The sequence below is a fragment of the Parasteatoda tepidariorum genome, chromosome 1 (genome assembly GCF_982258835.1).
Source record: "Parasteatoda tepidariorum strain Cologne lab strain chromosome 1, Ptep-v5.0, whole genome shotgun sequence".
NCBI lineage: Eukaryota > Metazoa > Arthropoda > Arachnida > Araneae > Theridiidae > Parasteatoda > Parasteatoda tepidariorum.
In genome coordinates, this window is record NC_141755.1 from 66472094 (window position 1) to 66616272 (window position 144179).

At 27.9% G+C, this 144179-nt stretch overlaps 1 protein-coding gene across 1 annotated transcript; it reads right to left on the bottom strand.

Moving 5' to 3' along the window:
• Positions 1-35423: 35423 nt before the first annotated feature.
• On the bottom strand, positions 35424-109523 carry LOC107441085 (alpha-1,3-mannosyl-glycoprotein 4-beta-N-acetylglucosaminyltransferase B). The gene is made up of 14 exons (XM_087165615.1): positions 108879-109523; positions 75207-75602; positions 72167-72300; positions 68690-68736; positions 64823-64936; positions 62735-62810; positions 59959-60079; positions 58567-58697; positions 54916-55023; positions 53570-53763; positions 41226-41484; positions 39865-40062; positions 36603-36675; positions 35424-35577 (listed from the first exon to the last, which is right to left on the bottom strand). Exons 1-12 carry the CDS (start codon positions 109006-109008, stop codon positions 39958-39960), a joined length of 1815 nt encoding a protein of 604 aa, XP_087021741.1. The 5' UTR covers positions 109009-109523; the 3' UTR covers positions 35424-35577; positions 36603-36675; positions 39865-39957.
• Positions 109524-144179: the final 34656 nt, after the last annotated feature.

Genomic DNA, 144179 nt, shown 5'->3' on the forward strand with positions numbered 1-144179 from the left:
AAAACATAACAAATTCAACAAAAATTTGAATTTTCAATACTAATGTTAGATCTGCCCTACTATATGGATCTAAGGTAGTGCAATAAAAAACATGAAAAAACTTCAAGTATTTATTAATAACTGTTTAAGAAGCATCTTGCATATCAAGTAGTTCCATAAAATCTGTAATTCAGAAATTCCTAGAAAAGAAGAACAGAAATCGATTGATTTGGAAATTAAAAAGGGAAATGGATTGGTCATGTTCTATGTAAACCTGAAAAATTTAAAGTAAAACAAGTTTTTGATTGGAACCCTCAAAGACATTGAAAAAGAGGTAGACCAAAAAAATATTTGATACAGGATGATTGTAAACGAATTGAAAACAACAGGAAAGACAGGGAAAGAGGCAAAATATCTGGCCACAAATAGAGTGAGACAGAAAGCTTTGATGGAAGCCTTATGCTCCAATTTGGAGTTAATAGAAATATATAGTTATGTACGTAAAAACAACAATTATTAAATTACGGTATATGAATTTAATTCAAATCAAAATTAAAATAGTGTAGCAAACTGATTACGAATGAAGCTGTATCAAACTTCAGATATTAACTACATTTTATCAATATCACTTTTGGATCAATTCTGATAACGAACTGTCTCGGTAGGATCAATTCAAAAACGAGTTCGAGTTCACAGATTACTCCGGTTACTTTCACCCAAATCAAAAATAACATTTACTCAAAACTTAGTACTCCCTGTTTGATCCGCGAAGAACTATTGCAGTCTCATTGAAATCATTTCGCAATTGATAAACAATATAAGAGTTTTTGATGTTGCCACCTAGCAATTAATTAATATAAGAACATTTTCATTCTTTCAAGGCTTAGAATTTTTTTATTTCTAATTTTGAAAAGCAATTCATCCTAAAAATAGACTATATTAATTTTATGATATATTGTTACAAATCCATCTCTAGCAAGGTCGGGTCAATTTCAAAATGAAAAGGCATTTTTGAAGAATTTTTCTTAAAAAAATATATATTTGAATTACTACTAATAAAATAATTAGCTGTTGTTGCAATGTTTCCTGTCCATAAAAATAGCAGTGTTAGTTCCTTATTTCAAATTCTTCTCGAGTCGTTTGTTCGATGCTTTTTGCTATCATTTTGAAAGCTCAATTAAAAATTTTGTTACAATGCTTTAAACCCGAGATTTAACTTCAAGATATTCTCTACAATTCTTAATTCAATTAGATGTGCTTAGAATTTCATTAATATATTTTCAAGATATTCACGTTAAAAAAAGACAATACCCGGGTCTTTTTTGCACTCTATACCTTTTTTTAGGAAAACTCATGATTTTTTTAGGATACTTTCTAATAGGCAGTAAGATATAGCAAATAACGCTGATTTACACATCTTTTATATAAGCAAAATCTAATTATTTTTTTATTTAATTGTTACAGGCAAGAGAAAATCAAAGAAACAAATAACTCATAAGAAATTTCAGAAAGAAATGAAGTTAAAAATAACGTAATTAAGTTATCAAAAAAATTCTCAAACAGATGAATAATGCATAAGTTGTACTTCTTTTTGAAGGCAATATTTATTTTGTGATTATTCAAGTATATTAATATCATTACATTGTTGCCGAATCTAATTCACTTAGACAAAAATTCATATTGAAGCATTTTCTGATATTCTTCTAGAGTGGCTTGAATAAAACATGGAACATCGTCTTCTTCCTTAAATCTACTTGTCAAAAGCTGCCAGAACTTATCCACAAGGGCCACAAAACTTTCCGTCGGCCTACATTTTCTTTACTGTCCTTACAATATTGATCATGTGTCCTTGAAGAAAAGAAATTCTTTGATATATCAGCACTCTAGACTCCACGTAAGACATAACGTATAGTTATAAATTATTCTGATATGGTATCGCAAAAATATCATTCAAGAAAACAACTGAAAGGAAGTAACATTTAACTTTATTTTGTATTTAAAGAAAATATAAGCAATGTTAGTTATAGTAATAAAAATAATCTAATAAAGAAGATTTAATATTTTTTTCAGATTTACTAGCATTTGAATTGCACGTGCATGTCTTTCCTTTGGAACACAAACTAAAACGTTCAGAATTGTACCTATTTTTGACAGTTTCTTGGATTTACATGACTTCTCTAATTAAGAAGTTATTAGAATTTGACGAAAAGGAGATGAAAGTATGAATACTTTTAAATACAAAATCTATTGTGTTTAAAAGTATTGTTACTGTTAAAAGTACTATACACGGTGAAAACATTACCTTATTGCATAGCAATGAAATTTCTGGTAGAAGAAAATCCCAATTCTGCCTAATAAAACCAAATTATACGGCATTTGAATAATCCAATTAGAAATTTTTCCTTTCATACAGAAAAGTTTTACCGGAATTTCTGATTTTCGAAATTATAGTTCTTTTTACCACACATTTAGAAGCAAATGTTATAACTGAAAAAGAAATTTAACTGAATAATTGGTTTTTAGGCTATGCTCTAAAGTATCATAAAAAATCTAAAAATGCTACATCAATAACCAAATTTTATCATTTTTCAAAGCAAGATTTTGTGGTTAATCAAACAGCTTCAACAAAAGAGCTCCTGTAAAAATTACTGAATCTTTTGGATTCTCATAGACCCTGGAACATGGAAAATATGACCACATTTTGATAATTTTGGTGTGGTACAAAAAGTGAAATTGTGGTTTTCTCTTAAAGTGTGATATGCGGAAAGTACCATAATTTCTTCATGGTTTAATAAATATCTAAATTTCCATTTCATTAGTTCTTTCATTGTTTCATTTCATTAGTTTCATTAGTTAGTTCTTCTTAGTTTTCCAGAACTTAGTTTATAGAAACACGTTATAAAAGAGTATTAATATAAGTAACATGTGGTTTCATATACCTTTTGAAATATGAATTCGGTACTTCATTCTCCTAACTCACGAAATTATAAACATTGCTTTTTCTTGTGATAACCAAACATGAGAAACCCAATATTAAGAATTCATAAGAACGTGCAATAAAACTGGTTTTTGATTGATTAGACCAGCAAGTTAGCCAATCATCCTTATTATAAAGTGCATATCAATTCCTTGGGAGGAAAATTCTTTCTTTTTGAATTGTTTGGAGTGTTGGAGTGTTTTAAAGTAGACAATTATGTCCACAGTGTCTTTGAATGTTTGAACAACGGCAAATTTAGTGAAGAGTGGTTCAGAATCGCGGATGTGTATATTGTATATACACATTTATATATAGGCATACTTTTTTGTATTGTACTGTGATGTATTACAATCTATTGTATTGTGATGTGTTACAATATATTGCATGTTGTTGTTCAATTTTAGGCTAACTAATTTAATAAACTAAATAAAATGTAACCCATTAACGCCTGAATTATTTACATGCTGAGACGCAAAAAAAATCAGATAAAAAAATTCGTCATGTTTTTAACTAAATAAGTATTTTCCTCTGTTAGCTACTACTTTTTTTAGAAGGAAAAGAAATAGAAACATTTGCTTAGATTGAAAACAGTCCTGATTCAGTTAAAAATGATTATCGTAATCTGCTTGATGTTGCTTGATAAGCTAGATCAACATGGGTAGTATTCAATATTTTTAATATCTGCTAATAAATACATCTTAAAAGTTAATTTAGAATGCAGCATGATAAAAATGAAACAATTTATGCTGAGGGGTAAGATGAAATCTTTAAAGTTCTGACTAAATCTATTGTTGAAAGTTACTCTTTGTTAGAAAAATTTGAATGGAAGATAACTTTTATCAACCATAGATTTATTGTCATTCTGCCTTACATACACTAAGACATTCTCCTATACAATCCCCGACCTCTCTGACAGCTGTCTTACTGGATATTGAAAATGTCATGTTCAGTTTTTGTCAACCAAGTCCTGTCTGAACTTGACATTCCACTCTTGACATCGCACGCCAAATGACATAAATTGAAGCGTAAATATTCTGAGTGTACTTTACTGGAAGAAAATTTTGTATCGAATTACTATCTGATATATAAGCTATCAATTTATGTCAAACTACTTTAGTAGTTCTTTTGTATTAATGTGCAGAATTGTTTAGATAAAAATAATATTTCTTGATAACAATTTAATCTATTTGCAAGGCTTACAACATAATTTCTTAGAATTATTTTTGAGGCTTTCCAAACATATGAAAATACAAGTTTCTTCAGTGGAAAGTTTTTAATATTTTGTCCTAAATTATCATGAAAAATTTGCTCATCAGTAGCATGAAAGAAAGCTCAGTGAAAAGTTTTTATATTGTTTCCCCTAAAATATCATTTTATGTCTGCTAGGTAATGTTTCTTATCTTTATCTTGATCTAAATTTAAACTTCTATACAATCTATAGTTCAGTTTTCAATTTGTTAAATCTAACTGTTCAGAAAAATATACAAAGCTTATTTACGTAAGTAGTTTAGAACCTAAAAATTTAAAAATTATTTTTAATCAAATTATATATATTCTAGTTCATACGATGTTTCATTTATTTTCTTTTCATCGTTTAATTTTTAACTGGTGAACTAAAGTTATATTTTAATGTTAATTAATAATGTTTAAATCTGTAATAATAAAATTAAGAGTTTGTTTATGTGTGTGAATCTGAAATTTGGTCAGTGGAAGAAATGTGAAATTTTATCCCGCTATTTAAAGATAGCTAAAAATTCCTGATCGATCGTTCAGGGGAGATATTTAGGATATGGAATTTTTACATTGACTTTGATCTAGAAACATTGATATCAATAAAACTGCAGATGATTTTAAAAAAAGTAGAGTTAGTCATGCTTGCTTTCTTATAGCTCTCATTAATCAAAAGAGGAATCTATTGCATGTTCTTGGGTATTCAATTGTTTTTTATCCGACCAAAAACATTAATTAGGTAATGCAAAGCAAAATTAATGGAGAACTATATTAAAAATCCCGGAGAGAGATAAAAAAATCGCCATACTAACTAATAGTATAGCCTATGGTGCCTAATTAATTTGGTAATAGGTACTAACTGAAATTTTGAAAAAAAGTACCAAAATGCATTAGAATTGTTACTAATTCGTCTGGGAGAAAAGAAAAACTCGTAATATGTTTTTTGGTGACAATGATGCTGAATTAATAAAAAATAATAAAAATAATAAAATAATAAAATAATAAAAATAAAAAAATAAACTATGCATCAACTAGCAAAATTAATGGAGAAATGGAAATTTCTTTTTAGAAAAAAAATTAAAAAATGCTGCACAATTATTGATGACAATGATGCTTAATTAATTTTGGTAACGGGCACTTTTGGTATTATGGTAATTAATTCAATTTTAATCAATATCGAATATGCTAATGTAAGTTAAGGTAGTACATTTGGTACCTATTGAAATTGCATCAATACTGTACACTCTTAACGTAAATACTTTAAGGAAGTGGTGTTTCACGATAAGCTTTCGAAAAGTATATATACAAGAAAAAAATCGCGTAATTATGGAAATGTTTAACCACCAGGAGTCGGTTTGGAGCAATAGCATAGGTTCAAAAGATACTGAATATAGTTGTTAAACACTTTGATGGGAAGAACTTATGAAAAAGTGTTTTGCCTAGTCTGATAATGTAAAGCCAACGAGAAGGACGAAAAATACTGATAAATAAAAATATATATAATTATTTTATCTTTATTAATTGTTTTGATTTATGTCTTTCAGTTTTCAGCCTGATTTCGTAGAGTTGTTCAGTACTTATTTATTGATAACTTAATTTTTTCACCTCGGTCGGAGAACGAGTATTCAGCTAGTTTGTCTATAATTTTGAATCATGTGAGTATATTTAAATTTTCAGAACCGGTTATGAAAATTTTTAGTTATACGCAAGTTAATATTAAACATAAATTTTTTTCTCATACTCCTATAGTTTTAAAATCGTTGTATGTTTAATAATCTTTTATTGATAAATAACGTTTCCTTAAAAAACACAGGGAATATGTGTAGATTAAATTCTATTTAGGTTCCTTTTATTAAACTTTTTAGACCCACCGTAGAGTAAAATTTTAAAAGTTAAAATGATAATCTGCGAATAAGTGTTAAACTACTTTTGTTATTTATCCGCAGTGCGCTCAACAAAATATAGTTTATCAATTTAATTTGATATTTTTTGATATTTAATTTGATATTTTTCAATTAGTTTCTTTTTAAAAAGAAAACAAAAGTCATTTCTTTTGTTAACTGTTTAGTCTCATTTGCTATTCCAACATAATTTTGTTTCCAAAACGTGATTGAATAGTAACTTTTATCGACTAAATACTTAAAATGTCTGTTACGGTAGTAGGCTTAACCGTTTAAATGCCAAATTAAGCTATAACTGCATTTTAGTTCATATATTCGGCAGGAATAAAATGGTCTCCACTTAGAAGAGAATGAAAAATAAAAATATCATTCTGAAAACATATTTACATAAAAATTTTTAAATCATAAAATGATTATATATTGACGAAGTATTCTCCAGGAATTAAACTTTGAAATATATCAAGAGAAGCACAATTCATGTGGTCGTGACATTTTTACAAAATTGCTTCCGGCCTTTTCAATTCTATTGGCTTATCAAACTTCACTTTCTTATTGGATTTTGTAATTCGGCTTTCACTTTTTCGATTTTCATTCGCAGTTAACTCCAGAATTTGATTTCCACTTCATCTTCTCAATTATTACTTTTAAAAGCAATATTGAGCTATAGGGCATAGCAAGTTCTAAGTTGTCTTCTTCCACGTTTTCCGTAAATCAGGTTTTAGCTGACAAATATCTAAATCTACCGAATCAGAATCAGAGAATCTTTCTAATAAGGTCATTGTTTATTGCTTTGTTATGCATCTCTTAGACATGGGTTTACTGAGAAAGCGCAATTTGTAAAAGAGACAAATTTAAAAAAAGGACACGCTTTTCTTACACTTACTCTTCAGCAACAATTTTCTTCACAGAAGCAAAATAAATCACAAGAACCAGAAAGGTAAAACTGTAAATAACAAAATTCTATACAATACCAATGCCAGGAGCACAATAAAAATCTTCTTTCGGTGTTAAATTTTATCTCTATCATTTCCAGATAATTCAGAAAAGTATTTCAGCCATCTGAAAGCCATCAACGTATCAGAAAAGATTTGTTTTTCAATATTTAGAATTTCAACAAAGGAGAAAAACACCGAGTATGAAAGAGTACATAACTTCCTTTTTTCTATGTATTCTGTCTCTATCATTCTGTCGTCAGTTAAATGCAAATTCATACCAAAAGAATTTAAACCTGAAGATTTGAACAAGAAGAACCTTTTTTATTCAAACACAATTATTTATCTTAGTGTCATAATATCAATTAAATGAAACTCACACAACATAACCCAATGAATCACTTGAAATCTAAGAATAGAACCCTTGAGAAGCCAATGCTCCAAAAATGTAACATTAGGTTTTGAACTCATATTTCGACTTTAAAATTTTAATATAAAAGTTTGAATTTGACGCTTAACAGAGGATTTTACTATTTCTTTAAGAGCTTGTAAGTATTAAAAACCTATTATAAAAATTGGATTTTTGCTAAATTATATTACAAGAAGGATAAAACTTTACAAATTACATCAAATTTCGAAAATTCATTAAAAAAGTAAAATAATTAGGGAAACGGTTCCAAACTAAATGCAAAGAATAGTTCATATTGTATGAATGTATGAAAAATAATTTTATTTGGACTTCTTATTAAATTCAAATTCAAAGCACAGATTCCATTTTTAGAACATTAATAAGGAATTTCGGGGGTTCTGCCTCACTTGCGAATCGGCTACTGCCTCACTTAAGGTCTATGACCTCTCTACCTTGAGATACGCTCGGGGGTTCTGCCTCACTTGGAGATTTTTCTGAAATTGGGGGAGATTGCGACATCCCTTCTTTAGATAAAGGATTCCCAATAAAGCATAATAATTTCATTAATTTTAAAAATGAACTCTTCTTCGGGCATTCCATTTTTTATTTATTTTAAACTACGTGTCTAAAAATTCAATAATTGATTAAATAGTTTCATAATTAGAATGTTTATATTTAATTAGGTTTCTTAGTGAGCTGATCTCTAACGTGATAAGAAACGTTTTATTATTTATTCTTACTAGTCTTAAAATTTATCTATAGAAAAAGTGTGTTCTTTAATGAATATTTTTAAAACTTGTTGTTAGAGCTGAGAGGACTTTAAATTAAATATATGAAAGTGGGGACAATAATAAAACTTTATTTAAATTCTGAAAATTTATAACATTTTTATTATTTATAATTCATAGATACTGCCGCACTAGGGGATACTACCTCACTTAGAGATTTTTATCGGAAAGTTGGTTTTTATCTACCCTTTTGGAGTACTATCTCTATAAAGCATTGAATTATTATTATTTAAAAACTTAGAATTTTTTTCTTAGTGTAATGTTACTCATTAAATGAATTAATCTTATAACTCGTCATTGCCATTAATTTCATTAGAAACTTTGTTTGTATCAGAGGACGTTACATTATAAGTATTAATTTTATTTATTTATTTTATTATAATTTTCACTTTCTTCAGAAAATCATAGCTATGACTTAAGGTATTTTTCTATATGAAATTTACTTTACTATTTTCTATAATTTTAATGCATAGTAACAGTTTTTGTTTAGCTTTATAATTTTAACAGCTGAATAAATGGTTATTAAAATGAAATGAAAAATTACGGAAAAATTATCATTCTAAGGGAGGTTTATTTATTGTACGTATTAGTTGCGTTCAAATGATGTGTTCGTAAACAATGAGAGTAATTAATTCATATTCGGCTACTGCCATGGTAGAAGAAATATAACTAAACATACTTTGATAACATATATTTTCTGAGATTGAGGGAAATTGTGAGATCCCCTCTTCAGATAAGGTTTTATCAGAAAAAAAGATTTTTTTTCATTGGAAAGTCGAAGAATTATTTTTATTTTCGGGGCTTAAAATTTTTTCGCAAGCTAGTATATTTTTGTCATGTGATTATCGTATTTTTATTAATGTGTGAATTTTTATTTCCCCAATAAAACATTATGATTACATTGATTTAATTTCTAAATGAACCCTTCTTTAGAGATGGCATTTTTATTATTTTTAAATGATATGTCTAATAATGCCAAACTGGTGAAATAGTTTCACAGTCAGGATGTTTATATTTAATTATTTGATACAGTAAATGTGTAATAATCTTTCTAAGTGAAAACTATACATATTCAGTGGAATGAAATGGTTTATGAATTAATTTCCTAAATTTGCCTACTCATTGTCAGTGATATAGTGTAATTATGATCCATTAACATTTTCCGTTAAAATTAATTCGATTAAAAAAGTTTTTGGAAATATCGATAAAAATACTCGCGTCCTTGATATTAAGCTAAGAAAGTTAAATAAACTCATAACATCACTTTATGAATGGAATTTCCAAAAAGTATGTCTCGTTTTTAATCACGTGTATACAAAAACTCTTCTGATTGGTAGTTAAAGTTAGAATAAAACTGTTTTTACTCAGAAAATTTCTGAAGTTGGAAAACGATATTTAAAGAGTTGCAGAAAATTGGTGTTAGAAAAGTTTTCTATTTGTTTCGACCTTCAAAAATTTTTAAATTTTGCGTACTTAAAAAAATTCTGAAGTTGTTTTAACATAGAAAATTATTTTTGTTGGAGAAAACGGGTATACCAGAATTTACACAAGTTTTTATTTATTTTTTCTAATTGACTAAGAAAATTTTTTAGAGAATTAAGAAAATATATAGAATAAATAAATAAATACAAGAAAACACTAAGAAAGTTAAGAAAAACAATAAGTTTCATTTATTGCGCTTAAGCTGCAAGTAAACAGCACTCATTAGATAAGTTCAAAATGAAGAATAAAACAAAGAAAAATTATAGACATATGAAAAAAAGGGGGATGGGAAATAATAAGTAAAAAATAACAAACAACAGTTTATTAAAAAAAAAAAGAAAGAAAATGATATGTTCATTAAAAAACCGGAAAAAAAGCCGGAAAAAAAAAGATATAATCTTTTCTTCAGCCGGCTGAAGAAAAGATTATATCTTTTTTTTCCGGTTTTTTAATTAACATTTCATTTTTTTTCCGGTTTTTTAATTAACATTTCATTTTTTTTTAATAAACTGTTGTTTGTTATTTTTTACTTATTATTTCCCACCCCCCTTTTTTCATATGTCTATAATTTTTCTTTGTTTTATTCTTCATTTTGAACTATATATATATATATAAACACAAATTAACATGAAAAACATGAATAAAATAAATAGCGCAATAAGAATGGTAAAAGCAAATAGTCGTTATCAAGACACATCTATTGCTATAAATGCGATATTTCTGAATAAAGAATAATTATCCTAAGATAAAAATTATTCTTTATATTTGTCGATATCGCAAAAAACCTTATGTTGTAAAAAAATCATGAAATAAAGGAAAAATGTAAAAAGAAATCAAACTTACCGGCGTGAATTAAAACGCGGTTTAGGTTTAAAAGTACAATAATAAAACAGTTAACAAAAATCGCGAGGATGTAAAATATTGGAAGTTGTGCTTATAGCTTGAATCGAATAAAATAAAATTTAAAAAAATATATTTGATCGAAGAAGAAGAAATTTTTTTAGGAAAATATTAGTGCTGCAATCTATGAGAAGCAATTAGTAAAAATGTAAAAATGTAAAAAAATTGAAATAATAATAAAAATGTTTAACGGATTGATTAAATTAGCAGACTAAAAAAAAAATCATTTATAGGGAAATTAATTTAAAGGTCAGTCTGTCAGGATAGAAAGCCGTTTATAGACTTATCCTTCATTCATAAATCCTTACATAATTTTACAGAATACACATATCCAACTTTCATAGGGTGACTTATTTAAAAATCAGAGCCTGCATACAGGGATAGAAAACCGTTTATAGGTTTTATCCGTCATTCATACAACCTTACATAATTTTAAAGTATACACGTATCACCTGCATTCATTTGGGGTGGTTTTTGACGAACCAGAGCCCATTCCACTTATACAAAATTAATAAATAAATAAATAAATAAAAATATAAATAAATAAACTGTTTATTATACTGGACAATTAAAATTAAATTAATTTTAAGAGGCTACAAATATTAAAAAGTAACTAAAAAGTATTTAACTAATCCAGTATAAAAGGTCATACATCCAAACTATTCCGTCCAGTGGCTTTAGGAATAGTTTACGTCACTTGCAGGTATCTCCACTGCGTTGATTTATTGCCAAAGTGTATCGTCCATAAGTATTGTTCGTACATCATGCAGAAATTTTAACCAAGAATTGGTCAGGCTTTTTGAGTGAGTAAAAAAATATCGATAATTTACGATTAAAATATTTTTTTTTTGATTTCCTATGAGCTGCACAATCAGTTTTCCCGATGAGCAGACCTAGTGCGTTCTCCAGAAGTGGTATCCACTCTTTCAGGACCACCACAATGGACGATTAAAATATCAATAATTATGTTTTAAGTTTAAAATGAAGCTTTGTAATTCAGTTTTGTATAATACATGATTATAAAACACAATTAATAAATTTACTGATCTTAAAACATATTGAATTTGTTGATAGATTTCAATATATTACTTTCATAAATTTACTTATAGCATTTTTCAAGTTAAAATTAACAGTTAATTTTCCATTTCTAAACAGTTTTTAAAGTAGCCGAAAACGTTTTAGCATGTTGAGCCTAAAACTAATGAGATGAATTTACTTTTAGATTCCTTTCCACGTTCACTAAAAGGGGGGAAATAAAAGAATTGCAATTCTTTCGTAGGAATTCAATTCTGAAAAAAACCACTTTTAAGGGATCACTAATAATCTCAAAACTCTCGAGAACGATTTAAAAAGATAAAGTTCCAAATTGCGTTTGTAATGTTATATCTAGCAAAGAATATCACGTTCAACGAAAAGTCCAATTTCTGGAGCAAAATATATTTTTCACGACTCAATCTTTTTGTAACATTTTTTAGTTTAAATTTCTTCCAATTTGTGATCTACTAAAATACGAGAAAAGGGAAATTGATAGATATTGCTTTGGTTTTAAGTTTCTTGTTTTAGGTTTAAAGTTATTTGAACCTTTTTGCTATCATTCTTTATCACAAAAGTTTTTATTTTCTTTCATTTGTTAAAAAAAAACTGGTTGCTAAGTCGGTTACTTTTCCTAATGATTTGGAAGATATAGTAAACTCTATCCCTGTTTCGAATATCATTTTAAAAATTTTCAATCGAATTTTAGATCAGAATGGAAAATAAACCAGGAAATCAAAATTTTTGAAGAAGGTCGAATTTTGTATTCTTTGGAGTTTCTCGAAGATTTCAAACTTTAATGTATGCCATACATCCTTCAATGCACGCTAGATGTGAAAAATCATATAAAAACTGTATTTTATCTGCTCTATACCCTTCAATGCACGACAGATAAAAAAAATCATAAGAAATTTAAACTATCAAAAAATCAAACTATTCCCAGGCAGTATAAAAAGTTGCTTGTTTCGTTTTTTTTTTCAATAAAAAGCATCCTTTTATTTTTCAATTATAAAATTACGGCAATTTTGAAACTTTAAATGGAATAGGTACGCTTGTATTACACTGATAACTTGGTATCCAATAGTATCCAATGTGTTTTCCATGACAATTGAAGTATATATTGGTTTAAAGTATACAAAAATCTATCAACCACTATTTTTAAGATAAACTTCAACAAAATTATTGAGATTTAGTCACACATAAGAAAAGAATCGTATGAAAATTTAAAATTCGTTTTCAAACGACTGCCAAACAGGATAAAGGAGTATTTGATTAGTTTTTTTTTCAAAATAAATAAGTAAACAAATTATTTAATCCTTATGCTCTTCTAGTGAAAATTAAGGCAATTTTGAATTAATTGAATAGGGACGCTTTATACTACACTGATCACTAGGTATCCAATGGTTTCAATGCATTTTCCAAGACAATTCAAACGCTCTGATACCAAACATGCAAACCACTCTTCCATCAAATCTCTCTCTCTCTCTATATATATATATATTATATATATATATATATATATATATATATATATATATATATATATATATATATATATATATATATATATATATATATATATATATATATATATATATATATATATATATATATATATATATATATATATATATATATATATATATATATATGAAGTTACATAACTTTTTCCCATGAACTTTTGATTAGAACAATATGAAATACACAATAATACTATTTAGAGAATTCTTTGAAATTTAAATTAAATATGCACTATGAGATACTATGCCCTGTGATACTGCGGTGGATTTACAATTGGTCATTATAAATTTATATAGGGTGTTTATGACTGCGAATAAAAATATTTTTATGTATTCACACTTGGCAAGAAGATATTTTAGATATAAATTCATAATTACTAAACCTTCTTTGATTAAAATTTATTCATGCATCTAGTGCGGTTGAAACCTGAGGAATAACCCTATTACATGGATTATTTGTCAATCACATTTATTGTTATACGAACAAATTTTAATAAGGAACCATGTCAGTACATGCAGACATTTATTTCAATAATAAGGTTTAATTAAATAACTAAACATGAACATTGAAATCACACTGTTAGAACTAAATATAATTTTGAAATTTATTCATATTTGTCAAAGTATGTATAGTTCCGATGGAAACACGCTACAAAATTTGCTGATAAATTTAAACTCAGCAATTAATGCTTACACACTGAGATTAAAAAAAGTATGGACAAAACTTCCGGAATGTAATAAAATTTGCCGTTTCTCTGGCTATCTGGGAAAACAAAAAGCTCTCTAATTTTTATCTATGTGCTTTTGCATAATTATTAATAAGAGATGGCATTAAAATGTGTGATAAAATTTGGTAATTTTATCATGATACCTAAAAACATGGCTTAAAAACAATTTATTCATTTAAATTTACTTTTCTGTTTTGTATTTTTTACTTAATGTGTGGTACTCGGAATACATTATGATCTAAAAAACTGAAATTTCTTTTAAATCGTTACCATTTGAGCGAGAAAGTTATTAAACGATTGATATAATGCTGTACATTTTGGAATTCATATTTAGATTTATGTCTTCTTTTTTACCAAAACTGTCATTATCATGTAGTATGGTAATTTTAGCTGAATTATTCTCCCCGTGCATAAGGCCCAAAACTTTTGATCATTGAAAAAAAATCTTGAAGAAGCTGGTATGGTGAAAATTTTGTGTGTTAGATATTTTACTTTGTAAGCAAATGAATACATTTTTAATAACTTAATTTCTTATGAAATTTACTAATTAGACATAGTTTTATTTCTCTAGAACACGAATAGTTTTAAAAAATTAATTTCAAAGCAAATGTAAGAAAAATCTGTCTGTTATAAAATAATTCCTTTATTGCGTAAAACCTCAGTTATGTCCAATTAAATAAAATAAATAAAAATCATAACTTATTTTTGGACCTCACGCAATATCGAATGTGCTTTCAAATATTAAATAAATGAAATCATCATTCAAGTAAGTAAGACGGTTAAAAAAAACTAAATATTTTTTATTAACATCATTTGACCAATCATCAGTCAACACAGCATTGCCGTGAAGGGAATTTCAACTAAAGAGAACTATGGAATAAAAACTCTTCATACAACCAATTCGATAAGTATAAGCTGTCGCCTAGAGTATTTCATGTTCTATGGACACTAATGACTTCATGATAAAAATTATCTGCGAAGGGAAAATCCAGTGCCTGTAAGAAACAAGTACAGTGACGATAAGAACTTAGTGGGAATGTACTTACATGATTGGCATGGACCAAATCCAGTGATACATGGCTAGAATATAAAAAAAGAAATAGAGACGTACTAAGGAAGGGTAACGACAAATGATATGGCGAAGAAAACAGGTCATTGAGTGATAGAACGTGTCCAGAGAGTATTATGCTTCAAAGGATTGGAGATAAAATTTTGTTGTATCTATCTCTTTTTTTAAAAAGAAAAATATTGACAAAAATTGTGAATAGTTGAAGAAAGATTCTGTGTGATATTGTTAGATATTAATAGTGCAGTAGAATATTTCGCATTAGTTTAACTATTTCTATCTTGTGTTAGAGTTAAATATAGGAACAGGCCATTAGGATAACAAATTTTATTATATATATAAAACACTTCTCCATAAGTAGCTGAAATAATAAATCGTAATAGTCTATTTTATAACTAAAGTAATTTTTTATTATTTTAATGCAAAGACTTCCTACTATTTTTTATTTGACAACAATAAATATTTTATTATACAGAGGGGACAAATAGTTTGAGTTTATTAATAGAATAAGTTTTTAAGTGGAAATGTAAGAAAGTATGACTCTTTTTAGTTTAATAGATTTGGAAAATGCTGTAAAAATCGAAACAAAACCATTTAAATGAAACAAGAAAATTTTGTACAGACAATGAAGACATTTTGTTTTAAAAAAAAGCAATATATTCTGTGTTTTAAAATCATAATGTGTTGTTTTTAATTTTTTGGAATGTTAAAAACTCCACTAAAAGGTTTTCAAAAACACGTTAAAATTTACAATTAGACTCGATAAAAAGGGAAATAGGGGATTGTAATTCTTTAGAAATACTTCAACACATTAATTCCACACGTCTTAAAAAAGCATATTTGTCATAAGGGAATTAACGCTTTTAGTTTTGTTTCAATTAAGTTGATGCTGGGAAATATTTTAATTTAATTGTTTGAATATCATTATTACTTTTTGCTTTTTATAAAATATGTTACAGAAATATTCCATTTTGAAAAGAATGGGAAAGAATGGTTAATATTTTGGTAAAAAATATGAGCATTTAATAGGATACTAATGACGCTTTTAATCTATAGAATATAACCTTAAACAATTCATTATATTTTTTTGTCATTATTTCGGAAAATACAACATAGAAATGCTCAGATATACCAATAAGAACAAACAAATTAGAAACATATCTTAGCTTTTTTATTACGAAAAATCATTCTTTTATTCAGTTTCAGTATTTTTCTTTCAAAAGAAAAGATTAAAAAAAAGTTTTTACTCGGTTGAACAATACATTGTTACTATCAATGCCGTATACTTGACTATCAAAGGTTTTGGGGACAGTTTGGACACTCCGCATTCAGTTGGCATTCAGACGTGGTTTTCTTTCACTTCAGTTCTTCTATTCATAAGAAAAGACAGAAAGCTAGCAGTCCTTTCAGAAGAAAAGAGAAATATTATTTTTGCTCTTAAGAATTGTTCGATTGGAAATATAATCTTTTTGTTCTTTTCTCTTTTTTTTAATTTTTAATTGTTAAATTAAAGTAAAAAGTAAGCGATTTTAAATACTCCTAATGATTTTTATATTTACGCATAAACAAACTAAAACTTACGCAACGAAATTAATTTAATTAAGATTTGGGATATGAGTAAAAAGTAATGACGCATTTGACAGTTTAACAACGCCTTCTAAATGACTTCTTTGAGATAATCACTAAATAAAATTAAAAATTTAATACCGGACAGAAAACCCATGATATCATTATTATTGCATAAAATATGGTTTAAAAATATGAAAAAAATACCATAAACTAAACTTTCAAGTTTGAAATGCAATTTAGTTTTTCTTAACAACTCACATTTATATTCATTTTTAAAAAAATTTCCTTCAAAAGGTAAAATAAAAAATGGATATAATTTAAAAAAATGTTTCAAAAAATACTTTTACGCGGTTGAACTATACATTGTTAATATCAATACCTTCGTTCAGTATACGTATACTTAATCATGTCGCATATTTACTGCCATGTACTTACCGTAAAACCGTATACTTAATCATGTCGCATATTTACTGCCATGTACTTACCGTAAAACCGTTTACTTAATCATATCGCATATTTACTGCCATGTACTTATCGTAATACCGTATACTTGCCGTATGTTTCAAAGGTTTTGTGTGAATTTTGGTCGCCCCATTCGATTGACATTCAGACTTGGTTTTCTTTCATTTCAGCTCTAATATTCATATGAAAAGACTAATAGCTAGCAGTTTTCTTTGTTCAAAAGAAAAGGAAAATATTATTTTTAAGACATATTCTTACTTTCGGAATAAATTTTTTTAAAAAAATATGCAGAATATTTAAAAAATAAACGGGTATAAACGATCATTTAATGGGATCTGACTTTCGTAAGAAGAATTAGTCGATATGGCTGGTCATTGTCACAGTTAGCAAAATAAAAAAACGGCCCACTTGAATAACTTTTGATCTAATGATTGGATTTTCACGTTCTAGGATACAATCATAATGGTTCAAGGGGATGATCTCAAATATGCTAATTAATTATTGTAGTCGATATTTGATGTTATGAAGTAAGACACAATAATGTAATTTTTCCTGAATAAACAATCCCCTTAATGAACAGATTTCAGACCCCTGATGTATGATTGGTACCTGCAATCTAAGAAATATTGTCCCAGCAGTTTAGTCTGGAGTGCAATCAAAAATTTAGACCCCTTAATGTTAAATTTACTTTCAACGTTTTTTTTTTTTTGCAATATCTCGAGAACAGAGTGAATTGAAAGATTTTTGGGCACAATTATAAAATTCGTTTATCTAAAGATAATTACATGCAAAATACAACTTTCAGTATATGTTTATTATACCCTATTATTTTATTTAATATTTGACGAAAGGTATAAGGTTTGCAATTTCTTTACATCTTTTCAAGAAATGCAATTTCAAATAGTGAAAGACAAAATTTGAGCATAATCTGTCGAATAGTTCCTGAGAATAGGACACTTTCAAAATTCGATTTCTGTGAAATTACTGGACCAATTTCGCCGAAATTTTGTATTTTACTATTTAAAATTGCATTCCTTTAAATGATGTGAAAATTGTATACCTTGCAATTTAAAATTTTGTTGACTCATATTAAATAAAATAATAAAAAATTTAAATATTTACTAAATATTATATTACGAATGAAATTATCTTTACCTAAATGAATTGTATAATTAGAGGCAAAATCTTTTCAACTAGTTTGAAAAGTTCCAGAGATATGGTAAACTACGCAATAAAGTAAAATTAACATTAAAGGGTCCAAGCCTTGGACCACTCTCAATTTTGGATTGCACTCCAGACGAAACTATTGAGGCCATATTTACCAGATTGTTGCTATCCCCTATATTTTGGTCAGATATCCGAATCCATCCAAAAAAATGCATGTTTCATCAGACAAAGTCCGTTTTTGCGTCTGATTCCGTAACTTGAAATATCGTCTACATTAACTAGTTAACATATTTGATATTACCCCTTTGAAACAACCTTGAATCTGCAGATCCAATCGTTAGATCAAAAGTTATTTAGGGTGGTCATTTTACATATTTTTGCGATCTGTACATTTAAAGCGAGGAAGAAAATTGATAAGTCAGAAGATGATAATGTTATTTATTTTAATAAGTTAAAATTTTTCAAAAATAACTCAAATTCGTATTATATCCACAGAATGTAATAAGCCCTTACGGACAGTACATATCTTTTAGAATTTTGAATTCAGGTTCTGTGGAATATAAATTGAAATACGGTCATAGTGGCATGCTTTAATACTCTAAGTTAATATCCAAGAGAGTGTTTTTCGAATTTTTTTTCTTGACTAAAAAGTTTTATTTCTAGAAAAAAAATTGCGAGGAAAGAAAAACAATAAAATTATCAAGCTTTAAAGAAGAAAAAAACATGCTTTATTGTTAAGTTGACTTTCATCGGTGTATGAGAGAGTTCAAAAAGTATAATTTACGAAAACAGGTTTTGGTCAATTCATGAATGGTGCTACAAAAACAGAGATTTTCAAATTAGTATATTTTTTTTATATTCTAATTTAACTCGCAATCGAGCTTCAAAGTTACCATATAATTTTTTTATTGATTTAATAGCTGTTTCAATGTTCTATTATTATTTAAAATAGCCTTGCTATAACTCATGTTTAGTCTTACTATCTTATACATCTTTTAGTTAAAGTCCAAAATCGATTCAAGGTGTTCTATTAAGACAAATCTTAATATATATGCTTTTGTAATTCTTATGAAATATTAAGCTAAAAAATCTTGCATATCAGGGACGGCAAATTATAAATGTTAGAAGGAAAAAATAAAATCACTGTCGAAAAATTTATACTGCCGATTATTAGAAAAACCTTAAGCTTTTATCGGGCAATCACATTGGCTTATATGTTTTTGAATTTTTTTTCCCATTATTGACAGCTTCATCCTTGTTTATACATGGGAGTCTACTGATATATCCTCTTAACTTAATTTTTAACAAGGATTCCAGAAATTTATAGTAATGGCTGTATTTGCAGGAAACGTTCAAAACTAAGTAATAATATAAAATTATTTTCATTAATTTTTGTTAAAATTATCATCTACCATTATGAACATTTTACAAATTTTGTTTTCATCCAAAAAATTTAAAAATCCACGTATTTAAAATTTCAAAATTCACGGCTCTTGTCTGCATGGCTATAAAGCTTTAAGAAATGAATAAAAACACTGCTAGTGTTATTGTTTTTTTCTCATATGAATACAAAATTTTTAAATCCATTGAGACAAAATTGGACAACAATTAATTTGCAATACTTTTTTATTTTGACTTAAGGACATAAAATTCTCAAAACTAGGATTATAAAAATTTCAAAATGGAGCTTTAAATGTAAAAATAAAGATTATTCCTTATCATTAAAATAATTATATTTAAAGCTTTAATTTCAGAAAATATTCAATTAAGGTAACACCTGTCATCTTCAATAAGGAATAATAACCGAAATACGACAAGCTATAGTCTCCACGAAAAAATATCTTTTTACCTTCAATAACTTTCTGACAAAAGACTGGAAGTTTAATTTCTCTGTCAGAGTCATTTGAAATAAAAAAGAATTTCATAATTATATTTGACGCTATACACGATGACAATTTTTAAAACTTCATTAACATAACTTTCCTTTCAGCTGACATTTTCCTTCGACGTATTTTTTTTATCTTTCAAATTTAAAAACTTTTCGATATATGAAATTATAAAAATAAGTTTAAAACGCCAAATTGGATGAATCTTCATTTATGTCACTTGCATCTGCTTTCAAGCAAGAAATTTATAATTAAATTATCATTCATAAAAAAATAATTCCATATAAAAGGAGTTATATTGCAAACAAAAAAATATTTTTGAGAAAAATTATCACGGAATTTCTTATCTCAAGTTCACCTTTCCTTATTAAATATGAAATCCATTATAAATCATAATTTTTTTACCTTAAATTGAATTTTGCTAAAGTCAAAAAAATTTTTTTTGACGAAAGTGATTTCTTTTAACTTTAAGACTGTATTCATATTAGTTAAAAGCAAGGGAGAATAGGGTTTCATGTTTTAAGGAAGTGTTGCTTTTTAATCACTAATTTCCTCTGCATTTGACATTAAGAGTGTTAAATGCTTCTATCTGAAAGTACTTTAATACCTTCTGCAGCTGTAGTCTGTAGTGAGGTAATATGTTCAAAGTAATAGACTCAGAGAGAAATAACAGCAAAAAAGTTTAGATTACATAAAGGATTTTTTATTCTAGTAAGAGCTAGAATATGGAAGTTAGAATCAAATATTAAATTGCTCTTCCCAGTTAAAGTAGGTGTAATCAGAGATACGAAATGTGAAGAGGAAATCATAATTATGAGGTAAAATGCTTCAAAAGTTTTTAGTCGCAGTCATTTTGGTGTAAGTTGCCATTTCAGCAAAGAGGCACATTACCTAACATTTCAAGCATAAATATTTACAGAAAAAAATACAAAAAAGAAAACATTTCAAACAATGTTATATAAATCATCTGTCTATTTTTTTTTTTGCTTTGCACTATCTTAAAATACTCACAGCATCAATTGTTTCAATACTCTCATGTTTTGACAATAAAAATACTGAAAGGAGATTTGTAAACCAGTTAAAAAAGAATGAATTAATATGATTCAATATTCCAATTCATAAATGATATTTAAAAAAATTCTGCCATTGTATTAAAATATTTAATAAATTAAATTTTATTTAAAAATAATACAAGAAGTTCTGTTTTTTAGTAGAATTGGCTATACGCGAAATGGAGATGATCGGTACACCCCAAAATTTCTGTTTAGTAAACTTGGTGGTTAAAAAAGCGAAGACAAGACTTGCCACACGTTCCCATATCAATGAAGAAAAACTTTAGAAGAAGTCATGTAGCTACACTGTTAAAATTTTCATTCTGAAATTATGGTAAAATAACTGTCAGCTGTATGCCCATCCGATTAACAGTAAAGTTTACGGCAGAGAACATTTTTTTCCTTTATGGTTTTGAAACCATTTACAAAAAGTATGGTTATAAAATCATCAATACAAAACTATACGGTTTTTTAACCATTTACAACTTGCATTTTTGAAAAAACGTAATTTTTTTTTTTAACTAGACATAGGAACTCTGCCCTTCGTTAGGTAATGGGCATTGGAGAGTGCCGGGCACTGGAAATTCTTCATGTGTTGAAGGGAATGGAGGAAATATTGTAGTGTCAACACTAGGACTCGAACTCCAGTTCTGCCTGTCATGAGATTGACAGATAAGCCCGCTCGGCTATGATATGTACACATTTGTTAAGAACTAAGTAGCTTCATTAGGTCGTTCTAGTGAGAGCGAAAAATTTCTGGTTGTTTAACAGTATTAGGGAAAAGCAGTTAATAAACAGTTTTTCTCAAACTTAACAGTTTGATTACCATTTTATTTATGGTTATTTGACTGTTTTGATTAAATAGGGTAAAATAACCATTCAATATATTGTTATTTAACCATCTTTTTCAGAGAAATTTCTTACAGTATACAGAGGATTACAATTTTGGATGAAAATGCAAACTCTATCCCGTTTTCTTAAAAAAAAAGTATAAACCTTTCCTTAGGGTGCCATGCTTATGACTTACGAAAGGATCATTAAGGAAGATGAAAACGGTTTCTTAAGGACACGGGGATCTAAAGGTAGTTATAACTGCGATAACCCGTGTTTCTGCTGCAATTCTAAATTAGAATTGTAAAAAAAAGTACATGAGGTCTAGCAATAGGCTGGAGTTTTTAGTTTGGTGCTCACGTACATTAATCTTTTTACACATATGGAATAATAAAATTTTGATTTGCTAGGCTTCCCAACAGAGCTGGATAAAAGGAAGTAGGGCGCTACTAAGTAATCGTTCTAATAAGGCCATAAAACGAAACATCGATTGAGAGATAAACCAGTAATACACACTTCTATGAATTGTGTGCTGAGGGAGGCCTTACGTCACACGCACTTTACCTGTGATTTATGTGAGTAATTTAGTAGATGCCTATCTTCTCTACACAGCATGATCTTCTCCTATATAATGTGCTCATCTTACCTTCATTGGAAACCGTCAAAAATACTTTTGTATCTCTATTTGTTTGGAACATCAATTATATTTTTTTAGTTTACTATTCGAAATTAATGTACAATTTTGGAAGACTGAATGTTTTGATCTTAAGTTAATACTTTTTTTTACCATTTTAAAAACCATGCCAACCATTTCCTTCTTCAAACCACTCTAATTTTAAAATTCGGAGATTTTCTTAAAAAAAGCAATAAATGTCTTAAAATACCAAAGATCTTTTTTAATAATAATAATAAACCGAATTTCACTATCCGTTTTATAAAATACGTAAGAAAAGTTGAAGTTCATTCAATTGCTGCTCAGATGTTTGTGATACTATTTTCAACATGAAAGTTAAATATATAAACGCAATCTAACGACTTTCTTTTCAACGAAAGTTTACAAGTACTGTATGATGCTTAGATAGAGCTATTGTCGAAAACTAATTGATTCAACAATGCGCCATACTATCCTCAATCGTGATTTAGATCATTATGAGAATAAAAATTATGATTACAATTCCTCATTCATGTAAGTCAGTAGCGAACCCACCTTTTCATTTCATATTGTTACATAACTTTTAAAAAGTCCCATTTTTAAATTAAGAAAGCAAATGATCGAGGAAACATTTTCTATTACTAATTGCACTACACATTGTAGCACGTTTCAATCAAACGTCTCATTGTATTCCATATGGAAGAAAATAAATAAATATTTCACTTAAAAAAATGCATCGATTACTGCTAATTAAAGTTGTTCTTAGGAAAAAGGTAGGACATTTGATGAGCTTGTTTTCTGTTTTTCAGTTTTTGAAAGTTGTGCTTTTTATTAAAAAACGGAGACTTACAAGGCCCTTTGAGCACACCACTAGTTTTAATGTTGATTGTGACGTCACCCAGAAATAGCAATTGATACCAGAATCTCAACGGAGTGTGGTGACTACCTTTATATGTTTAAAATTCATAAATGCGTAGCTGTGGTACAACAACTTCTCGTCTTCGAGAATAATCATCAATTCCAAAACAGAGTATGAAAGTCTCGTCTTCGAGAATAATCATCAATTCCAAAACAGAGAATGAAAGTCTCGTCTTCGAGAATAATCATCAATTCCAAAACAGAGAATGAAAGTCTCGTCTTCGAGAATAATCATCAATTCCAAAACAGAGAATGAAAGTCTCGTCTTCGAGAATAATCATCATTTCCAAAACAGAGACTATGTCTATACACGATGGTGCACGTAGAACAAAATAATACGGCTCGGGGCGCTCAAAATAGGTAGAGATTATTTCAACGAAAATCACTTCAGAGCTTCACATCACGTTGAAACCTTTTCATTCGATCTTCTAGTGTGTAATTTACAAATGTTTTCAGCTAATTTTTTTAAGATACAATGAATAATTGTTAAATTGTGAAGCATGTTGATTAATAATTGAATTTTTAAAGCACATTATTATAGATTAGCATCACATAGGCAATCGTAATAACTACTGTGAATTATTTTTGATATGCTTAGGGAATGAACGGGGAGAAAAAGCAGTGAATTAATGAATTGGTGAAACATTGAAACCATTTCGTTGATAGACCATTTCATCGATTAGATCATTTCGTTGACAGGCCATTAAGCCGATAAGATATTCTGGAAATCTATTGATATCCTACGATATTTAATACCCCTGCCATAGTAAATAGTTCACTTTAATGAAGTTTTACATATTGCTTAAAAAATACAATAAGCGTTCAAAACTTTAAAAATAATATTAATTGTTAAAAAAATTTAATTAAAAAATACACAAATCTTTTATATTTATATTTCTACATTTAAAAATTGCCGTCACTGTTATGATTATTCAATTTAACGTTATCTCTTCTTTTGCGGAGTAAATTCAGTACTTAAAAACTTGAAATTATATATAAAATACTTGAAGTATGTATAAAAATGCACAGGAAGTACAGTAGAATAAAGTAATTGAACATTCGATAAAGAGTTAGCAAATTTTAAGTTTGTAAGAAAAATACCCTGCAAGTCTTTTACTGGCCTCAGAAATGCAACTACAGATTCGAAATTTAACATAATGAAATTTTCATTTTTGCTTAACGTGATCTTTTTTGAAATTCTATTTTGTTTGAAAGTAATTGTAATCCTTGCGATTTTTTTAAACTTTTTTTTTGCATTTTGTTTTGCTCCATGAAATCTATAAAATTTAAAAACTTGAAATTATACAAATGTGTTGAAAAATGCACAAGAAATTCATCGGAATAAAAACGTAGGATTCGATTAATACTGCGAAAATTGTTAAATGTTAAACTTGTAGTAAAAAAAAATCTTTTGGTCGACCTACTGACCTCTAAAATGCAACTATAGAGTTAAGAAATGACCTAATCGATTAAATGTTCTGTCGACGAAATGGTGTCAATGAAACAGCTTGTTGATGATGTGATTGTCGATGAAATGAATCAGAGCCATTAAAAACGTTTTTGGATACTTTCCACTGCTCTCTGAGGAGGTGTGAATTCCCTGCATAACTCTCTCATAACAACAATGCAGAGTTGTTTTAACACACCTAACCAATTTCTGTTAAAGATGTAATCATCATACATAAATTTATCAATAAAACTAACAGATAAAAATATGTTTTTTTCTTCATGATAGTTATGCAATGCTTTTGAACTCATTTCATTTTTTTCTTCTTTTTTTTAATGAAATAGTTTTAAAACCGTCGTTGAACAGCCGACCCAATTTTTCGGGTTTACGACTACTAATGTTTAACTCCGTAGCCTTGTAATTTTGAACCCAATCCAGAAGACAAGGAAACACCTGGATCAAGAACTGGGAGACGCTTGCCTTCGTGGAGGACTTTTTGAAGGAACTAACCCCCATTTGCGTTACATTTAGAGGGAAACCACGAAAACCTCCCACTGTTAGCCAGGCAGCAAGGGGACTCTAACCCAGGAGCCGTCTTCCACTGAGGATATTTTACGTCAGCACAGTGGTCGGTGCAAGCTGGATTTGGAATTCGTATCGACCAGCCATAACTGGGATTCGAACCCGGTTCACCTCATTGGAAGGCGAACGCCATCGAGGCCCTTTAAAAAATTGCGAAAAAAATTAATCTTACAGCCTGTTATAGTTTTAGTTATAATTAGAGAGATTTTGCATGCTTTTTGTCTTTCGTTAGCCGTGACGCTAACTCCTTAACGACTTAAGGATTTATAAAGAAGTTTTCTAGAATGCAAAGTAAAGCTCAAATAGCGTTAACATTCGTATGAGAGAAAACAGTAACTCTTTTGAAAAATCTTTTTTTTAAATATTTGTCACAACTTAATTTAGCACTCATTACGATTAATTATATAATAATATATATAATAATATATATAATAATATATATAACAAGTAAATTTTAATGGGATTGTATTTCTAAAAATGATCGAATCAAATATGTTTCATTGGTTTGCATATTTATCTAAGAAAAAGTTATTTAAAATGCTGCTTTTATTTAATTTTTACACTCGTATTGGCATTGAGATTAAGAGAAAGTCTTTTCTTTGCCAAGATTGGCAGCTTATGTTAATAAAAAATGAAACAAATGACATTTATATCGATTTGAGAAACAATAGAATCACAATCAAATAAAGTAATTTATCAGCTTCTTGATACATCATTGATTTTATCTTTAGATCTTCGGAAACTAAATCTTATAAGCTTAGTTTATCAGTTCCCATTTCAAGGTGCAATTCTTATTTTTATTTCGGCAACTATTTTATTTATCTTTTCCCAATTCATAAATATAAAAGGAAATTAATTATGTTATTTGTCGTCAAAAAGAAAAGTCTCATATCACGAAAAATAGTACATTATTCATAAAAAAAGAATAAGAAAAGAAACTTATAATACACGGAAGTCATCTGAAAACTAATAAAGAACATTATTGTTTGGCGGAAATTAAAGATTTCCTTAGTGATAACATGCCTGTAATTTGGAAAGTTTTATTTTAATTAATAAATCACTTCGCTTAATAATGTTTCACAGAGGAATCATAATAATGATGTTTTTAAATATTGTTACACAATGTTCATCAATCATTTATGCTTCCTCGTATATAGAATACGCAAAAATGTCTCTAATCCACCTGAGAGAAATCTTATAAGATTATTTTATCAAATTCAATTTTATGGTATATATCTTATTTTGATTTGACTAGTTTCTCATTTATTTTCGGTTGATTCAGCAATATAAGAAAAGATTAATGTTATGAGTGGCCACGAAAACAATTATTTTATTTTGAACAAATGGTACATTATTCGTTCCAAAAGGTATAAGAAGAGAAACTTATACACTGAAATTGACTGAAAACTGATAAAAGAAATCGCGTAGCGTAAATTAAAAATTTTTTAAATAAAGAATATTTTCACATGATTGTAGTTTGCATGTAGAAAAAAACTCTGGTAAAATTACCGTACTGTATCACAATGGCATTTCTAGCTCTTATGTATCACGGTAAAATTACCAAATTTTACCACATTTTATTACACGCACAAAAACATTTTATTATCAACCTTACAAAATCATTAGAGTTTCGGCAAAAATTCCCGAGTTCTTTGTTTCCGCTGTGTAAATACTGTGGTAAATTTTACCATATTCAGCTCGTTTTGAAAACACTTTTTTTCTTAATGTGCTACAATGTTTTTTTTTTCTTTTATCTTTGTCCAGGTGGCAAACAAATTTGTTAAGAAAATTCCGCTGCTGGAAAAAAGTTGTCCTTAGTCTCGATTTTATTCCCGTAAACCTCTCCCAGGAATCTTTCGTTGCAAATATCAAAATTTTTAACGGACATGACTATCTTCAAAATCACCTTTCCTGTTCCATAGATGTAGTTATGAATTTTAATCACTTAACAGTTTAGCTATCCCTGACATTACTAATTCTTCGTTGCCAGAAGAAAACTGGCCAATGCCGAACGCTCGTCAAGCTAGATTAGAAAAAAAAAGTTTTAGTCTAAACTATATACATATATATTTAAAAATATTTTCGCGAATATAATTTTCTTTACATATACGTATATGAGTATTATCTGAAACATTGGCGTTAATTTTTCAATAGAATGCAAATTCCAATTTTTTTCAACATGTCAAAAAAATTATAGGCGCGATTCGCAATTTATTCTCCTCAATGTTAGTGATGTATTCTCTTAAATTAGCCTTTTCCGGACTAAACAGGCTTGATTTGAAAAAATTGATGTAAATAATTCTTGATATATATAAGTATATATTTCTTAACCAGTCAGTTTTTAATATAAAGCAAGTATCATATAATTTCAGCATTGGATAAAGTTACATTGAATTCGCAAAAGGCTACCCCTTCCCGCGAAATAAATGCTTTGAACTTAAATTAGATTCAGTTTACAATTTTCTATAAATGTTTCCTAACATATACAACAAATGAAGTACTTTATGTCAAACTAACTGACGATCATTATTCTAGCTGAAATAAAGTTTTTTAATAAATTACGCATTGATAAAAGAAAATTGAAAATTTTCAAAGTATACTTCGTTATGCAAGCGATTTTTTTTTCTGACCTAAGCATGTTTCGAACTAAACAGTCTTTTTTTTATGTAGTATTCGACAAATATTTCTTGACATTTCTGAGTATTTTTGACAAGCACAATTATTAATATGAAAAAGTTTCCTTTGTTTTACTTATTACGAAAAATAATTTTAAAGTATCCTTCTTTCTGTCAAAGCTCTTAACTTAAGCACGTTCCGAACTATACAAGCATTTAAAAATAGTTCTTTAAGAACTTTTTTGGATGCATGAGTACTTAGTATATTTTATACTGCTCGCATTCTTTTTTTAAGTACCATGAAAATATTTTTTGTATTTAAAACAAATTGATGCTCAACCTTTTTTCAAAGTAAATTTCATTTTATTTCCTCATTGAAAAAAAAAACAATTCGCAAAGCACTCCCATGCCAAGGATACTTTCTCTAATTGAATTAGTAAGCAAATTATTATTCACATGCAACTAATTAAGTCTTAAACGTGAATAAATTATGGATAAAATATTTTAATTTCGCAGGAAAAAAATATAGACACTTTTACTTAAACTCGAACAATTTTATAGAACGTAAATTTACCTAAAATGTTTTTTAAAAAATTTCTTCAAATTTTATTACTTTTAGCATTTTATGAAAAAATACATACATTTTATACTTAAAAAATCTTAATCAATGCTACTAAAATGGATAAATATGGCTCCTGAAGTTTCCCAAACTGTGTTTATCTAGTTTAAAGTTTGAAGAGCATGAAAAAATTGCTAAAACTTTCCTAGTACTAAATTAATGTTTAAAAGTAATCAGGCAGATTTTATCTTACTTTGCAAAAAAGTTCTTAGAAGTGAAGGTAAATAAATCATGTATTATGCAAATAATTTTACCGAAAAAAGCAAGTTTCAGTAAGAATTCTGGAAATTAATATAATGTTCCTGACCAAAAGTAGTTTTCCAGGCAAGAGGTAACATAAATAACTAAAATTTATATTTTAAATGGTTAATCTCTCGTCCAAAGTATTTTGACATATTTTTTCTTGTAATTTATTTATTGCCTACTTTATTTTAGGAACGATAGTTCTAAAATAAAATAGGTCTAATAATAAATTATCGAAAAACACGCATTAAATAAAGACAACAACAAAAATATTACGTTAAACACCTTCATTAATTTATCACATATTTTTTAATTTCCAGACTAAATATTAGTTTCCTATAAAAATATGCAAAACTCTTTAAAAATTTAATTACTGATAAAATAGTTATATATTTTAACTTTTAGAATTAATTCTCATAGAATTAGGAATATATTTTTTGATAAATTGATATCGACATTAACTATTTTATAATTTTTTACAGAAAAAATTGTTAAACTTATCAATTAACGTAAATATCAAATCATTTAAAATACTTTACTGTTTAAAAAATCTCTTTTTTTTACTTATGTTTGAACTAATACTATAGTTCTTTAATAAAACCTAAGTAGAACGCGAAGTTATAAATTAAAAATATTTTAAGGTTAAGTTAAATGAAAAAAAAGGCATTTCTGTGCAATATTTTGCAACAAAACTCGTTTAGGTGTTAAAAAGAATATTTACACATTTATTTATTTAATATATTTATTTAATCATTAGCTGATACATTTTATTTGCTAGATACAGTTTATTAAACCATCAGCTGAATATTGTTTCTTTCTCTCCGGGTGAATAAAGAAAATAATCAATAGTTCGTTATTTGTTTGCACAAACGAACCAACACTAATCATAAAGCTAAAGTAATTTGTAACTTTTTATTTACTTATTACTATTTTCTGCCCTTCCCAGCAATCTCACTTCATTATACTAATCAAAGTACGTTTTTACAGTACGTAATCAAAAGTATTTAATCAAAGTACGTCCATTGCATCAAAATACAGATTAATTATATCCAGTGTCATTTAAATTCAGTATATTTATTCATTTATTCTATTCAGTATATTTATTCATTTCAGTTTGCTTTTTACAAGGCCGATTCAAGAAAATTAAATATTTAAAAAAAAACTAACAATTTTCTTCATAACGTATTAGATTTGAGTCTAAATGAAATGTAGAATAAAATACGTAGTCTAAAATAACAAATACTTCACTTTTTCATGTTTTTGAAGAATTGAAGTTAGCTATATTACAGACTAGATAAATATTCATACTTGCCTACGAGATGAAAAAACAAAAATAATCAATAGATCGGTATTAATCATTACTACAAAATCATGCACTAAACTGAAAGACATATGCCGATACAATTATTTTAGATAAATCAATTACAAATTGCTTTTATTTTATTATTTGAAAAAGAAAACACGTATATAAGTTTATAAGTTTATTTCATCAAAATACATGCTAATTTTATTCAGTATCGTTTGGTATACTGCTATTGCTTAAGGTCAACTCTTAATAGTTATAAATTTCTTGAGTCAAATAATTTTTTCTGAAGCATATCATTTTTGGTGAGCAGTAAAAACCTTTTTCCATTATACCAATAGTAGATATCTTGGTTTCAATTTTAGTTTAGTTACTATTTATTAAAAAACCACAATTACCATAATAGCAGTTTTATAAAAAATAAGTAAGCGTTAATATCTTCAATATTAAAAAAGCAAGTACCTTTTCTCTATTAATTTAGCTTTTTAGTACATAGCAGTATATTTTTTTCGAATTTATATCTATTACAAAATTAAGCCTCATTGGTATCAATGACTATATGGAATTTTTTTTCCGTTCTCGTATATGAATAAGCACCTTAATCCCATTTATTTAGATATTTAATACAAAACTTTTTTTTGTATTTCAATTTATGCGTATCACCAAATTTTTGTAATAGTAATGACACCATTATTTTCATGCTAATTATTGACGAACGAACTAATATAGGTTTATATTTAGAAGGCAGTAAAAAATCACCAAACCAATTTAACCCAATACGGCTTAATCAAATGAATAAATACTAGTAGTACAGCTGTTATAAACTTTGAATTTACAACATTTTGTGTGTCTAATATATGTACTGGAGTAATACACTTTTTACCACAATGTGAAACGGATCAGCTCCCTGCAATCACCATACTACAAATCCATGGCTCTTAATATATACAAACTTTATTATTTTATTAATTGTTGCATGTTCCGGTGGGGCTCCATACTATTATATTTTTCATAATATCAGTTAGTTCAATTTACTTAAATAGAAATTTAGCTATGTAATATCATTTAAAATTTTATATTCAGAATTTAAGTTAATTAAATTTTTTATGGCCTAATCGATAAGTTAAATATTTTTATTAGCCATTGTAGAGTATCCATTATTCAAATTAAGGGAAATATACAAGCATAGAAATACAAATATAGAAACAAATATCGAAACATAGTTTATAGAAGCGTAAATATCAAAATAAGAAACACGTGGTTTAATAAACCTTTTAAAAACCGGATTCTGAGATACCATCATAATATGTTGCGAAATTATTACCACTGATTTTACTTGCAATAACCTAACATAGGGAGCGAAACATGAAAAATTCCTACAGATTTGCGATAAACCTAATTTTTGATTGATTCGAAATATAAACTTGAAAATCTCTCATATTATAAGATATTTATCAAATTCTGCGGCCAACTTCTTCTTAGGGATGTAGCCGGTTAATTGATAGTTGGAGAGCGTGTTTAACTAGACAGTTAGATCCAACCTGCCTTCCAACGTATTTACGTAAAATTTGGTGCGGATCAGTGGACGATCGAGAATTTGTATAAGGTGAACACATATTTTTTTATTTTTTTGTTTGAAGTATTCATTCAAAAAATAATACAAATGATCGTGTCGTTTTTTGAATGAAATCTTTTTTTTCCAATGCTATTTTTCCAATATATATATATATATATATATATATATATATATATATATATATATATATATATATATATATATATATATATATATATATATATATATATATATATAATGGAAAAATTACAGAACAATGAAAAAAAGGGAAAAAGAAAAATGATAATAAAAATAATAAAAATCAGGGAAAAAAATTATAAATTAATAAAAATCAATCTTTTAATTAGTGCAAACTGATAAAAATATTATATCTCTAATTTTCCTGATTTTTATTATTTAATAATTATTATTATTATTTTTCTTCTTCTCCTTTTTGTATTTATTTATTGTATATATATATATATATATATATATACACTGGTTATCATAAATTAAGGAAAAATCACAAAAATAGCGATAACTCTTTCAAAAGTAAGCCAAACCGTGCAAAATTTGCATATGTTGTCCACTAAGAGTAGCTGAGTAAAATTGCAATATGCAAATTAGTGGCGCTGCACTCGGCTTACGTCATCTGCCTGGAGCATAAAAGTCCAAGTTTGAGAGAAAGCACACAAATTTTACTGTGATTGCGACATTGAAAATCTGAGATAGCCAATTCGTAATAATGACCTCTAGGCATCATTTGCCTGAAGAACTACGATGGAGAGCCATCGGGAGATTAGAGGCAGGGCAGAGTCAATCAGAAGTGGCCAGATGGCTAAATGTGAGTCCATCTGTGGTTCATAGACTTTGGAGGCAATTTCAAACCACAGATTCGGCATCTAGGAGGTTCAGTCAAGGACGGCCAACTGTTACGACCAGTGCCGATGACCGATATTTGACATTAAGTGCACGCAGGAATAGAACCGCTACTCCGACACATCTTAGATCCTCTCTTGCTGCAGCCACCGGAAGGTTGGTGTCAACGTCAACTGTGCGCAGAAGGCTCCACGAAGGTGGTCTGTATGCGAGACGACCAGCCATTTGCGTGCCGCTCACATCACGCCATAGGAGAGACCGTTTGCAGTGGGCCCGACAACATGTCCACTGGACGTCAGATCAATGGAGGCCTGTTCTCTTTACGGATGAGTCCAGGTTTAGTCTAGAAAGTGACAGTAGACGTTATTTGATATGGAGAGAACCTGGGACCCGTTATCATCCATCAAACATCCGTGAAAGAGATGCATACGGAAGAGGCAGTGTCTGTGTTTGGGGAGGCATATCCTTAGGAGGGCGCACATACCTCCATGTCTTTCCAAGGGGAACCGTGAATGCTCAGGTTTATCGAGACAACATCCTTGATGCTTATGTGCGCCCATATGCCGGGGCAATTGGTGATTGCTTCCTGTTACAGGACGATAATGCAAGACCACACAGAGCTCGCATTGTTGATGATTATCTTCAACAGGAAACAATTACTCGCATGGAGTGGCCAGCTCGATCCCCGGACTTGAATCCTATCGAGCACGTTTGGGATGCTCTAGGGAGGCTTGTATCTGCCATCAATCCGCCCCCTCAGACCCTTGCCCCGCTTGCAACTGCTTTACAAGAGCAATGGCTCTCACTTCCTATTGAACTGATAGACCGCATAATTGAAAGCATCACACATCGCTGTTTGTGCTGTATTGCTTCTAGAGGCAATCATATTCCATATTAAAGGTACTTTTTCTATTGCAAACCGATACTTCCAATTTGTTTATTTTATACATGTGCTAATTTCTATACTACTATTAATGTCTGATAATTTCTTTTTATGTTGTTTAATACCTTACTATGTGTTGTATATTGTGGGTAAGTTTCATAAAATTCCATGTGTAATTTCTTGAGTTATCGCGATTTTTGTGAATTTTCCTTAATTTATGATAACCAGTGTATATATATATATATATATATATATATATATATATATATATATACATGTCTTACAAGCTTATAACACTTCTGTTACCTGCTTACTGAAAATTGGTCATCAATCAGTTACGATGGTGGCAACCATATGAAAGTAAATTAACCAATTTGAAAGTAAAATAATGGAAACAACTGGTTGCCATTAGCAACCACAATATTACAGAAATTGTTTATCAAATAACAATAGTTAGTCAGATAATATAGTTTAGCCTTTGATCTGGACACCACTATTTTTCTCCGAATTCAGATTTTTCTATATAAATCGTAAATTTTAATTTATAATGTCAGTGTTCTTTTTAATTAAATGTCCTCGCCCTATATACTAGAAGAACTAAAATGATATGCACAGATTCCATATGAATTATATGATAATCTAGATTACTTTAAGATAAATAAGTAAACTAAATTCATTTTTACAATTTATGTGCAAACATTACATTATGTCTTAATATAAGAATTAAATTATTCTTATTCAAATAAAATTAATTATTCTTAGATTTAGATTCAATCTTGAAATGCTGAATAATCATTCTTTTGCAACTTGCAGTTATATAATACCAAAAAAAGCAAATAATCGAAATTCACTTCGGGTTGCAAAACTTAGTTTTCGTAAATGAGTTATAACTTCCATTAGACATATTTGTTTATCTCCATATTTTCAAGAACGTCGAAACGGAATCCGTTAGAAATGGCTTACCAAAGACTATGTACATTAAAGCCTTTAAAATATTTATTATTTTTAATTGTAAATATTGCTAATTAATCATAATTTATTCTTATTAGTACTATATTATCTTAAAATTATTCATAACGATCTTATAAATTAAGAATATTTTATATCATATTTAATTTAAAAGATCATAAGAAAATTTCTGAAATTTGAACTATCTCTTTTATTAGTTAAAACATTTTCCTCTGAATGAGAATATGAATTGAGATTTTTTTTTGTAAAATTCCCTCTGAAAATAGAATTTAATTATAAACTACTGAAACATTCATTTATCCATATAATTTACTTATGAATAATAAAATCGAAAGAGTGAATATTTTTGGAGAATAGAGCTGAACAGATCATATTAAATTAATTGAAATTTTGTGACCGGCTTCTTTCTTAGACATTAAAACTGCAGTTACCAAAAATATAATTTGATAAACAATAAGCTGATTTATATGATTTTCTTATCAATACGTGTTTGTGAATTAAAATTCCAATAGTAATAGTAATATCTATAAGAATTAAATCATCATTCCTAGTGAATTACATTGTGTACTTAAAGCTAGTGTTTAGCATTGTTAAGGATTAAAAATGTTTAAAAAAAATAGTATTTTTGTTTAATATATTTAAAAAGCAAACATTTTGTCCCAAAAATTTAATATTTTTCTGGTCTTTTTGATTTTAAATTTCTAAACAATTTACGAAATTCCAGTTCCTTTAAATTGCTTTCGAAAGCTAGAAATTGATTAAAATTTTATCAATGAATTTAAAAACGTAACTAATAATTTTGCTTCAGTTTGTTTTAATACTTTTGTGACATAGTAAAAATTTTACACACAATATAAAAATGTTTTTATTAGTATAGTATTTATTAAATATTTATCACAATTTTACATAATATTAGGAATCTTTCTTCAAAAAAAATGTCCAGTTTCTCTTTGTTTGGGCTTTTTGAAAAGCTTTCAGTGGTTTCTTCTTTTTATGAATCCCTGAAAATATAATAAATAATACTGCAAAAAAAAGTAATATTTTGGATTAAAAATAATAGGTAACAATATTTTTAAAAACCTTACAGAAATCTCCCATGCTATAAAGAAGTAAAGAGGAAATTATAAAGAAAATATTTAAGCTTTAATTTTCTAAAAGGTTTTAAACTTAGCATACATGAGCACATTCATTGTTCTCTGTTTAATTTGTTGTGTTGTTTTAGTCTCATAGTTTTATTTTTAAATTTAATTACCTCTTAATTTTAATCAAATAGTAATAAAAGAGATTAATTTAAATTAATTTCAATAATTCATTTAATTCGTTTTAATTACTGCTTTTAAAGGCTACAAAAATACAAATAAGAATATAAAAACATGCTAAACAGCAATAATAATCGTTTTTTTTGCATTTATATTACTTTCCATGGTACGCCAAAGTAGGAAGAAAAAATCTCTCATTTATAGAGGTAATAACGTGAAATATCCTGTTTCCTTTAAATATAAAACTGTATAGAGAATGGAACAAGTAATTTATGCAGGAATATAAAAAAATATAAGGCAATAAGGTTGATGTCACTACCACTTTGAGATTCTATGCGTTTTGTTAACTTTCTGCAGTTAGATAAATAAAAGTAGTTAAACAGTAATGGTATTTTGGAAAACATAGTTTAGTAAATATTTTAGTATTTTGTTCTTGGAAGATATTTAGAAAATCTCTACTAAAATGTTTTAATTCAACTAAAAAACCAGCATGATATTTTGCTAGATTTTTAAATATGATAATTGACAAAACGAGAGAGTAAAGAAATAACTCTTTAAATGTTTTATAATAGCTGCGATTATATGTTTTTTCTTCATTAAAATATCATTATTTTCACTTGAAAATTTCTAAACCGATTAAATTTTCTTAAATTAAATTTGTTAGTTGATTTTGAAGTCAAATTTTATAAAGCATAATAAATATTAGCTAATTTTTCTCATTATTTCAGTATTATCAGTCATAATAAAGCATAATAAGTTATACTTACCCTCATTTTTTCTTTCGAATATTACACCACTGAAAAAATTCAAAAATATATTCTGGCTGTATAATCTTCCGATCTAAAATGTATTAAGACATATTATAGTATGTTGGATGATTGATTACGTAGGTTAGATTAAAACCATTCATTAATGGAATGAATAACAAAAATGTAATCTCATTTTTCTCTTAATTATTGCTCATTTGACTGAAAATAAAATGTATAAATGTTGTATAAGTATTTGTTTCTTAAAATTAACTCATAAGGAACCAATAAATAAAAATTCTTGTTTGATTTTTCGGTATATATAGTTCATGAAATCTAACCTCAGCTCTCGCTAAAAAAGTTAAGAGAGACATCTGATTAAAAATTGCACGCAAACAAATTAGCTTCGAGCCTACGAAACACGCATTTATAGTTAAAAAAAGCTACAGTTAAGTCTACAATACTAGGAGTCTTCTCTCCAAGTAGTATAATTACAGATGCTTGTCTTTCGTTAATTTTTGCAGTTTTCATTGATTTTTTATTATCTACACTTAATTAAAAAGTATCTATATGTGTTGCTGGTGGCAATTATACATCTGTCACATTCAGTTTATACGTACCATTTTATCTTTTACATAAAGCGTGAGCCACGATGGTCTATTGGTTAAGGCTCTAAAAAAATATCAAAACGGCTTGGTAAAAGAATGAAATGGGGTTTATTGTGATTCAATTTTAGACTTTTACCATGACTTTGCGGTAAAACCATGACTTTGCGGTGACTTTACTAACAACTTTCGGTAAAGGCTCGAAACGAGGAATTTTATTTAAACAAATGACAAAATTATTTTTGAAATTTATTCAAATGACTTCAGTTGTTATACAGAGAATTGTACATTAGTTCTGCTTTCTCACATGGGATCTTATTTGTGAAATATTATAAATATTACTTTGCTTATTATCATTATTATTATTTATTATTATTACTATAATTATTTATTATTATTATCATTTACTATTATTACCACTTATAATTATTATCATTTATTATTATTAACATTTATAATTATTATCATTTATTATTATTACCATTTATAATTATTATCATTTATTACTATTTTTTATACTTCTTTCATAAATAATTATAAGAAAGTTCTGTTGATATAATCTTAAATCATACTTCATTTTGCTCTTTTTGACTGTTTATATTTTCAATTAAAGTGCCTTTTAATTATTTTAAAGCACACTGTATACAATCAGTACCATAAAGGGGGCCATAATAAACATAATAATCAATCAATAATAATCGAACTGCTGATTATTATTTTTAATAATCTGATTAATTACGGGATCCGCGTGCCATTGCTTGGTATACATTTGTCCTGTATACTCTACATTAATGTTTTTTTAAGTGGATACCGGGAAGTGGTTAAGATCCACTTCCCGGTATACTCTGGACTAATTTTTTTTAAATATTTTTCTTTCTTTCTTTTTTTTTTTAAGGTTAAGTGCTATTGTGCGGTATACGTTTGCCTGCTACAGCCAATACTGATTTTTTTTAAAGTTAAGCGCGAATTTTCTCACCGTTCTTTTCGCACCTTTTTTGCGACCTACTTTAACGGAACAATGCTAAATGCATCTGGAGAACAGAAAAATACCATTCCATCTAATCCCCCGTTTCGAGGTTTTACCAAAAGGTGTCAGCAACTCCAAGGTTTACCACAAAGGCTAGGTAAAAACCAGAAATGGAATCATATTAATGCATACTCCAGATTTTATTAAAGCATACTTGTAAATCTTAAATATTGTCGGTAAAACTTAGAATTTACTAGAGTTCGGGCTTTTACTGTAACAGATACCGAGCTTGTTAAAAAAAGTAAAGGTGTTCAGTATACAACTTCGATCAAATTCTGACAATCGTGACATAGGTCACATAAATGTTGAACCTTAACCCTTTGAGCGTCAGTTCCTGCTTTTTCCAAACTTTTAACTGCAAGCTTTCCCGCATCAAAAAACCAATTCCTCTCATATTATTCAATGAGAGAGTAGCGTGTAGTAGGAACATTGTAGTACAATTTTACCGATTGGTCTCAACGCCCGTGCATTAAACTGCCTCAATACCCTGGATCAAACAGGTTATTCTAGTATAATGAATAGTGAAACGTGCAGTTTTGAAAATGCAAGATCAAACTTTATAGATGGTAAGAAATACTACAGTTTTTTTCCTTCAATGAAACGATCTCTTACATTCAGTCATTATTATCAATTAAATTTTTCCATTAGATCAAAAAAGATGTGTTTCTTTATTTAATTAGTAAATTAATATTCGCATCATGATATTTTTTCAGAGGGTTTGATACGCCTACCAAAAAATTAATTCTTGATTTGTCCGTGTTATATTCAAGAACCCGTTCTACTGTGTGCAACATACACAGAGATGCACCATGTCGAAAAACAAACATTATATGAAATGAAAGCCTTTTCAATAATAAAAATAAATGATATATAATTATCTTCGGCCTATTTTCGTCTACTCATAAATCATGTAAATATATTTGTAAGTTACATATTTTGTGCCGTAGTGGTTCATGAGATAGATTTTACGCACTGGTTTGCACCGACACAATTTACGCTCTGGTTTCCACTGACAACAGTGCTGATGTAAAAATATCCTCAGTGGTAGATGCATCATTGGTTCCACTCACCATCAGGCTAATTGTGAGAGGTTTTTCTCTACATGTAACGCAAATGCCAGATTAGTTCCATCTAAAAGTTCACAATAATTTCAAATTTCTTCTAATACTTGTTTCAGAACTTCCCTTGTCTTTTGGATTGGGTTCAAAGTTACAAGGCTATGAAGTTGAACACTGGTAGTCGTAAATTTAGAATTGGGTTGGCTGTTCAAAGCCGGTTGTAAAATAAATAAATAAAAACAAAGTTAAACATTTTGGTCTGAATTCATAACAGATAAATTATTATCATTTTCCCTTAATCTAAGGAGCTATCCCTATACATTTATGGGCAATACAATACAAAAAAGTACAGATGAGCAAGCGCAATTTAAGAAAGAAATCGGTGGAACATATGAAAAATTATGCTTGCGAAATCTCTTGGCAGTATTTATTAAAGCACATCATTATAAGATATCAAAATGCAAAATCATTCTGAGATAAGTAATGTAAATGTTTTCTTTAAGAGCAGCACGCATGTATTTTATGAAACGATTACTTTATACTTTGTAAAACAAATTAATAATTTAAAAACGGGTATTAAACCACAAATTTACCTTTTGACATTTTGTGTATTCCTTTCACAAAACTCCCCTGATACATTACTGTTGTAGATACCTCGAAACGATAATGCTTTATGTCTCCCGACTTTATGATGTCCCGGACGCATTTGTTGCAGAGAATGGAGCAAAGATGGAACTGATATTGTAGACAGAAGCCATAAGAGCCTGCATCGGAGCAGCTTCCAAAATGATCTAAATAGAAAGATAAGCGGGCTTAAATTTTAATATAAGGCAGTAAATAAATATTTTATGAGCTTTTAAAACTTGTCCGGTGAATAAATTTTGGAGGAAAAAATAGACACACGCATAACATGTGAGTTTCTGGAAAATTGATTTCTTTTGAGGAGAGAATGTCTTTTATGTTCTTTATGGCATAAATATGAATATTTGATGAAGTAAGAAAGAGAAAATGTCGCCTCTGAGAATAATGAATCTAAATAAATTTTATGGGCGAATTTATTATAAAACATGGAATTCCAATAGTTAGATTATTTTAAACTAGTTGTAATATTGCGTGGAGCTGAGTATATTTTATAGGGACCCAAAAACCGATATTGCTTTTATACGTAAGAGCTTTTAATAAAAAAATATGTGTATTAGATACTTCAAAAAGTGAGAGTTTTAAGAAAACCCACATGAAATATTGATGGAGTTTTAAGTAATGCATTCATATTTTATCATCTAATCTAAATTTTTTTAATACTAATTTTATATCAGATAATTGAATGTAAGCCGATAATGTACCCATAAAAATTCCTCAATAAGTTTCTGTTAGTCGTTTAAATACTATTTTTGTTTTTCCACAGAACATATGTGAACTGAATAATATCGATTTGATATTTAAAACAAGACCCATTTTGTCAATGGGTAAAAAAGTTTGCCAGAACATTGATCAGGCTTGACACTTCTATCGAAGCAGGCACGTGACTGATGCCCCCAAGTTACTTATTTTTTTATATACATCTAGTTCATCTTTCCGGTTCATCTGAATGGACAATAGTTGAATATCTGCTCTTCGTACGGAAATAAAAGTTTAAAAAATCCATAAATCAGTGGTAATCAACATTACGAAATCATATATATGAGCTCTGAAAAGTTTAAAATATTTCAACTGTCAAAAAACATAATGAGTTTAGTGTAAAATAAATAAACTTGGATCAAGTAAAAGCAAAACATGACGTTCTACTAAAACCAAAACTATAAACTAAATTTAAAAATTAATTTGCGAATGCAAAGTAAAAATTACATTGTTGAAGTTAGGATAAATTCATCTGATTTTGTCAACAGTGCTAACCTGAATTAATAACCAAGATGGCTTTAATTTACGTTTAAAATAAAAAAAAAGAAATATTTACTTCACTCAAAGCAATCCAATGATTGACATCTTCATCAATATGAACTCGAAGTGTTTTAACTGGGCCTACAGTGGGTATTATAGAGCCATCTGCAACACCCGAACTGTCTGAAAATCCACCAACCACCAAAAATCGATCAGAAGTGTTTGGATAAGGTATCAACTCTGGAATTTTCGGATTAACTGCTGGAAGAACTTGGACTGATGCATTGACTAAAATATCATCTGGATGCTCTGAGCAACCGCTTCGAAAGAAATATCTGCAATGAAATATTTATAAAATTTATTTTACTGTCAAAAACAATAATACAAAATATTACCAATTATTTACCAAATATTTATATGATTTATTTTACTGTCAAAAACAATGGCACAAAATATTACCAGTTAATTTTTTAAAATGAAAAGGAAAAAAATAGTAAAAAAAATACCTTTTTCCCTGATAAACAGAAAAACAATTGTTTTTTAATCTTAGTTTTTTAATATTTTTTAAATGGCATTTATTTAGGCATATATGAAGTGCCGAATAAGTTATTTATATATTGTTCCAATTTTGACATAGTTATTTTTCTGTTCTTTATTCAATTTCTAATTAAAAAAAATCAGACACAGAAATTTATACGGAAAGTAACGAGAGCAAAAGAAAATAAGAAAAATGCGGTTTGAAGGAAAATTCGTCAATTGTCCGAATAGATTTCGATGTCTTTATCCTCAATATATTCTTTTTTTCCCCTCTTTTTTTTCACAATTCTAAAACTGCTTGTTAAAACTCAGGCACAGAAAGTTTTATATGCTTGATCAGAGCTTGCGTTCTCACAAAAAATTTTTCTGACAGTCTGAATATTACTAGAGAACAAATTAATAGGCAGAACGTTATGTAAGTATTGGCTTTTGTACTTTCAATTATGTTTTCAAAGCTAACCTTTATAAATTCAGATTTGGTAATTTATGAGATCAAGTTCTTTATCTGAACTATCCAGAAAGTTCTTCAAACTATCTTGAAACAATGCAGACCCGATTAATTGAATGCTTGTTATTCAGTTAGCTTAATCTTCTGAGTATGGTAACCATATTAATTAAATGACCATTAAGAAAGAACCAAGTTAATGACTTAATAACAGCTCATCAAGTTATAGATCAATCACCAACTTTTAGAATGTCTTGTGAATAGCTAGACTCCTAGACTCGATGGATTCGTGAAGTTGCCGTGGTCTGTTCATACTCAAAGTACAAATCTCTCTGACAGTAAGCAAGCAAGAGATGATACTGTGTTCCACATGATGCGAAATTATGATTATTTTTTCTTGACACATTTTTGAAACGGTCGGTCAATAATTGCATAATTATTTCCAGAGTGCTAGGCTACCGGCTAGGTTCTCCGTCAAATAAAAATTTTCGTTTGAATTTCGAAATGCTGTTAAGTTTGAATATAATCACCCCCCTTAACTATTGCTTTACATGAATAACTGATCGACAAAAGAAAGCTCTGACATTGTACTGGCTACATATACTTCATGCAATGCTACTTCTATATGCTACACAGTGGCTTTCATCATTCATGTGTAACCGAGTTACGATGAACAAAATAAATTAACAAATATGCTATAGAACAAGCATTTTTCTAAAACGTACAAGATGCAACGTTATGCATGTCTTTGCCTCTTTTCAATCATCAGAAAAGATACTTCATAAAAGAATATTGCTTTCGTTTCATTAAAGAAAATAATAGTGCGCAGAAATGGTAATTTTCAAATTATAATTTGAAAAATATGCATATTTAGAACTTTGAATCTTAGATTTAAAAGAAAAAAGTGGAATAAAACTAATAATTCTGTAGTGTTGAATGATATAAAACTGTCCACACAAAATTTATTCCTTATTAAAGTATTAGAAAGATTAATAATTTGCAATGATATAAAAGTACAACAGAAAATAAGAAAAACACTCCCTCACTTTCTACGTCTAATAACTAATCCGAAGAAGATACAAGTTTCTTGACAATTTGCAAGTTGGGATGCATATTTTCCTAATTAATTTATCTCTCCGAGATGACGATTACCGGTATTTCTTAATCCCATTTACAAAATTTATTGTGATTGATCATTTGGTAACCACAAATTCCAGAAAATGCTGCTGTCTACGACTTAAAAGATTAAGCCTCCACAAGACCACTATTACTGCTACAAAATGTGTTTTCATAATTGGATGATTTGGGATAACAAGTACTCTTGCTGAGTGGGAAATTCTCCGTAAAAGATTTTAAAAATCTCTTTTTACTCTCAGAGGATGGAACTCGCTTTTGCATAAATTTGTCGCATTTGATCCACTTAACTTGTCTCTTAAGTTTATGTTATATAGAAACGAAAGTAAGTAGAGATCAAAATATGGCGTGGAAGTCATTGTTGTGTAGATATTGTTCTTTAAAACTATATTTTCAGCTGAAACAATATGGAGTACAAATTTTTAGTAAAATTAATAAGATTAGTTATTTGTTATTTTTGGGAAAATAATAAAGAATATTTCAATTGCTAATTAGTATGTGTTTTTCATTTTTTTTAAATACACTGAGAAAAAATATGGTCAAATCTTCCAGAATATCATACATTTTACTGTGCCTTTTGCTCTATAGGAACCAAAAAAAATTTTCAATTTTTAACGAAATTCTTCGGTACTGAGTTTGGTAAAGTAAACAATAAATTATAGTTTTATAATTTATGATAAATTTTGTTAAATGTGGTAAAATTTTGTAATTTTATCATAATACCACAGAAGATGACATGAGAATTACTTATTTGGTTAAATTTACTATTCAGTTTTTCATTTTCTACTAAATGTGTAATAGTTTGGAAACAAAAATTTCCTGTAAACTATTACCACTGGAACAGAGAAATTATCAAATGAATGGTTTAAAAGCTGTAAATTTTGATTCTGTTAATCAAAATTATGTTGTTGTTTTTTTGCAAGAAATGGTTATATACTACACAATAATAATTTAAACAGATTTTTTTTCTGCGTACAATTGCGCGTTTATAGAATAGGGTAAGTACTATATGAAGTGAAATTGAAAGCATGAACTATATGAATGACTATATGAAGGGTAAGAACTATTTGAAGTGAAGTAATATATCATAGAGTACGAGAAACATATGCAAATTTATATGCAAATGGTAATAAAATATCGCGTATGCGAACATTAACGTCAAAATAATATCTAAAAAATAATAAATATTGTATTTTTATACAAATCAGGGAAACTGGCCAAGAAGATTATTAAAATAAAAAATTTACTTGTGAATTAATAATTGGAGCGTAACTTCGTTTAAACTTAAAGTTGCTTCATGCAGCATTACTCTCTTTTTTGGATTTTTGTGCATCATAGCATATTTCATTTATTTAACTGCACATACACTTTATTTTATACTGCACATACTTTGGTTAAAAATATCCCTACTTTTTTCTTGTTTCGCAATTTATCGATCGTTACTTCATGTTTTGAATTTGTCAAAACAAAATTAACATTGAACTATTCTAAATTATCCAATTTCAACATTTTATACTAGTTTATCTAAAACAGTTTTGCGAAATATTGAATCGTTTAAAAGCAATGTAAGTTAAGAATGTAATCCTTTCAATAGGCAGGGAAAAGCCAATGAAAAGAATTTAAGTAAAAAAAAAGTGTCAGAATACTGAGTTCTTTAAACTGCCACATGCAGTCGAATGGTGTGTGGGTGATGGGTGATTATTCGGATCAAGATAAAACTGGACAACGGATAAGCTTCCTTACTTTCTGAGCTTTTGCTATAGATCATATAAAATAACCTAATAAATGCGTACATTGTTAATCCAGCTGCTCGGAATTGATGCCAAGAGAAAAAAAATACGCCTACAAGAAGATACTTGTAGAAACTCGTAGATATTATAGAAGAAACTTGTATATGACGAACAATGTTCGGTTAGATACTTATCAAATGTGGCCACCCACAACATCAATTTTCTGAATCCACCTAAACAACCACTGTTGCAAGTTCTTCGATAAATATCAAAGGAATTCAGAATTGCATGGAATTGTTATTGACAAAAAAGTAAATAAATTCAAGATTTGTACTACACAAGCAAATTCTGTAATTCAGCAACTGTCTAGTTTCACGCTGCACTTATTTAAGACGTATGGTATCTGTGATTCGATCGGTCTTTAATTAGGTCTTTACTGTCTTATTATAAGGGTTGCAAAAATGAGAAAAGAAAAAAGTTCAATTAAACGAATACTTTTATTGCAAATCAAAAGAAATAGCTATGGGCGTTGTAAATTATTTATATAACAGGTCTATGCCTTTTCTATCGAAAGATTGTGTTTGAAGAAATTCAGGACATCTTCATTCGCTTCGTCGTCCAAATAAAACGTGTCCTCCATAATGCTCTCCTAAGTGGCCCAAAGATGTGGAAGTCTCAGATAAACAAATATGGACAATACGGGGAGTGTACCAACAGTTCCCAATGTAATATTTTTGAGATCGTCTGAGTTTCGAGGGACATATTGTGATGGAGAAGCATCTATTGTTGAGTGAGAAAATCTAGAAGCTTGCTTTCAATTCTTATCCGTAATTTCGTCAGAGTACTGCAGAAATGTGTTGAATTGGTTGTGCTTCCCTGTTGCAAAAAATGAATTGTTTTTTTCTATCTGGTCTCATCTATGTGTAGCATGACTTTATTTTCGATCAATTTCCTCTGCCACGAGCAAATTTCATTATCGAACGCCGTATGCGTTGACGCCTCCTAACGTATTTTATATCTCTGTTCACAGGAGCTGCTACAGCTGCAGTCATTCTAACGCAATTGCACGCGTCAACTTCTCACTACAGCAACCCTTATTCGTCAGCTTTATGACAGATACCAAAAGCGTTTTTTTTTTCAACAGATTTAATGGAATAAATGCTTATTACATTTTTTTGTTTATTTTACTGTTCCTATTTTTTTGTGTTTATTTTAGGGTGCTCTATTTACCAAGCTCTTCAGACTCCCCTTATGTATAAAAACAACTATAAGTACGTAAAAGAAGACGTTGTCAATTAGTTTGAAAACTGCTAATGCGTTTTGATAACAAAGGATAGTATTCATGTGTTTCACGTAATATAAAATTTTAGCTTATTTATTTGTGGGAAAAATAATAATTCCATTGATTTGTTTCTTAAAAAAAATGCTTTGATACTATGTTTTAAAAATCAAAATTCAAACTTGTAATCTGTCGGAAAATATTTAAGCTTTTTGAAATTGAAGACACTTTTCGATAAAAAAAACTTTAAAGTTCATATCAAAATTGCATCAGTTTTCAGCCTCATAAAAACCTATTATGAGACTACATTTAACTATCGTCAAGGACTAATAAACAAATACTGAAGATTTAACTGAATCTGTATAATAGCTTCATATACTAACTTTAAAAATGTCGAGTTAACATATTATTAAATAAATAATGCATGAGCAACTACTTGTATAAAGAATTATTGCTAAAAATATCCAAAAAGATGTTTGGTATAATAATACAGAAGAGACATAATATCTACTGAAATTATACAATACGTAAAAAACATCAAAACCATCAATAACAAATGATATAACCAACCTCCAAAGAGTTACTCATTGATTTTAGATTTCAATACAAATCAATAAAACGATATTGATTGAGCGAACTTTGCAATCACCTAAACTTTTAAAATAAACTCCATCGATTGCTTTAAAAGTTAAATTAAGCTTACTTCTATAAAAGGCACTTCTATGAAAGGGTAGTAGAATTTACTTAAAAATCGATGAGTCAATAAACATACGAATCTTTGAATAAGTTAGTTATTTCTAATTTGTATTATGACAAATAGACTTATCCAGAAGTTTTTCGTTTGATGACTTTCAATGAGAATATTTACAAATTAGTTAAATAAATCGAAGTTTGCTTTCAACAGTACTGACGAAAATTTGAAAAATGTGAAAACATCAATCTCATTAAGATGATGCAGTTTTCATAAAGATAAATTTGAAAAGAATTAGTGAATGCGAAAATGAGATGCGCTTTGATAAATGGGAACCATTTTTCTTGACTGAATATTTCATGTACCAAGAAAATTATTTTCTTTTTCAAATTTGATAAATAGGACTGTGTTCCGTATGTATTCATGATGATTGTTAATGCTCAAAGATTTGACTTTTATCTATTTTAGTGCAGAAGAATTCGACTTTGCAATTCTTTTTCTAATTCGTTATCAAGACCTAGTTTTCTGAAAGAAAAAATTATTTACACGAAAAAAGAAATTATTGTTTACTATTTATGTGATCAATAGATACTATTATGTGATCAATAGAATACTTAGAAATAATTACACTATACTTTCAATTGTTCGTGGTATTGCTTAAATTATTGAAGCATATTAGACAAACACAATATTATTGACTGAGCTGCATTGATTGTATGTGAATTAAAACTTTAAATATCTTCGTGTTATTTTTATAACTGGAATAAAAAAACATCATGATTGTTTGTTACAAAATTTCAATGGAATATTAATTTGAAAGAATATTTGCATAAATATGATCTACTGATGAAGTAGAATAAAATGAAATAGTTCTGTACCTGAATTATAAATAATTAAAATAGATTAAAATAGCTTTAGTTTCTTTTATGCATTTTTTAAAGAATCAATTGTTAGAATTTTAAAAGTAAATAATCCCAGTTAAATTCAAATTAACTACATTAAATTTGATACTTTTATTTTATTAGCTTATTTTTTATTATTTTATTTATTTTACTACGCTATTAAGATTTGAACTCGGGATGATTGTTTACGATTTTTTCTCAGAAAATAATTTAAATTTATTATTCTTTCGGTGGCAAATTAATATTCTGCAAAAATAATATTGGGTTAAATAATGAAATTGTTATTTTCCATTTCGTCTGTCAATGTATTTTATAACAAGTGTTCTTAACATTCTTTGTTTATTTGTCAAAAAATTTATTGGAAATGTCAGATTAATTATCAGCGGCTAAACTTCTTCATTTGTAGATAAATTTAAAAAAAAACTAAGTGTTGTTTCTATAACTGAAATTAATTTAGTATGGCTTCTTACATTTTAAATGAAAATAAATTAAATCAATTTGAGCAAAAAAACTATCATAATGCAATTGAATGTATGTTTCAGAATTTATTCTTATTACATATTTTCATTAAAAAAGGCAACAATGCATGTTTTAAAAGAAAAAGCTTGCTTTTACTAGTTTATTATCAGGTAGTATATTTATAGATCAAAATTATGTATGAAAATAGTCGTACAAGTTGTCCTTATTCTAAATATTTCCGATTATATTGAAAACAGTTAAAAAATAAATTCTAAAGAACTAAACTAATGCGTAGTAGAGGACGTAAAATACTTTTCTTGTTTTGTTAGTTTCTGTTTTTAATTTTAATTATTTTACTCAGCTAATTAAGTATTTTTTTACATATATACATTTTTAATGGAAGCATATATTTCAGTTCATAAAGACAAAGACTAAATTCTGAATATGTAATGAAAATAACATTAAATAATTATTATACTATGTTAATTTTTTGTATATTATGCTAATTAATTATATAAAAATTGTCAATATTACAGTAACATGAAAAATTATGTTCGGAGTAAACACTAATTTGGAATTTGAAAAAGTGTAAATACAATCAACGCAAAATGCTTAGTATTTATATTAATTTCCATACATACTTCTTCGGAAAAATGCACATGATAATGAAATTTTCCCTATTTCACATGATGATTTTAAATATCCATGATAATCAAAAAACTTTTGCATTGTAAAAATTTCGTCCATAACTTTCCTTTAAAATTATTTTAAAGATAAAAGATAAACCATTTGAAAAAAAAATGATTTTATTAATTACAGATATTTTCAACTTATATTTTAGACTTTAAGAAATCTATTGGATTCCCTTATAACTTTTCAATTTAAAAATTAGAATCCATCGCAGATTTAATTCAGCAACTTTTTATTTGGAAAAACAAAAGTAGGACCAAGTGAAATAACAACGACGCTTTGCATTATAAATAGCAAAGTTCTGTCAGAATGTATACAATTGCGTTCCGAAAATAAAATCATAGTTATGCGGCAAACCGTTACTGTTCCGTATCAAGAATCCCTAGAACATTTTTTTTGCAGAATCTTTTAGGAAAATTGCTGCGAAAATGCTTCTTCAGTTGCTTTTATAACAAAATGCAGATGGCAACGAAAAAAAAGTTTTTTCTCCTTCAGAAACTTATGATGAGGGGTTGAATCACGTACTAAGACGTAATTTTTAGGTTCAACGGGAGCAATTTAAATATGCTAATTAATTTTAACAGACAATTAAGAAAAACGAATAAAAAAATCCTTAGAGTAAAAAAAAAAAAAACATTTATTTTTCATTTATGGATTTGGATTCTTACGTTCTCAAAAAATAAGTAGATTAAAAAAAATGTCGCTCATATAGAAGATTTTATTTGACGTGTTTCTTGTCCGAGTAACAGTGAGAAGTAAAAATGATCGAAGCTATAAAACGTTTTCCTTAAAAAAAATTTTCAACAAAAGTTACTTGTCAGTGCTTGTTTTTAATGATTTAGTTTGAAAACGCGCAAAACAATTCAAATTTAATGGTTTTTAAATCATGATATTACTTGCAATAATCTACGTAATTTTAAATGCGAAATTCGAAATTTGGAGTAAATTGATTTGCAATTCCATAAAAAAAACAATAAAATAAAAAACATTTTTTTGAATTTTTAGTGTTTGGAACTATTCAAGCAATATATTACAAAAGTTTATTTATTCCAAACTTGAAATTTCACAATTTAGTATGACGTGCAAATATTTATACATTTATACCCAAAGTATGTATTTATTTCTAAATTAAAAGTTTATAGTTCAAAATGCGTTTAGTTAATATAGTTTGTTATTTGGTTTCCGGATATTGAAATTACGCTAAAGTAAAAGTGCATCACTAATTTTCGCAATTCTTAGAACAGAACTAGTCCAATTAAAGTTTCATAAGTTAGACTTCAAATTAATCTTATGGAATTCTGCAGCTAATAATTGAATTGAATTAAATACAAGATGTTTGAAATAGAATACCTTCTAATTTGTCGCTAACTATAAATGATTAGGAAAGTAATGAAGTTGTATTGAAGGAAATTGTAGCGCCATCTATTGCAATTTGTATCAATAACAATTTAATTAAAGCCTTTAGAGAAGGAAGAAATGTAATGTTTCTTTAGAAATGTTATGTTAACGATATTTATTTTAAATCTTAATTAGATAATATTTTGTTGAAAGTTTGATAAATATTATCATCTATTGAAATTAAAATTTTATGTATAAACATTCATTTTGAATACGTTAATTATTTTTCTCTTTTATTATAAATGATAGAAAAGGAATCCACCTAAGTTCAAATTTAATGAATATTTTAGAATCAGTGGACTAATAAAGTGTAAAAAAAAGTTTAAATGGATTTTTGGGAAAAGAAACTACTATTTACTTATTTTTGTAAAACTTACTTTGATAATTTATAAAGGACAAATTTAGGAGTTTATTTCAAATTTAGATACAGAAAAAGGTTTTCCAGTTATATGATTAAGTAATACGAATGACGTACCTTATTGTTAACTATAAAATGCTTATTGCGCAAAAATTATTTAAGATTAATGTTTTTTTTAAAAAAAATAAGTGTGTTCTATTTATTCCTTCAACTACTTTTTTTACCTTCAACTGTGCTGTACAAGACTTTGGACTTTTCAATTTTGGTGAATTCAAAAACAATTTTAATAAAGTTTAATAATAATGTTTCCAAGATAACAAAAGTAATGGTTTTTTTTCAAATTTGCCTTCGCCTTTTCTGAAAATGCATTTCAACTACCTATATTTTAAATATGCCGTCTGAATTTTTCGAAATTTTTATTTTAAATTTTTAGAAAATAATTTTAAATGTTAAGTAGATGTAAGAAGCTTAACAAAATATGGTACGTAAGACATGCAATACTGCAGTGCAAATAAGAAATCAAAAAATAAAAATAAGTTACCTATTTTTTTATAAATATACAAAAAATATTTATACAAAAATGATTTATTGAATCATTTATAATGGCATTTTTATGTGATTAGCATTATATTGCCAAAAAAATTTCTTTTTAAAAAATAAATTCTTAGTCAGTATTCTGAATTTTTATTTTAGCTTAGATAGCAACGATAAGGCAGGCAAGGGAAATAGTTTTTAATAATAGTTTAGAGCATTTTTATCGAAAGATATGGTTAAGCACAGATTGGTTTTTCAATTGCACAGCAGATTACGATGGAGCAAATGAAACGAAAATGCTCAAATAGAAAGCTGGTATTTTTCAAAAGTTTTTGAGGTGGTTTTAAGCAAAGTGAATTATGAAATCTAAAAAGTAATGTATTTAAAATGTACAAACAGCTAAAAAGTCAGTTAAATAAAAAAATGAAAATCTATGTTATTAAAGCTGGATGTTTATTGTGTGTGTGTGAATTCGTGTACGTACCTCATATAAATCCACAATTCAGAACCAATCCACATCAAATTTTGTGTAAATAAGTTAGAAGACGCGAAGTAACTGTTTTCTTATAAATCCTCTCTAACCACCGGTTCACTGGCTACTTGCCAAAGCAAGGGCTTTCTATATGATTTGACTAATATTTTAAAATATGAGTGATTTGTTAGCTTACAGCTCTAATTAATCAAATTCCCCTCTGCAGAGGATCAAAATTGTGATGGCATGTCTTCGGATCATCCTCAGGGATGTTTCCCAGACCGTCGCCAATAGCCCATTGTGCAGCTCCAGTGCGACGCAAATGAACAACAACAACAATTAATCAAAAATTAATTTTATTCATGAACTTAAGGACAATCCACTCTGCCATAATCATGACGTGTTTCTTGAAGTTCCTCCTGGAAAAATTGTTTATAGTGCCTTCTAGCAGCACTTAAACGGAAAAACTTAAGTGATTCAATGGATGTGAATAGTTGCTAATCTATGGTACATTATGTTGTATATTTCTCATATTTATTTTTTTATATTTACTTTAGTACGATTATATTTGTTTCATTCCACTTAAAATTATTAATTAAGATTGGAGTGCGATAATTAATGTTAGTTTTAGAAAATATTTTCATAATGTGCATTTATGCCAAAACATAAAATTTTTTTATCAACTCTAAATATTTTATTTTGCATTTTAGTTCTATGATTCGTAAAATGTATTTTTTCCGAATTTTTGTTTACTTCTGTGTATCACTGTTCTTTCATATTATAAATTCTACTACAAATGGAGAAAAAAAAATAGTCTACATTAATAGCGCTTTTCTGTATTTATTTTTTTATTAATTTAAAAGGATTAATGGTGCATTTCATCCAGGTTAATATGTATTAAATTCAACAGTGAAATAAATATAAGAACAAGAATAATGATGAAAATTAAAATATTTAAAATAATTTTTTACTTTATAAGATTTATAGAAGTAAAACAAAGCAAACATCAATAAAACTGATAGTTAAACTTTTCGCCGCAGTGTGGAGCTGAAACTGTTTTGGGCAGACTGTTGCCATTTTTAGGAATTTTTTTCTTTGGTTCAATTATTTATGTTAGGTTATTAGATGTAAATTCAACGCTAATAAATTCTCAACATACGGTAATGACGTCACCGAACTGCTATTTTAAAAGGTATAGGAAACCGCATGATTCCTACATATATACTTACACTTTTAAAGTCCTTCTATAAACATTAACGAGGCTCAAATGCAGTCTTTTACTAAACATTTGTTGTAAATTCATATTAATTTATTTTTATAATTTTAAAAATTACATGTGTATTTGAATATGACTGACGTTTATTTTAAGTAAAATGAAATATTTAAACAGATTCAAAAACTCCATTTCACATCAAACGTAAAGATATATTTGAATTTTTCAGAACTATGCCTTTGAATTATCACGTACAAAACATTGAGACAATGAGAGCCTATAAATGGAATATCCTCAAAAATGTTCTTCAATTTACAGCAGGGTACTTTAGCTTGATAAATCAAATTACAACTCAAAAACGGTATTCGTATTTCAAAGAATTGAAAGAAAAAATAAATAAATGACTCCGGGGGGAAGAATTTAATGGCGTCACGTCGATGAAACTCACTTTGTAGCAAAAAGGGCGTGCTTTAAGTCACGAACGTGTCTTCATATTTTTCTAAATGATAAAAGACACGACTACTTTCTAACAAATAGTTTTTAAAAGACTACAAAGTGATAAGGAGAGCTTTACTTACCTTTCAATTAAAACAGGAGGTGAAAAATGAAACGTTATATTATCTCCTTGCATTGGCATGAAAGCCCAGAAGTAAGTGTCACCTTTGTACGCACGAGAAAGGGTGTGGTCTCCAAAAGTTTTCAAGGTTGTCCTCAGAACTGCTTTTGGATTGTGATGAGGGTAGTGTGTCAATGTTTTTCCAAATTGCTTATCCTGGAGGAAGAGAATATGGAAAAAATATATAATAACGCTCAAACAATTTTGAATAGCGAGAATGACAAAAAAAAAACATCTCATTTTTGCTTATGAATCAATTTGCGTCTAGAATTTTTTTTGGATGTTTCGAAATAGTATTGAGTATAATATACGGATATATTTGTCCCTAGAAAATTGCTGCTTTAGTAATACTCAAATACTCAAAGAACATATAAGACTATAAATAATAAAACATCATTGCAATTTGTTTCAAATGATGAAGTTTTGTGCTTACTCGCTGATGTTAGCCAAACTCCAGAAGCGTTCCCAGATTTTTACAAATAGTTTTAATGTCTGTGGTCAAATTGCTCACACAGTTTTCTCTAACTTTAAAATGTTTAATTTCATTTATATTTCAATTTATGTTTTTTAAGAGAAATCCCTTCTTTCTTGCCGTTAGTCTGATCAACTTAAATGAGGAACAATTCCATCGAAATTGCTGATGAACTTCTTTGTGAATAAGATTAGGTATTATTATGAGAGAGATCAATTAAAAATATATTAGAACTGTTTTATTTACAAAAAAAATTTCATCCAATTAAAGATAAACTGATGTTGTTTTTCTCACTAATGTTCAATGCTCGCACCATTAGTTATACATCATAAATTCTACCTATAGAATTTTTAGCCCACAATTTGGTTAACAAAGTCTAAATAATTATTGCATTTAACTTTTCAATTTTTTTTCTTAACTCTCGCAAATAATTAAAATAACCAAAAAAATTAATCCAAACATTCAATGGTTTCAAATAACCAGTACAATAATGGTTTTGAATAATAATAATAATAATCGATTTACGTTTTGGTCACAGAGTGTGATAAAAACTAAGCTTTAAACGGTACGCATGATTAACTGAAACTACAACTTCACACTTTGCTAATAGCGGAACACATGACGGTCTCGATAGTAATTCGCTATTTTGCGTTTGAGATTCTCAATGCTGGAAAAACACAAATTATACTCGATAACACTCTTACATAAAAGTGTTAGAGAAACTCATTAATTCGGACTTTAAATTAATACTTTAAAACGATTACAGTTGATTATTTTTTTAACTTATAACTGGAGCATACTTTTGTAGACGTACTGTACACAATGCATAAACCTACCGTTAGTTTTTGAACTTTGCCTTTCAAGGATGAATGCGTACCAACATGCTGAAATAAAGAAGGCCTATAGTGTATCCAAACATTGTCTTTTTGTTTTCTGCAATCTTTCTGCAACAGAAAAAAAAATTAAATTTCTTTCACAATTCACATCCTTTATAAAAAAAAAATTATTACTAGATAAATAATATATTAACAAAAAATATTTAATAAATTTGTCAATTATTGATGTTTCTACTATATGTTATAAATTTGTTTGAAATCATAAAAGTGACAAATCTCGTTTATAAAATAAGAATTTAAAATCTATATTTCAGTTAGTCAAACTTTGCCTCATTGGTTTTTTTGATTTAAGATGTAATTTCTCATTTTATTTTATGTTAACTTTGAAATTAGTTTAAAAGCGTACCTGTATTCATTTCAAACTTTTCAGAAACATATTATTCTTTCTCATTAGATTAAAATTAAGGCTTAAGCAACGGTCTCAAAATTGCTCGTAAATCTTTTTAGGAAATTTTTCCGCTTGAATATCATGGGCATCCGTTTAAATTACGTATATATGGCCAAAAATTAGCAGGTTAAGCACAAATCTTTAAGAAATTATAGAATTGTAATGAAGCTTATGAAATAAATGCCATATTTTCTTACAATTCCTCATGGTGGAAGGGGAACGTTATGGCCCATTACTAAGTCTTCTATCCATATTTTTTTTAAAAATATATGTCAAACGTTTTTCTTTTTAACATGTGAACGAAATGTTTATAATATCCAGAAATAGACTCATTGCCCAAACAATTTTCAAAGTTTAAAAGCTTTGTTTTTACCCATGGTCATTCATGGACCCACTTCATGATTTTTAAGAAAAATAGTTTTATTCTGTCCCCTGTTCTTTAAACCACATTAATCACTATTTGAAGCGATATCCATGGAATTACACAAAATACGATTTCTAACAAATATTAGAAAGGTCAGTTATAAAATAAAATTATTTTAATGAGAAAATGCGTATAAAATCTCACATTGTCAAAAATGTCTCGAAAAAAAAATGGTTAAATATCAGCTTAATTAATTCATATTTTACCATACTCAAACAAAACAGACAAATAATAATAAATAAGATGATATTTAAACTGCTGGCTTTGAGAAAAACCGTTTATGAACCGTTTTTTCATCTAATATGATTGAACAACCTGTATTTTATTGCAACAACTAGGCCCAGAAACTACTTAGTTCTTTGCAACTGGGTACATTTATGGAATATATCATTATATTATATATAAATATATCATATTATATTATACTACTGTCTTTTCTTAAAATTACTTATTTTTTAGGTAACATCATAACATCAGTCTAAATTGTTTATCCAAATCAATAAAAAAATTATGCTTTTTTTTCTTAATATAAATAAATAATTTTATCTTATAATGAATTTTGACTTCTTGGAGGAAAGTCGCATTAAAACAATTTATTAATTTTCCTACCTTTTTTAGTGATAATATAAAACATTTAGTCGAAGAAATATAGGTGAATAAAAAGCACTACTAGTGGAAAAATAAGTCCTTTAATTTGATGCATTAAATGTTAGATAAACCTAACAAGCAGCTTTAACATAATGCCATAAGCTTATTCATAATATTTCTATTAAGCAAAGATATTCACATGGAGTTGGAAACATATCACGTGCTTCTTACTTAGTTACACTACGATGAGCACAGATATAACTTCAGGGAGTTTTAAGCACTTTTCATGCCTATCTTATCCAGTTATTTTGAAACTTGCAATCTAATTCTTTCTAAGTTATTACATACTTTATATCTTCATTAAATGCAATGCCTGGAAGCTGCAAGTGTTCGATTTTCAGGAGAGATAAATATTTGTCTTTTGAGAATTATAGAATATTTTAATTATGAACATAATTTTAAAAGTTCTAAATGCTCTAGATATTAAAATTCTTGTAATAAACTTTAAAATCTCATTTTAAATTAAAATTTTATTGTTTTCTAGTAAGTTATTAATGATGTTTGATATTATTTTTATCAGTTATCATCATTACCCATCTTTAGCAATTTTAAATTACGCAATTTTTCACCGTCAGTGTCTTTAATAGAACAAAGTAAAATATTGAATATAGTAAAGTAAAATTTTAATAAAACTAGGTTATGCTAATATTTATTTAATGTTTCGATTTCGCACTCTAATCGTACATTAATTTCTGACTAGCACGCTATATGGAATAATTTTTTTTTTGCTTTCTTAAATCTCCCACGAGCATTTATCGTGTCTTTTTGCAATTGGCTATATTTTGACATAAAAAACAAATGCGAAAATAATATTTCAACAAAATTTAAAAAACAGGCAACCAAAATTGTATTTGAAATTTATTTAAAGTTCTTTATTGCTCAAAACTTTTAAAATGAATTAAACGCATAAAAAGACACTAAGAAACAAATTTTTTGCTGCATTCATACAGGCATTTCATCTTACCTAATTCGTGTGTGGGGATGCTTAATCTGAAAATTTCTTTCTGCTCTTAAAGCTAGAGATTTTTTGAAATTATATTTTTAGTCTATTTTTAATTGAAATGTAAGCGTTATATATAATGGAGATCGCGTAACTATCGCGACGAACTTTCAGGGGAGATAAGGCACATCATCAGAATCAAAGTTGCATAAAAAACCATGTCCAGAAATTACATAGTATTTTCTTTATATTTTATATCCGTCGTTGAACAGCTGACCCAATTTTTGGGTTTACGACTACTACGCCACGTACTATGTTCACCGCCGTGGCCTTGTAATTTTGAACCTATCCAGAAGACAAAGAAACTCCTGGATCAGTACCCCCACAGTTATTGGTTTGTTATGGGAACATGGAGAACTTTGCGACTCGACAGATTTAGCGTGCATCAGTTACTATTTACTACAAGGGGAGCTTTCGGCCGGCGGGGATCGAACCCGCGAACTCTTGGACATGGGCGCAGCCCCCTATCTACCAGGCTATCCCGGCCTAAGTTCCATAGTATGCGACTAGGGGCTCTTTCTCATTAAGACCTGTTCAGAAACAGCTTAAAATAGGGGAGGCACTCCTAGCGGCGTATGATGACATTTACGTGCATGGGTTCCTATGCAGAATCAGTCTTGAAAATGTGTTTTAACTCCTTTAGAAGTTTTTTGCACCATTTATGCGAAAATCTGCTATGTATAACGTTTTAAAACTTGTACATTTCCATAAAGAAATAGACTAAAAATGTCATCGGAAAAGTTAAAAACTGTAGCTTGGAGAGAGAAATTGATTGGAGATTTGAAATCTGTGACGTAAAATATCCAAGGTCTGTCAAAAATAAAATTCAAAAAATAATAAGCAATAGAAAATAATAACAATAGAAAACAAAAAAATGAATGTCCTCAGTGTTATTTTCTATTTTGTATATTAGATACATTGAATGTTCATTTGTGGAATGTTTAGCTTATTTTTATCAATTTAGCCAGGAGGTTGAGTTTGTTGCTAGTTTTAATCTTTTCAGTGGCAATTAAATAAAGCGCAATAATCAGACTTTATCTTAGATCTTTAGACATATCAAAACTCACATTCAGTTAAGAAAATAAGTAGTTAAAGCTAAATATAAATATTGGATTTACATTTTATACATACACTGTCTCGATCAAAGCGGCAAACTTTCGTTTGTATCATGTGGTCAAGCAGCCAATCCACGGGCTTATCGTTGTGAAATATGGCGAAAAACGTTACAAGCTTTGACAAATCCACAGCCTTAAACATCTTACCTGAAAGAATAATGACCACCTTACGATTTACATACTTAAATTATCTAAATTCCAATATAAAAAGATCGAAAGTATATAAGTTATGAAACTTGTTTCAATAATAATAAAATTTTTATAGAATATATTATTACCAGCAAAGTTGAACTTTCATCTTTGGAACTTTTCCTTATTTAAGCGTGTGTGTTATCTCCGTTATTTTAGAGAGTATATTTAGGATACAGTTAGGAATTCCGATCTACTTTCGTAAACTGTGTTTTCACTTAGAATTAATTTGTGTTACTTAAAAATCATTTTTATATGGGATAGTTAAATTACTACATTATTATTACCAAGCAATGTTAAATAAAAGCAACTCATAAGAAATGTTAGATTAAATGTTACACTTTTAAATGCATAAAGCCACCGCTTATTGTTGGCAATGTTTATATTGTCATTCATCTTAAAGTAAAAATTATTACAATTACAGGTTACAGTTACAGTATTTCTCAAGATATTGAACGTCTTAACGAAAAGATCAAATAATGTTTCACTGTATAAAAATTTTGCTTTTACGCAGGTATTAAAATCTATTTTAATAGGTCGTAACTTATGATTAATTTATATTTATTTGGTTTTATTTTTGCTGCAAAAATATTTGTTAATAAACTAACATTCTAAGATTACATCATGAAGACAAAAAAAAATTTAAAATGAAGTTTCCCACGGGAAATATTCCATTAGATTTTATACTTTAAACCATCGTAAAAGCTGCCGCTTAATCCGGATAATGTTGATATTGTCATTACTTTTACAGTAAACATTACATTAAGTCTTAAAATATTGAAAGGCTTAAAAGACGAAAAGATTGAATATTTAAAGTTTTGCTACATAATCCTTTAAAGTGACTTTTTTCATCCTTTTAAAAGTTCTCAAAGTAGAACGAGAAATTCCTTTAAGTTTACGAAGGCTATCTTAAGAGAACAGTTTTCCCGAACTCTGGCGCAATTCTCTTTTTTTCCCGTTTCCATGCATTGGACGATTAAGAAGAGAGAAAAGAGATTCTATCATCTGATTTTCCTGAAGACAGCCCCATTTCCAGCTAAAAGGGGAACTTTGAGAAGATTCTTTGGCTACCGCTAGAGCATTCAAAACGTGTATAATTCAAACCTTGAAATTGGAAAAGAGAATTTTATACTTGGCGAGGCGATCGATATTTCGGGGATTCTGTCTAGGGAAGAGGGGAGAGATAACAGAGAATAAAAGAATATGAAGGGGGGCTTACCTATAAAACCTAGTTGGCAAAAGTCCAGAATGATCCAGTCTTTGTTCTCTCTTAGTTTCTTGAAGGCAAAGTTTTTCATGATCGTCAAGTAATGCGGTTTAGTCAAAATATCGTCTTCCATCTGAATAATGTATTGAAATAAGGCAATCAGCAAATCATCACATTTCGAAATCAAGAGTTTTGAAATGTTTGATGATTGGTATTTGAATTGTAACTTGTGAAATAAATAGAATGCAGTATCATAAAATAAGTATTTTTATTTACTTTTTGCTAATTATTTGTAATTCCTCCACATTACAAATATTTAAACTTAGTAGAAATTTTCGCATCGAATTTTTATCGTAAAAAAAAGTTTCAACTGGATCTATTGTATACAGAAAAAAGGACTAAAAAATGCATTTACTTTTCTTCTCAACTTTGTTGGAAACGAATTACTCTAAAAAATATAACTAAGGGGAGCTGTTCCATATTTTTGACCCAATCGCCTTTTGTCTCTGTGTAATATTTACCATACCTCCTACACCTCGTTTTATATTTTATTGAAAATACCAAAAAATATACTTATATTTCAGGAAAGAAGTACTACATAATAAACGGTAAATTTAAATTTTAGCTTTAAGCTAAAGAAAAATTGTAAACAGCTTTTTGAATTTAAACTTTTAAGCTGAATTTTTCTTAAACCTAGATCAGCATCGATGCTCAAAATAAAATCAACAGAAGAAAGCAGTAATTTTTGACTTTTTTAAATAAAAGTAAGGTAAAAATATCTGTAATATTTGATTCTGTTGATTTTAAGTGTTTTCATTCTTATCAAAATGTGTTGTATTACACTTGTTGTTATCCCCTTCTTTTCGCTTCTCACGAACAGCCACAACTTCACGACTCCTTCCTCTTTCTCTAAGTGTGACAACATTTCTGGAAGGCCCCTGAATTGATATATGTAGTCAATTGAAATTTAGTTGAAAACTAAAGTGAGACACTAAAAGTATTCGGGACTGCATATCTTCAAAATAAATAATCCATCCGACTAAATAATAGTTTTATAGATTATAATAAGCTTTAAATAGCACGCATTTTTAACATAACAGTTTTCAAACGATTCCAATTTCATTGAAAAAGAAGGTAAATATACGCTATAAATGTAAGACTTTTTTAAAATTTGCTTTCTTAAGAACTATTCGTTATATACTCGAACTATTCGTTCGACATATGTCGTTAAAATTTTGTATTTCATCATATTTACCTTCGTGTTTTTATTTATTTATTTATTTTTTTGAAAATTTGGAGAATTAGCTCTCTTCAAAATCAATGGTTTGAGGCAGGAGTGAACCTAAACTGGATTTGTCTACTTTTTTTTTCTTTTTTACAATTGACAGTTTAAGGGGAGTCCATCTTTTTCGATATACTCTTTCTAAAAAACAACTTATGATATCACCCTGAAATTTTTTTGTGATATTTCAGATTCTATCAGTTGGTTGATGTGATGACGTTTCAGCATTAACATGAATACGTTTTGAGTTATAAAATATTTTTGTTTCGAAACCTTTTAAAAATATAAAAGTTCTCAGTTCATAATTTTTTTTAAAAACTTTCTGCCGCAGATATGTATTAACAGTTATCGCAATGTAAATATATAACAAATATGTGAAAAAATTTAAATAATGCATTGCTTAGATGCTTATAAAAGGTAAATCGAAATAGGTCAGTTTTAGCATTACTGGTATATACCTTACCTTAGACCAAAAACAGAGGACCCATTTATATCAGTCAACCTGCAACTCCATAATATTCTATAATTTGTAATCCAACCCAAAAGAAAAAAACTCTTTAATCAAGTATTAGTCAAAATAGCCTTCATGAAGGACTTTGTGATATAATCACGTCAGCACTGTGGTCAGTGTTATACGAGAGCAGAATTTGAATCAACCAGCCACCGCTGGGACTAGAACCTGATTGACTTCATTAGAAGGTGATCACTCTATCCCTTTTAACCACCACGAATCACCGTAACCTTATTTTATTTTACAACTGGTGGCGTTGAATAACCGACTACCATCTGAGTTTCCTACTTTCAATATTCAACTTCGCAGTCTTGTAATTTTGAATAGATCCCAGCAGAAAAAGGAGCTCTTCGATCAATCATAAGCCTTCTTGGAGGACTAATTAGCCTTCCTGAAGGATCTTCTGATGGAACTATCTCTAAGTTCTGTTCATGGTGAGAAAGGCAAACGGAAATCTCTCATGGGTAGCCGGAAGGAAAGGGTATTTTAAACCACGATCCGTCTACCTTTGAAGATAAATTCCTTAAATACTCTATCCAATTCAATGCATCGTGAAGGGTTGATTCCTCTATATGTAACGCAAATGCGGGTTGTTTTATTAAAAAAAGTCCTCCAAGTAGACAAAATTTCTACCAATACTTAATCCAGTAGTTCCCTTGTCATCTGGATTGGGTACAAAATTACAAGGCTACGGAGCAGAACATTGGAAATCGTAAAGGCGAAATCGTTTCGACTGTTTATCGACGGTTATAAATTAAAATTTAAAATTTGAATAAATACAAAAAGCACTATTTTATAAAGTAAACAGCTTTTAGGAAAAAATTAACATTCATTGTCATTACCGAAAACTTGTTTAATTTTATAAATGATTGGTATATTTTAATTGGTATAAAAATTTTTTAGGTAAATCTTCTTATAGTGTTTAATGTAAATTATCTAAATTTCACGTTTTACCATATTTTAATAGTTCAAGTAATTAGATTCAGCTAACTTACTTGAACGTAAAAGGTTCCTTTAGCCTGGGCGTACATCATTAGGTAAGCGTAATCTAAGTTTTGCTTTGTTCTCCATCTGAAACAATAGATAATTCCACAAATTATATTACAATCAATTAGCCATAAGAAAATTGTAATGATTCAAATTTTGAAATGGAAACTGCAAATAATGCAACAAAATAAAACGAGATATATAATTTACAAAGATAATCAACGTCAGAGCTGCAAAGTTTTGAGACTAAATAAGATTTCATTTGAAAACACAAAACTTCACAACATTTTTTACCAAAATATTCAAGCATGCTTTAAACTTAAATGAAATTAAACAATATACTTAGTAAAAACACGAATTAAACTAATAATAAGTATAAAAAAATCAGTGATCAATGCTTGAATGTTAATAACTACAGTGTTTATTTATTTATTTTAACAAATGGCATGGAAAATTTTAACTTATATACATTCTGAGAAAAATAATTTGTACGTTGAGCCATATAATTGTCCAGAGAGAGTTAGGGAGCTTTATATAGTGGCCCCAAAATGACACATCATGACATACTAATTTCTAATTTCAATGGTACAATAGGTTGCAATTTTGAAAGTATGATTCCAATAGCTTAGACAGGAAATTGGAAATTTTGAGTTCATTTTTTCTCATTTCGCTATATCTTAACTTTTATGCATTTGCAATGTATGTTATGGTGTGGCCACAATATGAAGCTTCTTAGCTCTCCTTGGACTGGTATGTATAGTGCACCAAAGAACGGACCACCATGAATAACCTTTGAGCCAATGATCGGATCTTAACGTTTTAGGACTCAAACTCAAAGATTCAAGGGGGTGACCTCAAATATGCGAATTAATTTTACTTTTCGCCTATTTTGCCATATCTAGAGAACTTATAAAGAGAATTGACGAATTTTTGCACACAATTATAAAATTTGTTTATCCGAAGATAATGAAATGCAAAAAAATACAGTTTAGTAAATATTTATTATTTTTCATTATTTTATTTAATAATAGTCGCAAAAATTTGAATGGTATCATATACAGTTTTTAAAATAATTTTAAAGTATACAATATGACATGGCAAAATACAAAACTTGAGCGAAGTCGTTCGAATAGTTCCTGAGAAACCGAATTTCAAATAACTGACTTTTTTAGAAATTTAATTTCTCAGAAACTATTCAGCCGATTTCGATCAAATTTTGTATTTTGCCTAAGAAAATTGCATATTTTAAAATGATGTAAAAAATGTATACCTGACAGTTCAAAATTGTTTCTACTATTATTAAATGAAATAATAAATATTTACTAAAATTTATTTTTGCAGGGAAGTATCTTTGGATAAACGATTTTTATAATTATGTGCAAAAAAGGTTTAAATTCGTTAGGGAAATTTTAGATATATCGCGAAATACGCAAAAAGTAAAATTAACATTATGGAGGCCAAACTTGGGATCACCCTCCTGACAAAATTATCGGGAAAATGTTTTGCAAATTGCCACTACCCCCAATATTTTGGAGGTCATCTATCCGAATCCGTCAAAAAAGGCATGTTTATTTAGAGAAGATGCGTTTTTGTATCGGATTATGTAACTTAAATATCGTCTGCACTAATTGATTAGCATGTTTGAGGTTAACATTCTCGAACAGTTAAGTTTGAGTCCTAAACGTGAAGATCTGATCATTAGAACAAAAGTTATTCCTGGTGGTCCTTTTTTAATTTGTATTTTGAAGTACTGTACAACTATGATGGTTTGAACATCGTACTAGGAATTCGGATTTCCTTGGCTCAAATCCTGCCGGCAGTCAGCATTTGAGCAAAGGAGCGAGCCTCTCACCCATTTCTTCATCCTCCTGCATTTTGTATAAAAAAGGCTATATGCTGTATCAATTTTAAACACAAGGGAATTTCAAGTTCGATTATCATTTGCTTCGGAGCTGTTTTAAATTTTACTGCGTGAACAAAATTTAAAATTTTAATACAAAAATAATAATTACTATTGATAAAATCTGACCTCATATTAGGTTCTTGAAAGTTTGTTCTGTATGTTTTCAAAATTTATAATGAATGCAAAAAATTACCTCACTCTTTCTACGGTGTCACCAAGGGTGTTGCGTAAGCTCTTAAAATCAGGATAGTATGCTTCTGGTGGAGCTATTACCTCCAATAAACCAGAATCTAAATGTTTCTGAAACCTGTAAATTATAATTAATTAACACTAACATAAATAGTAAGCAAGTAATACAAATATACTTATGTACAATATATTTAGATTGAGACAATTGTTTTACAGTATATTGCTCTTAACTCAATGTTTATTTGACACATTAACCTCAATATTTATTGGACACATTGGACACATTAACACTATTACCTGATATTGTAACTTGCTATGTAGTTATTTTTTACAAGTGCGAATAAAAAATATTTATTTAAATATATTATTAATTTTCCTATAAAATTAACAATATAATTTTTCAATTAGTGTTTTTTCTCTACAAAATTAACAATAAAAATTTATAATTAAATAATTTAACAAAGTCTTAGAATAAAATCCTTAATAATACATTTACATATTTGCGGAGACCACACCAATTAACAGTAACAAGACAATAAATGTTTATCCGAGAATTGAATTTTTTTACAAAATACAATCTCAATAGTTCGAGAAATGTACATTACATAGGTTAATTTATTAGCTCAAACAATTTATAATGCTAAGATATTCCTTCTCTGATGAATAACATTTTATTAGATTTTCATTTTATTTTTTCTGATTTTTAATTCTCGAACTATTTCTAGTACTCTAGTCAAAAAGAGGTAGAAATTTCGACTTCCATAATATTTACATAATATACATACTCCCATGCTATTACTTCCATAATATTTCTTCCATATTATTTACATCTTGTGTATTTTGCTTTACCTTTAAAACTAGTATTTAGAAAAACTAATTTTTTAATCGCAATTATAAAACTTGTTTATTCAACTATAACCCCTATTTTTGATATGTTTTTTTTACAATTTAATTTAATATTGATTGAGTTAATTAAACATTTTAGGATAAGCAATAATTTACATCAAATTGATCTTATGCATTTTCAAATAACAAATGAAAAAAAATGAATAAAATTTTCATTTCTCGGAAATAAATTAACCATTTCATTTGAAAAAAAGTATTTTTCCATCTAAAGTATTCGATTCATGTTCCATTTAAACGTTTGTGTTCGTTTTTAAATTAATTAATGATATAAAAGTAATAAAAAAATATTGAACATTATTTGTTCCGTAGAATTTTTCTTAGATAAAAGATTTTTTGGTAACCAAAAGGAAATTATTGCGACAGTTAGATTGTCCCCAGTTAGATTATTGCGACAATATTTTCTTCTCTTGGATAATAACTGTCTCGTATTTTGATGGTCAAATCTCTTCACCCGATGAAAAAAAGCACGTCTATTGAAAGAATCTAGATTTTTTTATTCCAAATTTTGTAAATTATTTTAATTGATCAGTACCTGGTGCGAGAACCAATGAAATCGTATTTACGTTTTCAAAATATCTGCACTGAGAAAAAAATAAGGTCAAAACTGCCAGAATATGGTAAAATTTATGGTTCCATGGGAATAACAAAAACTCGGTTATTTTTAAAGAAGCATTTTAACAATGATTTTAATAAAATTAAAATAAAATTAACAATAAAATATGATTTCGCAATATGTAATAAAATTTGGTAAATGTGGCAAAATATATTAATCTATCATGTTACCTTATAAGCAGTATTGCATAAAAAAATATTTGTTCGGCTTTTCGTTCAGTTTTATACTTTTGTTACTAAATTTATAAATACATATAAAAAAGGCCTACAATTTTGAAAATCAGAATATCCGGTAAACCGTTATCATATGAACGAAAAAATAGCCACATGAATGGTTTAAATTCCACATGAATTAAAATATCCACATGAATGGTGTAATTTCCCGTGTGCCTAGTAAGTGAAAATAAAATCATTAATTCAAAAATAAATTAACCATTAATTCAAAAATAATTGCATTTCACATTGCTATATAATGTCTAATGCACTGTTTTGTTAAACAAACCTTCAATACATACTTGAGTACTAATATTATAATACTGGTTTTAGAAAGACGCATTCTGAAAGTAGGGTCAAAAGTTTATTTTCTTTACTCCATATGCGTAAAAATATTTTTTTGACAGCAATGAACTTTTATCGATATTTATATTCAATAAACGGTGCAATGCGTGAACTAATGAAATGAAATTTTTTTGCACGCATAACATCGAATTGTATTATTAAACAACCTACAATACTTATTTGAATACTAATATTTTAATACTGGTTTTTGAAAAAACACATTCTGCAAGTAGTTTCAGAAGTTTATTTTCTTTACTCCATATGCGTAAAAAAATTTTTTTTGACAGCAATAATCTTTTATCGATATTCATATTCAATAAAAGGTGCAATGCGTGAACTAAAGAAAGGAAATTTTTTTCGAACGTATAATATCGAACTGTATTATTAAACAACCTACAATACATATTTGAATACAAATATTTTAATACTGGTTTTAAAAAAAAACACATTCTGCAAGTAGTTTCAAAAGTTTGTTTTCTTTACTCCATATACGTAAAAAATTCTTTGACAACAATGAACTTTTATCGATATTTGTATTCAATAAAAGGTGCAATGCGTGAACTTATGAAATGAAATTTTTTTGCACGCATAACATCGAATTGTATTATTAAACAACCTACAATACTTATTTGAATACTAATATTTTAATACTGGTTTTTGAAAAAACACATTCTGCAAGTAGTTTCAGAAGTTTATTTTCTTTACTCCATATGCGTAAAAAAATTTTTTTTGACAGCAATAATCTTTTATCGATATTCATATTCAATAAAAGGTGCAATGCGTGAACTAAAGAAAGGAAATTTTTTTCGAACGTATAATATCGAACTGTATTATTAAACAACCTACAATACATATTTGAATACAAATATTTCAATACTGGTTTTAAAAAAAAACACATTCTGCAAGTAGTTTCAAAAGTTTGTTTTCTTTACTCCATATACGTAAAAAATTCTTTGACAACAATGAACTTTTATCGATATTTGTATTCAATAAAAGGTGCAATGCGTGAACTAATGAAATGAAATTTTTTTTCACGCATAACATCGAATTGTATTATTAAACAACCTACAATACTTATTTGAATACTAATATTTTAATACTGGTTTTTGAAAAAACACATTCTGCAAGTAGTTTCAGAAGTTTATTTTCTTTACTCCATATGCGTAAAAAAATTTTTTTTGACAGCAATAATCTTTTATCGATATTCATATTCAATAAAAGGTGCAATGCGTGAACTAAAGAAAGGAAATTTTTTTCGAACGTATAATATCGAACTGTATTACTAAACAACCTACAATACATATTTGAATACAAATATTTTAATACTGGTTTTAAAAAAAACACATTCTGCAAGTAGTTTCAAAAGTTTGTTTTCTTTACTCCATATACGTAAAAAATTCTTTGACAACAATGAACTTTTATCGATATTTGTATTCAATAAAAGGTGCAATGCGTGAACTAATGAAATGAACCTTCTTTGCACGTACAACATCGAACTGTATTATTAAACAACCTACAATACATATTTGAATACTAATATTTTAATACTGGTTTTAAAAAAACACATTCTGCAAGTAATTTCAAAAGTTTATTTTCTTTAATCCATATGCGTAAAAAATTCCTTGACAACAATGGACTTTTATCGATATTTATATTCAATAAAAGGTGCAATGAGTTAACTAATGAAATGAAACTTTTTCGCACGTATATTGCATCTGAACATCAAACTTTTACCTAGAAATAATTACATATCGTTAAATGCATGCAAAAAAAAAACTTTATAAGAATGACTTACCGATTCCGAATCTCTTGTGTCTGTTCCTTCACATAACTTGCATCGATCTAAGAAAGGAAAAGTACTGAAAATTAGATACTTGCACATGAATAATGGATGCAATTTGTATAATACACTCTGAAATCACCAAGAGAACTTTTCCGATTTAGAACACCTGAGAGAGTCGCTTTCAACTGTTTCTAATTTACATAGTAGATAGTAATAGGTTCTATTTATTTAAGTTGTTGTTCGAAAAATCCAATTAATGTAATGAAACTTCAAAAATAAAAGTGTTTCCTGTTTATATTTGAAATCTTTATCACTAACGTTAAAAAGAGATATTATCATTACTTTCTTTCCTGGGAATAAATGAGTTCTTTTTTCTCCGCAAAATTTTTAGAAGTAATGCATGCTAACATTTTGATTAAAAGTTGGATAAATAAATTTTCCGAAATTCTATGGCCCCCTTGAGTCTCTTACTTTAATACAAATTTTTCATTGATTGCGATATTTATAAAGTTTGGAAAATGCAATTTATTACTTTTTTATAATTAAGATGGAATAATTTCATCTTTAATATTAATGGAAGGAAAATCTCAATTGGGAATTCACAAAAAAGTTAAACTATAATTAACAGCATTATTTATTTCAACTTATTAAAAATATGATTGAAAAAGAATATATAGCAAAGCGTAAAAACATTTTGCATGTCTGTTATTCGCAAATCTCTACAGATTTAGAAAATACGTATTTAAATAAATTATAACGATATCAAGAAAAAAAAGTTGAAAGACGCAGGTAATTTCGGATCGTCACAATTTTTAAACGAATTTTGGAAAGTCATTTTTTAAAGATATTTTATTTTTATTTGTACTATGTATGGTACTATGTATGGTATGTGTACTAACGTATGGTAATATTTATAATGTATGATACTAACGTATGATTGGTAATGATATTAGTCTTGTTGATGTTTGGTCTATGTTTTAATTAATATTTGTTCGTAAAATCTGTCTCTTCAATTCAGTTTCATTCGGTAAAACTCTTCATTTTTTGTACAATTGTGTAAAAGGCTGGAAAATTATTGGTTTGGTTCTTTAATTAAACATGAGATTCTATAATTTTCCAACAAAATCATCTTATTTTAAAATTTAATTTATAATATTACTTTAAAGCGCATTTTACTTTAATATATAAACTTGCTAAAATACTTTTTGATATTTATTTATCAAATCCAAATTACTACTCTTATTTGTGTTTCATTTTTTCTGTTTACTGAAAAACGATAAGTGCTGCCACTGTTTATTTTTGGGTGTCGCGCAGAAACTATAAAATAAACATAATTCGAGACAGTGCATTGAGAAATTTACGGGGAAAACGATGGGATAAAAAATATAAGTAGTTTAAGAATTATTAATTGTTAAACTTGTAATAAATTTTGCCACTATGGCCATTTTGCAATTTAGAAAATTGGAGATTAGAAATCGGCGTGGTGAAAGGACCATTTTTAATGGGGAATTCGACCATTAAACACCGAATTATTTTTTTTTAATTTTATTTTATAAGATTGTTGATTTAAGTTTGTTTTTAAACTTTTCTTAATTTCTCTCTACTTCACAACAGGAATACTGATTAATTTTATAAAAACATTTACGGAATTCAATGTCAATTCACAAATATGAGATTCCTTTTTTGCTTAATGCTGGAGTTGAAATCAAAATTAAATTGAAGATATAAAAAAAAACAAGATTTTACATACAAAAATACGAAAGAGTATGTGTTTTTTTTTCATGCCATAGCTGCTTTTTCTTAGAATTCTTTTTCATGTTGATTGCGAATTTTCTTGATTTTTCCCCACGTTATAATAGGAATACTGATTAAATTAATAGAAATTGTTACTGAATTCAGTGACAAGTCACAAATATGAAATTCTATTTTTCTTGATTTCTGAGGTGAAGTCAAAATTTATATTTAAGATATAAGAAATAAGATTTTGCAGACAATAGTACGAAAGAGTACATATTTTTTTTCTTGCCGCAGCTGATTTCTTCTTCTTCTTTTCCTTTGCTGATTATAAATTTTCTCGATTTCTTACTACTTTAAAATAGAGATACTGGTTAATTTCAAAGAAATTTTTATAGAATTCTCCGACAACTTGCATAAATGAAATTGTATATTACTTGATTTTCGAGTTGAAGACAAAATTAAGTCGGAGATATAAAAAAATAAGATCTTACAGTTCCTTAATCCTCTGCTGATGTGGGCAGTCGGAACATCACTCATGTACCGTGTCTTTCGTCCAAATGGGTGGTAGACTCATTCTGAATGCATGACCAAAAATTCAGTGTTTACGTGAAATGTAAATTGAGATTTTGCAATATATGATATAATGAGTTGTAACACTATGTATTAAATGTTTCTATGAAATTGTGCTCAAAGAAGTTGTTTAATCAGTGTTAATGATAAATAAGCATATGTAAATGAAAATTACTTCCTTTTACATGGTTATTTCTATAGACATAAGAACAATTTTTTTTCAAAGTGAATATAACTTCTTAAAACCCCTTACATAAATAGAACTTCACTAAGGTAACCTTTATTATTTATTATTTATTTACAAAATGAAGAGATCAAAACAATAAGTGAATAAATGCATTTACTAGATATTACCAGTTGAATCAATGAAAGATTAAAGTCATGAATCAGAATGGATGAATCAGGTTGTAAACTAATAAAAAAATAGCCTAGAAACATATAATTTCTGTTATGGTAGACAATTGCCAAATCTTTTATATTTATTTTGTTAAATTCAATATTTTTAGGACTGCTATACGCAGCTTTTTCCCTTATTATTTCTAGTTACTCCAATTTAAGATATTATTTTTTAACATTTGTTTCTTAATTAATGTCATTAATTATTTTCTTTTCTTTGAGAAAGAACAATTATTCAAGAACTGACTTATCTACTACTAAAATCAAATTCAACAGAAATAGTACCATAATCTACTCTTGAATATTGAAAAATAAAAAAAATTAAGTTTTAACTAAAATACCTTATTTGGGAACGGTTTTTTCTTCTATTCATATCATGCTCAATTTGTCTTAAGTGTCTTAATTTACTACTAAATAATGATTTGAATACTATTTTTATTTTTGTAAACAAAACAGCTAATTCTATAACAGATTTGTTCTCTAGATACAGATATATATATATGTATAGATACAGTTCTATAGCCCATTGTGCAGCTCTAGTGCGACGTAAATTAACAACAACAACAACAACGATACAGTTCTAGATGTAGATATATATATAGATTTGTTCTCTAAGAATATAAAATTTTAAGCAGACGGTATCTTAATAACATAAATTTCCATAATTCCATAAATTTCAACTACAATCATTTCTAGAGCAAACCTCTTTTGCAATAGAAGAATGATCACATCTTGTTTAACGATCAGGCTTAACAATAATACCTAATAAGACAGAAGAGTGTTTACCTCCGCTATGCAGACGATAAGTAACGCATCTTCCCGTTCCTTATCGTCCATATTCTCTATCAAGTTCTCTAGAGTTGGTATCAAGTAACTTTCGATTGGTCTCTTGACAGTTGGGATCCCCATTACCATGGTAACTATGGAAGAGAACACCATTACAGATCTATTGCCGAGTGATGCATTTCAGATTTATGTTATGTAATTAAGATGCAATGAGATTTTGTTCCATGTTTCATTCAGCGTATTAAATTTTGAATAGTCCATTAAAATTTTACGGTGTTTACTGTTCATGTGATTAAAACAGAGATATTACGAAAGCTAATATTATTTTGCTGTGAAAGAGCCGTGACTCTATTATGTTTTATGTCTTAAAAGATGAGGGAAATGTACTCCAGTTGACTGGATAATGAAGCTGGAAAAGATAATGTAGTTTTCATACCGTTGTTTTTAAAGCAGCCTCAGATTTTGAAATGAGAGAAAACAAAGTATTAAAAACACAATTTTCAATTAGCAGGAAATATTAATAGAAATGAAAAAGAACAACTAAATTTTGTAACAATTTAGAGAGATACATTTTAAACACTTTGTAGTATCCTCTTTTAGGAATCTTTTAGAATTATGTTTGTTATAAAAGATATTTATTACGTCATAAAATACTGAAGGGGTAATTTTTCTTCCATTTTGGATAATTAATGTCACTTTTGCATTTCAGATATGCTCTCTTATATCTTCTGCAGAAACTACTGGATTAGAAATAGTTTTAATTTTAATGTTCATTTATTTATTGCTGAATTTTGAACAACGAAAAATTATGATAGTGATCTGAGATGATTATGCATAAAACCTTAAATGTTAAAGGAAAATACAATTGTATCACTGGAATATTTATTCAGTTATTTGGAAAATATTACATTATAAAGAAAAAACACTTTTTTATTAAATTTTTACTTTAATTAATTACTTGTAAAAAGGTTAAATAAAGCACAATTATTAGAAAATAATAAGAAAGCACATATGCTACCATACAATAATGGAAGAGACACTTTCAGTTTTGGACATTTTTTTGTAAATTTCTCAAGAAATATTTAGAGCACTATTTTGTAACTTTATAGGTGTTTGTTTATGTGATTTTTATTACTTAGCAATAAAGTTTAGAGCTTTCCGAGGTCTGAGAGACTAACAATAAATTACGAAAGAAAACAAATATATTTTATAACAGAAAAAAAATTAGGAATAAACTCGTAGATTGTATCAATTATCTTAGTTGTTATTTGCGATAACTGCATAAAATTTCGTAAACCTAGCCTAACCTATATTTATAGAGATAGGAACATTTTTATTAAAGAAAAACTCATTTATTTCGTTTTTCTTGTTGAAACTTTAAAAATATTCAATAAAATTAAGCAAAGTTTTTAAAGCAAATTTAAAATTAATTACCGAATCATTGTTTTAAAATTTGAAAAAAAAAATAATGTTGAAAACTTTTCAAGATATGAGCATTTAAAGTAACTCATTTGAAAAACGATTTTTTTCTTAACTTTCTAAAAAGTTGTATTTGGCAATTAATGGAAAAGTCTGATTGGAATATATTAAAAATTTAAAAAGTTTCATTCAATTTTGTACTTTTTAACAAGAAGCTCAAAACGATAAGGGGTTTTACAAAAATTTTATTATGGGTAATTATAAGGTTGTGTAGTTTGACAAGCTACAAGATGGAATTTGTGGAAAACCCTTTTTATTATGAGCCTCCTTTTAAAAATACAAAAACTAATTTAATAATTAGTTGAAACTTTTAAAATTTTTAAGTTATTCAAATCAGACTTTTTCCATTACTTGCCGAATACGATTCACTACAAAATTAAGAAGAAAAAAATTTTGTTTCACTCATGCGCTTTATAAATGAGCTACTTTAAATACTCACATCTTATATAATTTTTTAGCAAATTTTCGTCAAATTTTAAAAAAATAATTATGTAATTTATTTTATATAACTCCAAAAATTTTGTTTAATTTTACTGAATATTTTTAAAGTTATATTAAAAAACGGGAAAAAACAGTTTTTGTTTTTTTTAAAATCTCCATACATCTATCTATAAATAAACCAATTTTCAATTAACTTGAGTTACAAGATTATTGCTTGGTTTTCTGGCATAGGGTTTTTTAAAATACTTGTTTCCCTTCGTAATTTATTGGTGGTCCCTCGAACCTGTGAAAACTTTATGCTTTATTGCTAGGTATAAAAAAAATTATAAACTAAACATTTCTAAATTTACAAAATAGTCATCTAAGTATTTCTTAGGAAATTTAAAAAAAAATTCTTAAACTGAAAGTTTTTTTATGCAAGACTTGCAAATGGTAAGTACATTATTTTGAAGGTTGGATAAATGATAAGTAAAAATCTTAAAATACTTGTAAACCAATGTCTTATGGATTTATCTATGGGTACAAAATTTAAGATAACTAAGTAAAATGCTTTATGTTCAAACCCATAAATTCAAACATTATAAAAATAATATTGCTATTACCTTATTATAAAGATGTTAATTTTTATGGCATTCAAGATAAAAATTATTGTAGGGAAGTAATTGAGTCTATTAAATTAGTCTATTAAGAAAAATACACATATCAAATGAAAATTGTAGTGTATGTACAATGGTAAAATGCATGCATTAATTAATAAGTACTACAGTTTTTTTTTTTTTTTTTTTGCATAACGCATCCTGGACTGCTTGAGTCTTTCCAGGAAAGATTTATATGCGTCTCACCTTCTCAGTTTTCTGAGGGTCATCGGTCGAATGGATCTTATCTGACTTCGTCATACTATTCGAGGATAAAACACAACAACAGCAGTTTTTTAAAAGTAATTTTTTTGTTTTTCTTTTGGGTGTTACAAATAGAATTTAGAGGGAAAATGCGGGAATTAATTAACAGATAATAAATGAATTCTTTTTTTACTTTAAAGGATATTTCAAAATGGTTTTTATACGAGTTAAATAATAATGTTTAAATAATAATATTTAAAGTCAGAATAAATATTTCATACCTCCAGTTCTAGAACCGGCAATTTTAAATGCTGGTTGTAGTCCATTAAAATTGTTTATGAGATGAGGCAAGTAATGATGTAAAGAAGGCAACTGCAAGTCCAATGTATCATCAAAATCACGTTCTTTTCTACTATTTGCATTGCCAACACCCGTACTGCTGTATTGGACTGCACTATGTTGCTGCCATAACGTTCCTCGTCCCAAGAAAACCCGGAGATTTTGTTTAGGGACACTAGTACGAGTGAAAATGCTTGATGACTGCAAAACATGGTCAAAGCTTTGCCTTAATGAAGTAATATCTCTCAGCCTCTCTTGACTTAGCATTTTTGCATGACGTAGTCGTTCTTTTAGTTGTGCAATTTGGTGTTGGAGGGATATATTTTCAGTAAGATTACCTGCAAATAAATAAAACCTTTTATTTAAATAAAACTCAGCAGATCTATTACATGATTTTAAAACAATCAATACATGAAAGAATATAACAATATGTATGTGTAAACATATATTTAACTATCACGATATATAAGCAATCAGGTTGTATCTATTTAAATATATTTAGAACCATCATAAAGTCAACACATAACTAGTGAAAACTTAGAGAAACATTTACAGAAAAAAAAACAATTAAAGAAAATTAGACAAGCGAAAATGCTATTCTCTAGTAAATTATCTTAGTTCCCTTTCCCAGTTCCAAATTCCCGTTCCTTTAGCATTTTAAGCTGATTTTAAAAGTTAATTTTCGTCCCCCTCCACGAAATTTTTCACCTCACTTCGAGTTCATCTCATTTTCAATTTCTATTGCATGAAACTTTCATATAAATAATCTTTATTAAAATATTTATAATTATTTACCAAGCTATAAAAACTAAGCTAAAAAAGATTTCGAAGATCAAATAGAATTTTAACTTTAACCTCGAAATGTTTTAAATCAGGATCTGGAAAACTTTTAAATAAATAAGGAAATTTGATATCATTCCTCCATTTGATAAACATTAATGTTTTTCATTTTTAATGTTTTTCATTTTTATATTTTTGAATATTCATTTGCATGATGTATTTAATGATATTTTTTAGGCCTTGCATATTTGAATATTGTTTTAATGGCCATGAATTCAAAACTATTTTATGATTCAATTTCTTTTGAATTAAATTGGTTTCAGAATACGCTTGAAAAAGCATCTGAAACATTAACATGCTAAAGAAAAATACTTTTAAATTTGTATTATTTACTTGAAAAGCTTTCGAAGTAAAAAAAAAAGGCATAAAAGTACGTTCTCTATTTGAAAACAAAGGAAGAAAGAAACAGTTACCTTCTACTAAAAATAAGAAAATGGATAAGAAATGAATTTATAAATCACGTATTTCAGTAAGTATTAAAAACCTTTTCTTGATGTTTTCTACTAATCAATTCTGTCGCCTGCAATAAAAACTTCAGTTCAGGAAGTTTTGACTAATTTTAATTTTCATATTTTTAAATTGTTTCTCTTTTTCAATTGCTGCTATTAGTGCACACTCCCCCTATATATATTTATATATCTTGTTCAAATTTTCAATCATAATTAAACTTTTTTATTTAACCACTTAAGTTCAAATACATTTTTTAAAAACTTTTGGTGGATGACACCTGATGTTAATACAGTTTTTTCAAATATTAATTCATTAATTAAATTTAATTTCTCTTATATAAGATATTTAGCTGGATATAAAATTAGGAATAACTACCGTCAGAGGCGAAGCGTGTAGATCACTGGAAAAAAATTCTCCCATATGAAACTAAAATTAATTAATTAAATTTAATTAATTATATTTAATTAATGAATTAATATTTGAAAAAACTATAATTAGAAGGAAATTTGCTTTCTATTTCGCCACTTAATATTGTGATTCAGTCATATGTATATACATATTTATATTAATTGAAATCATTTAATAAAAATAAAATAAAATTTTTCTTTATTGACCTACGTAGGAATTGACTTTAAATTTCTATTTTATATTGCTTGTTTTCAGTCAAAATATTAGTCTCAAAAAGATTTTAAGCATCTTCTGCCGAGGACCTAGGGATAGGATTGCATGAGCGCTCATTGAGCAAGGATTGGATGGCTTTTTTATAAGTGTACGTAAGATTGCTTTACAATTTTTAGAAATAAGAAATAAAATAGCTTATGATTTTTGAGATACTAAATTTCCGCCAGTTTTCAATACGCTTCCAATGCTTTCTCTTTCTGTTATTTGAAATAAACGTTGTGTTGTCATTTATGCCCGCATGCCATGACTTAAGAAATCACACAACACAATATATACTCAGATTGGAATTTCTCTTTGAAAGAAGGAAATAAATGCACATGTTTTCATGTATGGATAGTTTGAGAACGAGCAAAAAATAATATACTTATTTTAGAAGTTAAAATTTTTAACTATTAGTCATTTAAGTATCATAAATAGTAAAGCATTTTAAGTATGTAGTACGCAAGAAAAAAAACCCATTTGCAATTACTTTTCATCTGAACTTCGCGTTCTAGGACTATTCCTAATGATTCGAGAGGATGACCTCAAATATACTAATTAATTAGTTTAGAGAATATTTGAAGTTACGAAATCAGACAAAAAATATATTTTCTCTGAAGAAACATGCCTTAATTTCAACGAATTTGGTTTTCTAATTTTCAAAATATTGGAATAAGCCTCCCTCTGGGAAATATAGTCACAATGGTTTGATCAGGATGGTGGTCTAAAATTTAGTGCCTTTATTGTCAATTTTGCTTTTTCCGGATTTCGCTATATATAGAGAGCTATTTTCTGCATACAATTATAAAATAACTTCGTACAATTATAATTTCAAGCAAAAAATAACTTTTAGTAAATATTTATTACTTATTTTTATTTATTTATTAAAACTTGAAAATTTTTTCAATCGCGAGGAATGAAATTATTTACTTCGCTTTAAGATATGTAATTTTGTATAGCAAAATACTAAATTTAGAAGAAATTGCTCCTTTGAAAACAAGGTATGTTTATGCCGAAAAAGTAAGTTTTGTATCTGATTTTGTAAATGAAAATATCACTAGTTTTAATTAATTAGCATATTTGAGGTCCCTTTCTTGAAGCATTAAAATTGAGTCCAAGAACGTTAAGATCCGATCATTACATCAAAGGTTATTCAGAGTTATCTATTTTTTCGCACTATACACAATATAGAAGTATGTTTGGAGGTGAAAATAATCATGGGAATAAATTTTACAATGTTTAAATTTGAATTATAAATAAAATATTGCAAAATTAACAGATGCGAATGAACGCAAAACAGATACCGAAATTATTTCTTTCAATATTAAACAAAATTGCATGTTTAAAAAACTTGAATAAATATTTTCCTATGTGCTAAGCAACAATTTTCTGTAAAATAAGATAAAAATATTTTGATACAAACTTTGCCTAGATGTTAGATAATTAATAGTATCCTGATTCCAAAGAAAAACATCTTTTCCGCTGTCTTCAGAAATTATGAAAATAAAAGCTAAAACTCTATACGCATTCTCAAATTTAATTAAAGTTTATTCACGGGGAATCTGAGCCGTATTATTATGAAAAAATAATAGATTATAAATAATTGAGTTGCTCACATCTAATTTAATTTCCCATCTAAAAAATAATAGATTTGGTTCTGAGATTTATTTTCTTCCCTTTGAAAAAATCATAAGCTTAGAATTACTCCCGGCTTTACATGTTTAATACGAAAAGAGAGAAAACGTTTTTTTTAAATTTCATTTTGATGCTGAACTCATTTAAACAGAAAATAAAGACATAACATTTGAAAATGAAGAAGTTTTTAAATCTTTGGAAAGAAAATAACAGACAATGCGAAAAAAATGGTAACTCATATTATTATTCTAAATTTAAATCCCTAATAGGTATTTTCAACAAAGTTTCACTGTTCGCATAAATTTTTTTTCTCGAGTTTTTAATATTTCTAGAAAGAATCTTTTGTTTTCTACAAATATAGGAAATGACTTCAGAAAAACTACTTTTTGCTTAACATTGTATGTGAATTTTGCATAATTAATTATCATAATTATTATAATACTATTATTAGTAGCGCGTGCCTTCGGAAAACGAACCGACAGTTTTTAATAATTAAGATATGCAAAACTCTAATCAGGTCTCTGCCTTAATTGCAGATATATAAAACACTAAGAAACGTAGCTAGAGAAAATAAAGTTAGCTACATAGCAATACAACTTATTTGATTTGAAGCTATATACAAGAACAAGACACATAAGGAAGATAAGTTCTGGTTGGCAACTTAATCACAAGTTCATAAGGTTGCTGACTTATCACAACTAAATACATGCTTATAAGCTAGTGCTATTATATTTTCATTTATAAGCCGTAGTGGAACCGCCAATCCAATTCCGAGTTTTTGTCTATCAATTTTCAATTCCGAAGCTTGTTATTTCGAACTCAACCCAGGAGACAGGGAATATCATGGATCAAGCATTTGAAGAAACTAAGACATCGTGCAGTAAGCCCATGACAGAAGGATTCTAACCTATGATCCATCTACCAACAAGAATATTTTAAGTCAGCACTGTGGTCAGTGTGAGCCGGAAGCAGAATTCGCATCGACAAGCCACCGTTGGGATTCGACCATGGGTTAAGTGAAAGCTCTATCCCCTGAGCCACCGCGAATCTCATAAGCTAGTTGAATAATCCAGCTCTTGAAAAAAGACCATTGTCCTTTTGAAATGTGATAGGCTAATTTGAAAGTCTCCAGCATTTTCTAACCAACAGGTTAGTTTGAAGGCTTCCTTCAGTGAGTCCTCATACCTTTAGGTTAATTAGAAATGCTCAGTTAGCATGATTTATTTCAGGAAGTTTTCAATGAGCACAGATAACAGAAAACATAATGTAAATATACTAACTAAGAATTTATCGGCATAAACCAAGAGAAAATAATACCTAATATCTGTAAAAGCCTATTGCCCGAATGTAATATACATAAAAATTATCAGACATTTTGGAAATTACTAATTGTTTTTTTTAAATTAGCTATAAGCATTTTAAACAGTCGCGATAATTGCAAAGAGTGGGATTTTTAATTAGTCTACGAAGCATGCAGAACAAAATTTTACAAATCTTAAACTTAGAGGGTTCGCTTCCCAATGAGGCGAGAAGGAATCGAATCCCACCGTTGCCTGGTTGCTCCTCCTGCTCACACCGACCATAATGCTGGTGTGAAATATCCACCATTGTGGATTAGAATTCATTTGCCATCGAGTTAACTGAGGAAGAATTTCATGGTTTTTCACGCCATGTAAGGCGAATCCCGGTTAGTTTTTTCAAGAAGTCTTTGACAAAAGGCAAATTTCGCCTAACACTTTATCCAGTAGTTCAATTAATTGTCTTCTAGATTGGTTTCAAAATTACAATACAACGTGATTAAACACCGATAGTCGTTAACTCAAAATTGGGTCAGAAAAGCTTTGCCAAAAGTAGATTATTAAATTTGAAAAATCTCATCCCGGAAATCAAATATTCCCTATTAAGGGTATTTCAGCAATATTATTTGATTTTTTTCAATTATCGATCATCAATTCTTTTTTGTGAATTCCACTTTTATCGCCAATTTATTTCTGACTTACATCTTAGATATTCTTCTAAATTCAAGAGAGTTTATATTGGATTTGGAAGATAATATTACTTTAATTTTTCTCATATGACATACCGGACTTAAATACCAATATTCTTCAATTAGAAGATTAAATAAATAAATAGTTATAATTCTCCGTTGTGAAATGCTGATTTTTTGAGAGAGTTAACTTTTCCCCATTTCAAACAATGTACTACTGAAATTTTTTATTTATTATTTTTTTAGATATTTTTTCGGGGAGAATATACAGTTTTCTGACTGTAAGGCAAAATTATTTTGCTTCTTAAACCGTATTTTCAGCAACTGAGATTTTTCAAAACGACTATGAAACTTAGCTACAAGGAGATATATTTTTTTTCTAATTTTAAATAAAATGGCACTAGTAAAACATTATTTTTAAGACGGACAAAATAGGTAAAAAGGACCTAAACTGATCAAAATGTATAACAAATATTTTTGGTTAAATACATCAAATTAAATTTCTTTAAAATACAGTATCCCTTAAAAAATAAATGTTAATTGATAAAATGTATATATATATTTTTTGTAATAGGGAAAACAAATAAAATCGTTAAAATATTTTCATAGTTTCTATTTAAACCTAACTACAAATTTGGTAAGTAAAAATAAACAAAAATCGATTATAAATTAGATCACACGACAAAAAAAAATAAATAAAAAAATTCAATATGCTTCATGGCGTGGAAAACATTCAAACGGCATAAAAACTCGTCACTTTTATTGCAATGTTTCAACTAAGAATTGCTTGTAGAACACTACAATATATATCAGTACGCATGCACATTCCGAATGCATCGACTGTAAATAAAACTAGGATGGATGTGAAAATCCTGGATGGAGATAAGTTTTATGGCCCAACCTTCATTGCAGAAAATGATTTGGGGGCGTAACTAGCCTAGAAATCCTTTTTTACGACTATGAGTTCTTTATTTCTGTAACTTTTATGGAATTCCCTTCGTTGGCAGACACATAAAAAGGATGAACGAATTTATATGCTTCTCTGTTTTAGCAGTGTGTTTCTTTTTTTTTAAATTAACTGTCTCTATCTGATATTTTTTGCTTAACAACCCACAGATCATTAAGCACATAAGAAATCGCATAATATTTTTTGTGGTTTTAAATGCAAGCGCTATTTCTATCAAAGGTTTTCGCTAAACGTTTTTCGAAAAATAAGCAAATTAAAAATAATTTTTTCTTTAAATAATTTTTAAAACTCAAATGGATTAGAATGCAAACAAGAAAACATTTCGTTAATTGTTGCGTTTTTAAGCACAAATAGAAAAATATTTTTATAAAATGAGTTGAATACTCTTTTAAAATCATTTTTGGAGGGAAAATTAGCACATTTAATCAAGACGCTAAATTTGGAATTTTCTATTTTTTCGCTATCATATGTTTTCTTATTTTTTGCGTTCTTTACAAGATCTGAAGTCCATGATGCTTTATCATAAAATGTTAAGTATAAAATAAAAGTTTGGAGTGAATTATTTTTCATGTGTAACAATTAGTTTTTCTGATTTTATGTTAAACCCAAAGCATATTTATTATTTTTTTTGGTCTCAGATTAGCACTAAAAAGTAAATAAATCGATAAATGTCTTAAGAAAATAATTATATATGTATATATATATATATATATATATATATATATATATATATATATATATATATATATATATATATATATATATATATATAATTATTTGGAATTTAAATAGCAGAAAAACAGAAAATTAATACTGAAATATTAAAAAATCAAAAGAGTTGCTAAACAGTATTACATTTAAATATAGTACAATTTAGAAGCTTTTATTTTTATTACATCTTATATTCCTGCTTTCTTATAAAAATCCTTTTTCTTTTTCATTTCAGAACTTTTTTCTCATAAGAAACTCTCATATTTATTCGCTTTATTCTCATATATTAGTGGAATTAAACTGTATTAATCTTAGTAAAACTGGCTAATTTTTTATTTATTTTGATGTCATCAAGAGAAACTATTATTAAATTAAATTACTACTAATGTTGTTATCAAGTGAAATTATTTTTAAATTAAATTACTTAAACTATCACTAGTTTAAATTACATCAAATTGTGTATATGCAGCAAAATGGCGTAAAAATGACTGCCATTTTAAAACAACTTAAAATATTAAATCGAAGTACACTAAGGATTAGGATCGAAGCATCTTTAACTGAAGGTATCACAAAATCTTCAACATCAAAGTGACACAGACTGATTAAAAGGTCAAAACTTGATCATAGATGAATTATAACGAAAAATGAATAAAGGAGACAATTTACAACTGTAAAATAATGAAATATATTAATTTAAACTCTAAAACATAGATCTCTCATAGAAAACTTTGAAGAAAACTTTAATTTCTTAGGCTTGAAAGTCGACGCTCAACAATTTATTGGTCAACAGTAAATTGAAAAATCTTGGAAGGGAACAAATGGTGTAGGGACAGATGAGAAGTCGTCCTTATACATTTTTTGCGTAGCTGTAATGGGGAGTCCTTATATATGATGGCAGTAAAAGAACTTTTTGGTACGAGATTACGCTCTTCAGCCGAATTGCATACAATAAGCTATGCGAGTTGGAAAAACATTTATGGTCTTGTAAGCATCTGGAAGGAATGGTATCTGTCTGCTTATAACTGTAGAAGATAACACAACTAGAAATGAGTAGCTATCTTATCTAGAAAAAATTGCAAACCATAAAGGGCAAATTGGTTCTTAGATGATTATGGAACATACGAGGACGAAAATTATAAACCTTACCATACCAAAACTATTCGAACTTGACTTAACTACAACTTTATTTTATGATATGAAATGACCTTTAAAAGTCAGATATCAGTGTTAAAGAAAATCACAGAGAGGAATTGGAAAAGCGCTTAAGAATTTTGAATTATTTTACAACAAATGTCAAATAACTAGAATACTCGTTTCATTCAGCATGGTCTGAAATCGTTGTACAAATATGTCAGAAGCTTATAGTTTATAACATATGTTCCCTGACAAGTTAATACTATAAAAGCAAAGCAACAAGGGGAATTACTAAATATTCAACGCAGGGACAAATCATTTGAAAAATGTTTATATTAGAAAGATCGGAAAGTAATGTCGTTACGGTGCATTTGATATTTATCAAGATTTTATTTTTAATCAATAATTTATTCACTCTTGTGAGCAACAACAACCTTTCAATGCCGGAACGAAAATGAATCGAAGTGGATCCAAAAAAAATGAATTGGCAAAAAAAAAATTTAAAAAATGAAAAAAATGAATATATATATATATATATATATATATATATATATATATATATATATATATATATATATATATATATATATATATATATGTTTGTGTGTGTGTTGTGTGGGTGAAGAAAATATAAATTAAAGTAAAGCATTACCTGACATGAAACCCATAAGAACACTATAACAAAAATGATCCAAAAAGCAGCAAAAACAGGAAATCGTAAATAATTCAAACAGCTTCTAAAACTTCACTACAGGAAAGTAACCACAAAAAAGGGCACAAAAATGGAAAATGAAGTGGAAGCACTGAGTGAAATGGCTTCATCACCATTAAGGTATTGCCGTGTCTTCAATGCGGAAGCAGTTTCTGCGGTTTTTTGGTAAAATGCCACAAAAAACCATCTGCCCCGAGAAAGAAATGATAGAAATGAAGAGCAAGTCAGATGGAGATTAAATGCGGAGATCTAGAAAATCGAAGTAGAAGTATATAATTTAACAGAAGGGAAACCACTTTTTGGATAAGAGTCAAAGTTCGAAAGTCTGAGTACTAACTTAGTTTGTGTACCAAAATGGTGAACAAAGAATCAGCGAAAGAAACATTATATATATATATATATATATATATATATATATATATATATATATATATATATATATATATATATATATATATATATATATATATATATATATATATATATATATATATATATATATATATATATATATATATATATATATATATATATATATATATATATATATATATATATATGTATATATATATATATATATATATTAGGGCGTATCGAAAAAATCGAAATTTCTTAGCTCTTTTTGCGGTAGTGCGGAAAAGATGTGAACACCCATCATTAAAAAATGTGTGGAATACCAAAACTCTGGGTCAATATCTTCTGTCGCCTCAGTGGACCGAAAGTTCCGAAAATTGGACCAAAAATCATTAAAATAAAAAAAAATAATAAACAAACCCATATTTCGTTTATCGGTTTGGGGTAGTGCTTACAAGTTGCTATTCTATAACAGATACAACCATAAAAAATTTTAGAATTATATTCTAATATCTTCTGCCGCCTCATCGCCACAAAATTTTGGAAAATGAAGGCAAAAAATTTAGGTAAATAAACTTCACACTTACCTCATTTTAATGGAAAGAGCGACTTTATTTTACCTCTTAAACATACAAATGACAAAAGCATTACTGCTTGTAATAATTTTGTGTCTCATATTTTGACATATGTTTTCTGGGTTCCAGTGTCGCTCTAATAAATATATCCCTATTCAGCGGCCCAACTGTTTTTCCCGAAGCTGCAGTAACTAGTTTCACAATCCGCTCCACCACTTGCGTGTGTGAAGTAAATTTAATAAAGTTCCAGCAGTCTACTGACATACCGTCCCTGATCATCTTCAGAAGTTCTTGAGAACTGATCTCTCTGAGAACGGGAGGCGATGTCACATAACAAGCTTGCCAGTCAATGAGATCTACATAGTCTGCTGCTTCAAAGTTAAGAGCAGGAATAACGAATCTGCGAACACAATTTCTTTCTGGGCTAACTTCCCTTGCTTTAATAATCCACCGAGCTGCAAGGGTCCTAATATGGCACCCCTCATCCGTTAACATGGCCAAAAGCATGTTTTCCGGAGCTGCAAAGTAAGCGTTGCGAGAAATGATTGGTTCGATTACGTCACGATACTTTTTAGGCAAGTAGCGAGAGGAATTGATGAAATGCCACAGATGTCAAGTACCGCCTTCTTTTATGGAATGATGAATCTTTATTCGGAACCATGAGGGTGCGTAGACTCTTAGAATGAATACAACTAAAGTTAGCAACTCGTTTGATGGGTCTAATGTAGATATATATCAATAGATATGTAGATATGTAGATACCTCATGTAGATATACCTCATACCTAATGTAGATATGTAGTTATACCTCAGTATTCGATTAGCAGTTGTTAGCCAGTGAGCCAAATTCAATGTTTCAAGTTCCCGGTTAGCTAGATCTGAACATCAAACACCAGAACTAATGGCGATGCAAATGTTTAATAAGTATTTCTGATATAAACTGAGAGTGGTGGGATCAATATCTGGCATCTCGCATTCAATGCTATTAAAAGCAACAATTGAAAGCTTTTCGCATCCTTTGAGGTTCCGTCCAATGTCTCCGGTGTAAGATGTGGGGCCAGATGACTTGCCGTCAATGGACTCAAATAGGTGTCGTAATGGCAACTCATTGAAATGAAGTAAGCAGATAGCTCTCTCGCAGATAGCAGATAGCAGCTGCTCTCTAAAGTTTCAATTCAAGCCTGCGAATTACACCATTAAACACTTCTGTGTTCACTACAGTGACGTCACACCCGAGAACAAAAAGGTTACTAAAATCATCCAATAAATCACCTGTTACATATTCGCAAATGCTATTAGATATATGAAGACTACGATCCACTTACAGGCGTAACATGTCCCATGTACGTAGAATTAGGCTCCGATAGAATACAGTAATGAGCTTTTACAATTGTTCTTTAGAACTGCTGGCCCTTGTGTGTTTCTGATGTTAAAGTTTTGTCATGTCGTCCATCAAACTAAAGGCCATATATAGTGAAACGATTTTCATTTGCTTTTGAGACAATTTCTTTGTAAATTCATGATTTTTTGCGCCATATTTTATTTTTGTCTCTAACGAGGCTGGTATCTGATTCCGATATTAAACCCATATCTTTCATAACACTCCATGCTATAGCAGCCGTGGCTCTGTTGGATACACCATAACTTTGACTGACAAGAACTGTCAAAATAGGGTTAAAAATAAGGTTGAGCGACTTTTTTTGGCAGAGTGCCAAATCCAGTCTGCCCCGATTGTGCATTGTGCAAGCAGTAGACAGTTATACAGAAAAGTACCAAAATGCGTCGAAATTTCCAAAATTAGATGCCGATGAGGCGGCAGAAGATAATAATCTGTAACTCTAAAAATTTTTATAGTTGTTGTTTTTAAAATATTGTAACTTTTAAGTGCTACCTCAAACCGATCAACGAAATCTGTGGTTATGTATTAATTTTTGTATTTTAATCATTTTTAGTCCAATTTTTGGAACTTTAGGCCCATTGAGGCAACAGAAGATATCAACCCAGAATTTTAAGATTCCGCTCATTTCTTAATAATAGGAATTCACATCTTTTCCGCACTACCGCAGAAAGATCTAAGAAATTTAGATTTTTTCGATACGCCCTAATATATATATATATATATATATATATATATATATATATATATATATATATATATATATATATATATATATATATATATATATAATATATATATATATGGGCAAATCTCTAGAACCTTTAACCTATGGTGTCTTCAAACTTTTCTTATAAATATATAACATAATAAGGGAAAATTAATTCTAATAAAATTACAGAAGTAACTATGCATTACTAACTTTAAGATACGTACAGTTTTGATCGCGAGTAACTTGATTTTGGCCTTTATTTCTTACTTCAATCCTACGTTTGACGACTTTTCATGAGTGTCGCTTAGAGAGTTTAACATACTTTTTATTTTTTTTTCATTATGTATTCTGTTTAAAAAAAACTGAAAATCACTAAAAACATAATTAAGTGTATCAGCTGTACTATAATATTTTCTTGAATGATATTTTTCGTAAATATTGACGTTTGCAAACACTTAAAGTTTGTCGCGAAATTTTGGCACGTCAAACCGTAACCATCGAAAATTGACAAAAAAGGTATACAATCCAATTCTGAGAGTTTCATGTTAGTGATATTCCAAAAGCTTATTTAAAGTAGAACAAACTTGTATCATTATTATAGATTAATATTTTTATTTGCAGTAATTATAAATTAATCGAATTTATCCCAAACTGTCATTCGGTGAGGTAGCAGTAACGATGTCAAGACCGTAACCTGACGCAGATCTAAAAAGTAAATGTTAAAATCAATCAAAAGTTTGATCACACGTTTGTCATTGCCCAATTTATTTTCTGTGTTGTGTGCATCGCATTGCGTTGCATCTGAGTAAAGTTTTCGATCTATTCCCTAGGTCAGTGGTCGGCAAACTTATTAGACAAAGAGCCAAATATGAACATTACAACAATTTAAAAAAAAATTGGGAGCCAAATTTGCTTGTTTAGTAAACTTTCATTGCACTAAATAAAACTAAATTTCATACTTAATAAACATTTATTAATGCGAGCAATGCGCTTGCATCTCCTTGGAAAGTTTGAGTAAGTCAGGTTTGTATGTTCTTGTTTTTATTTTAGGCATGATTCCAAGTTCTCATCAATAAGACGACTTCTTAGTTCACTCTTGATAATGTTCATGCTTGAAAAAGATTGTTCGCATATATACCTATGTAGAATCAAAAAGGGAAAGAACCGCAAACGCGAGCTTTTTCACCTGATCGTAAGAGTCAGGAATACTATTCCAAGCTTTGAAAATGATCATGTCTTCCTTCTCCAGGTCATTCAAAGCAGACCACTTGTGTTGTGAACTAAGATCAAATTTTTTCTTCTCCAATATTTCCAATTCAACGCAAAGACGTTCGAATTTAGAGGGCCATATCTCCTTGTTTTTTAAATCCAGCAATTGTATTTCAGAGCTACCAATGTCAATTTCAAAAGGAGAAAATTTCAACTCGGTTATCGCAGCATTAAGAGGATTTTTGACAAATGCTAAAGTTACTCTGCTGTTTTTAAATTCCTGAAACCTGCTGAGAAATGCTTCCCTCATATTTAAAATTATTGTTTTAAAATGGTGTTTATCAATAGAGGAATTATTTTCTTGGCGATGCTTCAGCAGGCTTGGAAAGTGAAACAATGTGTCCCTTTCAAAATCAAAAACTTTTTTAATAAGACAGGACAACGGTAGATAAGACAAAACTGTTCACACTGCAACTGCTTGTCTGTGATGCCAATATGTACCCCCACTACTTTAACTTTAGATAAAATATGCGCGCGCATGCTTGTGGTACCTTTGAATCCCACCGGAGTACACCGAAAACATGCGAAAAATTTCAGCCGGTAGTTGGTACATGATTTGTGTTTACGTTTACGAAAACTAATAAAATTAAACTCGATGTCCGTTACTTATTTTTACAACAATATAAAATTTTAATTACCTATCGATCTTTTAACTTAAACAAAAAATTATACATGTTCTCGATTTATAGAAGAATTTTAATTTATCAAAATAAGATGTGATTTTTTTCTTACCAAGTTTTTTTTTTAAATGAAAATATTATTGCCCCTTCCGTGGATATTTGTGCCAGAGCCGCACTTCAGAAGCCATAGAGCCACATGCGGCTCTGGAGCCGCACTTTGCCGACCACTGCCCTAGGTTGTCCAGACCGTAATCCTGTCAAACCGTAACCACAGGATTAATTAATTGAATTTAACAAATCAGAACTTAGTTTTTTCCCTATGTCTTATTAATTGAAAATATTTCTTGACTGAAAATAATTAAAGTAGGCCCTTTTATACATTTTATAACAATTTAACTCACCATTAAAATTTTTCAATTCATTTATGATACTAATAATTTTTGATGAAAAATAAAGGGTAAATAAGGAAAATTCAAAAATTAGTATTTTTTGTTTATACTTATAAGGGCATCGAAATTTTCGATGTTCATGATTATTTTCTGATATTTCATACATTTTCAAACAATCCTGGAGGTTTAAAATAGTGTCCCAATATATTTTTTATTTATTTTTTTTTATCAAAAGGTTAAAGGTTCTAGAGATTTGCCCATATATATAGTCTTGAGTAACATCATTTTTATCTTTTCCTAAAACAACAAAAATATATTTTACTTAAATAGAGAAAAAATGGTACTAGCGCCAAAAATATTTTTTTTTCTACTTCCAATATATAACTGACAGATACGTTAACTAAGTTTCAAAAGCAGGGACTCAGGGAAAAAAACTGCATTATCAAAGCCAATTAGGGCATCACGAACTTTTTTTAATAAAACCTTGTTACATTCCCTTCAGCTACATTAGTCTGTTAAGAACAATCTTTTTTTATATATTTTTCTACCATAAAAAATGAGTTTTGTAAAAATCAGGTCAAAAAACTATTTTAGTTCTTGAGTGAAAGAAAACTTTTCGTGTAGAACAAATTAAATTGTTTGTCAAGTTTCGATACATTTTTTTCCTAAGCGGAGGAAATGAAGAATAAAGAAAAAGTATTGATTATAACAAAAAAGTATGTGTCTTTCTACCTACTTCAGTAGTTAATAAGGTAAACAAAATTTTGCTTTTAACAATATATGTTGTTTACTTTTCGGGTGATACCAAAATATTTCGACAGTTGCATTATTAAGAGTATTTGTTTATTTTGTAATAAAGTAATATATTCAACTAAAAATTAATGAGATTTTAGCAGAAAAAGTAAAACTAAAATACATTAAAAGTTTATGTTACATTATAAATATTTAAGTTATTATCAACAGGAAAATTGCAGCAACAAAAATTATCTAGCTTGTAAACATTTTATTTCGTTTGTAAAACTTAATAAAATATATTAAAAGCTCATCAAAAGGAATAAATGTATCAAAAGGAGGTCCAAACTGTAAACCATTCTCCTGACCTAACTATTGGGTTTATATTTTCCAGATTGTGGCAACTCCTTAGATATTGGGAGTCAGATATCGAAATCCGTAAAAAAGGTATGTTTCATCAAAGAAAGTTGGTTTTTGTGTCTAATTTAGTAATTTAAAATGTCGTCTATGCTTATTAATTAGCTTATTTGAGGACAGCCCGACGAACCATCATCTTTGAGTCCTAGAACGTGAAGATCAGATCATAAGATCTGACGTTATTCATGGTAATCCATTTTTTTGCGCACTGTACATATTGCATCTAGATATAAGCGTTAATAACTTTTAGGCTTATACGTACAGCGCTAAATATCTAAACATTTATCATATTTACATAAATACGCACTTGTCTATATATTGTTTTCTCATACAAGCGTGCATATATATTAGGTATGTACATACTTACATTCCTTTTAAGTAAATAAATGCGTTTATACATCGACACTAACTTGCGTACGGTGAGTGTATATACTTATAGAATTTATCATTACACAGTCTATATTCCATGATACACACATTATACAATCATATTTACTTGTAGGCGTATATATTGATTGCTTGTAGTCTTGTTGCAAGTAATGGTTATAACAACTATCATGATTACTTGTATTTAGATTACTTTTAATCACAGTTACAATAGTAACCAAAACTATATTCCATGATACACACATTATAAACTGCTGTTTGTAGAAAATGCAACACCATGAAAGAATCATCAGAATCAAATGAAATTTAATGCAGAAACGACTTGTACTGATACAAATAAATGATGAAATTTTCAAAACAAAAGAAACAAATTAAGCGTCCGAAATCAGTATTTGGTGCAGCCACCACGCGCTGCAATAAGTGCTGCTATACGACGTGGCATGGAGTCAAACAGATGTTGAATATCTGCTTGAGGAAGAGAATTCCATATCGCTTGTATGCGCAACCAAAGTTCGTCTTTGGAAACTGCAGGACGCGGATCACGAGTGAGACGCCGACCAACCATATCCCACACGTGCTCAATAGGCGACATATCCGGCGAATAAGCAGGCCAAGGAAGAAGTTGCACGCGTTGTGCTGAACAGAAGTCTCTAACAGTCCGCGCAACATGTGGGCGTGCATTATCCTGCTGAAAGATAGCTCCAGGGATGCCTTGAAGGAAAGGAACGACTTCGGGCTGTAGCACTTCACGGACGTATCTGTTGCTATTGAGATTACCCTCAATTCGTATCAAATTGGATCGCCCATGATACGAAATCGCACCCCAGACCATAACTCCGGGTGTTCGACCACTATGTCGTTCAATAATACACTCAGGAAGGCAGCGTTGACCGGCATAACGTCTAACACGAACACGGCCATCATGGGTCCACAAATTGAATCGTGATTCATCTGAAAAGACAACTTGGTGCCAATCAGCTCGCCAGTCTCTGTGCTCAAGAGCCCACTGCCGACGCAGCCGTCGATGATCCGCCGTGAGGGGAATCCTGTATAATGGCACCCTTGCACGCAATCCACGGCGCAGCAGACGACGACGAATTGACGAAGCCGACAATTGTACACCTGTAGCAGTAGACCAATGTGCTGCCAGCTGCCTGGAGGAAGCTGTGCGATCATTCACCGCCATGCGGAGCAGGTGTCGATCATCGCGCTCTGACGTCACCTTCTGTCGTCCAGTGCCTGTTTTTCGAGTTGTTCGGTGCTCGTCGGTCCACTGCTTCCAAACTCGCATCACTGTGGAACTGTTCCGCTGCATACGAGCTGCTATTGCGCGATAGGAAAATCCTCCTTCTCGAAGGCCGATTATCCTCCCTCGTTCAAACTCCGTAAGTTGCTTGAATTTCTTATTCTTCCGTCGTGGAGGCATACTCAGGTCTCACTAAACGTTTGCCACTAACAAATAATCATAGACTATTTTCAACGTCCCGCTACAGCACTTTATTTATACGCTTTCAGCATCAATTCAGAGGGCGCTGCGCGCGCCACGCACGCGCGATGGCTCTGAAACTTTATTAATTTGCATAATATCCTATAATTGACATTTGCTGCGAATTTCATTTGATTCTGATGATTCCTTCATGGTGTTGCATTTTCTACAAACAGCAGTTTACAATCATATTTACTTGTAGTCGTATATATTGATTGCTTGTAATCTTGTTGCAAGTAATGGTTATAACAATTATCATGATTACTTGTATTTAGATTACTTGTAATCACGGTTACAGTAGAAATCAAAACTATGCATAATTGTAATCACGTTGCAAGTAATTAATTAGGGAAGTCGTTTTCATCAAAATTGTTTTCAGTTGAAATTATGATTATCCACTTGTGCTAGAACAGATTGATCCACTATATTTTTAAACTCTGTTTAACATTATTACCCTTAGATTATATTATATTACTGCATTATTAGGACTACATCATTGTCCGTTAAAATCCGATTATTATATCCAGTTATTACTGCATTCTGTTTCTTTTTACTTGGCGTACTTTACATTATATCTTAAACTTTTAAAGTTATTTAATAATTATGTTTAAAATTAATTGTAGGCTAATATTCAAATGATCTAGTAATTAGCGTGTAGTTGACAATTTATACATATTAAAATGTAAAAACTTTAAAACTTCACTCAAAACTTTTTTTTAGCTGCGTTACGGGTTTTGATACGGCTTCAAAATTCTAAATTCATTGTACCATTCATAACAATTCCCATTTTTGATAAAAAGAAAATTAAATAAATAATATATTTAATATTAGCTAATTTGTTATATTCCTCCCGCTGTTGATGTGGTCGTCGGCCATTAAGGCAGAGGGGGTGCGATTGCTCTTGTTTTCCAGTGGCGCCATCTATGGCCAAGAATTCGACATTTGGATCTGAACCAGAGAACGATCAATCTCTAATTCAGTATCCCCAGATGTACTAATTTTCTAGGGCAACATGGACGGCATTGGGATCCGACAGATTTAACATGCACCAGTCACCACTTACTACCCGGAGAGTCTTCAACCGGTTGAATTCAAACTTCCGCTCGTACTGGACTCACAAACGTGAGGTTGGCTCTACAAGTCGGAAAACAAGGAAATTAGTTTATCTTTCTACTGGGTATATTGTAAAGACCACCTTTATTACGCAATTTCAAATTCAAATCAAAAATGAAGACAAAAAAAGTATAGACATTGGGGGCATAAAATTAACATGAAACCAAGAAAGAAACGCTTTCAAAATATGTAGGTGCAATAACCATCAAAGACAATAGATATAAAAAAAATATCAAAATAGGTTTAATTGGGGGTTGAAACCAAAAGGAGTTCTCAATTCTTCACTGTTCTTTTTCTTTCAAGGCTTTCAATTCGTCTCTATTTACTCTTAGAATTAAAATGATTTGTTATTGTTTACTTTGCCCACCAAACTGTTACCAAAAACTTTAATAGATTATTTTTTATAGATTTCAACCGAAGTTTTTTATAGGTATAAGTTTTATTGATAAGTGTTGACATTACAAGGAAATTCTACAGTCGTGTAAATAGAATATTTTATCATTTCAGCATATTCAAATATTTTAAAATTTAGGCAACTATTTTTCATTGTTCAGTAGAAAGTGTACTTTGTAATGTTTCACAAAAATATTGCTGTTTTCGAAAATTTTAATCCACGTGAAACTTTTTTTGTTTCTGATTTTTCTGTATATGTATAGCAGAATTTAGAATCTGCATCTCTAAACAAGAAGCAATTTATAATACAAGTAAAGTAACGTTTAAAAATAATAATTCAATATTTTACACGAGTAAAATTATTCATCAGTCTGTTTTAAATATTTAATATTCTTTAAAATTTTAGATCTAGTTATTATTTACTGAATATTTAATCCGTCTGAATTATTTTAAATAAGTGTGAGACAGTTATTATTATAAAAGCAACTGCAGCATGTGTGCAAAAAATATTAATTATATTTCATATTTTATAAATCATACCAGCGTTTAGAGTTTTTACAAGATAAGTCTCCGCACAAGAATTTAAAATAACAAAATATTCATGATAGTACGCTATAATATAAAAATAAAACACATTTGGTGTTAAGCGTTTGGTGTTAACACATTGTATGTTAAGCGATTTTATTTAATATTGTTTATCATATGTTTAAAACAAAAGCTCATTATTAAACGTGTCCTTCTTCAACCGATACAAACCTCCGATGTCTAATCTATTCACCTTTTGAAAAATTAAGGAATAAAAAGAATAAAAATATTTGAAGAAAATAAAATACCACTTAAATCTCGCATTTGGTTTTCAATTTAAATATAGGAAAAATACTGTAATTTGTATCAAAAAATATAATACAACTGTTCGATGCATGGCATATAAATGTGCATTTGAAATACATCTTTCCTAAGTAAGAGCAAAATAAATGAAAGAATCCTCGGTGAAGATAAGTTTTATGACCCAAACTTCATCGCATAAAATGATTTGGGGTGTAACTCGTGCAAAAATGCATTTTTATGACTATACTTTCTTCATGTTGGTAACTTTTATAGTATTTTCTTCATTGACAGCTACATAAAATAAAAGAGCGAATTTATGTGGTATTTTAGTGTTCTACTTGCTTATTTTTCTTTTCCATAAAAATTTACAGCTAATTTTAAAATCAAATATTAAACTATCAAGCATTTAACATTATATTGATAGCATAATAGTTACATTTTATCATTCAAAATAAAACTATAAATAACAGTTTTTACTAAAGGATGTTTGAAATTAAATAAAAAATTAAATCAATATTACTTTTACACTTTTTTGTGATTATTGAAATTTTAGCAATTTCTTTGGAAGAAAATATACACTTCTGTGCCTATCATAAAACGATATTAGTCCTCTTGCCGTTTCGTATGTTTTCATTGAAGCAAAAAATCGTTTGATCTTTTCTGTCAAGAGCTAAAAATGATGGTATAAGTTTTAACTGTATTTGTCTGAAAATTATTTATATATGCCTCATTTACCATTATTTACTACTCATATTTATGTACCATTATTTCTTAATATTAATCTTTTTACTACTCTGTTTTTGGTTTTGATTGCTATTTAAAGAAAAAGATAAAAAACTTAATTCGTTTTTCCTTTGTTGCATTAAAGTTGAATAATATTTTCTTATTTTACCTCTTTTTAATAATAAGATTTTTATATTTCCATTTATTTTATTTCTTATATTTCCACTGATTTATTTTTTATATTAAAAATTATTTAGTTTTATTCATTTATTTAACCTTAGTAACGAATATTAAACTTTTTCGCTATTTCATTGGTAAAAAATATTTAACGAGATTTTTTAAAAATTCATAATTTAAATGTGATTTTCTAAACCATTTCGTGAATGAAGAACATTGTAATAAAGTCTAAATTACAAGGTGTAAATATTTTACGAATAAAGCGGTAAATTAAATATGTGGAACAAAATGTATGTTACAATAAAAAAATAATTATGTTCTTGTAACTGAATTTTTAATTTTGATGTATCTAGTTGCTTAAAGAAAAAGAAAAAAAATATTCCGAAACTATGGTGATTTTGGAGAGGGTAGCATATATATGTACTCATAAACGCAGGTGTTTCACATTGTTGTACAGTGTGTCAAAAAAAATTTGAAAGATTTAAAAAACAATTGAAATTTTTGATCTAATGATAAGATCTTTACGTTCCAGGATTTATTTTTAACGGTTAAACCGGAGATGACTAAAAATATGTTAATCATTCAGTGATGACAATATTTTAAATTAAGAAATAAGACACATATAAACTCACTTTCTCTGAATAAACATACCTTTTTTTCGACAAATTTGGATTTCTGACTCCTAAAATATAGGGGGTAGCCGAAATCTTGGAAATATGCTCCTAATAAATTGATCAAGAAAGCGATACCAAGTTTGGACCCCTTAATCTTAATTTTACTTTTCGCTTATTTCGTCATATCTCGAAAAATGTTTAAATAAAATAAAATAAAAATTCGCATACACTTATAAAATTCATTCAGTCAAAGCCATGAAAACAACTTTCACTGAGTAGTTACTATGTTTAATAGTATTTTGCATAATAGTCGAAAACATTTTGTATAGTAAGGTAAATAATTTTCACGTCATTTTAAAAAATGTATTTTTGAAAATGGCAAAAGATTTAAATGGGAAAAATCGGTCAAATAGTTCTTAAGAAATTTAATTGTAAAAATTTCGGAATTTGATTTCTCAGAAAATAATTGAATGATTTCGCTCATAATTTGTATTTTGCCATTTAAAATTACATTTTTTCAATTCAAATAAAAAAATTTTCAACTATTAATAAATAAAATAATAAATGTATACCAAAAGTTATGTTTGCATGGAATTATCTGTGGATGATTGAATTTTACAATTATGTGCAAAAAATTTTTAATACGCTTAAATATTTCTCGAGATAAGGGAAAAACGAAAAAACATGATATACATGAAGTTATCCGAAATTTGGACCGTTTTTCTGATTGATAAATTATTGAAACTATTATTCCCAGATTGTGGCTATCCTCTATTTTAGAAATCAGAAATCAAAATCCACCGAAAAAAAAAAGTATGTTATTCAGAGAAAGCACAATTTTTTGTCTCATTTCATAACCTAAATGTCCTCTTTGGAAATTTAAATATCGTCTGCACTAATTAATTTGCATATTTCAGGTCACCCCCTCGAACCATTTGGATTGAGTCCTAGAACGTGAAAATCCGGTCAGTAGAACAAAAGTTACTAGGGGTGGTCCATTTTTTATTTTGCGCTATGTGCATTGCTTTTAATTTTTTAAAGTGGACTTCATGCTGATTAAAAACATAAATTGAAAGTAAATAAACGAATAAAAAGATCAAATTGTTTAGCATGAAAAAAAACTATGCATACAATGTAACATCATACAATCAAATGGCACTCTTGCATGCAATTAAATGCTCTAGCTATGCAAATAAGATGCACTTGGTAAGTAATTCAAGTGCTTAAGTAAGTAGTGCTAAAGAAACCATTTACAGCATATCGAGGTTTTTAAAAGAAAGGATCAAGTTGAATGAAGAAAGCTAAATTCAAGTAAGACATACTTAAAAGAATTTGAATTAAAACTTTTATTTTAGAAACAACACTATCAAAAAATTTTTAAACTGGTTTTATTCACATAAAATTTCTATAAAATTTAAATATTTATATTTTCTCCGTAAAATTTATACATCTTTTGCAATACAGTACTCTGAATATGCTCAGTATGTTCTAAAATTTTAAAAGCATTAAAAGTCACGTATTTTTTTCAATTTTCCGTAATCTGGTTATACATAAATGCCTACTTATGTTTGAGCTAATGCTAAATATTACCGTTATTTTAAATATAGCTAAAACCTAGTTAGATAAACCGGTATGTAAGAAGAAATTTCACTTAAATCCAAGACCTATTTTGATTAAAAAATAAATATCACTATAAAAATGCGGAGTCAAATTTGGTTTTTCAGATAACTTGATTAAGTTTTTACTTCAAAAAGGTTTTTTTTTTTTAATTTGAAAGCAAAATATAAAAATGCTTTTCAGAAAATACATTTTCCCTAGAACATATTTGAATTTTTTCCTTAATAAAACTAAATTAGATTTTTTTAGTTTGAGAAAAAAAAATAAAAAGCTTCGAGATACGAAGTAATACCATTACTACATTTGGTTTTATATCTTTAAGACGAAGATGACAGTTTTACTAACTAAGTTTCAAAAGCAGGAGCAGAGATAAAAACTGTATCAATAAAGCCAATTTGAGCAAGAAAGTTCTTTAATAAAATCATGCCTCATCTCTTTCGGTTGCATTCATTTCATTCGGAAAAAAAATTACTTTCTTTATATATTTTTGCTAATTTATAACAAACAAGATTCGGAAAAAAAGTTGTTTTTGCTGCGAAAAAAACTTTTTGGTAGTGAAAATTAAACCATTTGTCAAGACTTGGAATGAATTTTTGTTTGCTTAGAAACGATGGAAAATGCGTATTAAAAATAAGCTGGGAAAAAAAATTATTTATTTCATTCGGAACAGAAGAAATATCTGCAAAATAGAAACAAAGTTTAGAGAATGAAACATTTTTTCTCCAGTATTTTGTTTAGAAAAAAAGATATTTTAATTATGTTTTGGTATGATACATATAAAAACTTTGACTATATTTTTAATTTTAAATTATGGTGTTGATATATATACATTGAAATCTGTATAAAGAGTTTTTTATATTTTCAATCTGCGATTGGATTCTATATTTTTGATTGGAATTTTAATGCACTTCAGATGAAAGAGAATTGTAGTTACACACATAAGGAAACTTATTCCATTCATTTATCCGATTTAATCAACACGGATAATGAAAATTTATTCTTAAAGAAATATTTTAATTAATATTACAGTACTTTTATCCATAGTATAAAAATGCTGATCAAATCAACAATAAATAAAAATGAAAACATTTCATCTCCTCCCCAACCCTAGTAGTGATTGGGAGGAGAGGTGGGTGTTTCAAGAACCTGTGCTGATGTGTCCCTAAACGTTATTTTTTCCTTTATACAAGGGAACCGCGTCAAACTTTGAAGAACTGGTTTACATTATGTCTATGGAAGCTAGCCTTATTCTCCTATGTATACTCTTTGCTTAGTGAAGACTCAAAAATGTACGAAAATATTAAGATTATCCGAGCACTTTCATTGACAATAAATAATGGAGATTAAAAAGCACATAACTTGAAAAAAAGAGCGGTGGGAGTCACTTTAACAGTTGATCTAAGTCTTGATAATTTTTTTTCTTATTCATTAGTAGCTTTTTACATTATTTATTGTTATGCAGTAGCATTTTACACTGTTAGCGTAATTTTTGTTAACAATTAATGTCTTAAGAATCAAATAATCGTAAGGAAAATGCATCCAATGACTAACTAGTCTGTTAACAAAAACATTTCTGCATAAGTTAACTAAAATTATAAAAATAATTAACTTTAAGGCAGTTCAATTGCGAAATTATTACTTATATTATTGAACTCGATGTTTCAGAAAATGGAATTTAGCTTCATTTTTATACTATGACTTTGAAATCAGACTTATTTTTCTCACAGTACCAAGTTTCTTTATGCATCTTTAAGTGTCATGTTGTGGATTTTTTTCTTAAATATCTTTGCTTTTTTCAATTGGCACAAAAACTGCATCTTTTTTTCATTCTTACCCGAAATGATTTAGGTTTGGATTTTTTCGCTATATTAAGCTTTAAATTTATTTAATACACTAGATGCATTTTAACCAATTATAAATATTTTGACTTTGACGTTTCTTAAAAACTGTCAAAAGCAGAGTTTCATCAAAAATGAATAACTGGACTATCTGTTCTTAATTAATCTAAAATGTCTTGATATGACCATCCATTGCCATGAAGATTATGTCTTATCAGAACAACAGCAAGACATTTTTTATAGTTTTCTGACCGATACGAGTTATTTATCCAGCGTTGAAAAAGTATTGAAGAGTGGTCTTCTTTTTGTAAACTGAAACTATCGTGTCTAACAATAGTAAGGAAGCAACCTATCACACTTAAGATTTACGTTCATACTTCGAGTTTTACTTGTAATACTGATTTCAATAACAATTTGAATGTATGTTGCAAATTTTAAAAACTCCTTTGGACAATACTCTCCTACACTTTTTTGATATTTTGTGTTTTTAAAAATTTACTCAGTATCTGAAAACACACTTATAATTTTTCTTATTTTTGAATTTATTCCTTTTCCTAAAGCAATAAAAAAATATTTATACTTTGATAAAGGAATTGAAATTGTACTTGAAATAAAATAAACATCATTGAACAAAAAAGACTTTATTAATTGCAGTTTAATAAATTGTTTCTAAATATTAGTTATTTTTAAACTTAAATGTGATATTTTAAAATTTTTAATAATTAATTAAAGATTTTTCTGAAAAACTTCACGTATGATTATCAAAATTTAAACATCTAAATGTATAAGTTAATTCAAAATATCTCTACCACTGAAATTAATTAAATAATTAATTTCTAATTTTATACAGTACTTACATTCGTATTTTTAATTTTTAAAATGATATATTTTTTAGGAGAATTTCATGCTAATAGCAATTGTTTAATATTAATGAGGAATTTAATTTTACACACAAATGAGTTTAATTTTATACAAAACTTTATCCCTTTAAAAGCAAGTCAAATAATGAATTGCATTGATCAAGTATTTTAATTTTAAAATTGTATTATTTTATCCTTCATTACTTTATTTTAGTTTTTGCCTAATAATTTTATAACATTCTAAATAAATTAATGCAATATTTAGCTTTTAAATATTTTTTACCGAGCATTAAAATATGTGTTGTCTAAAAAAAAATATATAAAAAAAACCTAAAAAAATTCTTGTTCAAACTCAACACCTTGAATTTAATTTACATTTCGACGGAAAAAAACCACTCGAGGCTCAAAAACTACGCATATTCTAGTAAAGTAAATATGCAAATATTCTTTCAGGGAACGGTAGAAAAAGTTTTTTCTTTCTCCCTTTTTTGGAGTAATTACCCTCCTGTACCTCATTTAAATATGTGAAAATGCGAAGAAAAGCTCAGGTAAAACCGCAAGAGAAGAAATTTATCTTAAGAGATAAAAGGAATTTAAATAAAACAGCATTTTTATTTTACCGTTACAAAAAAGAATAATAAATAAAAAATAGTTGTACGCACAACTCTCTCTACGTTTTAAAGTAAGAATTTTCTTAATTCAGTCACTAAGTTATATATAATGCATCCACTGATATTTTCTTGTTTTTATGCATGCATTAATATTAACTGAAAGAACAAGTATATTGATACAAATCTCAAACCATATAAGGAAAGAAGTTCATGACTAAGTTAGAATACTCTCTGAATTTTGCAATTGTATAAAAATTAAATCAAACCATTCTATCTACTATACGATAAAGATAACAACCATGTATATTTTTATTCATTTGAAAAGTAATTTTCTATGAATCGTATTGTTTTCTAAATATTTCAATCAAAAGTTCATAAATGTGCACTTTTAGAATTTGCATTCTGAAATTACAATAAAATAGCCGGCAGCAGTCTGTCCATCCGATTAACAATAAAGTTTATGATTAAGAACAGTTTTTTTTTACCTATATGGTATTGAAACCGTTTACAACTGGTCCGGTTATCAGACCAGGAACACAAAATGATACGGTTTTGTAACCATTTACAACTCTCATAGCTTCTAAACTATTAAAATAAACTTATTCGGGCATTGGAGCTCTGTGTGCTGAGGCATTTGAGCAGAATGGGAGTATTTATTCTAACAATCCAAGGTCACCGATTGAAGAGTGGAGGACATTAGAAACTCCTCATGTATTGAAGGAATAGAAGAGATATTGAAGTGCCACCTGGATTGATGGTGCTGGGATTTGAACCTCTGCTCAGTCTGTTACGACAGTGAGCAATCAACCTTCTCAGCCACAGAATGTACTCAGTTGCATGGGACAAAATGGCTTCATAAGGTTAGAGCGGATAGAATTCCGGTTTTTAAGCCATATTAGGTAAATATAACCAATAAACGTTTTTTCTCGCACTTAACAGTTTAAGTATCATCTTTTTCGTGGTTACAAACTAAGGTAAACAACGTTAGGAGCACAAAAATATTTATAAATGCAAACAGCTGTTTCGGATGCTCAAAGGTCAACCTTCATCAGTGCAACAGAAGGAAATGAGAACTTGAACTTGAACTGAGTTTGTCTTCAGTGCACCTGTCCGCGAAGCGGACACTACACACTTTCATCGGTGGTTGTGCCCGTGGGCACCTGGAATATTGACGTTGTACGTGGATCATAGGCAGTGAAATGCAGAGGCGGTGGTCAAATTAAAATCTACACTTTAATTTTACGCATAGATTTGAGATTTAAGAGATGTTTTAGTAAGTAATCTGAAGTTGGAAATGTTTATGTTTAAAATGAGTCTCTGTTAGAACAGTGACCCGGTCGTCCTGGTTTAAACCACTCGTACCGGGTTGCTCACTGTACTGATTTAAAGGAAGCTACGGCTTGCCCGGATCGGACCCTTAGAAGGAAATGAGAGAAAAACAGGGTAAATGTAAAGAAAGGTGACGTCACAAGGGGGTTAGAGCAACGGCCAATAGGAGGGAAGGGTGAATGGATAACGACGAATGGGAAGCAAGGAACAAATTTTTTTTTTCATGGTTATTTGACTATTTTGGTTGAATATGGTAAAATAACAATTTAATAAATTATTATTTAACCATTTTTACTTAAAAATTTTTAACAGTGTGAAGAAAGCCAATTCATTTTTGAAAAATAATATCTGCGATACAATAAAAAATAGTACATGCTACTGACTCATCAAAAATTCTCGGACTATTTGAAAATTGTTTTTAAAAATTCCTGAGAAATGTAGAAAATTAAATTAATACTATTGCGTACAATATTCAAATATATATCTCTTTAATTATAAAATATTTAGTGACATTTAAAATAATTTTCTGGAAGAAAAGGTAAAAGCTGGCAGGTTTTCACTCATTTTAGACATCAGACGTCCCTTGAGGAAAGGCAATAATGTTTAATAATCGGGTGTTTGAAGCAATCGTAAAATCTACAAGTAAAGTCACGCAACGGATGTGCAAACTTTGCAGAGTGTTTACCATCAAATTGAAGTCTAATGTCAAACCAGAAATTCCTAACTGTCTATTCTCAACTCACAGCCTGATTAGATGAGCTTCAGCATTGTGGTTTAGAAGCTGTATGTTTATGCGAAATTATTCGAATAACAACTGCCTGTTAGAAACTCTCCAAATATCAAACAATATTTCGTGTTAAGTTTTAAACTTATTGTGGATAAAATATTTCATATTAATCAATTTTTTAAATTAAGTACAGTGAAAAACTTATAATGTGTATTGATAAAATAAAGCTGGTTATGGGCAAAATGTAACGAAATGCACGCTATGAGTTCAGAATTTATGCTCTACATGCACTTTTTTTATTTCAGGAAAAGTTTTTTAAAAAACGTGAAAGAATTTTCTGTAATCCTATTTAAGAGATTTTCGTGAGAAAAACTAATGCTTTTTGAAAAAGATTTATTACAATATACTACTGCATGCAAGATTCAGGTGTAATAATATAGTAATACGCATGAAAACCACATTATATCATTTACAATATACAGTTGGAATTGCTGCTGTACAATAAACTTTAACCCTTCCTGGCAGAGTGATAAGTATAGCCCTCTCTTTCTTGTGCACCGGATATATCTGAGTCAAAAGAGAAACAATATATTTGTTTTGCCCAGAACAATACATTTGCTTGTTTTATTTTTCAATCTGTTCTCCGGGTTACAGTATTCGGTCATTTATTATGTGCTTAAAACTAGTTATTTAATTTTAAACTAGATGTCAGCACTCATCGAACAAGTAAGCTAAAAATTAACACGCATATTATATTCTACATATACTTAGTCATGTGTAATTTTTTTGAATTAGGAAGAAGATAGGCAATTTTTAGACCGTTTTTTTAATTACGCGATCTCTAAGGAATTAAGTCTTTAAACATACACAAGGCGCATAATGAAATTAAACGATTCATTTCAATTGTTTGTTTCAAAACGAAAATAGAGTAAGCATTATGTTATGGTAATAATATGTTTCAACATAAAAATTATTTTACACATATTTACGAAAACAATGGAACACAAATATGATTATATTCGAATTTCAGATATTTTTATTGTTCTTATTTACAAATGAATAATTCTTTTAAAAAAATGGAGAAAGCGAAAAGGTACTAAAAGCATCACGCTCGATGAAAAAACTACGGCGAAAAAACTACAGACGATAGTAAGAAATGCCCATTGCATGCGTATATTTCAGGTCAAATTACGGAAAAACGAACCAGCATTTAAGGTGTCGGTACTTTTTATCTCAAAATCCATTTTTACTGCAACATGTTCCGGAAGAAAAAATCAGATATACCGTAATGTTTACAGTAATAATTACAGTAAAATTACTGGACCACTCTAATTAAATAAACGTTACTGTAAATATTACGGTATAATATTTACTGTAAAAATGGATTTCGATGCAAAATGGATTTTACGAATGATGCACCCAAAGTGGGGTATTTATACCATAATTTGATCCAGAATTGTTTAAAGTTTTATAATTAAAAAATAAATTTAATAATGGCCATATTGCTGAGGCTCTATAAAGCATGCAAGCGTTAAACCGTTTTTTTTCGTTTCAATATAATTAATACTTTAAATCCAAAACAAATTCTGACCGCAAAAAAAACATAATTCTTGCAATAAAAACCAAAATCTACGGTATTTTAACCATTGATACCTTAACAGTTTCCGTTCATATGCTAACCTCTTACTAGAAGTTCTAGTTTTCAAAATTATAGTTCTTGTTATTACTTATATTATATATATTATTAGTAGTACATTTTGCAAAAAAGAAATCCAAATCGCAAACAAAATATTTTTAAAAATCAATGAAATCTGTGAAGCTTTTAAGCCTAAAACAAGCTCCTGTAACAAACTATACGCGTTCAAGAGAATAAACATACTATATTACTTATGTTGGTGGAAATGAACATTTCTAGCTAATCTATCATCATTATGGAAAAAGCTATTTTTATTTCACCTTTTTGGACACTATCAGATATTTGAAACTATTTAAGCATAAAATAATAATTGGCTGAATTGAATCGAAAATGGAAATGCGATAACATTTACACAAAAATACAAGCACGGAATCTATTTAGGCTGAAAGAATGGTTTCCAAGTCGACATGCAAATTTAGAACTACACTAGTGACAAATTACAACTTGGCAAAGCTATAAAATAAGAATTTAAGAAATAAAGTTATTTAACTTTAAACATTTTTTTTCGATAATTTACTTACTTTTGATTTTGTAATTAAAAAGAAGGGATTGCGATATGTATCCGCAAATATAATTAAAATAGACAACGGCTGTCAAGGCATTTCTTAATAATATCAAGTTGAAGCTTTTATTCATTTAAAACAAATAATTTCTGATGGCTTTACAATACATTCTTTATTAGGGAAAACAATATGATGTTTCAATTCTGCAATTCAGTAACTAACACGTAATGGGAGAAGAGAGTAGAAATTGTGCTAAATAATACACTATTTAAAAAATATAGAAGAAACGTGAATATTAACATTAAGGATATTTTTTAAAGTAAACATTTATATAAATTTCTACTTATATTTTAGTATTTACTTAATATTTTATTATTTACTTAATATTTGCCTACGTAATAAATATGTAAGCCCATATTAGATAAGGACATCTGTAAGTAAAACATTTGTATTTATTTCTTACACATTATACATCTCGTAAAGATTCATGCAATTAAAGTCTGATTGACAAGTCAAAAATTAATTTCAATAAATTTGCGGAATCATGATTGCTTAAAAGTGCGATTTGTACTACAAAACGTATTGCTAATATCTAATTTTTGTCAAGTTCTTTACCAAAAGGTAATTACATTCAGACAGCTTCCAATTTTTTTAACAACTTTAAAACTATTGTTATGAATTTGATTTTAAACAGAAAAATTACCCTTTATTATTTTTACTCAAAGCTGTTAATTTATTGCTTGTAAATATTGCATCTTAAGTCTTCAATTCCTTACATTCAGTGAAAATAATTAACTAAAAATTCAGTATTCAAAATCCAACACTCAAATTGCTATTATCAAATAACATTTTATATGAGAAGGAAAAAATTGCTTTTCTTTTTCGGAAAGTTAAATTGGTTAAGGAATAACTGCTTTAAGTTAATAAAACAATTTTTGAAATAATGAATCTGAATTAAATATGTTCTTCAAAAAATCTATTCTTGTCATAATAAATAAATTCGATAGTATTGATGAAATTAAATATTTTTAACCTTTTGTAATTTCAGAAAAGCATGCTGCTACAACACGGTATCGCACTGTATGGTAACAACATTTCTACAACTAAAAAAACATGATTCTAGTTAATAAAACCTAATTATACGGTATTTAGAGCATTCATTTGGTAATTGTCCCGTTCATATTGTAACCGTTTACCTTAAATTTTGGTTTTCAAAATTATAGCTCCTTTTACTTCACATTTGGTAAAAAAAAAAAGAAATAAACTTGAGCGAAAAAGCTAAAAAGTAAATTTGACCGAATAGATGGTTCTTATGGAATTAAGATAAAATTACCGAATTTTACAACATTTTCCAAATTTTATATCGGATGATAAATTTATATTTCTATTGTAAATTTAACCGAAACCATTACGATAGCGCTTCAATAAAAATTACCAAGCTTCTTTGGCATTCCTAAATAGCCGAAAACTTGATAAATTTTATCATAATTTTGTAGTTTGAACCATATTTTTTTCTTTGTACAGACAAATGGAAAATTTTGCTTATTATAATCTAGTTTTATTAGTTAAATTACTTAATTTTCCCTTTTTTTTAAAATAATAATAGTGCAGACTGGATGAGTTACGCTCCGAACGATGAATCTAGAAAATTCATAATTTTTTGTGCTATTTTCTTACTGGAAACATCACTTAAATATGTTATTTTATTAAATTCCCCCTGTTTTTTACCTTTTTTTAAGTTACTCATTTAAATAGGGCGATATTTACACGCTTTGGATCTGCTTATGATTAGTGAAATTTCATTAAAGATATGCGCAGCTTAAATAATAAGGACTAATTTCGACGCTATATCACAACACTCAGCACAATGAATGAAAACGTTAGACGAATGCAAACGTGCAACTACAAACGAGGTTTAGTGTTTTGTTTTTCATTCATCAAGTATGATGCCTCCTACAACCAATGATTAAATCAGCATTTTGATAAAATAAGAATTTTGATTATTAAGTTAACTCAATGATAAAATAAGCATTTTGATATTAAATATGAAGGAAATATTTTTTTTTTTATTCTTGGATCTGAATAAAAATTTAAATTTTTCATAAACAGATTATATTTCCTTCATTTTAGAAATCATACAAAAATAGCATACAAATGAACCCTCTAAAGATTAAATAAATTTCTGAATTAAATACACATTTACATTCGTGGTACAAAAATTTGAATGCATCCTTTGAGATTATTTAGAGGAACATCAAATACAAAATTCTTGCCTTGCGCATTGACTGATTAATGTGTTAATTAAACAAACTGTTATTATCTCTACGAAGAATTCTCAAATACATAAACTTTTTCGTCTATTTTTAAAAATGTTAAAATCTTCTATCAGTTGCATTAGTTAACAAAATGTGTCTACATGTATGTATTTCTGAAATCTAATTATAACAAGGGAACATAGAGAATGTATGAATAATAAAACACTATAAAAGATTCAAATGCTCCAAACTCAAATTTTTGTATGTCCAAGAGTACTTAAATTTGGATCATTGTAAGCTGAAAAACAAAAATGCGTAAAGTACAGTGACATAAATATTTAGTATAATTCTAAACTAAATCTTCCCATATTTCCCTCGTTGCAGAGTATCGAAAATGAAAAATGTAAACTTTCGATAATATTAATCACAGAAAAATTAACATTTTAAAGCCAAATCGGAGGTATATTTCATTTAGACAGTAATATTTCAAATGATTTATATGAATTAACTTGTTTTATTTATTGAAATATGTCTCTTTTACATAAATATAACCTTTCGTATGTTTTGTATTGTATTGATTATTAGTAGTATTGAAAAATAGAAAATCTCGTCGAAAATTAATTGGGATGCTTTACTTTTTATTGGTTTGAAATTGTTCTGTCTATTTTTAATTTATTTACAGAATGGTTGATTTTGAAGTATTAAGACAATTCTAATGTTATACTTTAGCTAAAAATAATTGTTTAAATAGTTCTTTGGGATTTTAACACCACGCAGCTTTCATTCATAAAATTTTTCCCTTGAAGTTAGATTGTTAGAACTTTAAGTGAATGATTTAAAATAATACCAACTATAATTTAAATGGTAAAGTACATAGAAGTACTAAAAATTAACTTACCTGAATAAACTGTAATGAATAAAATTGTACATAAAGGCACTGCAAGAAGAAAAATGGTGATATAAAATGTTTTTAAATATTGCCGCCGAAACAAATGACGATTCAAATAATTCACAACGTTATTTGTCATATCTGTTTCTATATCAAAACTTTATCTTAAAAATATAAGTTAAGTTTAAAGTTATAGCTCTTTTTAATTCCTCTAAAAACACACCTTGTATCAAGTCAATCAGATTTTTCCGATATGAATGTCTTATTGCTTCTTGAATCAATACTTTACCAATTGTAAAAAAAGTATACAAAATAGTTTTCTTCCCAATCTAAATATACCTTCCAAACATTTCTTCGTTAATTTAGTTTTTATATTTTTATTACATTGTTTAAAAAAATTAGGCTATATTTTGGCATCTGTTAATTTTATAAATTATAATAAATAATTTTCAAAAATCATTTGTGAATTTAATTCGATCGAAATTAATTGCTTTAACTCTTCTCTTTTCGGACAACAGATGCAAAGTTATTCATATTTCTCCGGAGAACGCACCAGCTCCTATTTCTGATGAATGCATTGCTAAGGGAAGCTTTAGAAAGTGGGAGAGTCCGGAGTCCTGACTAGTTCCGAGAAAGGTTTCCTGTTTCTGAGTCATCTGAACTGCTGCCGGCTTTTTACTTCGTTGGTTTATCCCAGATGGCGCTGAAGGACAGAGAGGGAAAAGCGTTTGGAGCTGAATATTTAGAGAGAATACTATCCTCTCTCGTTGTACCTTTTACGTTAAATCTGTACTTTTATATTTTCTTTAGATAATTATTCTTTCATTTCCATTTAGATTTCGTGAATATAGATATTTTATTCTTTGTTTTCAAGTTGTATTTGTGAGACAAATTAAAGGGACAAAAGAACAAAAATCAGCAGAAAATTTATTAGTTTCAAATTAAGATAGAGTTAAATTGCTTGAACATTAAAGTGAGGTGAACATCCCATTTAAAAAAACATTAAACCAAAAAAGTATTATTTTAAACGTGAAAATTTTTTTTCAAAAATATGATTTAACACTAAGATTATGACGTTGGTCGTTTAAATTGGAAATGCAATTTAACTAAAAATTTTTACTTATGTCTTACAACTCTTAGTTTTTTCTTCAGTTCTTTTAAACTTCCTTTTTTTGCATTTCCGAATTTTTGTAGACTGCAGGGGATTATTTTTGATTCATTTTATATACTTATCTTTCAATGTAATGAATACCAGTCGTTTAGAATTTGAAATAAGTAATAGTATTTTTCCATTTTTTATTACTTTGTATTTCCGTTATGCTGATAGATAACCAGGTTTACATAAAGAGTATATTTGCTTTTTTTTCAAATGTAAGGAATTTGATCAGAGCTCGAACATTTTATCGCCCATTCGCAAATAAAATATCTCCTTAATAAGATGCTTTAGCAAATTTCCCTTTAACTTCAATCGACTTTGTTAACACGAGAGTCAGAGAAACAAATATTATTTTTAAATAATTCAGTACCAGTATTTATCTGTATACTTTTGCTGCATTAAAATTATTAACCTTGAAGTTACTTCTTTCAGTTCTTCTTAATTTTATACTACATTTTCAATTTTAATTTATAGACTTAATTTGATTTATATATAGACTTATTAAAAGTTACTTATTTTAAAATTCATTATTCACTTAACTGTGTATAAGCTTATAAATTTCTTCGTTATTCCTTAATGGAAATATTTATTATTTTTTCGTGTAAACGAGATTCTTTGTGATGATGGAATTTTCTTAAACATGTAATTAGTTCAAAGAAAGTGTTTTGTTTCTTGCAAAATTACATTTAAATCTAATTAATTTTCAATACACGATTCTTCGGGTGGAAAATGTTTCTTCAATCTACTTTTTACTCTAAAAATGTTCCTATAAATTGGCTTTATTCCAATAACATGATTAAATTCGCAGTTACGCTACATTTTTATTGAGTATTGTCACGGATAAAAGGCGCTTATTCAATTACTTCATCTAATGACTTAGTATAATTAAAAATATAATAAAAAATCGTTTTTCTGCAGAAATTATGCATAATGAAAGTAAAGCTTTAAATTACCAAAATATTACAAATAAAAATAATTATCTCCAAGTAATTCTAATCTCTTATCTAATCATATCAATCACATTCTTTATCTCTTATATAGGAAAAAAAATTATAAATTATGATTTTAGTGGCAATTTATTTACAATAACAAAATATTTTTATCATTTTATCAAATTCGATACATAGAATAAAAATGAACCATTACGCAATTTCTAGCATAAGTTTTCTCCCGCATTTAATAGCATTCTTTCAAAATAACAAACCCTTAAAAGTTTTCATAATATTCACGCAAATACTTAGGAGTATATATGCTATTTATGTATTTTGTAGTAAGTAAGATATTTTTGATTGTGATAGTAGCTTTTAATTTAATTTATTAATTAGTTAAATGCAAAATCCTGACTTTTCTGTATTGTATATCATTATAAATAAACTTTAAAAGCTAATATCTTTAATTCATCATAGGCTACTCTCTGAAAAATAAAGTACGATCAAAACTACCGGAATATGGTAAGATTAATCTAATTCCTGGTTCTATGGAAACCCTCAAAAGCTCAGCAGTTTTTACCAAGGCGCTTTGGGGATGAATTTTGAAAAATTAATGAAATAGAGTTTTATAATGTGTGATAAAATTTAGTAAATGTGGTGAAATTGGGGAATTTTATTATGATGCCTTAGAGCATGGCATAAAAAGTATTTATTCTGTTAAATTTAATTTTAGTTTCGTATTTTTAACTAAATGTGCTGTACACTGTTAAAATTTGTATTCTAAAATTATGGTGAAATAACTGGCAGCTGTCTGTTCATCCGATTCACCATAAAGTTTACGGTGAAGAACATTTTTTTCCTTTATCGTTTGGAAACCATTTACAAAAGTATGGTTAGGAAACCATGCATCCAAAACTATACTGTTTCTTAAAAAAGTAAAAAAACTTAATTATTTAACTAGACGTAGGAGGTCGGCGTTTCGTAAGGTAATGGACATTGGAAAGTGCCGGACACTGGAAATTCTTCATGTGTTGAAGGGAATGGAGGGAATAGTGTGGTGTCATCACTAGGATTCGAACTCCAGTTCTGCCTGTCATGAGATTGACAGATAAGCCCGCTCGGCTATAATATGTACGCAGTTGAAAGGAACTGAGTAGATTCATTAGGTGGTTCTAGTTGGTGCGATAAAATTCTGGTTGTGTAACCGTATTAAGTAAAAGCAGTTAATAAACTGTTTTTCTCAAGCTTAAAAGTTTGATTACCATTTTATTTATAGTTATTTGGCTGTTTTGATTAAATATGGTAAAATAACCATTCAATAAATTGTCATTTAACCATTATTTCAAAGAAATTTCTAACAGTGTAGTAAAAACAATAGTTTTGAAAATCAGAATTTCCAGTGAATCGTTGCCATCTGAATTAAAAAAAATTACCAAATGGATGGTGTAAATACTGAATATTTTGGTTTTGCTAACCAGAATTATGTTTTTCTTTTACCAAAACAGTTATTACCATACAGTAGCTTAATTTTACAGGAAAGTTTTTCTCCATGCACAAAAGAAAAAATATACATGATAGATAAAAATTTTAGAAAATTTTCTACCAACATTAGCAATGAATTTCATCTAGAATGAGTCATAGGCCTACAAACTTTAAATGCATTTATTTTAAATGAATTAATCCTTTTAACTTCTCCTTAATTCTTAACTTCAATATTTTTAATTAATGCTTAAACAAGGCATATTATTATGGGCAATGATAAAATGTAAAAATAAAAATTTTATATTTATTGTGCACCCAATTGATCTAATCAGAAAAAATTTATAAAACCCATACGATGTTCTCATTTAATTTTGCACGTATTTTAATTTTAAAAATATAATGTATTTGCAAAAAATTTAAAAATATCGAAGAAAAACGTTCCATAAAATTGAAAGAAATCGTTCGGTTCGTTAAATTGCAAAGCTAAGAAAAACTAAGAAACTGAGAGTCAAAAAATTATTATAAGTAAAATATTAAAGTTTCTTACATGCATAATTTAGAAAATAAAACAATCTAAAGAAGAAAACAAAGGAAGAAAATTTTTCTTTCAACATATTTTCAAATATTTTTGACTTTTAATAAAGCACGGGGGAAACAAGTTCTTTTGTAAATTTTTATGTGAGGTAGATTTAAATTTTGAGAAAAAAAACTAGAATTTTCGTAAAAAGTTTTCGGAATAGAACTTCTATTTTTGTCAGGAAAAAAAAGTAAATTGCAAATGCCAAGGAGTTTTTATTACTCTAAAAATTTTATTAAAAAAGATTCTAAATTGATTATGTAAAAGGTTTTCTTAAAAAATATATTTTTCAATAGTTATAGATATATTTTACATAAAAGTTTGTGGTATACACTTCCATCATGTTTATATATTAATAAATTAATTCAATAATATTATTTTTAGAGTTATTAAACAATGGGATATTTAAAAAAATGTTTGAGTGGAAAACTCATGTAATAAATAATTACAGTTTGTTTCGATGGATTAATTAAATATTGTCTGAAATAATTACATTTCATGAAAATTCCGCTTGACTTGAATATCTTAATAGCAGGAAATCTGAAGACATGGGTCTTAGTAAATATGCTGAATGAAGTAGAAAACCTAAAACGAGCTATCCCAACATTTGTTGAGTTTATAATGAGCATTCTTATTTGCTATTTCTGGACTTTCTTATTCAATTAAATTTAAATACTGTTTTCAATTCGTCAAATAAGATGCAATAACTTTCTGAATTTTCGTTTTTTAAAATATGTAGTTTTTTGTTCAATCATTCTGACTTATTCACATTTGTTCAAACATTTACCAAAAATAAGCACGGTCGATAAAAGAAAATTGAATAAGGCCAGATTACGTAGTTTTGCCCTAATATATAACTAATGTGTTGCACATAAAGATTAGAAATAATGCATAATAAGTAATAATAAGAAGATTTTATCTGTGTTACACTGTTAGAAATGTCTCTGATTTAGAAATATCTCTCTAGTTTGAGAACAATTTATTTGAATGTTATTTTACCACATTCAAGTAACACAGATAAGTCACCGTGAATATTATGGTATTTAAACTGTTAAGTGTGGGAAAGCCCGTTTATTAACAGTTTTCACATAATGCGGTAAGGAAGATAGAATTTTATCGCACTAACTAGGCCCATCAATTAAACCTTTTTGTTCTTTGAGGGTTAATCTGTCAATCTCATGACCAAAGGAACAGGAGATTTTAATTCCAGCGATGACAACAGAATATTTCCTCTATTCCTTTCAACACACATGAGGAATTTCTAGTTCTCCACTCACCCCAATTCGTGAACCTGGACTATCCAAGCATAATTAAGCTTCCTTTTTACTGTTTTGAAACCATGCTAGTTGTAAATGGTTAAAAAACTGCTTAGCTTTGTTATTGTGGTATTTTTAACCATATTAGCTGTAAACAGTTTCAGAACCGTTAAGTTAATAAATGTTCCTTAACGTAAGCTTCACCTTTAATTGAATGAGCAAACTGTTGCCAGTTTTTTACCATGATTTTAATCTGAAAATTGAAACAGAGTATAAGTGCCTGAACAAAGTATAATATACATTTGCTCTTGAAATATATATTATAAAGTCTGGAGATTTTATTGATGCTAGAAAAAAATTAAACTAATGTTTCTAAACTAAACATGCACTTAGATATTCTTCAATGTCGTATAAGAAACACGGAAAAAATAATAAGACAGAAAAATTTAGTAAATAAACTGGAAATTTCCGAAAATACTGTTCAAAAAGATTTATCTTGGAGTAAAATATTTTTACTGCTTTACAGTATATTTTTAGGCGCAGCAGAAACCTCGTAGTAGAAAATATTCATTACTTCCCATTTTTCTATAATTCATTTCGTGAGAGATATTTCAATTTCTTAAATTCGTTTTTTTTCCTTGAAAAATATTTAAAGTAGCCCTAGGCAAAAGAGATAAAATATGTCCCAAGTCATTGTTCATTTTATCGTGAGGAAAACACACTAATTAAATTAGTCTTTTCTGAAAAGAGTTTCAGAAAAAAACTTAGGTATGTCATTATTTGACTAGAATGTTTCCTTAAAAATTTATGAAAATTTATAAAGTGAAATACCTAAAACATTTTCCTTTTAAAACAAAGAAGGAAACTAAATTTTTATCTAGGAATAATATACGTTTCTACTGACTTTTTATTATAAATAATTTAAGTAAAATCATTGATCTATAAAATATTTGCAGGATTTTTTTATCTGTTTAGGTTTTTATTCATAGCATATAATAAGATATTTTAAAAGCCTGTGTTTGCTTATTTTGGAGTTTCTTGCAATGTTTTACAAGCGTTAAATAAAAAAGTTTTTGTCAGTCAAAAGTAAAATAAAATACACAAAAAAAATATTTCAGAATCAGACTCTTCTTAAAATTAAAAACATTTTAAAAATATCTATTTGAGAGATTTCGGAATATTAACATTTTATGCCATTTATGTCATTAACAATTATCAATTATGTCATTATGTAATAATCATTATATCATTAACAATTTCCTTAAGCTTGCACAATTTGTTTATCTCAATTAGTTAAACACATTTATGCATACGGTCCCCTTTTATAGGCAAGTTCAGTTTTTTAAAGCAAAATATAGCCTATTTCTTTTACGATTAGATAAATTTAATTTTTTTAAAATTTAAATATTAATTTAATTCTTTATGAATTCATTCATTCCTTCATCCCAAATCCTTATTTCTGTTATAATTGAGCAGTAATTTTTAAGTATAAGGTTTGAAAACATGTTTCAATTTTGTTGTACTAAAACAGATGAAATGATGAAACTTAGCTAAAGCCGAGTGGCCCTTTTTAAGTCACTTTATGCTAATGTAAACTTATTTGGTTAAACTGTTAACATACAAAAATGGAATATAGATCCAAACTGATAAATAATTCTAAAATAATGTTTGAAATATTTATGAACATTTTATATACTTGAGCAATATATTTTCAAAATGCTCCAAAATTGCAAGTAAATGCGTAATTACTAAATCTGATTTTGTCTTGCACAAAAGTTTAAATGCAGTTTTCTTCAGAACCGAATTTGACGAAGCTTCTTCAAAATATTAGCATTTTCTGAAAATGAAGTTTGTTAAATAAACATTTCCCTATGTTCAGCCCCTTAATGAAAAAATTCGAAGCCTTTACCTAACATGCATGAATAAAGATAAGCAACGCTCTCAAAATTTTACTTCCACCCGAACTTGTTGTTTGGAAAATCAACGGAGGGTGGTATGTAAATTGAAAATTCATCTTTCTTTCTCATTGGAGTAAATTGTTCTACGCTCTCGCTTGATGGAAAGTGTTTTAAAAACTGTCAGGTGTGGGAGGTATATAAATATCCAACTTTTCTGTTCATAACTTTTCCAAAAGAAAATATCTCGAGAAAATTTGCATAGAAAAGTTTGAGTGAAAGCTCGAAGAAACTTTAGGAGCAATATTTTGAAGTAAAAAAAAATCTGATTTAACTACACATTTCAGATTTTCTGGATTTAATATATATTTGAAAAAAATAATTTTAAAAAATGTATATTTAAAAAATACGAATGTAGTTGAAACTTACCTTGTAGAATTTAGTATAAGCATATTTTTGGGATTAAGAGTGGAATTGGAAAGTGAAGTAAATAATTTTGCTCTAGTTATAGTAAAAAAAATGACATTAAATTATTATTTTAAGTTTCAAATTACATTACTTTACACAGATTGAATAATTAAATTAAATTACTAATAATTTTTCTGACTAAAATATGCTACAAAAAAACAGCATTTTGTTTTCAGCTTTTACTAAATGAAAAAAAATCAAATTTTAAAATTGCGATTGTTTTTACAGTATTAAATATTTAGTTGTTCTTTAATAATTTTTCAAAAATATATATTCCTTTCTTGTAAAAATATCAGCAAACAAATGTTATAAGTTTATTTTTGACCACCAATAGATACAGTCACGGAAATACTAAATACGCTATTTAACTAGTGAAGAAATTATTTTAAGTTACAAAATTAGACATAAAAAAGCTTTTTTTTTTTCTGAATAAACATACTTTTTTTAGATAGATTTGAATTCTTAACTCCAAAAATAAACGGAGTAGCCACACTCTGGGAAATATTATCCTAATGTTTCGGTAAGGAAAACTGTCCAAAATTTGTATTCCTTGATGTTGGTTCTACTTTTTGTGTACTTCACCGCATTTTGAGAATTACTGAGGCGAAAAATCATTTTTGCACGCAATTATAATGTTCATTTATCCAAAGATAATTTTTATGATTCTTAATTATTATTTTGCTTAATGGTAAAAAAGAATTAAACAATTAACAATTTTTACATCGTCTTAAAGAATTCAATTTTCTATGTCAAAAAACAATATCACTCGAATAATTCTCAGAATTCCAACTTCAAAGAAATCGTATATTTAAAATTCGATTTCTCTTTTTATTCCTAAAAAGACTGAGATACTAAATTTCTTTGAACTTTCCATTTTTTTCATGTGTCTCTTATATTAAATTATTTTTCTTTACCTAGTATTACTAAATATTGTATAATACCTTATAAATCCTCGATATTTAGTATTATTTTAATATTTATTTTAAACTATATTCATTACATTAAACGAACGCTAAACATTAAAAGAAAGTATTTTTTCCTTGGTAATATTTTTGGACATTAATTTATTATTTCTTACTCTATTTAGTTTATAGTTCTGTTAAAAAGAGATTTCACTTTGAACTCCCTTTGGGGATAATTAAAGAGAAGCTTATTAAGTAAATCTTCTTTTTTTCATTCAATGAGTTTTAATGACTCTCTCTTGTAACTCGACTTTCTTCGTTTTAATTAGCCTTTTCTCAAAGCAAAATTCTTGAAATATGAACACACACTAGCATTGTATGAATAAAGTACTGATGAATTTTATGTATCCAAGATATGCATTTTTTCTTAAGTTTATGAAATTAAGTTTATTTTCTCAATAATATATGATGTTTCTTATTTTGGTATTCTTTTTTGCTTTAAAACTAAAATTATTGCAGTAATAAATTTGCATTGATTATTTCTTTTAAATTTTTAATGAAAAAAATTATTGAATAAATAGTTTCTTAAAATAACATACTGTTGGTATTGCAATTTCAAATGTGGGTTTTTTCTTCAAAATACGATGTTGATTATATTTTAAATTTTCAATTCGGTTTTTTAGACATGTTTCCACTAAATGTAAATATGATTTATCCTTAATAATTCCTAATGCAATTCTTTTTTTTCTAAAAAATGACTTTCTTGTTTTTTCAGAAAGATAAATGAAGATACATTATCACATTAAGGAAATTCTTAGCCTTCCAAATCCAAGAACTGAAAAAAAATATTGCTTAACCAATACTAATTAGAGAAAAATAATTCTGTGAGCATTTAGATCATACAGTTATCTAACGTTTGGTTATATAACGTATTATATAGCTATATAGAGTATTTTATTCTACTCTCAATATAAAGTGCTTCATTTTCAGGCATCTCTAAAACAGCATCCATAAATCAATATTGTCTACAAAATTACGGTATACATGACTAATTAGAACTTATAATTATTGTAAAACAATCTATGTTTGTTTGTGCACACATTACTTAACTATTGCTACAAAACATTTATTTTATTTTGAGTATTGAAAAACAAATCTTTCACAGAGCATTGCAATTCTACAGCAATCGCTTGTAATTAAAAAAATTGGAGAGAAACGGAAAAAAAATTTCATTCACTTAAAAATATTGTCTCATGTGATTTTGTTACCAAAGCCAGTTACGTTTATTTATCTAAAGTTTGGGGGGGGAATGAATTAACCCTCAATAAAACGTATTGGAATATAAAAGGATTAATTATTGGAAATAAAAGGATATAGCAAAAATATAATTCTAATTTTAAAATGATAAGAATAAAAAGATAAGAAGATTGACATAATTAGAAGTCAATTAATAACCCAAGTGAAACAGCGATTTACATGAAATGTTTTAATTAATACGAAAAACAATTGATTAATTAACTACATTAATGTTTGAACAGTAAGTCAATGAAAGCCCTCAGTAGAAGAAATTATAGGGGAAATTTTAGTGAATTTTAAAAGAATGAATTATGTAAACAAACCTTGAGTAGATAATTGGAAGACCAAATGTAAACAAACATGTAACATGTAAACGAACCTTGAGTAGATAATTGGAAGACCAAACAAAAAACGTATCACGCAAAATTCTTCGGATTTTGAAAAGAAATGAAAACAATTTATATATTGTTTTGATAGGAAGCTGCTTACTAAAATTTCTTGATTAGAATTAACTTTTAGATAATTATAAAATGTTTTATATTCGAATCTCAGTTTATTCAAATTGTGATTTCAATTGTTAAAATTTTTGACAGACATTTTCGTCTTTCTCATTTTCCGCCGAATTGAAAAAAAAAATGTATTTTTAATGATTTCTTTGCATATTGTAATACTTTATAAGCAATAATTTTTGCACTAAATTATTATAAATATTCAAAATGTTTATTTATTGACATAAGCGTTAATGCTCAATTTTATTACTCTTCTTCCAGATTCTGTGATTAATAACAAACTGCTAATTACAGGTTAATTCATTGATAATTTTATTATTTCTAAAAAACTAAAATGCATTTGTAAAAGCGCCAGTAGTAGTAATATTGGTTTTTGTGTGAAGCAAATCAGAACTTGTTTTATATTATGTAATGCAAGTTAAGCCTGATTATCTGTAAACTTGTAATTCAAGTTATGTCTGAACGGTAAAGTGAAGTGACAAGCAACTGTATGCAGATTTACTTCACTTATCTCAAAGTTAAAGGGTTACACTGGACGCTTGCCAATGGACAATCCAGAGCTTTTCCAGCTTACTTACCTCTTAGAATATGACACAACCGATGGACATAATATTCTCGGTAAGATTATACTTGAAGGGGCGTTCATCTTCTATTCAAATTATCAACCCAACAGATTTTGTAATATACGCATGAGCCTCAAATCTCTATTTAATAGAAATTGTGCTCACAGTCAGTGCGTAGGATTAAAGAGAAGAAAATATATAGAGGGATTTAATAAAGTTGAAAAATATATATTCTATGTGAAGTATTCCATGGACTGGAAACGGAGTAATGCTCAGTTAGAAAAAAAGTAATTTAAACAATAAAAATAACACTTTATTGATAATTCATATTTTTTGCAATGATTTTTCATGGAAAGATTCTAAGGCAAGAATTCTTGAAGCGATGAGTACTGCTTAAAATTACCGAAAATAGCGTAATATTTTTTTCCAACACCATAATACACCAGCTTATAATTCAACCATAATTCAACTATCTCATTTTTTGCCATCATACTCATATTACCAATAAACGAAAAATTATGTAAAATTATACAATTTTTCCTGAAATAGAATTTAACTTAAATAATATCATTAACTTAACTTAAATAATAGCATTTAACTTAAATAATATCAATTCATAGATCTTTATAAAATTAAATATTTACTTAAAATTTTGTCTAAATCTCATCTTAATTGAAATGAGGAAACAAATTTAAAAGCAATTTTAGTTGTGAAAGGTTCAAATGTTATAAAGGAGCTAAATTATATTCATAAAACATTATAACTACGGAAATTATACCAAACGATTACAGGTGCGTTTGCAGTCTTCAATAAACTTAAATTTAAAAACATTGTATAAAAAAGATTCTGAATGAAATTAGTTGAAAATATATGTTACAATTAACATTAACTTCTTTTCTTAATGAATTTTTGTATTATTATTAATACTACAAGCACTATTCCTTTCTTTAAAAAGAGATAAACCGGGGAACAAATTTTTGTTGCAATCACATAAATACTTGAACTTGACTAACTCGGTCATGTGGATTTCAAAACTGTTTTTTTTACTCCGACAGCTACGTATTTTTTTCTTAAAATATTAAATTTAAGTCCTTTTTTGGCAAAAATGCATAGAAACCCATGAGCAAAAATATCATCGCACGCTGCTAGGAATATTTCACAGTTATGAGCTGTTCAAAGGCACAGAAAGAAATAGTTCATAATGGGAAAGCGTCTCACGTGGCATTACCACATTTCTGGGCATGGGTTCCTATATGATTTTAAACCAGATGATGTGTCCTGACTTCCATAGAAGTTGGTCGCAACATTTATACAATCACTTGTAATATATAAGGTTTTTAAATTTTAGCATTTCGCTAAACATTAACTGAATATGTCATTTATTAAAAATATCTGACTTGAAGAGAGAAACCAACTACATACTTGAAATCAGCGATACAAAAATATTTAAGTTCTGTTAGAAAAAATATACAACGGAAAATAAATTGTTCCCCAGAGTAATTTAAAATATTTTGAATACGGTGAAAATTTTTTATCTATTTATTTTTTGCCCATTTCTTAGTTTAAACTTTATTATTCCCCAGTGTAATTTTGCATTATCATTTAATTTGACATACAAACAATAGCTCTTTTCAAAAACTTTTTTCGCCACAACTTTTCCCTCGATGAAGTGTAAAAAATAACTGAAAAAAAATTTAATAGTTTTTAATAGTGCATGTTTTCTAACAGTATGAAACTATTAAAAAACATTATACAGCATTTCAACAACATCGTGATTAGAAAAAAATGCTGAATTATGTTTCGAAATAGTATTGTAGAAGATACTTTTTTTTTCACAAAATTGACTATTTTTAAGTAGAGAATAACCGTTATGCAAAAATGTTCTTCATGGGCTGTTTTCTGATTGGTCAATAGGAAAACGTCATCGCTATACGCTGGAAGTCCGCTGTTATTTGAAAACCAAGATCAAAGGCATCGTTTTCTGAAGAAAAGAGTTCATAGTCTGATAATGGAAAGAAGCGTACAAACTCTATTCCATAATTTTTAAGTTAAATATTTCAATTTTTATTCAACTTATAAAACATTTTTATCAAAAAAGTTTTAATGCCATGTTTATAATATGAATAATTTTAAATACCTATACTAATTCAACAATATACCATTATAATACCAATAAATTTTAATACCCTGCTTATTAATCTATACATATAATAAAATAAAAATTGTTTGGTGTGCGCATGTTTGTATACCAAATTGCTGGTAAACGGTAGAAGAATACGAAATATTTGCATTATGAAGCTAAGTGAGTACAATTGTTTGCAAATGGCAGATCCCGATATTTGATTTTTTATCCATAATTTAAATTCACGGATGCATAAGAAATGGGATTTTTTTCACTTGCGAAGAGTGTAAGTCATTGTTTGAAAGTAAACTCTAAATGATTCAAATTTGTCAATTACTTTAAAGACAACATATGTGATGTTTGCTAGCTTGTAGCTCTAATTACTTCATTAATCACTTGCTCTAATTACTCGTATTACTTGATTACTTTTTATTCGTTATTCCAGTTTATCTGAATGAGCAACGAGATCGTGATAGAATAAGCGGATTATGCCACCAGATTAATATTTTTAATATTATCTGGAGTCACGTGTTTATTTTTTTCATAGTTAAGTACGATTTTAAAGCGTGCTTTTATAAAACTATATAATTCAATATACATTAATTCAAATAAAATAAATTTTGAACTGAAAAGCAAAATTAAGTGAGAAATATACCTGACACGTTGAGAAAAAAAGTTTCATAAAAACATCCATATTATTATTAACGCCGATGATAACTAATTTCGGTAATAGTTACTAATTGAAGTAAGCTACGTACTGAAATGCAAAATTTATGAAAAAATGGTACTTATTCTTTTGAAAGAGCATTAAAAATAGACGAAATATTATTGACGTCAATGATGCTTAATTGAGCCATGGTGACTCAAAGGAGAGTGTGCTCACCTCATGCTGAGGTGAGCACACTCTCCTGATACATCGGTTCAAAGCCGATACATCGGCTTTGAGCAACCCGTTCTGGTTGATTCCGAGTAACTGGCTTGGAACAATTTTCATCGACTTTTGCTGCCAAAGTCAGATTTTTTTTCTCTATTTTATTACAGGATTATTTTTATAGTGTAATTTATATCATAAATTTATTTTTTAAATGAAACTTCAGCTTTAAAGGTGGTGAATGGCATTTGCAATATTTTCCTTATAATTCAGTTGCTTGAAAAATGAATTGTAAATCCCATATAATTTTAAAACCTGCATTGTTTTGAAAACTGCATCATTTTAAAATCCTGAACTGGCTATAAATCATTTGAAACCAACTGTCCTTTATAAATAGGCTATTGTTTACTTTTTTCATTTTGAGCACTTCCACGAAATTACCAATCTGAGAATCAAAATTTCAATGTTCATAAAATACTGAACGTTGTATAAAGAAATACTCAGTACTATATAAGTATATCACAACATTTCGCACTCTACACGAAAAGTTTTGTAGTAAACAATTCGTATTATTTGTTTAAATTTAGAGCGTTTTATTACTAAATAAATTGAATTAAAAATTTTCTTCCAGAATGCAAAAAAATTCTATATAACTCAGTAAAATTTTAATTAACTTAATTTTAATGACTGCAATAAACTTTTCCACTTTCTAGATTCTATGCCCTATAATATTTCAGAGTCCAATTAATTTAGTTAATTTGTCTTGAAAGTACTCAACTTTAAGTTTTATGTGTGTAATTAAATCTTTCTTAACCAAGTGCTTGATTCAATAGCTCAAATCTTTCTGAGTTCAATTAAAATACCTTTTAATTATTTCAATTCAGATTTTTAAAAGAGCTAGCTGAAAACAATTTAATTTAATTTTAATTTTTAAGATGTAATCTGACTCTGGAGTTTTTTATCCCTTGTGCTTTATTCTATTTGCGGTACAGGAGAAAAATTCAAAGTGAAATACTTGAAAAAATGACTTAGAAAGACGCAAGAATGTTAAAAACCTGAGAATACAAACGAGACAAAAAGATAATAGGCTCAAACAAAATAAGGTAAAAATAAATCTTCTGCAAACAAAAGTTGTTAATCGAATAAAACTAATAATAATCTTATTTCAATTGCAGCTGTTTTTTTATATTTTACTACACACTATTTTCTTTTTTCATTAACTGATAACAATATTAAGAAATGTCAGATTATTACTGGTTCATTAGGCAGTTACTGTAAATACTGACATGTTTTATTATTTTATAACTTAAAAATCACATACTGATATCTTATTAGTTTCTAAAAGATCTATCTCGAATTAATTTCGGACGTATCTTGTGTTGAATATTTATATCATCTCATTTAACCATGCCAAGAATATAAACCGTGTGTCAAAACCTTTAAATGAAAAGTCTGTGGGAAAAAACCTTTTAAACGTAAGGTGAAATATTTTAAACGATGTCTATTTTTCTGTCGTGACTCAAGATGCTTATTCTTTTGCTTTTTAAATATTAGTTGGTATAACGCGTATATAACTTTAGGTAAATGGCTTTTATTAAGAAACAACTTCTATTAAGAAACAACTTCTATTAAGAAACAACTTCTATTAAGAAACAACTTCAATTAAGTAACAGCGTTTTTATTGAGTTAAAGAATAGATTGAAGTTTATTTTGTTACTTTGTTCTTAAGTAAATGAGCAGAAATTTCATAAAAAATAAATTCTAGAAAAACATATTAATTATAAATATATCACAGTGAAAAGTAAGAACTGTAAAATTACAATCGTTCATCTTTACAGTAAATAATACAATAATATTGCCTTTCAAAAAATTCGATTTTTTCAAATCTTTTTAGTAAATGCTTAGATAGACATTTTTAAATAATTTACACCGTTGCAATTTCAATCAATTTTCTCAGCTTTAAACATCTAGATAAAAGCTTGTAATTTCAATTTTATTCTTTCAAAAAATTTAACGAAAAAATAATTAACCAGATTAATCCACATGTGCAAAATACTCATTCAAGAACTTTCTTAAAAGAATCAATTATATCTTAAGAATCGAAAAAGTACGTTATGCAGACTTATAATTAAAATTTATCATGATGAAAAAACGTCAAACATAGCGAGATTATTTTAATAAAACTTCTAAAAAGTGTCAGAGGGATTAAAACTGGAAAAGAAGATTAAAATTCCTTTTTTCCATAAAGAATAAGACATGACAGCTTGAAGTACAAAGAAATCAATGAGAAATATAATAAATTATTAGTAAATTAAAATTTTTATTTATATATATATATATATATATATATATATATATATATATATATATATATATATATACATGATTATGAATGCCACTTAAAAGAAAAGGCATATTTTGAATTTGTTGATAAACATCATAAACATATTATTAACCCATTTTTGGCCAAAGGTGAGTAAACGCATCATTTCAAAAAATATTTTTTCATTAACACTGTGACGTATATTTTTCTCTAATTATATTTTTCTGCTGTTGTCAAAGGCCCTGAAAGCATTCATAAATTATAAGTAATTCAATAGGAATAAATAATTTTTATTGAAAATTTTTTAAACTATTTAAATTTTTTTTAACTTAAAACGGTTATTGACGAACGACATTTTTTGAAAATGTATAATTATTCCTTTGGAGATTTATTATATGTTTTTTGATGAATTGAAGTAAAAAGTTGGTAAATAAAAAAATTATAAAAAAATTCCATAAATAACAAGCGTTCAACTAAATGGTTTGCTCATGAATTTAGTGAATGGTGCCTATACAAAGCCTTTTATTTCATACATAAAACATAATTTTTCAAACGCGAAATTTTTTTGTGTCTTAATGAAAGTAATGTAAGCATATTTCAATGAAAATACAACCACATTTTATAAAATTTCTATGCTTGGCCTAAAATGGGTTAATGGAAATTAAAATATTATCGAAAACTTAGAACTTAAAAATTTAACGATAAAAGATACAAAATTTAGACCCATTTACTGTATATCAATAAATAAAATTCTAAAATACTTTCATAATGATCTCAATAATTTTCGTTTACAGATATCAAATAGATTCACTTTACCTTTAGATATATTTACAGGATGAAAATGAGCTATTTTTTATTACTTTAAAAACTTTGTTTTCAATAAAAAGGAAAATATAAATAACAGTAACATTTCAACAAATTTTCAACTTTTTTTTCAAAAATTGATAGATCAATTAAACAACTACAAAAAAAAATTTAAATCACCCCAATAGACAAAGCTTTCAATAATCATGCCTTCTTCTGTAAAAATTTCTATGTTGATCTCTTAAATAAGAATATAAAAAATAGTAAAAATTTAAAAGCTTAGTAATTTAAATAACAATATTATCATTGAAATATTTTTGGCTTTATATAAGAGGTTAAAAATTAAAATTAGCAATATACAACTTCCTTACTTAATTACCAGTCTAAAATTTCATTAAATTTATATTAAATTTAGAACGATCACATGTGGGTCCAATACTTACTTAACTAAACCTAGTACCATTTTCTCTAATTACTTAAAATTTGTAACAATATTATTAAAGAAGGTTTTTCTCGAATTATCACTAAAAATCAACCGATTTTGGAATTTATTAATCAAAATAAAATTAAATCTATTGCGACATTTTATTTCCAGGATCTCTTCAATGGCATTTCCCTCTCTAAACAAAAAGATGTTCTTAAGGATTATCACTAAGATTTTAAAATATCCTTAATTGCGATTCCGATTATTGAGAAATTCTAATTTATATTTCCCATATAATAATTACCTTTACATTGTAAAACATGCCTTTATTAAAATAGATGAAATACCACAAAGATCTAATTTATTATTTCTCATAGCTGACTTATTTGTACACTATTATGAAAAAATAACTATACTCTTAATGCTAGGCTTGTTTTTCGATTTATTGCTGATTTAATATCTTTAATTTTCAGGATTATACAAGTTTGTTAAATAATATTTACCCTGAGGAATTAATCTTTCTTTCATGATAATAATATTAATTTTATTTTTTGGATTTAGGTATAAAAAATGAAGAAAATATCTGCCTTCTTGATGTATTCGATAAAAGAAATTATTTTGATATTAATATTACTAAATTAGTTGCTTAGAATTTTAATTTTTCTAACAACATTCATTTAAATACCATTTTTAATCAGATGAGTAGAATTAAATGAATGTGTAATGATTATTTATCCAAAAAACAAACTGACAAAATCTTTCAAAATTTGTCAAATCCTTAAACAAAAATCAATGGATTCCCTACTAATTTAATTAAGTTCAACATAAAATCATTGAGTTAACTGTATGTTATTATTATTTATAAATTTACATTAATTAATTTGCTTAATAAAAACTTCTTCAAATAAATTTATGATTTTACCGTGTGCAAATTCAATTAAGACAAATCCGCTGTTCGGGCAAATCATGTTTTTCTTTTAATAAATATTAATATTTTAAAATCACTTATATTGTACAATTAAGTATCAACATTAATAATTATAAACCTTAAATTATCCAGTATAATACTATTACCTTGCGCACATCCATTTTCGAGCCAATCCAACTAACCAATTAACAAGTCAAATGGGCTTCAAGAATGCAGGAAGACCACGCCCATAAATGATTCCTCTATTTAAACTTCTAACGTCTATTTACGCTTTTAATTTCTGATTTACTCTTCTGCAATTATGATTGGAAAAAATCTGTCAAAAAGCTAAAATGTGTTGAGACTCTTATTCTTTCAAACAAGGCATTTTCAAACACTACAAAGATTAACAGTTTCAAATTAATCCTTCAGTTATTTCATAAAAAAGCAAGGCATTTTAAGAAATACAACGTTTCATATTTTAAAGCTATTATTTGCACTTTGTTTAAAATTGAAACTTTAAAACTGGGATGTAATGCTAAGATTTTACATTAATGTATATTACAATGCATTTAATGTTTAAAGCTTAACGTATAATTAAATAATAAACATCGTAGTTTGATTTAAATATAAAATTTAAATAAAGATTTCATTATGCCATTATTGAAGTTTTTCATAGGCATTTCCTTGAAAGAAAAATCATTAGAAACTTACAACATTTTATCGAATGTTACTATTAAATCAGCACAAATTTTCATTTTTAATATTGAAGGTTTAAATGATTAAATCCTTCATATACATCTGCGATATGTTATGTAACACAATTCACCATACATCAGTTTGTAATTTGTGACTTTATGGAGAAGATGACAGTTTGTCACGCATAAGTAGATTTCATGCTCAGTTCAATTTATGTTAGGTCCGAATTCAAATGCAATTTAACAAACAAGGGAATATATCGAATGCCCTGCAACCACAAACGATGCAAAATAATAAGCTCTATTATATTGAAAACACTGTAAATGTTAGTTTCGTCAAACATAGTTGAAATAATTATTTGTAGAGTAAATTGCTAAATATAATATATCTAAATAAGGAATTGTAAATAATAGTCAAAATAAACAAAATATATATCTACGAAACTTATAATAAGTTAAAATGTATTTTTAATATCAGTTTCTAATTAAAATTTGTAAATTTCTACTCAAACTCAAGAGATTATTACAACGATTTAGATGGTCCTCTATATTTAATGAGGTATAAAGTGGTCTTGTTACACAAATAAAAATGCACTTAAATGCTGCCCAAATTACACAAGAGAGCAATTTTTTGTTGCATTTATGCAAATGCTTGACGTTGCCTAATTCATGTTAAGGAATTTCAAATGTTAAATTAGTTTCTGCTCCTAAAGGTATAGACTTTTTCTTAGTAAGAAATGACATTAATAGTTTATTTTTTGTCAAAATGTATATGTACATGTTACATGTATACGTGCGTTACATGTTACAGGGAGTCACATAAATGTTGAAACAAAATGGGGGACTAAGGGCACATCATCAGGATCAAATTTGTATAGAAATCTACGTCGGAAAAATCATCGTGTAAGAAACTTACTTAACAAACTTACTTACATGAATAAGAAACTTACTTAAGCAAAGTATTGCATTCATAACCGATATATTTTCCTTGAATGAGTTTATAAAATGTTATAGTTTTAATGAAATTTATTTTTGAATACGATATTTAATGTAATTATAATTATAATAACCCTTTAGAGCTAAATTATAGAAGCAAAAACTTCTTGAATTATTCATATGAAAATGATTACCATAGCTCCGAAAAATTCAAAATAAATTTGATTCATTAATTCTTAAAAATAGTGTCATTAGTGCAGACATCTTATTAAATTAAACACGTTTTCATAACACTGAAATAACTTTAATCAACTAAATTATCATATTATTTTAAATAGAATCAGTTAGACTTTTTAAATTATAATTTAAATAATCAGTCTATAAAAAATAATTAACATCAAAAGTCTGATTAACAGTTAGATGCACGAATGAAATTTTCAATAATGTGATAACTATAGAAATGATTTCATTGAGAACTCTATTTACTTCATTGAGAACTCTATTACTAAGTTTTGTATTTTTTTTAATAATGAATTTCTAAAGGATTATTAATCTAAATTTTTATTAAATATAAATTTAAATGTGCAGTTTATTTCATCCACGTTTGCTAATATTTTATTATTATAATCATATCATTTTATTGATGTTAATAGTAAGTAGATATATTTCAATTCTCATTCAAAATATTCAGTATACCCCAGAAATCGGCATGTGGAATATGGACGACGAAGTAAAGGAAGAATAGTTATCTACCTCGACGTTATAGTAATTAAATCAATGTTTGTTTAGTGAGATTAATTTTGATTAGTTGTTATTGCTAAAATTTATTCAGTGTTAATAACAAATGACACCAAAGTCAGAAATAATTGTAAATTATAAGACTTAGAACACAAATCGCAATTATTATAGTTCCAAGGATACATTCCACACATTTTATTTATAACTGAACTGCCTGTACTAGTGTTATATTTCTTATATTAAATTTATTTTCAAGGAGCATTTCAAATTCAATAAATATTATTTTGCATAGACTCAACTCTAAATACACGCAATCAAAATAAACTTTTAGCCAAGCCAAACAATGGTAGGTCTTTATTTTGTTGTTCTACAAAAAGAGTTCTAATGTTTTAGTCTACTTCAAACGCTTACACAAATTGAACGGATATTTGGATAACATGGATATGAAACTGTAAATGAGAATGAACAATAGACTGAAACAATTACTTATGAGCCTTAATAATCGATCCACGCAAGTCACAATATTAACAGCTCTTATGTAGTTTACAATGTGTAATAATTGTAAGTTGTAACAACTACTACACAAATTATCATTAAGATTTAAAGTATACATACTACTCATTTAAATTATAGCTGAATAGCTTGAATAAGTATAATATTTCTACCAATTTTAATTTCAAGAAATTCTTCAAAATCAATATATATTCTTGCGCAAAAATTCAAAGCAAAATACCCACCATCAAAACAAACTTTTAATTAAGCCCAACAATGATACGTCTCTATTCTGTTTCTGAAACAAAAGCGGCTTGGATATTTTAATCTACTTCAAAAGCCCATCTAGATACAACGGATATTTTGATAACAGAGATAGGAAACTGCAAATTACAATGAGAAAGGTACAATGTGCTGAAGCAAACGATTCATAATGAATGACTCGTTGTTAGAATGTTTTATCGGGGAATGCAACTGGCACATCACTCTAATAACCTGTTTGCATTTCTAACAATTATTTTAAAAGGGGGATTCTAATTAATATAGCTCCACTAGCTTAAAAGCGTTGAAAGACGCTGATATTCATTTGACGATGAATAAAAGTTTTGCTCCGTTAATATAAAACGTTGAATGTGAAGTTTATTTGCCTTATTTCAATCAAGACCTTTTGAACTATTTTTAATGCTACTAAATATTGAAATAGCGAAAAAAAATCCATTAATACTTTAAAATTGTGGAAAGTGGAAACCTTAAACATACAAATAATTTTGAGTTATATGGGCTAAAATGTTTTTGGTGAAACGGGTTCAATTTCCTGAGATAGCTGGTCAATATGAATTCCGCATTCGATTTGCACCGACCACAGAGCTGACGTAAAATATCCTCAGTGGTAGACGGATCATGGATAAGAGTCGTGGCGATTTTCATGGTTTCCCTCTCCTTGTAGAGCAAATGCGGGTTAGATCCATCAAAAGGTCCTCCACTAAGGCACATTTCTCCCAATACTTGATCCAGAATTGTCTTCTGAATTAGGCTCAAAGTTACAAGGCTACGGGGTTGAACATTAGCAGTCGTAAACCCAAACAATTGGGTCGGCCGTTTAAAGACGGCTTTAAAATTTAAAAAAAAAACATAGATATAAAACATAAACTTATCATGAGCAATGAATTGAAGCAATTATTTATGTGCCTTGATGACTGGACAATACTCTTCTAAAAATATCAGCATTAATGAAGTTCACAATTTACAATAACTGTAAATTGCAATACCTAGAACACGAATAATAATTATTATAATTCCAAGCATTCATTTGACGCAATTAAATTATAAATGAATTGATAGAATTACTAATGCATTTCTTGAAAATTTGATTTCAAGAAACATTTCAAAATCCATAAATACCTTTAATCAAAAATTCAACTCAAAATACACATCATCAAAACAAACTTTTAATTAAACCAAACAATGATACGTCTTTATTTTAATTCTGAAACACAAGTTGCTTGGATGCTTTAATCTACCTCAAAAGTCCATCTAGATTCAATGGATTTTGATAACAGAGATAGGTATTTTCAAATTACAATGAGAAATGTACAATTCACTGTAGCAAACGATTCATAATGGAAAACTCGTTGTTAGCATGTTTTATCGGGAAATGCAACTGGCACCATACTCTAATGGCATGTTTCCATTTCTAGCAATTAGTTAGGAAGCTGAATTCTAATTAATATAGCTTCACTAGCTTAAAAGCATTGAAAGACGTTGATATTTATTTGACAGTTATTTAAAGTTTTTTTTTAAATTAAATTACGGATAGAAAGTTTATTTCCATTGTTTAAATCAAAACCTTAAGTGCCCCTTAAGTTAAGTGCAAAACCTTTAAAGATACTGAATATAAAAAATTGTTTGCAAAAATATATTTTTAAAAAATTCCTTAAATATTTTAAAATTGTTTAAACTGTAAGTTTTTAAATAATTTTACAAAACTGAAATTCTTTCGATTTCTTCCGATTCTTTCAAGAAATTCTTTCGAGACGAAAACTATAATACTGGATTTTAATAGTTAGATTTTGAATAAATTTAATATCTATATCGCATGCATAACCAATTTTTCACTTTATTTTCTAAAATAAAAAGAAAATGAAATCACTCGAAGTAAGTCACAAAATTTGCAGTTCAGAGAAAGCTTCTTTTTTAAAGGAAAGCATTAGATAATTATTTATATTGAATATAATCGTTCGTAAAATTTTATGTGTCAAACTAACAAGCCAATTTAAAATGTAAATAAACTAAAAAATAATAAATTCAATGAAAATTACGAAAAATATCTTTATTATGCATTGTGGAGTATCTTAATCTACATTTAGAAAGATACAAAAGTGCCCTTATATGCTACGCAATACATTTCCCAACAAATTAAATTTTGAGTTCTATGTTCATCAGTTCAAACTACTTCACAATAAAAATGCTTTTTTCTTACGATTTAACTCAACTTTTTTTCTAATTAATTTTTGCAATTCTTTGTTAAAGTATCTTATATTTGCTAATTTAAATATAAAAGATATGAGATATACAATAGATACAAAGATACAATAGATCTATATAATGAACAAGCTTTTTAGTTGATAATTAGCAACTGTTATCTAAAGTAAAAAAAATATACATACAAGTAGCCATATTGAGTGATACAAATTCTTACACCCAATCTTGTTTTTATAAACTATTTTTGTAGATAAAGTAATTTAATTTACTTTAATACAAGCATTCTGAAAAAGTTAATTTCTTGTACTTAAGACCATTATCATGACTTTCGTGTCGTTTCATGAAGAAGAATACTAAAATAAAAAACATAAATTAATCTCGAGCTTAATAGTCAGTAATTTAAAACACTTTTATATTTTTCTTAGTTAAATAAAAAACGGACTATAAAAAATCTATTTAATCTTCAGACACAACTATAAAAAAAATATCACTGTCTTTTGAAATTTATACTCTTTTAAGTAGCTAAAACCTTACATTGTATTTTAATTAATGTCCATTATAATACCCTCATTTTTTCCTCAGTTTTTAACCGCGTAAATGATATGCGTATAACAAGGGAATTTTAAATTATTACAACCCTTTATTTCAATTAAAATCAATTATTTCAATTTATTCAATTCAGTTTATTTCAATTAAAATCTAAAGACTTATAAAGAGAGCATGGCATAACTACATTAATCTTACTAACATTTGTAAAATGCAATATATAAACAGAGTAAAAAAGTTTGCTAAAATTAATAATAGTCACATTTGAAAAAACATGTATGTAAAATTAAAACAGCATGCACTCATTTTTGAACAAAATGCTAATGAAGGGAGAAATGTGGGAAAGAAATATCCCTTGACTGCTGGCAGGGTTCTAACTAAGGACCTCCGTCGACGAGCTCTAACCCTCATAGTTTTACACCCGAGTTCAAGCAGAAAGCAATATACAGAGGTTAGAGTATTGACATATCATAACCTAACTTCCATTCACTTAAATGTATTAAGTTATAGCGAAAAAAGTAAAAACTGAATTAAATTAAATTTATCGATCTCCCGTCTAAGCAATTAGGACCAATCCTTTGTATCATTGAAAATTAGCGTGTTATAATCTGTCGTTGCGTCGACAGCTATATAAGGCTTCCTAACGTCCTTCACCTTAGTCCTCGACTTGGAAGTATAACTATAAAGATTTGAGCATCCTACTACGAACACGGAGTTCCTTGGTCCGAAACTTGCCCTCAGACAACAAACTTCTGTCTCACATATTTCTTCCTTCATATCACTTTTGAGACGAAGCATTTCTCTCAAAAATGAGTATATGTTGTTAAAAATACATGGGGTTTTCGAATTTGATCAAGTCATACTTGGTCTTCTTCTCCCCGTCTGATAGAAAAAGTTTCAAAGCTACATGAGAAGAAGATAACTAAAACCAATGACGAACAAAAATTTTACGAATCCCAAGTCATAATTTAATGCAGAGCTCCTTCCTCAAAAGTCCTTATTTTCATATTGTGTAGAAATTTTGAAGGGACATTTATTCAAAATTGTGGTTTTTACATAGATATAAAAAATTAGTTAATAAGCACTATATTTTTTGTAATGAATTTTAGTGTGGCCCACAGTAGGCTCGTCTTGAATATGAACTTTAGTACATCACATGCAAATTACATGCATACTTCTTAAGTTGTCATATAAAAAAAAAATTTGCTACTTTTTCACTCAAATTCTATTGTTTCTAAATTTCTCATAGATTCAACATGTGTACCTGGGGTCTTGTCCCTATGGAGGAGTAAGAACGGGTAATTTAACGTTTTCTAGGGAAAAAAGCCACTTTTAAAAAAAAGCAATAAATCTATGAACTTTCAGGAATTATATATTGTTCACTGCTGAACAAAGAATATATTGATTAAATTTATCAATTTCTGTGTTAAACAGTTTAGCTCCAACATGACTTTGAATCTTAATTAAATGGACTTACCCAAGTTTTTTTTATTTATAATCTCACGTATATTTCAAATATTACAACTGATCAATGTAGAAAGTAAGAGAATGTTATGTTTGAAGAAAGGAACTAAATATAGATAGAGAGATTAAAAAAATGGAGAAATAAGAGCAGTAGAATTTCACTGTTAGAATTTTCATTCAAAAATTATGGTAGGACCAACAGCAGCAATCTATTCATCCAATTAACCGTAAAATTTAATGAACAGAACATTTTCTACCTTTACAGTTTTGAAACCGTTTACAACTAGTATGGTTAAAAACCATGTTTACAAAACTATACGGGTAAACTATCTATAAACTACACAAAACTAACAGGGTTTAAAAACCGTAAAAAAAGAAATTTAACTGGGCATTGGAGATAGTTTAGCAGCTTTATGCCATCTATGCGTGAATGAGAGTATCGTATTGTAATAGCCCAGAGTCACCAATTCAGGAGTGCAGGACACTGGAAACTCTTCATGTGCTGAGTAGAATGGAGGAATTACTGCAGTGTCAACTCTGGGACTCGAAACCCCACTCTGTCGGTCATGAGTTTGACAGATCATTCCTCTCAACTGTTACATGTACCCGCTTGCAAAGAACTATGTAGCTTCATAAGGTGGGTCTAGTTCATGCGCTAAAATTATTATTGTTCAACGGTGTTTGGCTAAAGCAGATAATAAATGGTTTTTCTCACAGTTAGCAGCTTAAATACCATCATATTTATGGTTATTTGACTGCTTAATTTTAACACTGTAAAATAAAAATTAAATAAATTGTTATTTAACCATTTTTTTCCGAGAAATTTTTATTAATGTAGGAAAAACAGTTCAAACTAGCTAATTGCTTTTATTATTCTATCAGTACTTGAAACAATATAGTTTCCAACATTCTTTATTATTTTTCGATTATTTAAGGCTGTTACTATGATTTCTAACTCTTCCAGAACAATACACATTGTAATAGTATTCCAACCATAACCACATAATATATCTAATTGCTTGTAAACTAGTATCCCTGCCCGCTGTGTTTGATCTGTTTACTCATTCGACAAACAGATGTATCTAGCTTTACTTAAGGCTGAAATGATTATATTGGATTCCAGCCAAGTAACAGAACTGGCCGGTCCATTTACATGTTAACATGAAATATAGATGATGTGCACCAAATGACTTAGATCTGAATTTTCATTTACATTAAATTTTTCGACAGTGGGAACAAATATTTCCCATTTCCTAATTATTTCTATTGCTGAGTTATTAATGCTGAATAAGTTTTATTTCTTCTGTGCATAGTTTTTTGTATAAAACATAAAAAATTCTAAAAAAAGTGTATATTAGTGAATTAAGAATCTTTTTATTATGATAGGATTATTTTTCCTCTTAACACTACTTCTAAATATTACTTACATTAATATTTATGAAGCTTATTTTTTTTTTTTAAAAATATTACGTTACTTTATGTTGATTATATGCTCAATATTACTGAATATGAGTTGCTTATTTATCAGCTGTTAGCAAATGTGTTGTTTTTTTTTTAACTAAAAAAATCAAATTGCATTATACATTTAAATCTAATGAATTGATTTAGCTATTAATTTGCATATTTTACAATTCTGTATATTTTTTAAAAATATTTTAAAGAATACCCCACTTTAAAGAGATTGCTTAATAATATACAATTTCCTTGCTTAATATAAGTCCAAAATTTTTTAAATTCGAAAGAAATTTAGAACAATCACTTATGGGTCTTAAACTTATTAAACTGAACATGTCATCATTCTCCTTAAGTACTTAAATATAGTTCGTATCAATACTATTAAAGAAATTTTTTCTTGGATTTTCACTAATAATCAAGCTGTTTTAGAATTTATTAATTTAAATTAAGCTATTTCTATTGCGAGTTTTTATTTCCAAGATCTCTTCACTATTATTCACTAATACGCTAATATGAAAAAATTACATTTTGAATGTTAAATTTGTTTTTAGATTTACTGATGATTTAATTATCTTTCATTTTCAAAGTTAAACAATTCCGCTAAATATTATTTAACCCGAGGAATAAGTCTTGTTTTGTAATCATGACAATAATATTAATTTAAATATTTTGGATTTCAGTATAAAAAAGAAAGAAAATATTTGCATTGCAGACTTATGCGATAAAAGAAATCACTTAAAATTTATTGTAAATAAACTAATTAAATGGAATTCAAATGTTACTGCATTTGTTTAAATTCTATTTTTAATCAAATGAATAGAATTAAAAGAATTTGTAATTATGTTTATTTAGACAAAACACAAATTGACAAACTTTTCTGAAACTTGATGAAAAAAACAATGAATGCAAAACTAATGTAATTAAATTCTATAAGAAATCATTGAGTTAATCGTATGTTATAGTTATTGATAAACTTACTAAAAAAATTTAGCTAAATTTTTATTTTTACCATGTGCCCTTTTGGTCAAATTCGTTACTAAACATTTTTTAATATCTAATAAAGAATTTTTTCTCTAGAAATCATTAAAATTAAAATTTTATCGTATAAATTTAACTTATTAATTATTAACTTTGAGATATCCAGAATAATATTACTAACTGGCGCACACCCAGTTCGGGCCTATTCAAGGTAAGCGAAAAAAAAAAGCTTCTAACAAAAAAGTGTCAATGGCCCAAGGTAAGCGCTCCATAAAATGCATTCTACTATGTTCTATTTGCACTTTTATTTTTTTATTTTATAATTATGCAAACTTGTTATAAAAATATTTTAAATCAGTTTTCTTAAGATGCCGCTAAGTGGAAGTACATTTGAATTGATACTCGCTTTGTATGTTACTTTTTGTGCTATATTTAAAATTCTTCTTGAATCTTTATTTTGTATTTTTTGCTTTATATGTTTTATTTTGAATTTTACGCTTGATATGTTCCATTTCTGTTTCAGTTTTTTGTATAAATTTAATGTATGTTATTGTATAAATATTATTGTATAAATTAGTTGGCTTTTGCTATATTAACATGATATTAAAAACCATTCTTTTTTGCGGATACGTTTGCTTGTGCTGATACCGCGATTATCGATTTTTGTTATTTTGTTTTTTCGGCTTTTATAGTAATTTCCTTTTATTTTAATTTCTTTGTCAAATTATATTACTTAATAATTATGTAGTGCTTTAAATGCGCAAGTTTCAAAATGTAAACTATGATATAAATTTTATTCATTATGAATGACCCTGAAGATTCATATAAAATATAATTTGTCCATAAAATTGACTTTCATAATATTTTTTTTTAATTTGATACTTTTTGTTGTCGGAGACAAACTTTTATAATAATTAGCAGAATCAAACTTCATAGAAAAAAATATTTTGGACAAAAGCCATGACAAGTAATTCTATTGAAAATTTTTTTATCAGACTCTAAGAAAATAATTTTATTACTCAGAACGAAGTCTTATAATCTCCTAACAAGGCTAATCATAAAGCTGGATGAGAGAAAATTATAGAGATGCATTATATGAGATAATTATTACTTCGAAATTACGTACAAAAGTTAGGGCGTCTCGTATAAAATACTTTTGCTCATAAGCCCATTATATTTCTTACGAAATTATTTTAAAATCCCCGTTAATTAGAGAGTTTTTATAAAAAAAAATGGCTTGAAGCCAACCTTTTTAAAATATGAATTTTTATTTACTTTTAATTCTTTAGGAATGCTTTTAATTGAAACGTTTATTTAACGAGGTTGAAATATATAAATTTTAAAGTTGTATTCAGCTTAAGTTTATAAGTTATTAAAAGTAATTAGTAAAAGTAAAAATAATTGCTGAAAGTGTAATTAAAAGTTTTTTTTTTCAAATAAATTATGTCAAAAGAAGTTCATAATATGTATGATACAACAATCAGAAGATTAAAAAAGATTTCCAGAAAAAGTAGCTAATATAACAAATCAAAAAGAAATTGGAATCCCGTATTTAAGTAACTGTGTACAAGTATGTTAATTTGTGAACAAAGGTACATCCAAATTGAATAAATGCTTAAAACTTGAAGTTTCCAAGCAATATACTTGCTTTTTATTTGAAAGAATAAGTAGGTCTATTAGTAAGTTAGTAAGAATATATATATATATATATATATATATATATATATATATATATATATATATATATATATATATATTGTTTTTTCTCCTACAATTCCCACCTGTGTTAACATCCGTCAATTCAGTCATATGCATAGCGATTTTGTTAGCCTCTCTTTCAGGGGCACCATATTAGGTGGGCCAGAGTCGCTCCCACAGTGAGGACAGATAATACAGAGAAGGAAAGAACATCCATGCCTTCCCGGGATTCGAACCCAGAACCTTTCTGATGCAAGGACAGCTCCCTGCCCCCTACACAGGCCGGTGGATGGATTTCAAGATGTTCCAAAAGAAATTTCATTTCCTGCTTTCCAATTTAAACCTTCTTTTATTATTATTAATATTTCATTTGATATTCTTTTTTCATTCTCTTTCTTTGCCGCGTGTTGGCACATTTTTTTCTGAATAATTTATGTCCACTGATTATTTATTTTATGAGCTATATGTCCAACAGGCTGGGTGGAGGTACAGGGCACTTAATTTTAATATAAGTAAAAATCATAAAAATCGTCTGTAGTGGGAAAAGATGTATATTTGTTCAAATGTTAGTACTTTTTTTTAAATTCAAAATGAATTTAAGCCTCTTAGGTTCTTAAAATTTCATTAATTTTGCAAACTACATTCTCTTGGTGACCAGAATGTACTAAATATTTTACATCCTGCAGTGGAAATAGTTGCATAATGAGACCTTATGTTTGTGAACAGAAATATTATTATATCATAGTATTAAATCATATTACACTTCCAAACCCCTCCAGGCATTTAAAATTTATGTAATGTTGAAGTGTTAACCCCTTAAGCAGAATTTTATTAAAAGCATTTTGACTTTTTTGTTTCCTATAACTTTTTTTGTTTCCTCACTCTTTTGTTTCCTATTCCTCGGCGATGATATTAATTAGTAGTAAAACCTGTAATACAATTAAAGGTTTTCATGGCCATCTGAAAAACCTACTAATTATCATTATGACGACAAACGTTCCTGTGTACAGCTTTCTGCCAATTAAAGTATACCTGATTAACTAGCTAAAGTATAAATGATTTTCTTTTTCCACCTCTTAGTTTTAAGAAAAACTACAATACAGAAATGGCACATTTGTTTTCTTACGAAACTATCACTGAATGAAAATGTATTTTTAAAAAAATTATTTTAAGGATTATATTAAAAGATATTAAAAGATAAAAGATTATAGCAAAAATATATTTATGGTACAATATATTATATTTTTCAATAGTATTCACATATTTATTTACTTAAATTGATTCAGTGATATCACGGTAATTTCTACTGTGAAAATTTCGTTATATTAGATTTTTTGTTTCGTAAAGCATTCCCTTTAGATTGGATTTGACGGCAAGAAGTACCAGCATCCTGAGAGCTGGTAGTTTGTACCGTTATTTGATGCGGATTCAGTGATAGATCTGCAATTGAGTTTTCTCTTTAGATCTGCAAGTAAAAATCAATGTTTTGCTACTTAAATCTGAGCAATACAAATTGATTAAATCCTGTTCTAGTTAGATGGAACAGTATTAATTCTGTAATATGACAGTAATTTTGCCAAAAGAACTTCAACAAATTTTGATTCGTTTGTTAATTCCATGTATGATGTTTTTATCCTTCTAATTCTATTAATTTTTTCTTGTCTTAATATAATTCCTTTTATTTCTATTTCATTTTAAATAAAATATACATTAAACAAGACTTAAATTTTCAGATAGCCGATTTTGAATCCAACTTGAACATTGAATGCATTACGGTTGGTTTAAATTTTAATGATACTCCAAATTATTTTTTAAAAATTTTTCTAGTTTGAAAAGAAAGTGATTGTCTATGGAAAAATACCGGTCTAGTATCAAGTAATATATAAAATATAAATTAAATTTTAATTATAATATAATATTGGTAAAATAGTTTAAGCGCAAATATATTTCTAAATTCATTTTAAGGATGCATTTAGTATTATCTAAAATAATAAAGCTAACAATCCAATATTATTTAATATATCTATCAATGCATCAAATCTAATACAATCGCCTGAAATGTAATGCATCATCACACAATTAATTATTTAAAACACTCATCTTCAGCGCACTTACATCCATTAAATATTCAGATTTTAGCTTCCCGAATAATTTTACAAGCAATTGCTCTCAGTTAGGAATCCGGTTCACATCATTCATCCAATATTTATTAAACTTTACGGTAAAATTTTATACATACCTTAGAGCTAATTCAATTCGATAACAAAATTAGTAAAAATGGCAGTTTCTAATAATTTAATTTAATGTAATTGTAACAAAGTAAACAATTCTTGATGAAATTATTTATTGTATAGTAATAAATTTTCTAGTAAAAAACAAATATATAAATAAAAAATCATATTTTTTGTGGATATTCGTTGACCGTTCGTACGGTAACGGTTTACTGGAAATTTTGCTTATTAAAACTATAATTATTATTACCATACAATTAGTAAAATAAGATTTACCAAATAAATAGTTTTTATACCATTCTGTAATAGTTTTTATAGCATGGATGACAAAATTACTAAATTTTAGCACGCATTATAAAACCGTATTTAATTGTTAATTTTGCAAAAATCAATACGAAATCGCTTCTTAAAAAAATGCAAAGTTAACAACTGAACATTTTTGGGTCATATCAAACTACTAGTTTATATTTTCAATAATCGATTTTTGGTTTAAATTTCCAAATTTTACCACATTTATTATCATATATCTCGGTAATAAAAAACATATGTTTTTGCTACTTTTACCAAAAAATCCACTACCCAAGAACTTTGATAAAACTTATCGCGCTTTTTGGTGCTTTCATATAACCAGCGACAAGGTAAAGTTTACCATATTATATTTTTTCAGTGTATTTTTATATCAATTGTAAAATCTAATTGAATTTAATAATGTATGGAAATAATATTTTATGTTTTTTTCGCATTATGATTATTTAAAATTCTCAATTATTAACAATTTTTCCTGTTTCGTTCCACATTTAGAAACTTTAAAACAAAAGTTGACGAGCTTTGAGCAACAATTCTAAAAACAACATAAGAAAATATTCAAAAATGTGTTAAAATACGTTTTTTGATGAACCAAATAAACTTTACAAAAAAGCTTAAGAAATAGGCAAAAATAATTGGCAAATAAATAAAATATTTAGATTTGTTTCTTTTAGACAAAATTTATAAGTGAATAAAAAGCGCAAGTATTAGTAACTTTATTATAAGGCATTTTGAGGGAAATTTAGTGAAACCTCCTGAGTGAGTTTAGTATTTGAAATCTTAATGGAAAACGCAATTAAAATGTTTCGGAATAAATATGTTAAAACATAATGGAAACAAAATTGTTAAAATCTTTCTGGAAAAAAGGGTCAAATTCTTATTAAAAGAATTTAACCATCTTTTTTAATACGATTGTTAATTCTAATTGAGAAAAAAAAAATTTTAGAGAACGTGTCATGCATTATTATTAAGTACAATAGTCATTTTTTACTTATATATTCCAGATACTAGCAATATAAATTCTAAAAAAGGTAGTAAATATTAAATACGAGAAAGAACAAAGAAAAAAATTAAGTTAAAACAATTACTTGCACTCGGTCACTTGAAGAAAGCTATGATAAGAAAAAAAGCTATGATATTTTTTTTTATAAATTTACTTTAAATATTACATAAATTATACTGCATAATGTGATTCAAATTATTGACTCAAACACCCAATGGCGTTTTTCTAAACGAAAGGCTTCAAAATTTGGATACTGTATTATAAATTCTTACGATAACTCTTGCTTCATACAATTTCAAGTATCAAAATGGTTTCATTTCAAATATGAAAAAAAAACATGTATACTACAAACTACCAAAATGTTTATTTTCAAAAAAAGAAAAAAATCATGACAAAGTATCTTTCAAGAAAACATTTTAGGAGATAAAAGATGCTTCTAAAGCATAAATGAGGCATTTTGTTTCCTGTTCCTAAACGATGTTGAAACAATGTTAAATAAAAATTGAAACAGCACAACAAAGAATGGTTATAAAATAAAAACTTGCTGTTCTTTTCTTCCAGGGTAAAAGAAAAGCGTTTAGGCACATGTGATTTTTCTCAAATCTATATAAAATTGTTTGTAAAGTTTTAAAAGTCTTTTGACATCAATTGGTAACATATAATAGGATTAAGAAGAATTTAAGAAATACACCGTAAAATAATGGTAGTCTTTTTCTTGTATTTATAAAACCTTTATCCAAACTGTTAAATCGTTTAGGTAAGGATTATACTGATAAATGGTTAAACTATTAAATGCATGGAAAAAAAATTCTGGTAAAATTACTGTACTGTATAAAAATGACATTTCTGGTAACAAAAATCATAATTTTAGCAAAAAAAATCAACATTGACGGTATTCAAACCATTCATTTGGTATTATTTTGGTGAATTTTTCATTTGGTAATTTTAAACGTTTTACTGGAAGTCCTGGAATTTAAAATCATAGTTCTTATAGCCACACATTTGGAAAAAATACAAAAGAGAAAAGTGAATTAAACCGAATAAATGATTTTTATGCCATGCTCTAAGGTATCATGGTAAAATTACGAAATTTCACCTGATTTTTGAAATTTTAACACATATTATAAAAATAAAATACTTTACTGTTAATTTTACCAAAAACATTATCGAAGCACTTCGATAAAATTTATCGAGCTTTTTGGTGTTCCCATAGAGCCAGAAACACGTTAAATTTTCACATATTCTGCCAGTTTTGACCATACTTTTTATCTCAGTGTAGTTTTGTCACACAATTAACAAGATCGAAACATATAGTTAAATTATGTCTATCAGATATTTATATTAATAGTTCATAAGAAAATATGCACAATTATTCAAGCTTCTTAGGTAAGTTGAGAAAAGAAGTGAGAGCTACTAAACAATAATCCATAACTTTAAGAGTTTAATACCATAAAGGTTTAAATTACCACCCGAATTACATTGCATAAGAGTTTAATACAATAAAAGACACTAAATTGAGCTCTAACCAAAATAAAAAGAATTAATATTTTTATTTTCTTAATAATATCTAAAGTTAACGCAGCACTAGGCTTCTTCGCACTAGGCTTCTCAGCACTAGGCTAAATGCAAAATTCATTAAATTTTGCATTTAAAAAAAAAATAAACATTACAACTAATTTCCGAAATTTTCACGTCATTTTTTCTTACTTACTCTCCAAAACTTAGAGGTAAAAATCTTTTTGAAACACTTTTAAAAATTATTAATATTTTTAAAGTATCAAAAATATGTCTACAAAACCG

Coding starts and splice junctions, on each gene's coding strand:
- LOC107441085 (XM_087165615.1), bottom strand. CDS start 109,008: ATGACAAATAACGTTGTGAATTATTTGAATCGTCATTTGTTTCGGCGG. Junction 60,080..62,734: donor AAGGAACCTTTTACGTTCAA/GTAAGTTAGCTG, acceptor TACATTATTCAG/ATGGAAGACGATATTTTGAC. Junction 41,485..53,569: donor CCTCCTGTTTTAATTGAAAG/GTAAGTAAAGCT, acceptor ATTTCATTGCAG/ATATTTCTTTCGAAGCGGTT.